This window comes from Anarhichas minor, unplaced genomic scaffold (genome assembly GCF_050575085.1).
Source record: "Anarhichas minor isolate MPS153535 unplaced genomic scaffold, ASM5057508v1 ptg000018l, whole genome shotgun sequence".
NCBI lineage: Eukaryota > Metazoa > Chordata > Actinopteri > Perciformes > Anarhichadidae > Anarhichas > Anarhichas minor.
This window is the reverse complement of record NW_027466464.1, coordinates 5,102,908-5,225,233: the sequence shown is the minus strand read 5'-3', so window position 1 is coordinate 5,225,233 and position 122,326 is coordinate 5,102,908. Positions and strand designations below refer to the sequence as shown.

Sequence of the window (122,326 nt, the reverse complement as noted above, 5' to 3'; positions counted from 1 at the left end):
TCGCTGCATGTGAAGATAAGTCACTTTGTCAAACGCCGCCAAAGAAAATTCCCATCAAGAATAACCCGAGTGCACAATGGCCACTTCCTGCTTCCACGCAGTGGATTGATTACTTGGTTATGTTGCCGGCTGCTCACAGAACAATACTTATGACATCTTTCTGTACGGGCTGTGTTTAAAACGGAGTGCTGAGGTGATTAGCAGTTGTGCTGCTGAATTAGTAATGTTAATGGGAGTAATGAGGCGTGAATGGAAACACAAGTTGAACCACCGCATGAGCAGAATATTTAAATTAGTTTGGGCTTTTTCACATCTGCAGATGCTTTTGTGTCTTTTTCTTTTAGTAGCTAAACTACCTTGAGGGCTGTTGTTTTTTTCTTTTGTTCTTGCAGGTAAAGAGTGTTTGTCAGTGAAACCTGCCATTCAGTGCCTCCAACAGAAACCCCCTCACGGGGGCTCTCAAGGTTCAAGCTTTGGACTTTGGCGCTCTCCCACAATGCAGCGCGGATGGCTCGTCCGTGGGTGGAAGCATAAATCCAAGTTCCTGATAATTAACCAGCACCCTCAGAGCAGACGCAGCGCTTTCACCGAGTATTACCTTTCTAATTTTAGCGTGGAAGACGATGGGGAAATTCAGCGGGCAGCGCGTCAGTGAAAACTCAACCATCTGGACATTCTCGCGCGCTGGTGGGAGGGTGATGATTTATTTTCGGCAACCTCTCGGGCTGAATAAGAGACGCCTACTGCTTGATAAATCCGCAGAGAGGGAAGAGATATGAGCGAGAGAGGCTTTCTCTTTTCTTTTTTTTGTGAGCAACAAATCCCAGAATTAAGACTGAAAAAGTCTGAAAAAAAACAACTGAAAAAGATGGGAACACGTGCAAGCGTCCCGGACACAAGACCATTATTACCATTATGATCGTTTCAGCAGCAAAATGAAAAAGTAAAACGGATGGTTAAGTTGCACTTTTAAAAGACGAATCATAGAGCGTCTTTTTGATGTCATCCCGAATGCAAAAAGGTGACGGGATCATTTCAATTTATTTAGTTGGGACAAGAATAAAAATGAGCTAATTTGTCAGAGAATTGCAGGTTGTGTACGGCAATAAATCCTTCTTCATGCATACATGTCTGTTTAACCGCCTCCTGTCCAGTAGATGGCAGTATTACCTTTGGCCTTGTACCACCAAATAAGGCAGAACAGCAGCAACACAAACATCCAGCATCGTTTTCTCTGCTTTTGGGAGGATTCTTATTTTTTTTTTGAGAGCAAACAAGACGCAGTGTTGAATAACCTTGGAAAAAAGTCCCAAAAACACAGGACGCCGCTTTTCATGCCACGAATCCAAGGTGCCTCTCAGCACACTGTGATCCTCAGTCACAATAATCGTGTGTGTGTGTGTGTGTGTGTGTGTGTGTGTGTGTGTGTGTGTGTGTGTGTGTGTGTGTGTGTGTGTGTGTGTGTGTGTGTGTGTGAGTGAGAGACTTGATCCACCTAATTAACAGTCAAATAACCGTCGGACGGGCGGATTGGCTCGGAGAGAGGGCAACAACCAGGAAATGGCACGCGGGCAATTTCGACTCAAAAAGCGTCCTTCAGCGGAGCAGCATACGGGTGCACTTGTGGCCATATGAGTCTTAATGCAAATGACGGCCAGGAAATTGTGCGGTAGAAGTGGCATGATTAGAAGCCATTGAAAGTCCATTGGCATTCCTGTCTGAGAGGTCCCTCTCGAAAAATCAAGAGCTGATGGAAACCCTGTAAGTACCTGAGATAGAGCCGGAGGGGGAAAGTGACTGGGCCTGAGCTGCCATTATGCCATGGTAACGCAATTATATCCAATGATTGGCAGCAGCATAAATTAGCCTCCGTCTTGGTGGTTTACTTTTTGTTTCAGACCAGTGCTAAGGTATCCCTGTTTCACATGGAGGGGAAAAAAAAGAGCTGTGAGCTCTCTTTAGCCAGCTGTTCTCTGTGAAAACAAGACATTATTTCACGGTTTCCCTCTAATTATTCCCTTTACTACCCCAGTTCATTTTCTCCGCCCCGATGCAAATGCGTCCTCTCGCGGCCCGAACACCAGAGATTCATGTTTGTGGTGGGAACCGCACGGCACCAGCTGTCCTTTAAAAAGAGACAGCTACCGAAAAAAAAACTGTTGATATGAAATGTCTTCCTCCCTACTCGTCCCCGATCATCAATAATTCACTGGCTTTGACATTTGAACTAATTATGGTGCACCAATGGCCTATTTGAGCAGGGTCCTGTCACATGAAAGCTTGCTCGGTCCTTCCTGTCAGCGGTGCAGGCGGCAGGAATGAAGCGACAGCTGAAGCCATTAAAATGAATGGAAAACCTCTAACAATCGTACACCTCCGACACACACACACACACCTCTGCCTCAAATACACTCGAAGACACAGACACACTTTAACATTGTCCTTTGCTGCCACACACACACACACAGATGTACCACGCTGACAAAAACACACAAATAAAAGGAAAAATAAACATGAATTGCTGCCTTACACACACACTCACGCAGACATGCATAAACATGATGCGCTACTGTAGCGCACGCACACAAACACACAACCGTGGTGACGTGCGCGCCACCTGTGTGGGTTGTTTGGCCTCCTCATCCAGACCTCTCTGGTTTTAATTAGCCTGCTGCTGAAGTGTTTTCCTTTTTATATCCTCTGAAGGGCGTTGATAAAGGCTACAGCCGAGATGGAGGCTCTCCGCTGGCTTGTTTCATTAGGGAGAGCATAATGACCCTGCAATCACAACACCAAGAAAATACCTGCCCTAATAATTATTTTCCTCCTAATGGTTCATTCTCTTGCTGTGGCGTCTGTCATCAGCGCCTCAACTGAAAGGATTTATAAGACTAATAATAATAAGAATCATCATTATCGTGTTGCAGTTGAGCTTTTAATTCTTTTTGTTTTGCCCAAGTGTATCGAAGCGATAAAGAATGCACATGGATGAAAACTAAAATGCAACATGACTGAGTTATGTAAATCGATTTGAGCCAGATGTCACAGTTTGACGCTTCGGAGGAGAAGAAAAAGGCGACTTGCTTTCTTACTGAGAGTTCGATGAGAAGATTGACGCCACTCTCGCGCATGTCCATTCAATACTAAATGAGCTTTGATGTTATTCAAAGTCTAGTTAGCACGAAGGTCAGAGCTTTCAGACTAAAAGGGATATTAAAACATGAGTAAACCTGTTCTGCAGAAGACAAACCATATTGTGTTCTTCCTCCATTTCCTTGACCTTCCTGACCTTAATTCCCCAAATGAATTGGCGAGTTAGCTTGCAGTGATTTTTTACGGAGGGACTGCCAGTTAAAACGACTTGCGACCATCGAGCCGCTGGGAGCGTCTAGGACGTCCTGTACTTTTAAACACGACAGAAGCAGCCATTGGGATCATCAGGTTTTCCGTGGGAGATACAGCGGGGTGTCATCGGCGTGGCGGGCGAAACAAAAACGTTATGGATTATGCGGCTGAGTGGGCGTGTGAGGAGGAGGACGAGTTGGTTATATAGAAAGCTCAATTGGAAAGGTAGGAGTCGAGGTTTTCCAAAGCTGGATTTGGGTCGACAGAGCATAGAAATCTCTTCTTTTTTGTCTCTTCTGCCATCGCAGCGGCGGGGTGAAGCAGCGGGGGTGCTGCCAAGGGTTTATTGATATCTTAAGGTGAAGCAGCACAGATGAAAATAGCGACTCTGGGTACAGTTTGGAGATATGATAATGGTATCTGGCTTCCATAACTACTGCAGTCTCATGTAATATATCACGCAATAATTGAATGCACTAAAAAAGTGCATCTTTTTTTGATCACTGCTGTGCCAGACAAAAAAAAGCAGTCACAAGAGTTTATATGTTTGTGTTGCTAATGCGATGTCAGGCACTGACATTGAGATAATGACGCCAAAAGATTGGTTTTTGCCGCCGGAACATCTGTAATCTTCTATCGACATGTCCTCAACAGCAGAGGTGCGTGTGTGTGTGTGCGAGGCAGCGATTCATGCCTTTGTGTGTTTGTGGGTGTAAAAGCTAATCCTCTGTGTGTATGAGAGAGAAATATCCCATAGACGCACCTGCTGCTGGCGAATTCCTCCAGCGTGTGTTCATGTCCTATTATCTTCGTTTTCCTTTGAATCAGCTTCTCATTAATTCGACAAAGAATCAATCACTCATTCCAGCACACGTTACCGTACATCTGACACTGTAAACGGCTTATGCAGTACACGCATATAAACCTGAGTATAAAGATGCCGTATTTTCTTTCATTCGTTTGCCTCATTTCTCTAAATATGTTTGTATTTACTGGTTGTATCATCTTCATTGCTCCACTATCTGCCTCTCTTTCTCCGTCGCTGAAGCGAGCAAAGTTCCCGAAAGACTTTATTCAAATTTCATCTGAACTTCTGAGCCGATCTATTAAGGAGCCACAACCACGGAGAGAAATGTGTGCTGCTGTTAACTGTCAATGGATACATGGCTCAAATGAACAAGACTAATTAAATAAGAAAATCTCTCTTTCACAAATAAAAACAATGTGTGGTACACGCTTTAATGTGTTTTCATATATTTGAGAAGACTAAAATAAAGAGTGTGTCGAACGAAGAAATTTGAAGATTCACGCTTCCTGTAACACCTGTGCATGAAAACTATGGTATGTTCAGGGTTAATTCAAGATTCTTTTCAACTTGGACCCTATTGTCACATGTTTTTGTGTCACAGGCTCAGATTGTTATTATATGGAAAGGACCCTACAGAGAAATTAAGAAAAGATTCTTTACCTTCTGTTTGATATTGTGTCATGTGACTTGTCACCAGGAGACAAGCGGTAGAAACGGGAGTGAGAGCTGGAGAGGCTATTGCTTGTGTTATCAGTTGCGTTGGAGCACCGAGATCCTAGCTTCGCGCTATCTTAAAAGATTTTCAATGTCACGGCTGCTTCCAGACACTGAACATCTTCTGATATCACGAACACACCTGATATGAATCTAGGACACCATGTGTTCAAAACTACCTCAAAAAAGAAGAAGAAAAGCTGAATTATATAAACACTGGCACGGTGATAACTCTCAGGATTAGCTCCGATGCCCCCGCCGTGTGTTCAAAACCGTCCAACTCTTCTTCTCCAGGTATATCTGAACACCTCGGCCCTTTCATCACGCCTGGCGAACCTGCCCGCAATCACATAATTAAATAAGATTCATATCATCACATGGAATAATTCTGTGTGGGCTGATGGTGAACGCCGCTAAAGCCAACCCCCCCCCCCCCCATTTTTTTCTTCTTCTTCTTTTGCACCAGCCCACTCGCACAGTAATTGAGAAACTGGCATGACTGAATATACAGAAAAAAAAAAAGAAAAAAGAGAAGTGGTGTGGGTGTGAAGATGTCCGCGGTTGAGTGGCCAAATGCAACCCACTCGAAGAGCCAATTGTCAAAAGTACTCATCGATAAATTCCAATGGACATTTGTGACACAGGTCTAATTAGATGTAGTTACATATATGATGAAAGATTGATGACAGATTCCATTCACTTGTATTTTTAGCACTTAGAAATCAGACTTATTTAAGGACGACTTAATATTTGCCACAGTATAGTCACAGCGATCACACCTAGTGCTCTTCAGTGTATTATAGGCTCTTTGCTAATGATGCTATACGAGGGAGGGGAGGCCTCACAATAAAGCCTCCAGTTTAAATGCCAGATAATTGCGTTTGCTGCTAAGAAAAGGTAACTTTCTAACTATAAAAGCACTCGAGAACGTGCGCCAACGCTGAACAACTCTCCCAACTTGCACCCGAAAGAAAAATCGCTCCGAACACTTCAGACTCAAGTTCAACTTGGCCTCTGCAAAACTTATCCCAAACTTTTGGTTCCAATTCTTTTTTTTTTTTTTTCTTTTGCTGGTTTTATAACAACGGCTACGCAATCATCTAGTCGCAGAAATCCCAGATCTGGATCACCACTAAAGGCGAATCAATTGTTGCCGAGTTCAAAGTCAATCTGGTCCACCAGTATCCACTGAAGGGACGTTCACACGGCTTCCAAACGTAACCTTTTTCAAGGTGGACATAAGAGCTAATTACGCCGCCGATACAAACTATAGAAGCGGTGAACCTGTAGCTCCTTTGTAGATGAATGAGTGAGGATTTGCGACATGTACAAGGGAGGTGAGCTGAAAGTGACGCTCACACACACACACACACACTTTAATGAGAAATGCGAAGAGGCTGAAAAGGAAAGTTATTTTTCAAGAGTTCGTCGTGCCAGGGATTCACTAGATGTTTGAGTAGGAACTAAAAACAGGCCGCTTTAGTAGATGTGATCCAAACATGTTTTTGCCAGCTGGAAACAAGGGACCACATGGAAAATGCAACGAGGAAGTTATTTCTGGAAGCCCGGTGTTCAGACATGCCGTCACATGATCTTATTGAATGTGCGGATGAATATGGAGTCGACCTGAGGGAAGCTAGTCGCCACTGCCATGAGGACATTTCAGGCAGATTCGTCCGTGGCCCCCGCACTGATGTGTGACAAGACATCCGCCACTGCTCGGTTGCTCACGCCGCCGTGTTCGAGGCATTATGGGATGCTGTACCGACGGCCCAGAGGGCTGATGGAAGACAGCCGCGATCGCCATCTTCTCATTAGACGCGGGGCTGTCTGTGCTCATTAGGCCGGCAGGCGGGCGGCGGCGCAGTGGGGATCTATTCTCCTGAGGTGACCAAAGGTGCTTACGCAGACCTTCCAAGCCTCAGTAATGATGCCCCGGACCTGTCACTCTTGTCACAAGACTGACATGACCTTTTTCTGGCTCAAAAAAAGAAGAAACAAAATCACAGGGATGAGGCAAGAGATGTCCTATTTTGCCCCTACGAATTTTTGAAAATCTGCCCAGATTTACATCAGCGCGCAAACTTTCTGAGCCCTTGGCTCCCTCTTCACAGAAAAGTCAACGGGCTACTTCCTGTGAATTTATCCGCGATTTGAACGATTCAAGGTTTCAATCTATGCACACAAAAAAAGCCCAGACTTTGCCATGGAGACCTATGAAACACAAGGCACGCTGAGCGGCTGAATGGATGTCTGGAAGAAATCTATAAGAGATGGCTGATCAATGGCCGCCAAATAAAACGGGAGATGAAAAGATGTCTTTTAAGGCTCATGAAAGGGGTGAGGTGGGGGGGGGGGGGGGGGGGTGGAGACTTGTTGGAGGGCATTGTGCTCAGCTTTCCATTTTTGACCTCAATCATCTGAACACGGCGCACATGAAAGGGGAAAAGCGGTAAGACCGTAGCCTACTGTGGCTTTCTTCCTCGAATGCAAAGTGCCACAAGGACTCTTCTGTGACTCTATGTGACTATGTTCAATGTGCATGTTTAGTTAATGCTGCAAACATCCTTGTCTCAGCTTCAAGTGCTTTTATGCATTTAAAGGGGGGGGGGGCGACGACTTCCGTGATACTTCACACGTCATTTTTTTTCTTGGTTTATATGCGTACGAATATGCTGACACAGCCTGCTGTGAGGAAGCGGGAATCTTAATTATAATAAAATATAGATGAGATGACATCAGCGCTAAATTGCATCAGGTGCAGACGCCGCGTAAAAAAACGATGCGGTCAGATCCGGTCCTCGGGCGGGGGGCCCTCCAACCGAAGCGCGCTTGTAATGGGCCACATGACGCGCCCAATTTAGCCCCCGCGCGAGCTCCGACATACGAATGAGCGCGGGGCGCGGCGGCGACGTGCATTAATCCCAGCCAGATTGGGGACTGCGTGAATTATGCTCAGAACCTTATCTGTTATTTCCCCTGGTCTCCTGCTGGGTGAATTGATTGCGTTCTTGGTCTTAATCCGCAGCATGCCATGCATGTTTGGGAGGCAACCGGGGGGGAGCCATCTTGGACAAATAGAATTTAGACTTGACAAAAGCCACCTCCAGCTGAGCAATGAGAAAGCATCCTCTCACGCCCCCCACGCTGAATGACATTAGGAAAATGGCCGGCCGCTGTTTACACGGAACTGCTGCATTGATTTTCTGCTAACCCCGCGTCAGCCGCAGTTTCTCCCAGAATATCATTTGCGTGCGTGACACTCATCAGGATGGATAGGCCCATTTTGGGAAACATCTCAACAGAGAGGGTTTTTTTTTTTTTTTTTTTTCATTTTAATGAGATTAATTAGATTGCTGATGAGTGATGGTCCTCCACCAATTACCTGAGCCATAATACTGTTTCACCCCCCCCCCCCACACCTGGGGCGCCGCGCCAGCCTTTTTCTCGCGAGCCGGTTTTTTTTTTTCTGCAGCAGGAAAATGATTGATCATCTCGTCGCCGTCCCGAGAGGTATGACATGACAATAAAGACAAAAAGCCTCTCGTCGGCTGTGGCTGTTTGAAGCCAACAACCGCTTCCTAAACGCCGACTCCGGAGTTCAATTAGGCGATACGGGTGCAGCCGTATAGAGTACAAGCTCTCGCCGCAGAGGTCCGACTGGAGGTTCGTTCCGTTCCTATAATGAGGTTCTGCAGTTCACATTCCACCAGAACGACTGAATATCAGAGGTTGCTTTGGCAAGACAGAGACCCTGCCGGTCCTGTTTTTCACTCCTGAAGGGGGAGCAGCGGGGTGCGAGACCTCCCCCGTGTCTATTTCCTTTCCCTTGCTGAAGGGCAGGGAGGGTCACACACACACACACACACACACACACACACACAGACACACACACACACACACGGATCACAGTGGAGGATATGGCAGCCAGGAATCAAACCACAGCAGGACTCGGCCACGGATTGGAGAGCCGGCGGCGGCACGCGGCGCGCTGTGCCGTCCTTTTTATTGGCCCTTCTCCATCACACCTGTCACATGAGATTGGGTTTGTGGAAGCGCTTCCTCCAGCTGAAAAAAGGCCAAAGTAGATTATGGGGGCAGGCGAGGCTGAAATGGAATAACCAATGGAATGGCGCCAGATCTAACGCCTTGCTGTCTGAATGCAAATCGTGATTGAATTATGAATGATTTGTACGGTTTGCTGTCGAGTTTGGAACGGCTTCTCAAACATTTCCGTGTCGCGGACCCCTAAAAGCACTTTGTAACCGCATCCCATGAGGGGGCAGCTTAATGAAAATGAAACCTACAATTACAATAATCATTATTACACATAATGTAATGTCTGTCATTAGAGAAAGTCCTATGGAACTGAGTTAGAGGGATATTAGTCTATTTCTCAATTTGCTGTAGACCTCCAGGAGCCCAGCACAGGGCCCCTGGAGGCCCTCTGACCCACATTGAGAAACGCTGTAGCGACCTCGATGTTAGCATTCATTGTTATCAGGGATGTATTCCTCTGAGAATGGCCCTTTCTTGTTTGTGTTAAGACAATCTGTACTTCCTGACTTCCCTAAGCTGTCTCGTAGATACATTTATTTTTAAAGGCTCAGCAATTTCCTCAAAACAGCTGGGAGCTGTAGTTTTTTAGCAAACGCTACTCAAACAGGAGGAAACTGTTTGTTTGTTGGGGCCTATTTAATCAGCGGATTCGTCAAACATTTGGTGCTCTCGTGGCTGTTCACAGCAGCAAGGCGGTGTATGTATAATTCTTCAGTTCCTATTTATCGTATTTATTCACAGAAATCCCTCTTTGCTCCTCCTGACTCACCCTGGGTGTTACATTAATGTGAATCAGGGTGATCGGCTATCGTAATTTGGAATCGTTTTTGACCGTTAGTAGCTAGCAGAGTGATGTCCTGGGTCAAAGGTTTGTGTTGAATCTCAGTTGTTTATGGTTTTAAAGAGAGTTTCATTTACGGTCTAATTTATTGATTCCTACAGCCAAAGGCTACTTTTCTGTAGCCTTGCTAGCTTGTCAAGGAGTTTAACAGAGAATAACCACAGAACACAACTGTCCTTAGAAAGTCTGCAAAACTCCCTACAGCAAAAGTAAAAACGCAGCAAAACTTGCTTCACACACACACACACACACAGTAAGTGGAATCAATATATTGTTGGTTTCGGTCTTTGGTTCCCTGCTGTGGTGTTTTTGCATTGAACTTTCTTTTTAATTCCATTTGCTTGGATTTTCTTCGAATGGGGGCATTTTTTCCTTTTTCTTTTCTTTGTCACTGTGATGTATATTTTTTTCTAACCATGTGTCATTACTTCCGCCAGATATTTGCCCAGCTAATTTGGGGCCACGTGACGCTCAAGAGCACGCCGCGTTGCTATGTAACCTGCTGAAACGATGCGGCCACCGACGCGACGACGTTGATTGCACTTGATGGGGGGAGGAAAAAAAAGTAAGTGAGTCGGGTTTCGCTCTGGTGCCGCCTTTAGAAGAAAGAAGGGGGGGGGGGGGGTAGTGGGGAGAGTAAACATGCAAACCTCGGCGGCCGCCCGTTTCAGTGTTTGAGTCTGTCTTTATTACTGTCATCACCTGCGGAGGTAATGTTTTTCCTCCGGGCTGATGGGTTGTCCAAACGCAAACAGCGCCGCTCTTTACCCAGCAGACCCTCTGGGAGGAACATGAGACGTCTTCATCTGGGCGCTGCCTCATTACGGCACACACACACACACACACACACACACACACACACACACACACACACACACACACACACACACACACACACACACACACACACACACACACACACACACACACACACACACACACACACACACACACACACACACACACACACACACACACACACACACACACACACTTTTGGGTGTAATAAAACAGCAGATCAGAGTCATTGGCTGCTGACAGGGACTGACACTGAGACCGGCTGTTGTTGGAAGGCTGCCTGGGAGATGTTCATTACTCACAAGGCTTGTCGGTTTGGACAGGAGAGGAACAACGGCCTTATTAAGTGGAGACCTGGAGCAGCCGTAGGGGAAATACACACACGCCCACGCGCGCACCCACGCGTGCTCCCAAAGTAAGTTTGAAGCCGAGCACTCCGATAGGCTGAGGGAAGTTGGGGGCTGCCAGGAAATCTTTATTTTCTTTTTTTTAAGAACTTTTACAACAAATACGCTGCGTACGCTCAGAGTTAGCTGGCTGACGGACGGACAAATCGTGACGTGACGACAATCCGCCAACCGCCCGAGAGGGGGGACGTCAAATTCCACCGCGGAGGAATGCGACGGCCTTGTTTTTACAGGAGCCTGCTGGTATTGATTGGAGTTTTCTGATGTCTGTCTGGCTCATTGTATAACTCTCACAAGAAGAGAATTCAATATTCCCGACATTGCTGAACCTGAAGCCCTGTTTCCATAGTAACTCTGCTCTCCGTCTCTCTAAACATAGCCCTCCTGACTGACTTTAGCTCTCCCCAGATCATCAAGCACGGCTGAAGAGGAGGAAGATGCGTGGACGTGGACGATGATGTTCTTGACTCGGGGCGATGAAACGATTTGCTTGCTCGTCAGAGCAGCCGACGACGTATTTGGTGTATTTACAGTCCGAGGAGGAGAGGAAGGAGACAACATGAGACAGCATGAGACAGGATGAGAACAGGCTTTTTATTTCACTGGGGTGCGTTCATCCATCTTCCAAAATAAAAAAGAGAGGAAGATTTACAAGGCGCTGCTTGTTGAGGTGGCGCAAATGAGGACACTTGCGCTTTTCTGCCGTAAAGTTTTAATCACAAAGCCCCCCCCACCCCTAGTTCATCTCTCACCTGCTACTTTTCCTCCCTAAGTTTGCAAAAAATCTTAAAATAGCAGCATCTCTCTCTAAACAACCTGCTCCATTTCCGCCTCGAGCACAAAAAAAAAAGGGGGCCGTCATAAATCAAAACTACCGCGCCCGTGACGGTTCGGGGACGAAAAGGGGAGCTGGCTGAATTAGCATTTCATGCAGTCGTCTCATGATTTTCTTTTGTTGTGTTAAAAAAACAAACATTTTTTGGGTAAATCTCCACAGGTGCGGCCGAGTCCAACGGGACGGCGCTGATCTCTTCGCAAATGGATGTAGAGGAAAAGTAGAGGAAGTAGGATGCGAAGGAAGTCCGGCCCTTTCTTTTATCCTAATCTGTCAGAGAGAGCGGCATTTCTGATACTTAAACGTGACCGAGGAATCATCTCCATCCACGCTGTCATAAAGCATGGCAATGTGATTTAGAGATATTATACAGTTACAACAATCCTTACTAAACCTCTCATTTCATTTCCTCACGAAGAACCTGCTGATATCTGACGCAACCTTGGAGGCTGCCACGCTCTTCTTCATCTGGCTGCGTTCCTTGGCTTGCCGAGCCGTCCTCTGTGGAGAGAGAGAGAGAACAGAACGGAACATGATGTAAGAAGAGAAAAAAGAAAAGTGAGATCGATACATCGAGCCTCTAGATTAAAGCGTCTCGAGTGGCGGCGTTAAATGGCGAGAGGATCCCCTTATCGGAACGAGCAGCTCCTCGCGTCGGTTCATACACGTCCCGACGTGTTCCAAACAGACACCCACTCTGACAAAAAAGATAAAAAATCTGGCGTGAAAGCAAAGCACATTTTAGGAGACAATGAAAAGCTCGGTTATACTTTTTTTTTTGTAAGAAGTCTCAGCGATTATGAAATATCGATGGCAGGAGCTCAAGAAGGGGAGATGATCCCGAAGGCAACAAACGCCATATATCAATATGTCACACCGGCACATCATGTGATGATATTACGGGCAATATATAGCTTCGTGAGGGACGGCGTGACGTTTGATCAATGTGCTTGACCATGTATCACATTACCGCCACCACGTATGATCCTCAACATGAGTGATGAGGCCGGGGATAAAGGAGAGGTCCATCCAGTGTGCGATCTTAAATGTTAGACAAATTGCTTTGGCCCCTTAAGCCCCTTTGGCTCTGAAAGTCAGTTGTTATGGGTGCAGGGATGCGGTGTGTGTGTGCACGTACAGCTTTGTGGCACACGGTGCAGAGCGTCTGCAGGTTGTCCAGAGAGCACTGTCCTCCTCCGCTGTAGACCGGCCGGATGTGGTCGACCTGCCAGAAGTCTCCTTCGACTGGAGCCCGGATCATCTCGTTCAGCTGTGGGAGCACACACAGAAAGAAACAGTGAGCGTCTCAGTGCGCCGGGCTCGATTTTTTTCCTCGCACCGCTCTAAATTACCAACAAAAACAAATATCAAGCTGTGATTGCGCCGCCCTCCCACACCATCCATCTACTCCGGAATTCTTTTTTTTTTTTTTTAAACCGATGTGATGTCTTTAGCGGAGCTCAAGTCTTTCTCCGAGTGCTAAAGTGACCTAAATTGTTATTTTTCCGCACGCGCATCCCACACCCGCACACACACACGGGCGCGCGGAGGCGTTCGTGCTAGACAAATCTCTGCACCGCAGGGGCACTTCTGCAATGCGCTTCGAATAAAAGAGGATAGAAACAAATACGTCTTGAGGAGCACACATGACAGGGAGGCACATAAGTGGTGGAAATCTACAACAGGAAATAATGAAAGGAAGGTTTAAAGGTTGAAAATGCCGAGGTTAACGTAAGCCTGTATGGTTTCAAGTGTGATTACAACAATAATTTGCTCCAAATCGGTGACGGTGAACTTTGACCCTCTATCATCCGTCACCTAGGATAACTCAGCGACGGCTATATAAACCAGCACAATGTTATCGGCCTACATAAAGGGCAGTCCATGCACATGTAAGTCTGCCTGATAAAGACACAGCAATGAGGTTAAATAAACCACAGGGTAATAACATGCTACGAATGTTTTAAGCTAGTGCTGGCTTTGTAATAACTGGTATTCAATAATACACGTAAATACCACAGCATCACTGTCCTGTGAAAACCAAGAAACCAGTGTCATTACCAATATCGGGGAAAGGTTAGCATGCTAACACGCTAAACTAAGATGATGAACACGGTTAGTATTACCTGCTAACGCATATTAGTAAAAGATGTTAGCAAAGATGTAGTGTATATTGTAGTATTTTCATATTTGACTGTACTTCTAATGAAGTTGTCCATTTAAAATACAACCTTACTTCACCTGACCCCCGAGGCAGCGTGCTTAGTGTTAATTACCACATGTTAGCATGCTAGGACGAACATGAGAAACGTCACCTGCTAAACATTAGCATACAAGCATTGTTATTTTGCTCATGTCAGCATGCTAACACGCCAAACCAATATGGTGTAAATGGTGAACGTAACAGTTGAACATCAGCACCTTGACGTTGTCCCGGTGAGCTTGTTAGCATGCTGACATTTGGATTTAGCTAATACAGCCAAACAGAGCTGCTAGCATGGCTGTAGACTGTTAGCATAACCTGTCATGAGGTCAGTTAAGGGAGCAACTATTGAGTATTTTTTTTTAAATCATCAATTAATCTCAAATTTTTGTTCGATTTTTATTAATTGATAAGTCATTTGGTCAGCATAATGTTTAAAATGCTAGGAAATTGTTATGATATGTGACTTCCCATTGTTATTACTGAGCAAAGTGTTTCAGCACAAATGTCGCGTTGACCTAAATAGATTACTGAGGACGTATGAAATCTAAATAAAGCTATATATTCCGATTCACTCATTAAATCTATACTAATCATACGCAGGCAGACGCAACAGCGTCTATCGTATAGCAGTGAAAACTCTGGGACCAAAAAAAAAGTTGTTTGCTTGTTTTTATTTTATTCTGAAAAGAAACAGACCAAAAGAGAAAAACGACAGAAAACGTATTTGAGAATAAAAGAAAGGAACACAGAGCGAGTGTGAGAGTAAGCAAGCGGAGAAGCAAAAGATGACTTTTTAGAATTAGAAAGAGAGAGAGAGAAGCCTGATGGGAAGAGTTCAGGGCGAAAAATCCATTTTCCTGCTTTGAGTGCTACTCTGCCGACATTAAGGCAGCGAGCTGGAATTGATCCCAACAGATTTGAAGAACAGGCCTGCTCACGGGGGCACAGTTCACGTCTCTTACACACACACACACACACACACGCGCACACACTCTCTCTTTCTCTCTCTCCCCAGTCAATTGGACCTGCTTTTGTGCCAAAACCATGCACCTTGCAACACCAGACCTCACTACTACACACTCACACACAACTAAATACTGCTGACAGGCACCTAAAGGCCTTACACACATGCATGGCAAAATTCTGACATACACATACTCGCACGCACACACCGAGACAGACCCCATGGTACACATAAAGACCCACACACACATGTACACACACACATACACACACCAGAACCCCCGGTATGAACCAAAGAATGAGCCGATAATCTGGAGGCTCCTCCACCGCTGCGCCGTCTTATCATGTGGCTGAGTTTGTTTCCTCTAAAGCTCGGCGCATCGATCGGCGCTCCTGCAGCTGCCGGCGGCACAGGGAAGGAGGGAGTGTGTGTGTGTGTGTGTGTGTGTGAGGAGACGAGGGGGGGGCTGGCTTTGCAGAATAACAGCCAACCAAATCAAACAGGCTTACTGGTCGAGGCCTGGTACTGGAAAAAATAAAAAATAAAAATCAATGGGCCCAGCAATCCATTTACTGGGAGCTGGCCCTTCGGAGGGAAGATCAACCTGTGTGTGTGTGTGTGTGTGTGTGTGTGTGTGTGTAGGTGGGTTGAAAGAAGAGTACAGGGCGCTCTTATTTTTGCACCTACACAAACACACAGACAAGAGATGGCTTATGTACGTTATGTAGCTCACATCAAGAGGATGTGTGCGTTTCTGATACTGAAGGTTGGTGTTTCCTCAGAACGCACAGCCAATGGACTCCATCTCTCCTCCATTAAAATATCTGTAAGACACAAAAAATAAAACATGTCCGACCTGTTTGAGTGACAGCTGCGCGAGCCAGGTGTTCTCCAGCATGTCCTTGCGCTGGGAGGGCGGGGCATCGTGGACCTTCAGGAACAGGTCGTGGGCGTGGAGGCCGCAGTGCTGACAAACGCCGCGCTCCGCCTCCAGCACCCGCGAGCGCATGTACGTCTGGCTGGAGCGCAGCTGGAACTCCTCCTGGCACCTGCAGGTGGGGGGGGGGGGGGGAACATGAATATATCCCCGACTGGAATCTTACCATTTTCTACCCTAAACAGTTGAGATTCTTTTTTTTTCAGACACCAGAAGAATGTCGTTATTGTGGTTTTTACTACTGTGGTTGGATTCAGCTGAGGGCCACGCATAACTGTGTGGAAGTTTGATCAAAGTCAGGTATAGAGGAGCGAAGGATCTGACCTGAATCCGGCTCTTGAAAACCACTCACGGAAATTGGATTTCTACCTTAAAGGGGCGGAGACTGAACAAGCAGAAATGTTTCCACTTTCCATTCAAAACATTGTTTATATTTATGTTAAAATGCAGTGGATTGATCTTCAGAAAAAGGATTGATTTCGAGCTTGTTTTGCACAAAAACTCTGAGTATAACTGAATTTTTAAGGGTGCCAGATGGCTTTGGCACATGACAATCGGTACTCGGGAAGTTTAACCAATTACAGACGCAAACTATTTGAAAGTTAATTCAATATGCATTTCTTTGACCGACATCTCACCAAAGACGACATGGAGTGTCCCCATTGCAGTAAGACCCGCCCCTCTGGTGCTCCAAAAGATTTACATGCATCTGCTGTTCCACACAGGTCTTGTATACAGCTTCTGAACTGTGTGCAGTTAGTGTCGCCATACCTGTGGCTGCAGAACCGAGTGTCCCAGGCCCCGCCGGTGGTGGAGCAGGCCTGCTGGCAGGACAGACACAGAGGGACACCCTCACTGTCCACTGCCTGCAGGAAGCCGGACTCTGACGGCGGCTGCTGCTGCTCCTCCTCCTCCTCCTCCGTCTTAGAGGACTCCCCGTCCCGGCTGCGGTCACACGGATAGAGAAAGAAATCTATCACATTAACTCGCTTTATGAAGACAAACTCGTAGAATCATTGATTATTATGCATCACGGTAGACACAGAGGACACTACTGCAAACATTTCCTGAAAATATAATAGATATAAAAAGATATGCATGTGCAACACAAATATTTAGACATAAAAGCCGGTTCTAATAAAATTGAAATATATAATAAAGCACACTTTAGCATTACATATGTTGTTATGCAATGCTTAGGTAACTAACACGACTGTAAATATGGTAAAATGTGAACGTAGCAGACTTAAGTGTGGGTAAACACCTCGATATTGACAAGAAATGACAAAATGCGGAACTACTTTCAATGTCAGCCTGCGAAATAAATGGATTCCTTCCATTTACGCCATTTGATGCGCGGCTGCAGCAGATTTTCAGCCCTTTGTGTCCAGGAAACTTCAAAAGGAAGCTACCTTGACCCGCGTGACAGCCATCAGTCTGTGAGCCGACAGCGTGTTCAATGTCAGCTCAGTGCTTTCAACACCAGCAACACAGCAAACGCAATTCAATATTTATATTCATCCAATTTTAAAAAAGCATATATATATATGCTTGCTTTGTGTGCTGCAGATGCAGAGTTGATGGACATATGGCTGCTGTGTGTGTGTGTGTGGAAAATGTCTACATACTGTGTGTGAATGCATCTGTAGAACATTTCAAGTGTGTGTATGTGTATGCAGTTTTGGCAGAGGACAGTGAGTTTGGGCATTTGGCCATGTTGTCCCAGCAGGGTGCTAGAGCCACGTTGGTGGTGACAGATGGACTAAATTCTCTTTCCCTGTGGTTCACAATTCAGACAGAGAGAGAGAGGGGAACAAAGAGACAGAGCACTACAGAGTGAGATTTAATCATTGAAATGGAGAAGAAAAAAAACTCTAAAAAAAGGAGCCTCTCTGCTTCAAAGTTGAGAAGATACCAAAAACTGGAAGTACCAAGAGACAAATACTGTGCCAGCAACATCTAGTGGATGAAAGAGAGACAGATATAGACTTTTTTTTTTTTTTTTTTACTGGTGTGCCCAAACAGAATGGTGAAAATATGGTACTTTAGAAAAAGAAAATGAAACCCAGAAATATTTTTTTGGGACTGTAAATGTTGAATGCATTAGCCAGAAAAAAACATATAACATAATAATGTAATTAAAACAAATTATTACGTGTGCTTCACATTTATCTTCAAAGTAATTTCAATGCATACGTGCACAAAGCAAGTGAGCATGTTGGCAGCTCAGCATCGCAGGGTGAGGTAACTCGTGCTTCAAACCCCGGAAAATCACGCAACATGCCTTCAGCAAACGGTGCACAGCCTGCCAGTGTTTACCAGCAAGCTGATCCCCGATGCTTCCTAACAAAGGAAACCAAGAGGCACGGGAGAGGAGCAACATCTGACGCTGCCGAGTGCTCGCTCACTGCTGAACGGGAGGAAGATTCTGTTTTATTTGGGATTGCGACCACACCAGATTTAATTTGAGACAATCTAGCGCATCTCCGTTTTAACATTGGTGATATTAAAGCGAAAACCTGCGATTTGTCCCACAATGGGTTGACGTGTTACTGTTGGCAAATAACACCTCGAAATAACCAATAAATGTGTGAAATGGCGGAAACTCACCCTGGACTGGAGACAAAAGTAAATTGTAGAAACAGATTAGCATAAAAGCTGATCTAAATATTAGCTTTAAACTTTATATTTTCAGAGGTACTACTTTCAGACGGCCCCCTTTAAGACACCTCATGGTCCATCACAGACATTTGAGTGGAACAGCAGCTGCTGCGTCCATATGAGGAACACCGTTTGCTGTAGGTTGTCATAGTGATATTCCATCCTGGGGCTGAGCAGGTTGCATCTCACACGGCAGATCGTATTAGGGTCTTTATTTACTGTACCAACACGCTCAGCAGGGCTTTGTGCCTCTCCCACAGATCTCCATGGAGACAGCTATGGGAAGGAAAATGAAAATAGACCGAAACCCCTAAAGGCGAAGCCGCGTGTTGGCACAAACCACCTTCATGTAGAGACCATGAAACCTCATCGTTAAAAACCACAAACAAGGCTGTACGTGATCCGTTAGTTCTAAATACTGTACAAAAATAACTGCAGTGTATAGCAGCTCCTGTGAAGCTTTGAGCCTAGAGGAGGAGGCTATTTAGGACTTTTCAAGATCCGAGCACGGCTCGACCTCTCCTTGCCGCGAACATCCGCCCACACAGCCACCCTTTCACCCACCTCTCCGAAGCGGGTGGCGTCAGCGGAGCGGCGGACCTCCTCTTTGTGAAGAAGTTTTCCTTGGTGACCAGGCGGACGCTGCCTCCCTCCTGCTGGGCCTTGCTCAGGGAGGCCTGGGCCACCTCGTCCTTGCTGAGGTACCTGTGAAAAATGGGATAAAACGGGGCCGTGAAGGATCGGAGGATTTGTGTAACCAAAGAGTTTGAAGAGAGCAGATTCGCATGTCGGTGCATGGGGGACGTAGAAGGAGATGGATTCACAAACTCTCTCTGGACAGCGTTAGTAGCAGCTAAAAAGGGAAATCTGATGCCAGATGCGCGTTTATATTTTCCAAAACTGTGCTTAAACGCAGAAACTCATACTTTCATTGCTTATTATTCAATTCTACATATTTGCTTGTATTCCGTTTGTCCTCCTCCCCGTGCTGAAGCACTTTTTGCTGCTGCAGCGATCTAATTTCCCCACAGGCATCATCAATCATCTAATCTAATCCATCCACCACGCCACTGGTTTTTATGGCCCTTGTAATACAGATGCTCTAGGTGTGCCGGTCGAGGATCCCATGAAACAGTGCACGTCAATCTGGACAGGATTAAAATGACCCTGGGGCGTTGACACGAAATGCAGGAGGAGAAAAAGAGTTAGGGGGGTGGGGGACTTGTTTGTTCTAGGTGGAAGAAAATTGCTGTGGTCTTGAGAGAAAAGTGACCAATCACCAAACGTCCCCAGGTAACATTAAGGCTTTCCACAGAAGGATGATACAACACTCTAATGGTCCCCTCGGAGCAATTATCCTCTCTCTGGCTGCCTCTACAGGCAGGTCAGAGATCAGGCTTAGCTACTACACACCTGCCCTGCAGTTGGTGGGGACTCGGGTGTTCTGCTCGAAGACACGTTGCCAGACTGGATGTTTGCCGACTCAAGTGGGCCGGCTGATATTTCTATTATTCTTTCGCATCAGTTTTGCGACGGTATTTCGTGACCGTGTGATGATTTTTTTGCGGCTTGTGTAACATTTTGTTCTGTACTTTTATTTTGAAGTTTCTCTGTTCGAGGTGTCTCGTTCTCATTGGATAACTGGCAAAGATTCAGCCTTCTTGTACGTAGAGTAGGTATAACCTTTTACCCCCATATGCATTGGTTATTAAACTAGATAGAAGACTCTTTTAGTAGCAATTTGAAATAAAGGGATTATGTCAATGACGCAAACAAAACGGCAGTTATAAAAGAAAAAAGCAAGGGGCGAGGTAAGAAAGGACGGATGGGGAGGCGGCCATTGCGCGGTGTGGCCGTTTCACGGTCAATCAACTCTGCTCACTAACTGTTATGTAGATCGATAATTAGAGTTGTGCTTTACAAACACTTGTTCTGACAGCTTTGCCAATTCTCAAACTGGGAACATGAACGGTTGCACTGCCACCCGTAAAATATAATCAATAATTGGGGCAACTCCCAGACCCATAAGACATGCAGAAAAATACATTCAACGCTATTTAACTGAGCAGTGAAGCACTGATAAAAGTTGCCTGTGGTTATATGTCGAATTAACCACATTTTTTCGTTCTTTAATAGAGCTGTATTTAACATTCAGAGCTTTAATATAGCAGCAAAAAAATGATTATATACTGTGTATATATATAAAGATATAGTGGAGTAATGTCTACCTAAATATGAATGGGTTATTTAATTGAATGCTTACGTGATGTGTTTTTATTCTGACCGCACCGTCTCCCTGATTACTAATGAAACACTAGCCTCCATGAAACCCAGCTATTTAAACAGGAAGGTGTTGCCACTGTTAAGCTAAGCTTTTAATATCTCCACTGGGCCCCACACTGACATTCCCATGCATTTCACTCCACCTCCATCTGGACAGAATACTGTCTCTGGGAGTCGGATGGAAAGTAGGTAGAAAAGAAATAAAGGAAGAGATGGATGACAGGAGGCAGAAAGTGGAGGAGGGAGACACATCAAAGAGGAGAAGTTTCTCTGGAAGCTGTGGGGAGATGATGAAGAAGGCGAGTCTCCATCAAACACACGAGCTCCCTCTGCTTCAAACGGTCCCGGCGCAGAGGCTGGATGAAACGAGACACCTCGCGCTAAACTGGAGTCCAACTACGCTCCTGGGAGAGAGCGTGGATGTGTGTTTGCATGTTGTTCATGCAGCTGGGTGCTTGGACAGAAGTTCTGTACACTAAGGTGACTGCTGCTCCTTCATTACGCACTTTATTTTCACCAATAGAAGTGCTGTGGAGCAATGTTTATACCCGTCAGGACAACTCCACGGTGCACCTTTAAAGGGCACCACATCATGCCCATTTTCAGTTTCATACTTGTATTTGGGGTTTCTACTAGAACATGTTTAGATGCTCTATAGCTCAAAAAACACAACGTTTTTCCCATACTGCCTGTCTGAACACACCTGTATTTACCGTATGTCTGAAACGGGACGTTTTTGTGCCTGTCTCTTTAAGCCCCCCCCTCCTGAAATGCCCAGTCTGCTCTGATTGGCTCGCGAGAAAAATATGACGCACTTTTGCAAATGTAGTTCTAAAGGCATAGGTGGAGATAGATAGGTGGGGGGGTGGTATATTCTAATGAGCCTGCATGTGACATAGGAAGGGGGATCAAACCTGATTGGCTAGTTTTCTGATCTAGGCGGCCCACAAAAAACTGACTGAGTCATCGTATTTCAGAGTTGGTACACTCCAGATACCCAAATGTGTGTGCACAAGCACTGAAAAAGTTACTTCTTCACAATGTGTCCCCTTTAAAAGGCACAGTTTGACATTTTGAGAAATGCACTCTCATTTTCTTGCCAGAGTCGGAGGAGAAGACTGATACCACTTCCCTGTCTGTTTGCTAATTTGTGCTTTTTACAAGGACCATTTCTCGACGCAGAGCAGAAACGTCCTTAAGTCTCCGCTTGTTGCCGGGTAACTGTTCGGCTGCCGGTGGTAGCTTCATATTTACTGTACGGACATGACAGTGGCGTCAATCTTCTGCTCTAGCTCCAAGCAAGAAAAGGAAATAAGTGTATTTCAAAAAAAAATAAAAAAGTCAAACTATGCCTTGAAGATAACTCGGCCGCGGTGGATGGTTCTCGTTTGACGCCCAGCTGCAGGAGCGCTGCTGCAGGCCGGTGGTGGCAGCCGGTTCGCCGACAGTGGAACCCGCAGACGGCAGCCCGGCTGCTCCCGGGCCCGGCCCCGTGGGTTCAGCGCCAGGGGCCAGGCCCTGCTCGGCTGTGCGAAAATCGAACTAACGAGCTCTGCCGAAGCCACTGTGATCGATGGCCGCCCCGCCTCCGACTGGCCTCAAGAGAGATGTGGCCGGTGCAGAAAATGACACGCACTGAAGTGGGCCACCTCAGAAGAATCACGAAGCTACACATAGTAAATATGCACAGGTTTATGAGAAAATAACCCTGCCTCTTCCCAGTTTCGGCTTGAGACTTCAAATACACCAATAGAGGCTGTGTTACAAACTGGAGGTGTGGAGTTTGAAAGATGTGGGTGTTTATCAGGCAGGGAGTGTCTAATGAAAGACGCAATAAAAGTTGCATAACGGCAAGGGTGTAATCGAGAGGTTTTTTTCTTCGCCGTGTGACTTATTCAAGTCTCAGTTTTTTTGGAAGTGCAGCGCTGAATCGCTGGAGTAAGCTGTTAATATAAGTTGCTATAGTGATGTCCAAAAAAGGGCTCTACATATTCTCAGCCAAATGTTCTGGTTCGTTATCCATTTTTCCATCTAGTCAGACGCCGTGCTGCAGTCTATGATTTCTAAATTAATGTTATTTCACGGATTTTAAGAAATGTAATTCTATCCACACATTACAACGTGGAGTTGAAATATCCAATGTTTTAGGATTTTTTTGCTTCTAGCAGTCTGGGCAAATAATATCGTCCAATGATGTTGTCTGTATGATTACCGTCGATGTCATCTTTCACCAATTACATTAAAATATTCCTCACCTGTACAACAGTCAACCTTCTATGTGTTCTTTTGCAACCAAATAGCTACCATTATGAAGATAATTAGTATGCAAATATGTGTGAAGGAAAATTCTTGTGCAGTCTTATTCTATTATAAAGACGAAGCAGTGGTCCGTTTTCTAGGCAATGTGTGCAGTAATCCAAGCAACGAAGCGCAGGATACAAACCCGATTAAAATCCCCTGAACTTCTCTGAAATCACCGCAAATCACCACGAGTGGCCTACGACGACAACATCCGCGGCGCTGGGGAGAAACCCGAGCAGAGTGCATCAAGTTTCGGGGGCCGCTGAAAGCCGAGCGGCGAACCGCCCCGCTGAGCCGAAGCCGGAGCTTGATTGGTTCTGATTAGCGAATAAATCAGACAGGTATCAAATCAAGTCGGGCCAATTGCCTCCTACTCACACCTTGATTAGGTTCATGCACCCAAACACGCCCCCCCCCCCTCCCCGGTTGAGAAACACTCTCTTGCGGACTCACACACACACACACACGAGAGTCTACCCTGTAATTGGCAAACTCTCCGTGCCTCGATCCACGCCAGCTGTAATTAGTGTGCCAGCAACAATGCATGTTTGTCAAAAAAAAAGAAGAAGAAAAACACACACACACACACACACTCACACACATGTACACATCCACAGAGCTCAATTCATCCTCCGCTGACACCCTTTGATACACCCCCCCCCCACACACACACACACACACACGCGCTATTGAGCCTTCCACGACGCCCGGGGCAGTTAGTATTTACAAATCTGCCGGTTCCTCTGTGAAATCTCACACGTTGCTTTTTCCGGTTTCTGACATTAACGTGGGGAGCTAATTCGTCCCGCTGTTTCCAGCATGTTCAAATTATCGCTGAGCTGGCACAACAGGGGCGCTAGGTCAAATTAGCTCTCGGAGGGGGGAGACGCGTTTGTCCCCTTGTTACGGCTGACAGATATAGTCACATGATGGGAAGATTTACTTACGTTTTTCAATCATTTTAGAAAAAAATAAATAAAGGGTCCTTAATCCGCTAGGGCTTTCACAATACCAGATTTTCATGAGACGATTATCGCGGTCAAAGGAATTCACGACAATGATATAATTGCGATGTTTATAGAACATTTGGAAAGAAAAAAATAATGCCATCAGTCAAATTCATCTCTAGTATTGTATGTTGTGCGTTTTGTCTCTTTTTTTTTTTGGAAAATGAACTACACACAAAACATGAGTAGTAGGCGGTGGAGAAAGAGACCATAACTGTGAATACATAGTATGATCATATGTGTATTATTAACATATCAGTATACCCTGTTTGCCTGCAGGGTTGCTAGTGTAGGTACTAAGCTAGTTAGCCGGATATGCTAACGATTGCAGCTCACGTTAGAGCAGAGAAACACAGTTTTGAGTTTTGGAAAAGTAAAAAAATGTAATTCACCACCGTCCAAACTCTTTAAATGTCGATTGTTGCTTTTACTGTGCACCTCTTCAACATCGTCGTGCTACGGTAACCATTTGCTGTTCTCGGGAGCTAAGTATTCGAAAGCCAAAGTAGCATGTTTTGTCTCTCAAGAGCACATTTGCCCCGCTAGAGTCTGACCTCTTGGTGCTGGAGTGAGGGCGCTGGGCGGCGGCCAGCTGCTGCAGGCCCAGAGTGGGGCTGTGGAAGAGGAGGCCGCCGCGTCGAAGCAGCTTCTGCTTCATGGCGGCCAGGCTGCTCCACTCCTGAACGAACCTCAGCACCTGAGGGGGGGAGAGAGGACGGGAAGGGGGGAAGACGAGACACCTCACTTCAAATTCTATTTCAAGCTAAAACCGGAAAAAATGAAAAAAATGAAAAACGCTGGAGCCTTTGTCTTTCAACACAAATTCATAGTTTGGATATTGGGGCAAAATATTTTTGTTGTTCTGCTTTTCAATTTTGGAAAATACACTTTCGAAACAAACAATCTAAACCTGCAGAGCAGAGACACTGACACACATGAGGAGACAGTTTTCCAGACAGCTGAATAAAAACCCATCAAAGCAAGAGAGAGAGCTGTATATGCTTTCAGCCAAGTCAAGGATTCAAAGAAAATCCACCGGCAAAATAACAAATAGCACACCAAGCACCAAGGCCTAATGGGCAATTTAGCTACGTATATTACGCCGGAGAGCTTTTTTTTTTTTCTCTCCCCGTGGATGATAGCTACTCTCACAAAAAAATGATTATTTGAGTAAAAACTATTCACAGCAAGGTTTGCTTTGTTGACGTTTTTGAAGTGGAATTGTGGGTATTTTGATCGAAATAATACCCATCAAAGGCAGCAGATTAAAATAAGGTAACTAGAGCTTGATATTCCGATGAAGGCACTTGGAAGTGAGCCGGGGGAAAGATCAGAGGTCAAAGTGCTGCAGTACGGTTGGACGTAACGAACCGACTGATCGAGGAAAACCCGGCTCCACAAAGACCGGGTTTGCCCGGTGCAGCTGAAGACTCCGGACAAGCTTCAGAAATATGGCAACAGCTCGGCGAGGTCATCAGAGGTCAGCAGAGAGTCGAGGCGCCGGATCAGATGTCAGAAGTCGTGACTGAGGAGGAGAGTGGGATGCTGTTTTCAGCTTCATGCTACTCCGATGGTCGGCCGGGGGTTAATAGGTGAGTATCAGACATCGTGTGGGCGGAAACTGGGAGGGCTTAGATTCATCACTGTGAGGCTGGATGAAGGCAATATTCTGTATAAGTCTTATTGCCAAATAAATAAATAAATCCCATGAAAATGAATGTATTCTATCACGTAATGTTTGTGTATCAAAGCCTGATATATCTCCTTCCTCTGTGCCATAGCGCTCCATTGGTTGTGTAAAAAACGATTACTGAGCCACGTTGTTTACCGGCCATCAAGTTCCTTCATAACCATGAACACACATGTAGTCAATCCCACACACACCATCCTGGAGCACTGAATGTGGATTAATCCGCCGCTAAAAATAGTGCCCAACAAATATGCTATTAACTCCTGTTTGAGTCACGTTTGATGTACAGTGCCCACCTGTTCTAATCTCATTATATATACATTATTCATTCCCTTAAAAAGATTATTCTGATATAATTTCAAATTTTTGTTTGCCTCTCTTTGCTTGTGCAGAGTGCAGGTGAGCTCTCTACCCACCGCCTCCCCTTCCCCGCATTAAGCTCGCCTGCCCGCTATTGATTTTGATGGACAATTGGAGTGTAAACAAGGGGCGTGAATGATGGGTCGGGGCGCGGATGCAACTCACGCCTGCGTTTTACAAAGCAACATAAACAAGGCGACAGGCCCGGGGTGTCTGTCGGCGGCTCCGGGTTACCGCCGCGGCAGATTGCAGGATTTAATATTGGCCGGGTGGCGCGCGGGGTCGTTTGAGGCGATGATCCGTCTCGTTTAACGACCGCCATAAAGCGGCACTTTCTCTCTCTCGCTGGCCCCCCCCCCCCCCCACACACACACACACACACACACCGCCCCCTCTCTTTTCTCCTTTCCTCCATCACCCCCCTCCCTCCCAACGCCTCCTCCCTCTCCCACTACAGGCCCTGCGGTGGTGGAAGTGGCCGTCCGCGCTACCACCAATCCGTCAGGCTCCCAACGCCGCGCTGCTGCTGCTCTTCCTCCTCCTCCTCATCATCATCATGGGTGTCATTAGTTTCACGTGGCTGTAACGCACACATCTGCTTAATAACCCCATGCAGCCGTGTGCCTCGTCTTCACTGGGTCAGTGGAATTGGCGAGCCCTGCAGACTGCGATATCAAACTAAATTATCTCCTCCAAAATGAAGGCAGCCTCTGGGCCTGCTCGCAAAAAAAAAAAAACCTCAACTACACTCTTGAGCATATGGAGAATTTTCTGTCATCTTGGAAATTATGTGAAGTCATATGCTTTGATATCTTTCTAATCAATCAAAAGAAAGAAATATTGGCACATTTTACAACCATGTTGAATACCCCCTCCGAGGCGTTTTCTGCAGTAATGACACATTAACTAGCTACATGTCCCTCGTGCAAACACTCCGCCCCCCCCCCCCCCCCTACATGCACGCCCACGCACTCCCATGAATATCAAAGCGCCTCATGTGCGCAGACCTGCGTTCGATTTTCCCGGCGCCGGCGGAAGGCCTCGGGCAGCTCGTCCCAGTTGGTTAGCTTGATGTCCAGGGGGACGAAGCTCAGGTTCAACGGAGTCCCATCCTAGCACATGAGGAGACAGAGAGGAAGAGGACAACCTTAAGCAAAAGGATTTGTTACCGCTGCTGCTAATACCACCATCACTCTTACTCTTGATACTACTGAGATATATATATATAAATATACACATTTTGTTTTTTTGTAAATACTATACATCTTTCCAATTATTCTCAGCATATCAATCGTGTTGATATAGTACATATTTATGTTTTATTTTATTTACATTATTGATTAAATGTTCTCTTCTCTTTCTCCGCAAACTGTAAATTCAACCGATAACAAAATTGCAATGACATATTTAAAATCGCATCAATAACACTATTAGCATGGCTGGATACCAGATTGGGTGAACTGGCCCTTTAATTGGAACTATTACAGTTTTCTTTGTAGGGATTTTATCATCTCTACAATCATTTAATTACTCAACAAAAGGAAGAAAAAGTGCTCATGTCTGCACACATAACTTTACCATATGAACAATATAAATGTATCATTTGTATTTGGGGTTTACATGAATTACACACTGGGACTATAAATGGCACTATGTAATGAAAGCAATTAATCTTAGTAGAGCCGAAATGCTGAGATTTTGATTTATTTGTCTTTTTTTTTAGCGTAAATGCCAAAAACATAGACAGGCTAAAATCACCTCTCAGGGCAGAGAGAGATCAACACACTTAGTGTTAACGGTACACAGTAGCACCACTCCACTACACACAGTCCCTTCATGGTTCTTTGGAGGTTCCCGACTCGCTGCTGAGTCACCTTCGTAACCAAAGCGAGTGCCGCTAAGTGAATGACGACGCAGTAACTGTTTCACTGGCAAGAATAAATGTCAGGGTAATAATGTGGTTATATAAGAGGGACGGATTGCCAACAAACCTCTCAGATGCTGTCAAATAAATGTCTTAGGTAGAAGAGAGAAGGCGGGTGTGTTTTCTGTTTTCTCATCAGCTGCAACAGGTGGATTTATTTTACTGCTAACATCACCTTCTCAGATAGCAGAAGTTAAGGCTTCTGTGAACTAGCAGGATAAAGTCAAATCCTACCGTGTCGACATAGACATTAGATCATACATACATACTGTCCTTTCATAGTATAAGTCAAGAATAGCATGATGGTTATTTGACTTCACTATTGTCCATTTTCATGTTTGAACTGTAATCATTTTTGGAAGTGTCTTAAACCTTGCATTCTCTCTACTGACCAGCAGGGGGCGACTCCTCCAGTTGCAAAAACAAGTCAGATTTTATAGAAGTCTATGAGAAAATGACTACTTCTCTCTTGATTTATTACCTCATTTATTACAAACATTGTAAACATGAGTTTATGGTCTCAATCTCTAGTTTCAAGTCTTCTTCAATACAGCATGATGTTCATTTAGTAAATTAGGGTCCATAAAGCGGAGTATGCTTTAGGGCGGGCTTACTGTGATTGACAGGTCGCTGATGCTACCAGAGCCGTAGACTCTACGTCGCTCGTCACTCCATCGTTTGTTTCTAGGCTGATTTTTTATACAGATTGTATACTTTTTACAGGACTGAATGACGTCACTCCTCCATATTCCAAATATGGTAAAAAAAACATGGCGAAATCGACGAACTTGAGGCTTCATAACGGCAGTCCACAAACCAATGGGTGACGTCACGATGACTACATCCACTTCTTATATAAAGTCTATGCCACCAACCTGTAATACTTATGACCTTCCCATCGGCCTCAGCAGTACTTGTGTTTAGTAGCAATTAGCAAATGTCAGCATGCTAACATTCAAAACTAAGATGGCGAACGAACGCAGTTAACGTTACACCTGCTAAACTTCAGTCAGCATGTTAGCATTTTGCATTGAGAGCATGTTAGCACACTGACGTTAGCATGTAGCTCAAAGCACCGCTGGGCTCAAGTACAGCCTCGCAAAGACACTAGCATGGCTTTTGACTCTCAGGGGCTAATTCACAAAAGGTTTGCTCGTTTTTTTTGCAGCAGCAGCTTAACCTGCACAAACAAGACAAAGTCTGAGAAGAGGCAGGATGCAATGACAGTTTAAACAAATAATTTCTTCCCTCTCACTCCACCAAAAAAGTACAAATTGCACGATTTTATGGCCGTGTTTGCACTTTAATATCATTAGCGCAAAATCTTTTGTAAATCGGACCTTGAGACGGGGCAGATAGCGATTGCAAATGACGCGCAATTCATGGCTCTACAGCGGCCGCAATCCATTCTTTGTACATATGAGAATGAAATGTGTGGAACAGGTTGCGGGTAATAACACACTGTCACTATTGAGAAATGGGAGCCTCGATTGTTATAAAGTCTTACACACAACTGAGAACAGTAAGAAAGAAAAAGTACAAAGAAAGTAGTCATTTTGAAAATAAACTAAACTAAATCATAGCACCAAAACTGTCACTCTATAATTAAGAGCCAAGGAACCAGGTTTATAGCGTTTAATTAGTTACATTGTGTTCGGCACCTCAACTTGTTTTACCTTCAGGTATTTTCAGCCGAGCAATCACATTCCTAATGACTAACTTGCAGAACTTATATACAATTACATCCAAGTTCTGTAATCTGGCCGCATACTCTTTGTTTCGGTTGCCATGGTATTTTTTGTGGTAACCAAGGAGCTTGTTAGTGATCTCACTTGTTTTTTATTCTAATATATGTACACTTTGAAGATAATGCTTCTCCTGTGACAGTATGCATGCATTAGTAACACAAAAATAATGAGGGTTTTGTGCAGAGTATAAAGAAAACGGCATATACCCACAAGAATACACCTTGCTGTGATTATGGGTAATCACACCGCCGCAGCTCGGAGGTATCTGCAAAATAAATAATAATAAAGAAAATGTTCCAGCTTATTACTGCTTCATTAGCACTAACTACTGTCAATTTGAAGGCCGAGAAGCCACTTACACTCGGTGTTAACTTCACTCGGGCGACAGCGACTGTGCCAAACATCAGGGACGTTTTTTACAAGAAAGAGGCCGAGCAGAGAATTTAGGTAAAAGCTGCAGTACGGATTCCGGCTAACCCAGAGCTACTTGAGCCATGGACACGGCGGACGGAGAGAGGACAGGCAGGAGAAAAGATTAAGTTTAAAGGTTAATACCTGCCGGCAGCTGACACAGGGATTTGAAAGATACAAATCAACATTAGGACGTTTTTTTTTTTTTTCTGTGCCGTACCCTCGGTGCACAGAGGCCCACGTGTTTATTTGGATTATGGCAAAATAAATATCATGGAGACTCAGGGGAGCGGGTTGTGCTGTTGCAGCATGAAGCAGGAATTAGAGCCTTTCTAGATGAGAGTGAAAAGAGGGGCACTATCCCCAATAATGTTCCACAACGATCAGTATTTAATATTTCATTGGGTTATAATGAATTAAACTCAGATTTCATCTCATGTTTGGGACAAATAGGACAGGATACGGAACTGGCACAAATAATAATTCTTTAAAAACAAAAACAAAAGGTTAATTACTTTTCATATTTCAGGCATACATGAATTTCATAAAACTTTTCATAATACAATGTATGTGTTACGTGTATATTGACAGGGTTACTTTAGCAGGAAACCAGATTAATTATTTTTTAGAAGTTAAGTAGCATTCAATGTCGCATTTTTTACTGCACAGCTCTCATTTAAAGACATCTGCAAGCTCAAGCTAGCTACATATATGGAATTCAAGCGATAAAAGGAAGCTGCTAGCATAAATAATGCTAACGAGGCTACATACAGTTAGCTCTTGCAGGTCGTGAGAAATTAACTGAGAGTTTGTCCCAGACCATCGCCAGGTGGCATGGCTTAGTAGCACAAAAGCCCCCTTCACATGAGTAATGTTAGCATTAAAAAAAAGGGAGTGACGTTAGCATGTAGGAATTTTCTGTTTGTTTGCATGTTAAGCGCATATAAACGCCCTTATTCTGTAAATTTGTAAGGATAGCGTGAACTTGCTGTGGTTTACCGTCGAAACAAACCCGACACTAGACACAAAAACTATCCACCAGCTTATTGAAATCCAGGGCTCAGACAAGACCGCTAGATGCTAATAGCAATGTGCACTCTGAGCTAACAGAAGTTCCCTTTTTGGGATATTATCCTATAACTTTTACTATAATTCTTGCAGTTTAACCCCTGATGTTTATCTCCAAATATTTGTTGTAGATGCTATCGTCTATAGATTTTTATGGATTTTCATGGTGTCATTTTTATTGAGTATTTCAGTGTCATGGCAACATATTGAGTACCCAAAAATATGGGGAGTCACGGGAAAGAATTTCAAAATAATAAGCACAACATAATGCATAATGAGGTCATGAACCCCACCCTTCAGCTATGCCTGGTGTTGACATGACACAAACCACCCAGTGACTCCTTGAGTAAAACAACAGTCTGATGTGCAGAAAATGGACATAAAACTCCTAATACTCTCAATATTTGTCATTCCAAACCCCCGGTGACAAATCATCCTCTGATTGTGCACTGAGCGGCCCCTTGTGAGACTTCTTTGCCTGGTCCAGGATTATCCCGATGTGACAGCTTTCCAGCCAGAATTCCTACAGTTTATCATTTAAACGACAGCGGGGGACATTTATCTCCGCGGCTTATCGTCTCAGCCACGCGTACGCGGCCACTTCTATTGCCGGTCTACTGCCGCCAGGGTAATATTCCATTGGTGATTCAGTTCAGCTCTCCGGTCCTCTCTATGTAAAACCCTCTTGTCTCTTATCCGCGTTAGCGGGGAAGGAATCTGATCCCTCATGAATGAAACAAAAGGGCGGTAAGTATCACAATCCGATCAATACAGTCTGTCGGCGAAGTGGCACTCAAGACGAGTGCTAAGAATGCACGGCAGCGTATTCAGAGTCAGAATGGGGCTAAACTATAGTTTGTCTTAGTCTAGAGTGCAGGAAGCACCACAAACGTCAACGAAAAAAGCCCCTGAAAGGACATTTTACATGATTATCTGAATGAAATACCAGGAGTCTTCACACAAAAGCTGAGAGGCCGCCTGCAGTTTGTTTAAAACATAACATGATTGTTTGCTGTAGGTACAAACTGTCTCCGCTTCCTTTTCTGGCTCAGTGCCGTCGTTGCTCTCTTGGTCAGCTCTTTCAAAATGGGCCGACCGATGGAGCTCGTTAGGGGTTTATCTACAAATTTATGAGCGGCGTGCGGTGCTCCGTCACTGCTGCCAGTGTTGCCGTTGCTCATTGCTTTTTGAACAGAGCAGCAAGATGTTCAATTGTTTTTTATGTTTTGAGCAATGTTTGCATCCATTTATTTTACACTGTTAGGTATGTCAAAAGCACAGAGAACATAATATTGAAGGGGCACTCTCGTGATTTAGTACTACAGTACACTTCCATAGAGTTGGGAGATGTGCAAAATACATTTTAAAAAATCGATGCCGCAGAGGCCAAGATATATATAAGACTTTTGGTCTCCAGCTTATGCAGCGCAGCCCGCATATTTTTTCTTTCGCGATAATGCACTATAATAAGTTACATTAATGTTATTTGCATTCATAATAGTGAAATCACCCGTTATAAATCAAAAGGAACACTTCCTTGTTGCTGGGAAACAAAAGGTGGACGGGTCAAGCTCAAAAACAACACTTTATCCTACATCTCCCATAATGCAACAAGACCCTCTCTAATTTGTAAACCCCCATGTCTGTCATCCCCACGTTGTAATGAAGGCTTTCTGTTTAAAAAAATGTCTTCAAGCCAATGCCAAGGTTACCCTGATGACATCACTATGACATCATCAGGGTTATTTTCTCAGACTTGACAAAAGCTCCTCCAGACTCTCCAAATGTATTATGGAGCTACTATCACAGGCTTGAGTACTACTTCCAGTTACAAGTAAACTGAACTCAATATGCAAAATTGGTGCACTGTGCCTTTAAATATATATAAATAAAAGAACATGAATGGATTGGGAGAGCTTCTCTTTCCCCTCCTGTGACTCCAACAGGCTCTTGTTCCTCTGGTAACAAGACAGGAGGCAGTCAGGGTTAATATCAAGCATCAAGGTTATATTCGGTAATTTCATGAACCTATAATGACACGACGGAGCATGCTTTTCAAGTCCATCAAATTGCCGCTTGTAACCGGACCAATTTGAGCTCTTTCAAATCACCATTACCTTCATTCTTAAACTCCGACCTTCTTAATGTTGCCAGCGACTATCTTCTCACATCTGTCCCGTTTGCTAATTGGCGACGCGTGATGGAACTGCACGTCCCCCGCTTTTTTATTCCAATCGCCGTATTGTTGTTTTGCAGCTCTATCTTGATAAAGAGATCTTGATCTCAGTGAGACTTCCCACTCCCCAAAAAATAAAAGAACTGCTGCTTTGTTCAGTGTTTAGTTGAATGTGACAGGAACAAGCTGGTGAGGAGCAAAACATCGAGTGGGTACATGCCCTTTAAGTTTTACTTATTCTTACTGCTTTGAGACCCGACATAAACACCATTGCATCAGAGGCTTCCGACTTTCATTTAAAAAGTAAAAAGAGAGTTAGTAGCTTCAAATAGCTGCACGAATAACAGTTTGAAATGGAATACCATGGGTCATGATTTCAGGCATTGTTTCATACTAAAAGAAAAGAGGAGCATCATTACGACATCCGGCTTTCTCTGAATGGGAGAACAAATTAAATGCAGCTGCTTTTGAATTCATCACTTAGTGCGAGCACGTCGTGTTCACCACCAACGGCGACTTGAGTTTGTAGACTGTGAGGACGGATTTGGTGAATGTGGTCACAGTTGACCTGAGAAAAAAATAAAGATCACGTAGAGTGGCTTTACAGATGGAATCCAATATATTTTTTGTTGTGTAAGTGTGCGAGGCTTTCAGTAACGCTCAGTTAACACTTTCTTTCCCCATTCGTTTCAGGCCTCGCGGCAATACAATGTGTGTAGATATTTGTTTTCTTCATGTGGTATTTTCTTTTCTTTGGCCCGGATTCAAATATTGCACACTAGTTGTTTTTTTACTCTGGTCTTCTCCTCAGGCAAGAATGTGGTTTACTTAAGGAAAAGTGAAGGATGTTGATACTGTACAATGAAAAACCTGTTGATGGGAGTTATTGAAGGTAAATTACTACATTGGCCTTCAAGTAACATAACAAACATGCAAGTTTTGTAACAGAAGTCACACGAGAGGGAGGAGCTAAGTACAACCAACAACTCTGACATTATTGTTAGGCAACCAAAATGTTACAATGAACTTTCATGAAGTGGAAACACACTGTGAAAGGGTTAAAGCCGTAAGACGGGCAACGCTTGGTAGCGACCAATCACGAGGTATCGACCAATCACTGTGTAGCCCCGCCCTAAAGCATCCCCTGCTTTATGGTCTGTTTGACTCTAAATGGACCATAATGTACTAAATGAACATCATGCTGTATTGAAGAAGACTTGAAACTAGAGATTGAGACCATAAACTCATGTTTACAATGTTTACTGAGGTAATAAATCAAGAGAGAAGTAGAGTCATTTTCTCATAGACTTCTATACAACCAGACATCCGAGTCTAACCGTTATCCAATATGCACAATCAAACGGGTAGATGCGGTACCTTGGAGTACAGATATATCCGGTCTGTGTACTGGCTGGCGCAGAACTGCAGGCCCGGGTAGGCGGGGCCGGCGCCGCTGGCGTCGTCATCATCAGCATCGGCGGACGGAGACGCCGCAGCTCTCCGTTCTGCGGGCAGAGAGGAAGGAAGGAGGCCGGCTAATATCTCACTGAGTATATATTATTGGCTTATTATTGGCTTTCACAGCTTTATTGGTACCTCTGTTTGCTCCTCTGGTGACGCAGCCGCATTAAACTCCGGCAGCTTTTCCACATTTATTACACGGAGCACAATATTGAGGAGATATGACATTTGTAGCACATCATTAAAATGTGTACTTAGCGCTCGATATTTAGCTTTATTGCTTTCAAACACTTGATTATAGAATCGGAAATGAAAACAGTTGAGTCATTATCTTTGACATTTACATATAAATAGGATTGGAAGTCGACTTTGCTTCTTACCATCAACGGTTGATATAACAACCAACCTACACGTGGAGGTCGAAACATTTCCCGTTTTATGTTTGAAAGCAGCAGATTGTTTCGAACGGCTGGAAGATGAATATAGAAAAATATAAAAATATAAGACTGATATCTTCAATTACGCTTCAATTACGCTTTTTTTTTTAAAGCTAGTGAGTTTCAATCATTTTGAATGTGCCTCATCGTCAACAGTGGACAGAAATGAGCATGGAGTAAAGACAGAAAATTGGACCTGATTGAAACACTCGCACCTGACGCTGGTTACTGGTCTTAGCGTCAGTTTCTGAATAACTATCAGGTGACAGAATGAGCCGTGCATTTGTGGAATCACGCTTCATTTGTGCTCTACAACACCTCCCTCTAGGTTGACGTTTGGTCCAACACACAGGCGCAGGGTTCAATTTTTAAGCAAATAAGGCTATTTTTCCCGGCGTGCTGAGCTGCGCCTTTAATGTTCTGTGAAAGCCTGCTTCTTTGACAGAAACACCCCAATTTACTCCTCACGTTTGTCTCTCAGGAATATGCCGAACAGCAAGGTGGGAACGCAGCGAGGGAGGGAGGAGAGACGGAGAGCGAGTGATAAAGTGACGGTCGCAGAGAGGGTCATTAATGTCGACCATGTAGCTCGCTCATCCTGCCAGCATCTAGCAAGAAAAGGTCAGCCGGTGGGAAATGAGAGCGCCGCTGCTCGACCACGCTTCATTTAGACAATGACCTATAACACTCTGATAATACTTGCCTTAAATCACTTCGCATGGCCAGTTGTCTGCCGGGCCCGCGAGACTGTCCGTTCGATGTGCTAATGGGGGGGGGGGGGGGGGGGGGGATACTGAAGCGGGCTGACGTCTGTGACACAAGACTTTTTCATTGAACAGGCGCCACCATGTACCTGGTGGTCATGGGACAGAATCGGCTTCGGGGATTTTTTTTCCTAATTACGAGTTCTGGGATCTGACGTGGACACACAATGTTCTGCCAAAGTTGGCTTATTTCAAACGACAGATCTTTTCTCTGTGCTTTTCTCACTGGTTTGCAGTGGGCGGGGTTTAGTAAGCCCTAAACAGACACGATTCACTCATTCTTTTAATATTTAATTTCGAAATCCCAACTTAATTATTCCGTTATCCTTCGAAAACAAGCTTTGTTATCGGTAAAAACTAGATCATTAATTCGTTTTCACAAGAAAACAAAAGGTTGTTTGATTTTTATTACTTAAAATGTTGGGGTCAAATCATCCAACGGTAACTTTATTCAAACGGCACAGATCGAGCCGATGGTGATGGACTTGGTTGAAATAGATGAAGGATACATGCGTGACTACGTTCTGTTTTCAAAATAAGGTGTTAACAAGGGTGTATGCAAAATACATAAATGGAAATAATATTAAACTTGAGCTGAAAATGTACAAAGAAACAATAATGTCCCTTTCGGGCTTCCATAGCATCAGGCCTTTAGTTTACAGTCTTACATTAGAGGCAGGCTTTTATTTCTGTTTTACCTGCTGTGTTGATATATTCAGCATCAACTATATTTCCACATCACAGCACTACTATCATCTAACACTCACCACTACTACTTTTATGATCAGTAATCTACCTTCATTGAAACTCAGTACTTCCTGCACAGATGGCTATTATTTGAGACGTCCGCTTTGAATTGAGAATTTACCGTAGTTACATTCCTGCCGCTGGTTTGCCTAAAATTTGCGTTGCAGTTTGATGCTAAAACTTTTTTTTTGTTTAAAAAGGTGATATCATCACGTTAACTCATTTCCTCTCCTTGACCTATCCTGAACAATGTCCATATTTTTCATTTTTATGTTTGCCGCCCTCATAGGTGCAATTTCCCTGGGTCTGGTACAAGCTGTTCTGATCTCATCCCGGATTCAGCTGGAATGGGCCACGCAAAAGCATTTTGCAGGACACTAGCGTTTTACAAAATCCCATCTATCTGTCCTTCTACATCTGTAATGAAACCTAGCAGCTCTGCAATGTGCACCCTATATTTGTTGTAAGCTGTTTTTTTCCCCCCCTTCCCTTGTTTGCAGTGGGGGGAACGCGCCAGCTGCATTAAGTGGGCCATTTAAACGATGGGGGCAATTCATCTTACAAAGCCGTCTTATTAGACTGTCACTTACACAGTATGAACAGTGCCTTCAAAACACCCCAAGGGATTTATTTTACTGCGAGAAAAAGAAAACAATGCCTAATTGGACTGAGTCATCTCATCTTCTGCAGGATCGGGGGGGGGGAAATAAAAAAAGATATGGGAAAAAAATAAAACATTTCCAACTGCACACTTCAAGTGTGAAGAGATTTGGTGCAGCTGATGCTGCTGCAACGTTTGAACTAACATAAAAGGAAAAAAAAACTTGTATCCATGTTGGAATGTTTGGGTCATGCAGATAGATGAAGAGACAGACAGTAAGGAGAGAGAGACGGAGAGGTAGAGGAGGAGTGATTGCCTGTCTGTGCTGTGAGGAAAGTAATCTCAGAGCAATCAAGAGGTGGGGGCGGCCGACAGCTCTGCGGTTTGCCTTCTAAAACCACGGGCAGGTAGAGGAAAATCATTAGGCGCCGCTTCTGACCCCATAGGTCACTTTTATTAGACAACCGCTGTGTTTTGCACTAAACCCACGCTGCCTGAGACACAGTGGCAAAGGTATGCAACGAACAAACTGACTAACCATCAACAGGATGGATGGATGGATGGGCAGAGACAGATATGCAGGCAGGCAGACAGATAGACAACAGACAGAAAGATAGACAGCTGCATAGACAGATAGATGGAATGGACAGAAAGTTAGACAGATATAGACCGATAAAAAGACGACAGATAGAAGATAGACAGATAGATTGATAGCTAGCCGTCTGTCTGGCTATCTGTCTATCTATACAGACAACATAAATTAGACAACAGATAGCTAGACAGATAAAGTTAGCTGTATAGACACAAAGATAGACACATAACTATTTATCTATTTAGCTAGTTAGCTATAGCTAGACAGATAGAAAAACAGACAACAAAACGATAGACATAGCTAAGGTAGCTACAAAAGACAGAAAAATAGACGACAGACAGCTAGCTAGTTAGCTAGCTAGTTATATACACAGAAAAAGATGAGAGCATGATAGATAGGTGGCTACATAGACCGGAAAAAACACAACAGCTAGCTAGCTAGCTAGAGAGTTAGCTAGCTAGTTACGTACTCAGAAAAATTGACGTCAGAATGATAGGCAGGCATCTAGCTAGCTCGCTATATAAACAGAACATGACAGGCAGACAGGCAGAGAGAGAGCGAGACAGATATTAGTTGTCTCCAGGGAAAATAACGTGTCTAAAGGGGAGGTGGGGGGCCAAGTTGGCATCCAGCAGTGTCTCTTTAGGGCTGCCATTTCTGATCGACAGTGAAGCTTTTATCTCTCCCCTAGAGTCGGTCTAAATAGAGGGTCTTAAAAAATATAAGAAAGCGTAGCCTTTCGCTCACATTTAGTATTTCTTTGCCTGTGAGTAGGGTGGGTGGGGGGCGGCACAGGTAGCCACGGAGATGGGAAATTAACCACTCGACGATCTCTGGCCACTAATAGATGTCAGGGTGTGTGTGTGTGAGGCTCTGAAAGGAAAGGAATCGGTCAAGTTGTTACACACAGATCTTAGGATGTTAAAGGCTAATAGGGGTTGATAGCTTGCCTGTTAAATGGCTTGTGCAATATTCCTTCCGATGTTAAGTATTCTACGAACAGGCTTTAAAAACAAAATAGCCCTGAACTACCATCAGCTCAGTTTCATCCTTCGGTAACTCTGACCCAATATGCCTGCACGATTTCAGAGGAAACACCCAGGTCACAGGCTTTTCTTAGACTCTGCTAGTCTGGCAATTTTTTTTTTCTTCATATTGCACACTGTGTAATTAGTTCTTTGTAATTAGCGCAATTTATTGCTTTGCGTATCCCTTTGAGACGCAACTACTTGAACACAAAGGTCTTAATTTGCAATATTACACACTATGTAATTGGGAATTTGTTTCTTCACATCCCTCGGAGACTTGCAGACATGTACACGTGTAACCAGCGTGGACGGGGAAAGCAGGTTGTGTTTCAAGGATAAGCTGGTGTCAGGGGGGGGGGGGACTTGTACCTTTTATGTAATTAGACCCCAGTCCACTTTATTAAAAAAAGAAACAGACAATCAGAAGCTCATCAGTTGCCCTACCGGACAGCGATTGAACCCGAAACCCTTGTGTGTATGTCAAGCTGCACTCCGGAGATAAGTGAAGTTTTACTCAATATCTCCTGTAGCTTCCTGAGTGCAGAAATAGGCAATAACCCCAACTAGATACTAATAATAGTAAGCATAATAATGGCCAGCCCCATATGGAATGAGATCTAGTACCTTATTGGTCTGAAGTGATGATATTAAACAGGATTACATGGGCAGGTGACAATGCGGCACTAGCCAATTTCCCTAGATATGAAAAGGAGAAAATTGCAGGTGGGATTACTCTGTGTGTGTGTGTGTGTGTGTGTGTGTGTGTGTGTGTGCGACGTGGTCGCCTCGCTCTCTCTGATTGTTTACCTTTGAGCTGCCGCTTGTCCTCCTCCTCTGCTTCTCCCAGTTTCTGTTTGCCTTCATCCTCCTCCTCTTTCTGTTTGTCTTGGCATGGTTTTGGACTCCGGCCTTTTCCCCGGCTGAGCTCCGGCTCGCTGTCGGAGCCGGAGAGGACTACGCCCGCCTGGCCCCGTTGGGTCGCGGGGGGTTGCTGGGGCCCGGGTGGCTCTGAGCCAGAACAAAGAGAGGGAGGGAGGGAGAGAGAGAGAGAGATGAAGACGACTTTATTGGCCGAGCCGCACAGAGTAATCAGACTTTGAGGAGTTTCATTCCCTGGCGAGACATCCATCATCTGAAGAGTGTGACAAAATGACTGCTGACATGAAAGTAAAACTCAATATGGCTCATTAGTGGTGTTATTAGCTATCATAAGTCCTTTACTGACGACGTTATAAGATGCGATCGTGAAAAAAAACAGATAGACGTAGGCAAGGGGTGTAGTGGAATGTCTAAACGCATACAACTGTGCATTGCTCAGCAGCACGTTGGCAGTGAAGCAGAGGGCTGCAGATGAAACACCTGCCACACACATACGCCCCCCCCCCCCTCCCCACCACTTTCCACCAGCTCTTCAGATCAGACAGTCAATGTAATTTGCCGTGAGAATAAATTACGTTTGTGTCACATTGTTTTGTTAATTGCCCGCCTGCATCATGTGCAATTAAACCTAAACAAAAATAATTGGCGATCGCTGCATCTGCGGTGGCGCTCCAGCTGGGCCGCGGTGAGTGGCGTTCAAACAGCTGATGGTGGCGGAGCGCCAATCGCAGCTCTGGCTATAAAAAAAAGAAATCAGCCCACGGCACCTTGCGGACCGGCTAGCGAGCTCGTTCTGCTGTCAGACCATTTCGGGTGATTTTCATTCACACCGATTGTTAGAATTCTGTGAAGGTCAGGCAGCAATCTAAGCCACAAAAATGTTAATGGATGCAAGGATTATGCCGTTGCCATTCATAGACTGCATATTATTTCAAATTTAAGCGGCGTTCTGAGGCACAAACTGAGGGTTCACCAGTACGAGTACTATTTTCAAGGTAAAGCTTACGGACAGATTGGCTGCTAAAGGCATGAAGACAATTATCTATAACCGAACGTAAATGTCACTTTCAGTCTGAACAGAACTTCTTACAGAGAACTGCCACGTTTTGTATTTTTCTCTCTCCCCCAACTTTCCTAGTTAAATATAAATCACATCCTCTTACAGTATTTGTTGAACTTGAGGTGTGAAATCTAACAAGACAGTAAGTTGTGAGACTCTGGGACGCAGAAGGCTAATTAGTGATCCTGCCTCTCCGTGGCTTGTTTCCTCAAAAGGCCAGCCTCTAGTATGCTCCCCACAAATGTCATCCGAGTCTCCAGGGTTCCTTGCCCCACCGCTGCGCCCCCCCCCCCCTCCCTTCGCTAACAAGCCGAGTGAGACCGCAGAGAGACGGCTCAATTTGTGTTAAGCTGTCCCCGCCGAGGAAGACGTTAACGGGGGAAATCCTACAGGGCCGTGCCGCGACTTTACCAGTCAGCCCCCTTGCCCCCCCCCCTCCAATCAGGGCCCCATTTATGTCTGTAGTGGCTTGATTAGGTTCCAGAATTGAGTCTCGATTCCCGGCGCACAAACATACTACGACACACGAACCCTACGTGTGGGCCGGTCGTGAGCTTATGAGGAAAGAAATCACACTTCTTTTATTGCAGCCTGCAGGGAGTGAAGCAGCTGCAGCCTGTGGCACAAAAGAAAAAAAAGAAGAGGACAAGAAGAGGAAAGTACTTTGTCCTCACATGAAACATTTGTTGTTAAATGCTAAAAATCAGCCAGAAAATAAAAATCTGGACGATGACAGAGTGCTAGCCGAGAGATAACCAAATTGCCCTCTTCCTGTATACTCTCTCACGGCAGGTGCCGCGAGACAAATTGCTGGTCTGCTGGTGAAAAAAAAAAAGAAGCTGAAGGATTTGAACCGCCGCCCACGCTCTCCTGCCCTGAAAAAAAGCTGCAAACACAGGGAGCTCAACACCGCTGATTCAACCTGAGAGCGCACGGTTGAGCTGGAGCTGTCTCGGCGTTTACTAAAATACACTTCGGGAGAGCCTTCTCAACGAAGCCCACCTGAGATGTCCGACCCCGTCACATAAAAGGAGCTTATAATGCGTGACAGTTTGATTAAAAAACGGTTCTTGATTACTCGGGGATGTGGCACAACAGTGATTCAATTTGTGTCCAATTAATGAAGGCTGTTGTAATTTGGTAAGTTCCCCTCCCTGCCACACAGGTAATAGAGTGCCAACACCTTCAGATGAAGAAGACTTTATAAAAGCAAACACAGCTTCCCACCAAAGATGTCTCCAAAATTAAAAATAATTTAGATTTCATAATTTAACCATCCGCTAAAACCCCTCCACGGAACAGCAATTGTTTGATCCTAGTTTAGCAACCGTGGGCACGGCGGGCCTGTTAAGGATTTCTCAACATGCCAAAGTGGTGTTCAAGCGGCTGAAGAAAGAGCTATACTCTATATATAAAAAGGGTTTATATATGCCCTTTTTTAGCTTTTCAAAAGGCAAAAACACAAGAGCAAAGGTATAAGGAATGATTAAACAGTGTGTTCACCTGCTCAAACGTAAGCTATGTTAGACATTAGCATGCCCGGCTAACTACATTAGCAACCTAGCAAGGCTAAGGCTAACTACATTAGAAAAATAACTGTTCAGGACTGAAACATGCACTGCATGGGGACCAAATTACTTCATCAAAGTTTACAACGTTAGCTTGCTTTTTTTGGTATAGGAGAGTTTGCACTAACTGCTACAGCTATTCCGGTCAAACCTCTAGCCAAAGATATCGTAGGGTTAGTCCCCAACCTCAGAGAAAGAACAAAACTTCAAAACTTTCCATCCTAAAAATCGCTCTCATTTCCTGCATCTCATTCTGGTACATTTCATTCTGGTACAAGCACCTCATGGTGCAACAGACTAATATCCCTCTGCATGCTGACTTATTCTTCCTCTACAGCTGCTGTTTTGTTGTGTTTTTGCCATGCTGCTCAAATCCACAGACAAGTGAAGGCCACTTCTTCTGTTCCTTTACTTTGAATGCGACACCAGTCCGTGCGGCTGTGATTCTCGGCAACGCGTCTTAATGCCGGTGACAGAACTTTCCTTCCTGTCGTTGTGAGAAATCGTCGCTCTTTAAGGGATAACATCTCTCATGTTGCGCCCCGGAGCTGATTAGTTTCTTACATTGCCACGCGCTGAGTACTGCGGTGCCAAGTTGAGAGATATCTCCATAAATACCGTTGTTACTTCTCGCCACACTCTTGTCATTTACAAATTTAGCAGGTTGTTAAATTCCCCGTCTCGCGAGCTGACACGGCCCCCGCTGCTGTGAATGCAGAGTGGCGCTTGTGACAAAGAAGAGAGCGTGATTGCTGAATAGTTATCGAGCATCTGCTGAGAATGAAATGGGGGGATGGGGGATGGGGGGGGGGGGGGGGGAGGTGAACTCTGTTAAAAAATGTGTGTGCGTGTGGGCGAGCGCGTGGGCGTTTTTGTTTTCTGGTGACGCTCAGAGGCCGAGGTGCTGCTTAGTTTGAACTGTTGAGTGCACCATCCTCACTTCCACTGGACTGAGCTGTAAACGAACCCTCAGCGGAGCCAATATTTACCCTACACTTACACTAAATATAGATCCTGGATTTGCATAATGACACTTGAGAGTCATTAAAGCGCACTGGTGAGAAATTGAACGTCATAACTGTGAACGCGTATGTACCGTGCATGTGTTTATGGCGAAAAATAATGGCCTTCATGGTGCGTCAATGCTTCCTTCCTCTTCTCCTTTAGCACAGGGTACACTGGTCCATCCTTTATGAAAGGAAAGGAGACGCCGCCTTCCCACAGTTCCTTGCGGCTGCAGCACTGCAGACCCGCGTAAAGTGGGCCGAGGTGATTTAGTCACGTATCTTTGCATTCCTTGAATCCATTTACAGTGCAATTGTTAATTACCTCAGCGGTTCCCTTTTAACTGTTAGGACTAGTTTAACCGTTATAAAAAGGAATAGTTCTGTTTCTTTTGCTGAGAGTTGGATGAGAAAATCGCCGCCGCTCTCCTGTCTGCATTGCCAGCAACGCTGATTAGCTTAGTTTAGCACACAGAGTGGAAACGGGGGGAAGCAGCTAGCACGACCTAAAACACTCCTTACAGCATTAGAATAAAAAAATGAATTAAGTCAGGTAGATAAAACTTGTGCAAACAAAATGCTTTAAGTTATGAGACGTGATGTATGGACAGTATGTAGTGTATTTATGAAGCCAACAAAGAGCGTCAAACAAAGCCCCTCATTTCCTCTCAGTATACACCGTCCCAGCCTGTCACGGCTGTTTTGTTGGATGAATCATCTTCGCCAACTGTTGGTGTTTTGATTTTTTTAATTTCGTTTTTTTCTTCCTCCACTTGATTTTCAGTGGGAGGCTGTGTCAGAATCCGATGAAGAGCAAAGATTGATCCGAGCGCTTAGAATTATGGGTTTTGGCTGACTTTAACTCGCAGGCGCTCCGCTATCAATTCCGCCGCTTGAATATCACCGCTGCTGAAACAGCATTGCATTTTAGGATTTTTTATTTTTTTTTCTCTGAGCCGATGTGATGCACCTCAGACATGCCAGGTCATAACGAACGAACCCCCCCCCCCCCACCCCCACCCCCACCCACTCTCCTTTGCAGGATACAATCATAGGCTGTCAGAGATATCAGCTACAGCTGGCTCAACTTTTCCCAACTTTGTGCGAGACGTTTGCAGCAATAGTAGGAGTCTGTTCTCTCTGCCTCTCCCTCAGCTTGACAGGTGAGAATTACACTGAGTCCTTGTCATTGCAGAGAGAGAGAGAGAGAGAGAGATATATATTTCAGACTCTGGCAAGCCTGCCTCCATCTTTCGCTATCGCGCGTCTCCATCTGGTGAAATCTGTAATGCTGTTCAAAAGTATTATGTCAACAGACTGGTGCGATTGATATTGACAGGGAGGGAAATAAAGAGATGACTGGATTTCAGCATCAGGTGCAGAGATGATGGAAATGTCGTTGTTGTTTTTTTCCCCCGTCCTTGATGGAATCGGGTTTGTTAATAATTGGGTGGTAATCCTACCTGAGCGGACGGCGGCGGAGGGAGAGTGCGGGAACTCGCACATCTCGCAGTACGGCAGCAGGCTGCTGTTGGAGTAGGTGCAGGCCCCGCAGCTCCACCTCTCAGCGGGAGGGCGGGGCTCCGACAGCTTCCCCGGGGCCATCCCCGCGGCCGCCGACATCCGTTTCCCACCGCGCCGGGCCGCGGGGCCCTGGCTGGGCCGCGGCGTCCGGAGCCTCTTCTGCTGCGGGGAGAAGTCCTGGTCGGATGAGAGCGAGGTCTGGGACCAGGACTCTTCTCCTTTGTCCTCTCTCTTTTCAGAGTTTGTCCCACTCTCTGAGGAGACGGAGGGAGAGGTTTCCTCATCTTCCCTTCTCTTCCTCTTCCTCTCCTTGCTGCTGCCCGGCGAGAAGAAGGAACGGATGTCGTGCTGCTTCTCTTTCTCAAACTGAGAGAAAGAAAAAGACAATGACATTTGTAACAAGGCATTTATTTCCCCTTCTGATAAAAATACAAAGCAACATTTCCTGATGCTAAGTCGCGTCTTTGGTTACTCAGGACATAATAATGAGAAACGCCTGATGATGAAATATGGATCACATGTTTTGCACAGCTGTTTCAATAGGCCAAATTCCCTCTGAAATCCACTGCACATTAGCGAGATCGTTTCTATGAGAGAAAGTGCAAAAACAAAAGCACAGATGGAGCATCTTCTGCCACACTGACAGTCCCTGAGACTCGTGACTGCTCCGACTGGCAGCGATAAACTTGTTGATCATGTTAAATATAATACGTGTTGATTGATGTGGTGATTGGACTTTTATTTTTTTCTAGAGAAAGTGTTTGAGGTAATGGGCTTGAATTCTCCCAAACCTCAGACATATTCATTATTGTTTAAATTTAGACGAGCTCTCATGTTCTTTCTTGATTACTGCACGCTACTCCATCTATTTAAAAAACAACCTTGAAGCGCTTGGACAGCGATTCCCAAACATGACGGCGATCACTCCGCTCCACACCGCGTCTTAAGTTTTCAAAACTGTAATATTTCGTAAGCGTGCGATTATTCACAATCTGTGAAGTGAAGGCATGGCTTGTTATGAGTGACAGTGTTCCTTTTCACCAAGGTCTTTCTCCTCAAACGGCAACTAAAATATTAAACTTTCTGCCTCCTCATAAGAAAGCTTCCACAGATATTGAACATACAGACTCAATAAAAGAAATAATACGGTATTCATCTGAAAATATGAATACCGAAAAAAAAAAAGCTGACTCACGTGAGTGAAGAACACGTCGTCTTTGGCATCTGCCGTGTTCCCCTCCACCGGCAGCACCATGTTGCTCGGCGTCCACGCGTCGGCGAAGTTGAGGAACTCCCACTTGTCCCGGTCGCCCTCGTCGGCCTTCAGGTACCCCTTCCTGCCGTTCAGGGTGCTGCCGGTCACCGTTTCCTGCGGGCGTGTGGGACGTTCAGTGCTCTTTCCTTCCATCTTTCTCTTTTTTAAAAGCATTTCCTTTCGCTAATCACGCGTTCTGTAACGCGCAGTATCATAAACACGAGGAACACTATAACTTTAGTAAAAGCGGTTTTAATAACTAATCCTGAAGACGTCATCTTTTCTCTCTTCAAAGCCACAAGACTCCTTTGACAATAACAGTAATTTAACGACGCAGAACACGGGAGTCGCTGGTCTGCTGCTGCGTCCATCGGTTAGCATGTTATTGTGTGACTTTGGTTAGTCCGGATTCACCAAAGTCACACAATAACACAAACATACTAACCGTTGGAGGCGGCGGTAGGTCAGCAGGTGAGGTTAAATTACAGGTTTTGTCAATGGAGTCTTGTGGCTTTGAAGAGCGCATAGATAATTGCTTCAGTTCCCCGCCGTACAGCCAAACATAAGTGTTCATTTCAATTGATTAATAGTAGTGCTGGGCAAGTTAACGTGTTAATTTCGCGTTAACGCAATCATTAATTAACGCCGACAATTATTTTATCGCGCGTTAACGCATGTTTTTTATTTATTATAATTTTTTTTTTTTTCTTTTTTAAATTGAAAGACAAGAGACAATACATAGACATAACAACAAGAGGTTGACAGTCTGACAAGAACAGTGGGATAAAAGCCAGCAAACATCCTATAGTCAGTTGTGTATGTATGTGTGTGTGTGTGTGTGTGTGTGAACGTGTGTGTGTATGTCCTTGAGCCTTTTGACATGGGAAAAAAATAAATAATAATTAAAAAACAACAACAAAAAACAGGTAAGTATTTTTAATTTATTATTATTGTAACAGACTGTCTCATGTTTATCGTTTTGTATTGGAGATGATATGTCCCTTCAGGGTTGCCATAGAGAAAAGGCGACTTCCGCTTCTGGTCGGGGGGGGGCAGAAATAAAGAGAGAAGCTGCACCAGCTGTTGCTCTCCCTGGAGACTAGTGGACATCGCCGCGGTAAAGTCAGCAGACACTCAGATCTCCGTGGTCAACTCAGCAGACACTTACATGTTAGTGCACCTATATGCTGAAATTCACGGTAAACGCATTTAAACGGCACAGACCGGGAGCGAGCGAAGGACTTTGAAAGTTAGCGGAAAGATTAACGTGAGACAACATCCGGTTTCTTCAGATGAACATCCGGTTTTCAGAATAAGATGCCAACAAAGTATGAATTATATTCACATTAAGTATAAAACATGCTACCTGCATCTCGTGAAGCAAATGCTATTGCCCTTTTGTTCATATAAAAGTGCGCAATACACTACTTTTGAATTCATTATTGAACTTTGCCATAACAATGCGATTAATCGAGATTAAATATTTTAATCGTTGCCCAGCACTAATTAATAGATATTTTTCAGTAATACACCAACTATGGATGGATATTACATACAAAGCCACTTCAAAAAAAATCTGCGCTAGCCCTTTAAATTGATAATTGAGTCGTTTTATGTTTAGTGAGACAATGCAGAGTTTCCAGCGATCTATCATTCACATCAAGGATTGCTTCATCGGTGGAATGTGTGGTGACGAAACTAAGGCTGAGCCCAAATCCCCCCCACGACGGCGCCCGCAGCACCTTCCTGTTGAGCATGGCCCACATGACGGTGTCGAAGGTGCCCTTGGCGATGAGGTAGTGCACGTTGACCGAGGCCGTCTGTCCGATGCGGTGGGCCCGATCCTCCGCCTGCTTGATGTGGCCGGGGTTCCAGTACAGCTCGGCGAACACCACGTGGCTCGCTGCGGTGAAGGTCAAACCCTGCAGAGGACGGACGGACGGACGGACAGACACACACACACACACACACACACACACACACGCTAATAAGAGCCCACTTAGAACAAAAATACCTCATTCACCTCAAATGGAGCACTCCAGCCCACATCCAATGAAATGTAATTTGGTGAAATCCTTTTTTCTTTTTAATAACTAGAATATTAGCAGCTAATTGCTGTATGAGAGCTTCGAGCACCTACTTCCTTTGATTGGAACGCATAACATTTGTGCACATATTCGCTCATCCAGAATAATTAATGTCAAGTTTATTATCGAGAGCGTAACACATTTTTGGCATTTATTTCTACTTGCACAAACCTCGATTAGGATTCCCTGCAACCGGGAGCAGTCATCATTATTGCTAACATGCACCTCGAAGCATATTTATTTTACCAAATGTAAAGCACTAGTTCATCCGAGTGCTCATAAGTGTTTCTGATGATCAAATTCAATCTTTTTAAGGACTATTCCAGAGTCATTTGTGAATACTTGAAAAGCAGATTCTTGGCAACTGAAATAAAAAGGAATAATGTTGAGTCATGAGTCGCGTGTGTGTGACTACCTGACCGGCTGCCTGGATGCTGAGGATGGCCACCCGCGTCTCCGGGTCACTCTGGAACTTGTGGACCAGCTGGATTCGCTCGGAGGACGGCACGCTGCCGTCGATGCGGATGTAACCGGCCTGCAGCGACACAACGTTTACTTCTTTGGAGGAAAACAACAACTCCCAAAGGGGTGATAGATGAGCAAAAACTAGACGGCGACAGCTGCCAGGTGCGCAGCTGATGGAACACGTGCTTTAAAGCAGCACTAATATATGTTTTCATTTGTGTTATGTCTCCTTTCAAAAGTTACATTGTCTCATTTTCAATTTGAACATAATTAAAACTTTTAAGGTCAGACTAACCAAGTCAAATATGGTATTCATCACCAGCCTAGTACAGGCGGCAACCTCCGGTTCTGATGGCTGACGCCAGTGCGGAAGTGTCTTAAAACTTGTATTCTCTCTCATGGCCACCAGGGGGCGACTCCTTTGGTTGTATAGAAGTCTATGAGAAAATTACTCTACTTCTCTCTTGATTTATTCCCTCAGTAAACATTGTAAATATGAGTTTATGGTCTTAATCTCTAGTTTCAAGTCTTCTTCAATACAGCATGATGTTCATTTAGTAAATTATGGTCCATTTAGAGTCAAACAGACCATAAAGCAGGGGATGCTTTTGGGCGGGGCTACCTTGTGATTGACAGGCTGCTAGAGCCGTATATGCCGTCTCTACGTCACTCCCCCGCATTCCAAGTTTGGTAACTTCTGTTCACCGGTTGCAAGAATTCAAGATGGCGACGGCCAAATCGCCAAACTCGAGGCTTCATAACGGCATTCCGCGAACCAACGGGTGACGTCACGACGACGACTTCCACTCCCACTGTACAGTCGATGGCCTAGAAGCGCCGAATGGCTGGAAGTGCACCGGCAAATCTGCAGATTACGAAAGCGCGGTTGTTTGCACATTTCTTTGAATTGACTAAAGGTTCACACGGTTTGTGAAGGGGCAGCATTTAACAAAGCCAGTGCAGATTTGTGCTGGAACATTTTTTTCATTAACCTGCATTCCATATTCTATATTGATGGTATTTCAATGAGGGATGTACGAGCCGGCGGAAAACGTGACCAGAGGAGCTGCAGGGAAAAAAACAAATTGCTGCTTTGAAAGAAAATGAGAGCGACGGTGATAACAGAACATTTTGTGAACATCTTTTTAGGCAGACAAAGAGAGAGCGTCCGTTGAACCTGAACTTGACGTTCGCTGAGCTCCTAATGCACTCTTTTGATTCGGCTCAGCGGCACTGTGCAATGCTACTGTGCCTGCATGAATATGAAGATGAGAGAGAACACAGAGGTCTCGTTTGAGTTTTCCTAGAAAAATAAAAGGTTGAAAATAAATGTGCTCGCGGAGAACTAAGCATCCCAGCAGGTTAGAACAACAAATAAATAACACTCTGAAATCAAACCTGCTGTTTCATCACACTGAAAACATTCCCAACTTCATTAAAAAAAAAAAAAAAAAACGCCGACCAGTTGGCGTTAAAGCATAACGTCACGCTCCTGAACGCAGCGCGCCGCCTGTCGTTTGCTTTTTTTAGCCCAGTCCCTGTTAATTGCCGAGTGCAAACGCGCCGGAGAGAGAGCGCCTCGCATATGGACGTGCGATGACACGTCGCACCGCTGCATTACAGTTCGACGACGCCTCTCCGACCCCCGTCACTGTCACACACACACACTTGTAATCTTTCACAGGTTGACTTGAGAAACGCGTCTTTAGAGATCAGTTGTGGAAGTTTACTTTCTGAGAGAGAAAAAATAAATAAATACTTTCTTTAAGAATGAGGAAAAATAATTAATCTTAGATGAAGATTGATTGACTGCTCAAGAGGTGCTTGATACTAAACGCATATTGTGTTTCAAAATAGAATTAATTATCTACATATTGCACCGGAATTGCACTACACACCTGAATTTAGCATATCAAGTGTTGGACGCAAACAACTCCTGACTGCCAACACCTGCTGCACATCCCTCGCTGACGCACAAGGCCGCCTTGTGAGCTTAGCACTCAGCGCTCCGTCTATGTTAATCAGAGATGCGGCGAGGATTTGACTTATAAACGCAGCGGGGCGACGGATGAAAGAATAGAACCTAAAGTATGGGGCCAATTACCTCTGGTTAGCCAGGGAGGAGGGCTGAAATATGAATACTGCACATTTAGTGATTACAGGTCTACCGGTAATGGGCAGTACAGGTTCCCTGCAGCTGGAAAAGAAACTGACGGAAATGAACATTTGTGCCAAGATGGAATAACTGTATAGGAACAGTGCTCCCTCTTGTTTCTAAGTGATTGATAGGGCAAGAATAACACAAATTACAGCTTTTTTTAAACCACTACTTTTTTTTATATAAGCTTTTTTTGTGTGTGTTTTCAGTGCACAGGTTTTTTTTTGTTTGACCACCGTACATGCAAAAGCCATCATCCAAAATGGCATGCGATTAGCCGATTCACTCCCAACACAAAGCACTTCACGGCAAACAAAGGGAAAGAATGCGGGTTTTAGAGATTTAGTCGGTAGTGGTGTGAGCAGCTAAGCGATGGCTTTTTGCTGATGTCATCCGTTCATTAGCCTCGGTCGGGAGTAGCACTGTCCATCGTACTGTGAACTGTCGTCTCATTGTGCAAGATCTGTTGTGCGTAGCGATGTTTGTCGAGTGGCGGTGGCCCAGAGGGCAGTCTAGTGCGTCTTTTAAAATGTTTCTATAAAAAATGTATTATCTTCTTTCATCAATGTGATACATTGGTTTTACTGTTTCATGTGTGTCTTGCTTTAGTTGGACCTCACCGACGGGCTTTCTGTTATATATCGCCACGCTTTTGCTTTGCTTCGTCCGTCAAAGCACTTTGTAAACTCTGTTTTTTAAAGGTGGTGTATAAATAAAGTTGTCATCATTATTATTATTATTAGTACTAAAAAATAATACGGTGGAATAAGGGCTAATTGTGTCTCAGGAAAATACAGCACAAACAACCCGAGAAATCAATGCACCACGCATATAAATACATCCATTAATAAATAAGTGTGTCCCTGTAATCAGCAGAGGGGACGAGACTCCTCACAAAGACGTGACAGCATCACCTATCCGGATCGGAGTCGTGCGGAAAATCAGTTTCGGGGTAACATGTCAAGTGTCATGTGTGTGTGTTTGTGTGTGTGTGTTGCTGCATGTAGTTGCTTTCGACCCGCTCCAGTTGCCTGCGGAGTGCCTGAGGTTACCTTGGCCTCGACGGCGGCCTCGGTGCAGGCCTGCAGCATGGTGAGGTGGTGGGCGAACACCAGGAACTTCAGCTGCTCCGCCTCCAGCATCATCTTAATGTAGTCCTTCACAGCTCCCGCCTGACCCCACGCACACACACACACACACACACACACACACACACACACACAGATACAGAAATAGACACAGATGAAAGAGAGCTGCTGAATCCATCACCACACTGGTCGACTGCACGGCACGGAGGAATCGGCCGGATCAGTGAAGAAGTCAATTAATCACCGCGGCATTCCTCTCCGCGTGATCGATTCTCTATTGAATGCCGGGGATCCGGACTTTAAAAGCAGCAAGCTGGTGGAGGTGACGGGGGGGGGGGGGGGGGGGGGGGGGGGGGGGGGGCACATTTGTCAGCTCAGAGAGTGAGAGCAAATCAATAACTCGCAACTTGGAGAGATATGATTTGTGAGTGCGCTTTTCTCCAGACACAAGAAGAAAACACCTTTTGTTCCACAGACAACAGGATGAATCTCAGAATTTACCAACAACTTAATAAAGACAGGTTTTTTTTTTTTTTCAAATGTCATGAAATTTGATTTATTGTCAGATATTCAGAACATTTTCAGATTTTTGCCTTGCAAACACCCTTGAAAGTATATTTTCATCTGGCTGTGTGTCAAAGTTCACCAACTTCACTCTGGAGTTGCTTGGTTCTATTTTTATGTGACCCCGTTTTTATTAACGCCTGGTATTTTTCTACCCGTTAGTCTTGATTTATTTATGAAGTCAAATGCTAACACTGCTTAAAAATCATCATAGTGCGAATTCAACAGGATCTTGCGGCCCTGATTGACAGCGTGAAGCTAACGATCTTGAAAAAGGAAGCAGCAGAAGTGCCAGAGAGTTAACTGTGCCCTGCAGGTATCCGTATCTATCATTTCACCGCTTGCCGCTGCCCGAGCGATCGCACCGTGACGGCTGTGTGGCCTGTCCTCGCTACTTCCTGCAAAGCTCGGAGTGGATGTGCTGAGCGAGCGTGTCATTGAGCGTCCGGGGCCTCGTCTCGGAGCCTCGGAGGGGCATAAAAAAGCAGCCAAGAATAGCACCGACTAGTGAGAAATACTGAGTTCTGATTCCAGTCAAACAAGAGGGCCCCGTCTCCGCGGTGTGAATCTCAACACCTCCTGCAACCTGACAACCTCTGCTGCCATCACACCTGCTCTGGTGGGAGAACCTCTGCTTCAGCCCTGCTGATAATTAGCCGACACGCCCGATAACGAATCTCATCGCCAGTCCTGCCGACCCAGTTGTTATCTGGGGGGTGGTGTGTGTGTGTGTGTGTGTGTGTGTGTGGGGGGGGGGGTCCTCATTACCGACGGCTCGGGCTTCGCCGGGCTTCCTTCCGCCGAGTTTAATTAGTGCACAAACTTCTCGGCTGTCTGAAGAGGCCCCGTTAGAGATCGCTTTAAAGTCCGGCATCAGAGCTGTCCTCTCTCTAGGTAATTGGGAGCAGATGCTTGGCGGGTTAAGCAATAAAAATACCCCAAAGGCGTTTGGCAGCTCCGTCGCCAGGCGGAATGGCAGGCAGGCGGGCCGGCAGGGGCCACGTTGCCCGTCAAAGTGACAGATATTTGTGAACATATCGCACCATTCCACCCCTCCTGATGATCAATAAAATAAAGAAAGGAAGAAAGAATGCGTTTTTTTGTTTGTTTTCTGAAGTAGAAAGTGTGTCTGGCTCTTAAAAAAACCAATAGGAGAGGAAATGAGACTGGGTCGGGTGTATCGGCTTTGAGGTGGGTGGTGGTGGTGGTGGAGGGGAGGGGGGGGGGCGCTTTGTAATGAAAGGAGGTCCAGTGTTAGGCTAAACTGAGCAGAAATCCAATCAGCAAACAACGCCGAGCACAGAAAAAGATCCGAGCTCGGAGGCAGGCCGAGTGAGCGGCGCGTCGATGATTGCGTTCGGAGGTTATCTCCGGTCTTCCTTGACCTCCGAGTGGGGGCGAGGGTGCGGGTGGGCTGCGACTCCTCGGGGCTCGTCGGGCTAATTGAGAGGAACGCCAGCTCTTGAACGCGTCACATGATTGGTGAGGGATGCCGTGTTTGGCGGGAATGTTTACTCAACCGCGTATGTGAGAGGACCGGTCTCAGTCTGGAGACTGAAACACTACGTAACTGTCTCACAGATGTTTCCACTGAGGAGCAGGAAATGTAAATGCTTGTTAAGATCATCGCCACCGGTTGCTCTGACCCCGACCTTCCTCATTCTGTGTGCATCCAGCCACCTTTCCCCCGCATCGCTTATTTCTCCCTCATTAAAAGAAAAAGAGAGCTGTCGCTTCAAACCGAGAAGGCCGGCCCGAGTTCCCATGGCAACAGCATCACAGAGGATGCTATTTTCAGTGCGGTGTGTAACTTTGAGATAAGGTGTAATCATGCCAGGCTGGACGCAACTAAATAATACCTCGGCTGTAACTCCCTACTTTGTCTAAGTGCTTTCACCGGCGACCATTAGGCTCCGTTACCATGGCGATGCCTTCCCATGAGATCTCGCCGAGCAGTCGGCCAAGCGCTCTGAACACGATGCCGCACCATCAGTTCAACACTTCCTGAAACATCAAACCGAACAAAAGAAAAAGGGGCATTCTTGCCAATTTTGAGGCTATTCAAACGGTTGCGGATGATGTGATGCATGTGGTGAGGAGTTCTAACTGTTGGGAGCCCTAGAGGTGCAACACCTTTGGGTGCTCGGCCACAGGACACTTCCATCCGTGAGGCAACGTGGCGCTAATGAAGTGTGGCGTCAGTTTTCTCACACCTTGTGTGCTCATGTAAAACTGGGGGTAGCTTTACTTAAAACACATGAACTGTTAAAGGAGGTTGTTCTGTTTGTGGCTCTATTTGTTTGTCGGGTGTCACATTTTCAAATAGGTTGCCTACCAGATGCGGCTCAAAAAGGAGATATTTTCAGGGAAGCTTTGTGTGAAAACATGCCCCACTTTGAATATATATATATATATATATATATATATATATATATATATATATATATATAATAATATTTCTATAATCATTATTATAATTACCATTGTTTAAGGTATTAATTTGTTTTATTTGTTTTATTAATAATTCAACTTATTGGGGAAATTAGTAACAAAATTAGCCAACATTTTACTGAAATAACATTAGTTAGAACATGACATGCATGTTGGCATTGACTTGCTGCTGTGCAAATAAAATAAAAAAGCACATTAAAAGGAATACTTAATAAATTGTTGGGCGATAATGGGACCAGAAGGATTGATACCGCCCTCGTTGCCTCAGAGGTGCCGGTAGGTGGATTTTGTTAGCCTCGGACGGAGCCAGGCTAGCTTAGCTTAGCGTAAACGCACTGAAAACACGGCTGCTGGCTGCAGCTTCGTATTCAGCATGCAGTTATGAGAGTGGCGTCGATCCTCTCATCTGACTCTCTGCAAGAAAGCAAATGAGCTATTTCTTCACTTAAATCACGTCTTTTTCACGACTGTTTTCAGGTTAAAATTGTTCCTTCTTGTTTGAAACAAGTCCTCCTTTCAACACTCCACTAAAACAAATGGGAACTGTAGTTTTTAGCAACAATACTCAAACAGAAGGAAATGTGCATTTGTTGGGGACTATTTTCAGCTGTGGAGCTCTGGAAGAGTCAGGATTTCCCCCCCCCCCCACCCCCCACCCACAGTACTTGATAGCAGGATTCAGAGAAATACTGTATAATGACAAAGGCCGGGGGTTCAAGCAAGAAATACTCAAGCACCACCTGGTCCCCCCCCCCCCCCCCCCCCATTACCTTGGCGATGGCTGTTTGCTTGTACATCTGTGTGACCAGGCCCATGACCTGAGTGAAGGGGTTGTCCGTGGCGCCGCCCCCCGACCCCAGCCCCTTCATCAGTCTCTCATACTCGGCAAAGCTGGCCGAGGCCTCCTGCGGGCAAAGAAGAGACACGGTGGACACGGTGAGGACGATGTCCTTCATTCTCTCTTGCTTGTTCTCCACTTTTTCTTTTTGTGATATAAAGGGCAAAACTATTAATGGTGCTGCTGGGTGTCCTACTTTCCCTGGAAGAGAAAGAAAGAAAGAGGGAGAGAAAATAGAGAGGGATGGAGAATTCCCAAGGATGCCCCCCCCCCTCCCTTCCTCCCTTCCTCCTCCTGACTGGGCTGCTGAGCTAGGTGGGTCATGAGCATCTCCCAATTATAGCCGCCGTGTGACAAGCCGGGGTCGAAGATGGAGAAGCAGCCGGGCCGGTACAATAAATCAAAAGACGCCTCACGCGATCTCTCTCTCTCTCTCTCTCTCTCTCTCTCGCTCGCTCGCTCTCAAGGTGATTGGCGAGAAGTATTTAAGGGCGGGAGTTGGGGAGCGCAGTGGGGGGGAGAGGCTGCCGGCGAAGAGCAGCATATGCTGCCTCCCCGTTCACAAGACGCGCAAAGAGGGTTAGCCCTGTTTATCATTAAAACACATGGAAACACTCGATACTTCACACTACAATGCAACATGATGTTGGAATGTGACAAGAAAAGCAGCACGCTGTGTTGAAAGATTGGGTTTGCTTAAATTTTCATGGAATGACTGCTGCGTGTCTATAATCTAAAGTGCTTCAGAAGAACCCCCTTGACTTTGTCATTACAGGTTATTTTGTGCCTTTTGTCCACAACTCATCTGCCTGAATTCAGGCACACATTTTCAGCAAACGGCGACGAACACTTCTTCGAAGCTCTGCATATCAAACGACGCGAAAACTGTGAAGCCATATGGCGGGCTGAGGGAAGAGGTGGTCCGCGCATGATTAAGCAACTACATACATACATAGAGGGGAGGGTGATGAGTGAGCGAGGTGGGAGGAGAAAAGAGTGAGAAGCCTTATTAATGTGCGCGTAATGGATGCTTTTTGTGAAGTTTCACAACAGAATTTTTTTTTCCATTTTGCGAGTGACCGGTGCAATGAGAGGCGTTTGGTGAAACGAAAGCTTTGCACCATTTAGTGAAATAATTAGCATTTCACCGGATTCCAAACCTCGTCAAAGTCAAGGACGGCCGGGGGAACGAACGGCATCGGATTTGCGGGAACGCAAAGCCGCGTTTCTTTCATGCCCCCCCCCCCCCCTCAGATGTTTCACTCGGCAGCACCTGCGTGAACGCGGCTTGGACTGTCTCTCAATGTTTATTTCTAATTAAAAAAAGGATTGCTTTGTAATCTGCTGGGGGGGGGGGGGGGGAGAAAAAACCTGAGTGGCTAAACAATCCACCCTTGATGATATTCACTAGACTAACACTGACAAAAGGCCAGGGCTGAAAACGTAAAGGGCAGGAGGGGCATAAAAAGTGTCTGCTGTGGAAGATAAAAGCCGTCATTAGGGAGTAAAATGAGACGGGGGGAACGAGGCTGTACTGGCGAGTGGTGCTGGTGTACATTAGATATCGTCGGCTGGCAAAACTGGGCTTCAAAATACCTTTTTATGCTTCATATTGTTCATATTTTTCCATTTCTCGTGGAGGAGGCACAATGGCCGTCGCTTTGGGGGGGACTGGCCACTTCACATCTCCCTTTCTCATCTCTTAAAAACCAGTCCATTTAGCTGGGAGGGTAAAATGGCCGTTATTCTTCTCAGTGGACAAATACCGGTTTTAAAAAACACTAACGAGCCAAACTAGGAGTACCGCCTTGCGGTGGTGGGCCTCCGCCAACTGTAAAACCACTTCATCGTTACATTTTTTTTTTAAATTTGTCATAATTAGCATTGAGTTATGGAAAGAATCGTATCAGTTCGTCCCTGAGTTTAAGAGGACATTTGTGCCAAATTTGAAGAGCTTCCCTCATTGCGTTCCTGGGACGGACGAGCAGACGAAGACAGCCGGTCGCTCCTTTTGTTTCCGCAAAGACGGATGATCTGCGAGCTCATTTATCCGCGGATGTTTCAGCGCCACAACTGCTGTTTCGGCCAACGAAAGGAGACGTAACGATAAGAGAGCAAAGCGAGGAACGACTGCGAGGCACGACGTGAACTTTTTCCAACCGTTCCGCGCGTACGTTCTCCGGCCTAATTGGCACCACTGTGTAGGAACACCGACCATATTTAGCCCGACAATTAAAGCGTCCCTTAACATTTGAAGAGAGAAAAAAGAAAATCCTGCTTCATCACTTTTCATGAGCAACTTCCTTATTGTCGTGTCATTCTTGGGACGTTAGCGTAATTAGAGCTAGAGCTTCCACTCCTACTGCTTCTAAATGTGTATTGTTCTTTGTGCTGGTTGTTTCCGTCAGGAAAGCGACCTCCTTTGTAGCGTCGACAGCGGTGACCCGGCGCAGAGAGTGGAGGCCGGGCGCACAGGCCGGGTCAAAGCCACATTAGCAACCACGTGTGCTAATGCATCCGGCGTGGCGTGGGAGGCGGAGACCGCAACCATAACTTTGGGGAGCCGGGAAAAATAAAAAAGAGATGCGAAACACCTACACACCAAACATGACATCCACTCTACAAATGCCCCGGTAGGGAACACACACACATGCACGTACAAACACTGTCTATCTGTACATAGGGTGAAGAGGAGTTATTCAACCTTAAAGCAGCAATAGGCAGAAAATATGTCAGAAAACAAATGTCAGAAAATAGTAAAAATAATTGCCGTAACTTCCCACAGCCTAAGACCACATCTTTGAATTGCTTGCGTTGTCCAACCAATAATCAAAAATCTAAATATATGGAGTTTATGATAATATAAAAGTGAGAAAAGCAGCACATGTAGAGTAGAAGCTGGAAAAAGAGACCGGGCCTCTTATTCTTATCATGAATCTCTCTCACTTTTTCGTTTGGAGTTTGTTCATTCGAGTGTTCCAAGTTCACCAAAATCTAAATCGACTTTGTCCCTTTTTCGGGGAGACTATTCATTTTGCTTCGCTCACTGCTCCATTTATAAACGTGTAGACAACTACGGTGGCCTTCAAGTAACGTGAAGAAAATGCAAAAAGTGTTTGGTTTGTCCGTTCTGGGCTACTGTAGAATGTGACGGCGCAACATGGTGCACTCTGTGAAGAGGACCATTAGAATATATATATATATATATATATATATATATATATATATATATATATATATATATATATTACATTTTTTTGTTAATGCTGAAAATACCCCCCCCAAAAATATGTAAACAATATTAATACAGCTGCCAGCAAGGTGTCATCAGAGCAGCCCCACACTGTAACAGAAATAAGGAGGGAATGCTCTGACATGAAGTCAGATGCTAAAAGATGTCTCTCGGGGCGGTTTGTGACTTGAGACTGGAGGCAGTCGAGGGGAGGCGAAAGGCCTGGAAATGGACGAGAGAATATTATACAGTATTTTACATCGTCAGCTTTTATAAGGGATCTGCTATGTGACAGATACAGGAGTGTTGGAGAGAATCTTCCCAGCAACAGAAGTGCAGAAGATGCCGTGCCGGAATATGCAGATAAAGTCAGAAAAGCGCGTAAATTGGCAACTCATGATGAAAGTGGTGCTGGTAGAATAGATGTCCGCACACTTAAATCTATGCAGAGAACACTTTATTTTTCGCTTTCGTTCTAAAAAGGACCTTCAGAGCATACCACGATGAAAGTGGTAAAAAAGCAACATTTACAAAATTCTAACAACAGTTAAAGCAGCACAATAATTAAATAAAAAGGTGATGAGCAGGAGAGTGTCGTCTGTATATATATCATCTTTAATCACTCCCCGTGTGCTGAGAAATACATAAACCCGGAGATAACAGAATTTAATTTTACCTAACAGCGTGAATCTGCCGCATCTATATTAATCGAGACGTGACACGCGACTGGATGTTTAGACGCGACGCTTTTGGAATTTGCGTCGGGCATGTGTGTAAACGTTGGAGCTTGAGCGATTAATCATTCGGTCCATCAACAGAAAAATTATTTGGGAGCTATCTTCATGGTTAATTAATGGTTTGAGCCGTTTCTCAAGCTGGACATTTGATAATGTCACCTTGGGCTCTGGGAAATTATGAGCGGCACCTAATTATTATCTGACATTCACACAAAACTATCGACTCGTGATTGGTCTGGAATGAAAACAATCGTTAGCTGCAGCCCTAGAAAATAACGACATCGGCAAAGTGATTGGATGTCCGACAAAAGGCCACATGTTGTCGTCTGACATGTACCTTTGCGGCCTCCTTAGGCAGGTCGAAGGGGATCCGCTGGCGGACTTTGGGGGGCAGCTGCTTGAGCACCTCGGCCTTGAGACGGCGGATCATGATCTCGCTCAGCCGCCGGTGCAGCTCCTCCAGGTTGGACGCCCCGCGACAGTCCCACAGCCTGCGAGACCCAAAGTACCTGTGAGAGAAAAAAAAAAAAAAAAAAGAGAGGCGAATCTGTGGCTGTAGATGCATTTTATATATTTCGAAAGCCAAGAGAAACGTCCTAAGAAAGCATAGTTATTTACAGCAATGCCCTGCAGGAGTAGTTAAACACATTTAAAACATTCCCACCTGGGAGCTGCCCGGCTCTGCAGCAGCCTTCCATCGTGTACCGCTGAGCAGCTCTGCTGGAGCAGTCGTTGGGGGGGGAAATCAGTTTTTTTTGCTTAAGGGCAACTTTGCAGAGCAGCAAACTATTTTGTCTAATGGCCAGCAGGTTTATCCCAAAACTCGCCTGGCAACTTTCTCGCAATCTATCTGCCAGGCGGATTTTTTTTAGAATAGAACTGGCCCTCCACACAAAGGCTGGTCATCTGCCATATTGGCTGCAAGTCTGGACAAACTTAACAAGCCACTGCCAAAATGCGCTGTTTCACACTTCGGTATCTAAACGTGTAGTTTCTGAGGGATGGGGAAGTGAAAGAATGTTTCTGCTTCTGGTTTGCTGAGAGGGGATTTGAACCAGCAACTCCACAGCTGTGCAGCTGCTTTTCTCCCTCCCACAATAACGTCACTATGATGAAGGGAATAGGAAGACTTTGCCTAATGTGACTCTGCTTTGCGCCCTTGTGTGTGTGCGCTCGATCTTTTGCGTGAATGTGTTGATGTGGCTCAGAGCAGCGTCCACCCCCCCCAGCCACACCGAGTGCTATTAGATACAAAGTGTTGTCACTAATGCCGGCGGGCCCATCCAAAGCAGAGCTGCCCGACTGTGATTGACATCCAAAACAATGCATTTGATGTGTGTGTTCACACGTGTAACTGATCGTCACAGGCAAGTGGCAGCCAGTTGGCATTTTAACGCTTGGCTTCGGTCGGGTCTGGCTCCGATAACAAAACCACCTCAACTCAATAGAATCGCCACTCCAGACTCAGGTACAGCCCACCTTATCCCAGCAGACACTTGAAAAGAGTGAGAATTTAATGGTAGATGGGATCTATTGGAAAGTCTGCTTATATCATTGAGCAAGGAATTAAAAGTGTGTAAATAAAAAATGGATTAAAATAAAGTTTGATTTGACGATTTAGGACATGTGCTTATTCACATTTTTTTGGCGAGAGTTAAATAAAATACCACTAAATATGAAGCTGGAGCTAGTTAAATTAGCCTAGCTTAGCTTAGCGTAAACACTTGAGGCAGCGAGCCTAGATTTGTCAAATTCAGAGTTACCTTCACAGCTGACTCTCGGCAAGAAGGTGAATCAGCGCGTTTACCAAAATGTCAAACAAGTAGCATGTGACATGTATAGTAGCATTAAGCTACACTACAAATATGTGGGACGATGTGTACGAGGTGCACGTTAGCTTGTGTGTGCGTTGAAGACCCACCTGTAATGGGCGTTGCAGTATTTCTTGGCATAGTCAGTCCAGGTTCCGAGCCTCTTGGGGTAGAGGGCATCAATCTGCATGAAAAGCTGTGAATCACAGAGACAGGAAAAGGGCCCTTAATAGGTGCTCTGTGATAAACCATTACAGGCTGTGTGTGTGTGTGTGTGTGTGTAAGTGTGTGTGCTGGGGAAGAGAGACAGAGACTTGGGACAAGCCGTGGAGAATGTGTGACAATATTGCTGCGTCCCATTTTTGAATTAACCTCCTTTTATCTGTAATATCTCAATCTCTAGTATATTTTCCTACCAATAACATTTACTTCCTTTTCTTTTTAAATGTATATAAATGTTGCTGTGTAACTGACATTATAAACTAACTTTATCACTCGTCTCTCCTTAAGCTAATGTTACATTATGTTTTAGCAATCACCATTAACCCTTAATTGTCACGTAGCTTGTTGTAGCTAATGTTTGCAAACTTTAGCTAAATGCTGCTAACTGACACGACTAACGCCGACTCATTTAGAGTCAGTAACTCAGCAAAGTCAGTTTGTGACTCTTCTCAATTTTCGCTACCGTTACTACGTTTCATGTCACAGACAAATAATTCAATGAGTTTATCAAAAAAACAGCTAAACTCAGCTAAGCTAAGCAGCTGCTGGCAGTAGCTTGGTATTTAGCGAGCAAGCGGTATCAATCCCATCTAGCTAACTCTCGGTAAGAAAGTGAATAAGTGTATGTCCCCAAATGCTAACAATGATAACTTTTACTTTGGAAAAAGGTATTTTCGTACAATATCTTGTATAAATTTCACCATTCTCATACCACAGCTGCTAAGTTTAGCAGCGTGACATGAAGATGGCACGCTATTTTAGTAGCCACAACTTCTCACCTTTTACTTTCTGAAAGTCGCACGCAATAACTCAAAGTACAGAGAGCTTTTTTGGGGGTGCTTTAATCACAGTCCTTACTTGCGCTCACGATTAGTCTACTGTCATGAAGTGCATCTTGTGTGCAATGTATTTAGGGTCATGTTGTCCTTCGCCTAGTTTACCAGCCATGCGTTGTGCGACGGTGTATTTGTGTCAGCAGCCAACTAACCAGGTCAAATCGCCAGCGCAGTCAGATAAGGCACAAAAAAAAAAAGAAGAAACTGATTTGAAAATTAAATATGGAGAAATAGAAAGTCATCAAAAAGATCTTTGCATCGTTAAAAAAAAAAAAAAAGAACGACAAGCTGTTCTGTCTCCAGCATTAACGTATGGCATATTTGCAGCAATTTCTGAAGCGATGACAGGCAATCATCGGTGAGGCGATCAGCCACACAGTGCGAGCGCTGTTCTAAATTCAGCGCTTGTTCAACAGGAACTTTGCATCTCCCCCCCCCTCTGCCCTCACACTGTTGATATAATAGGTGGGTGGAATGAGGGCACATCGTGAACGGTGCAGCATGCCCTGAGCTGTGTGCTAACTCGATGTCAGAGCCACCAGTGAGTAATGACGGCAGCGGGGAGACTGGCACAGAGGCAGGGACAGGGCTTATCAGGTTTATGCTGCGGATGATATAAAATGTTATATTCGGTTTTAGATTCTAGTGGCAGGTAGAGGGAAAGAGATGATATCTTAAAAAAAAAAAAAAAAAAAGAAACTAACCTCAACACTGCGGGGCAAGGCGATGGCAAAGACAGGATGGCATGTATCTCACACGCACACGCACACACCTTCTCCAGATTTCTTACAAGCACCAACATCGCTCCATTTCTGGAATTAATTAGCTGCCTGGGTCTCGGTTAATTATCGCGATCGAGTTGAGGCAATAATTAAGTTTTCCTCGCAGCGACGTGGCAGTTTGATGACAGAGGAGTCTGAGTCCCGTCTCACATAAGATACTTAAAAGTAGTCAACACAAAGCCTATGATGTCAGACTAGTAATGTAGTCGGTTATCAGCTCTATCACTGTTCGTTTTCTTTAACACAACAGGGACAAAACTAACAAATGTGACCAAATAGCACCAGATTTAGCTTTACATTTGCTCCCAGTCTGTTTTAGATTGTGTTATATTTTAAATTCATTTGTTGCAATCATTGCTTTTTATAATTAATTCAATGAAATATTCTTCATGGTCTCACATCAGACTACACCACTCAGATTCGGACTCCACACGTACCAGAGTGTGACTAAACAAATAACTTTAGAAAATTTAGAAATGTGTATTATTCCGCAGCTGAAAATAGTCCCTAATTTTCTCCCGTTTGAGTATAGAAAGGAAGTTTCCCTCTGAGCTGTTTGGTCGGTGTGATTCTCTCACTGTGCGAGTTGAGCGTGTCTCAGTTGGGGAAAAAAAGGTGATGTCACTTACTTCCGTGCGCCAATCAGGATTAAGCGAGACAGTCCTGATGAAGCAGATTAGTTTTTGACTGTTAAAAACTCTTAATAGATAAATAACCATGGATGTTTTTTCCCCAAAACTTTAACATGAATTATTGCTATTCGATATTATATATATTTTGTCATGAATATTTAATTGTACAGATAAATACCTGTATTTGTAGGGCCTCTAACTACTGTCGTCATCTTGCCTCTGCTGGGTTTCTGCTTTGTATTTTTCTTTCAATGATTTATCGTTTATAAATGTTAAACATTCTGCATACATAAAGTTGTAGTATTTTCAATGTACAACACAGATATTCAGATTATGCAGGTTATGAATAATCAATTATGTGGCAAAAATACGACTATTATTTTTCAAATCAACTGCATAATTTGTAAACACAGTAAATAAATTGACTACTTACACTACATTATTAACTACAGCCAACATATTAAGCTTACGAGCAACACCGTAAGAGCCCGAATGAATGCTGCTCCCGGGGCCGGAGAGGATGACTGGAGGGAAAGTAGAGACAGCGTAAAAAGCCTCAGCACAGGGCTGTATCAGTGCCCCGTCATTAGGGCACGGTGGACATACAGTACGTCTTATTGATGCTGTATTGTCTCTTCACGATGAGGCCGTGAAAAGATTTTCCATTCACTTCGTCCTGCAGTGATGGAATACGGCTGCAACCCACTGCTTCGATGTATCGTATATAAAAATGATATAATAAATCATTATGGAGATGGGGAATGGCTCCGGCGCTCTCCAAACACCGTTGTCCTGTGAACAGCCCTTCTTATTGTCTCTAAATTCAATAGCCCCCCCCCCCCCCTTACCCCCACCCCGTGCGCCTCTTTTTATTACTTGTCTCATTTATTAAAGCGCGGTGTCTTGTTCATATCGGCCTTTGCAAATGAAGTTTTTGCAACAAAAGGTTATTGAAATAAGACCACGGGATCCTCGAGGATAAGTGATGCCGGGGAGAGTTAATTGGCTTTTTTGAGTGTCGGAATCTGCTCCGGAGCAAGTTGCCATGGCGATCTACCTGCGCTGTATTGAGAAGCATCTTTGTGAGGAGCCAGAGATGAGCCCCGAGTTAGCTCTGTGGTCCTATAATGTCTCTTCATGAGTCTGGGTTAAGAATCAGCACTTTTGAAACTGGAAGGAGAAAAAAAAATACTAAAAGCTCACTCCACTTAAATTTGCATTCTTTCCCATTATACGGCATTTCTCCAACTCTAATCATTTGAGCAGATTTCATTACCTCTTCAGGCCGACCCAGGGCCGGGGTGCCGGTGAGAAGGATGGCCCGCTTGGCGGCCTGAATGAGGGGCGCCAGGATCTTGGTCCGCGCCGCGTTCCTGGATTTGAGGTAGTGCGACTCGTCCACCACGACCACGGCGAACCGCTGCCTGCTCAGAGCCTCCACCAGGGGGCGCGCGTCCGTGGTGAGCAGGCCGTAGCCCAGGACCGTCACCTTACTGCTGCTGATACCCCTGGAGGACACACACACACACTCAAAGACGTCAAATCGATTGTTTTGTCCGACCAACAGTCCAAAACCCAAACACTAACACAGAAAAGCAAAAAAACAGCAAATATTTACATTTGAGAAGCTGGAATCTTTTGTTGTATTTTGACTTTTAAAATACGTCAAGGGAATGCCAAATGTGTTATCTTTTATAGCAGGTTTCTTGAATGCACATACAAGGTACAAAATGTTTACAGCCCATTGGTTCCTGCTGATAAATGGGCTCAGTAATTTCCTAAAACAGCTGGGCACTGTAGTTGTTTCGCAAACGCTACTCAAACAAAGGGGAAACAGCGCATCGATTGGGGACTATTTTCAGCTGCGGATTAATAAACATTTGGTAAGGAGAGCATTGTTAAAGGCAGAACGGTGGATTCGAGACGGAGTCAAAATGAACTGCGGTGCCCACGGGCATTGTAGCGAAGAAACCTGTCACCCGGTGCAACAGTGTGGCTCACCGATGTGTTTTTAATAGTTTTAAAGAGACAACAAAGGGAGGTCTGTGGTGCAGAGGGAAGAAGATACATCGAGCTTTGACACGCACACAACGCATGTTATAGAACATCGGCCAGCCTCATCCTTTACACTGCCACTGTAGTCATCTTTAACATTGACAAATGTGTGTTAACACGCAGAGCTAAATACAAACTCAACATCTGCTCCAGTGCGTATTGACTGAGCCCTCAAGGTAAACCAGACTATTTAAAAAGGGTGTGTGTGTGTGGACTTGATAAATGTTACTGCATACGAGGAAGACACACACACACGGACACGGCCAGGAACAAACTGGCGGTAAAGAAATCCATTCCTGGGCTGTATTGGTATTTTCTATGCGCAGCCCCCTAACACAAACACGCAGTTACGCGGATAAACAAACAAACACAGCGGTGGCATTCGGCTGCAATGGAACTCAATGAGAATCTCAGAGAATTTCAAAAACCTTCCCAGCATCTGTCAGCTTCTAATTCTTTGTCTTCACCACACACACACACGCACGCACGCACGCACGCACGCACGCACGCACGCACGCACGCACGCACGCACGCACGCACGCACGCACGCACGCACGCACGCACGCACGCACGCACGCACGCACGCACGCACGCACACACACACACACACACACACACACACACACACACACACACACACACACACACACACACACACACACACACACACACACACACACACACACACACACACACACACACACACACACACACACACACACACACACACACACACACACACACACACACACACACACAGCTGAAATAAACCTGAGGTGCCATTCATGTTCTACAGAAGAACAAGTGAGTCAAAATACTGGGAGGAGGTGCTGCATAATTTTCCGTCTTGCCTCGCCGTACAGTCATTAACACATCCCGGTTCAAGGACACGTTTTTTCCCCCAGAAGGTTTTCACAACTTCTTTTTGCGCCTCGTCTGTGATGCGAGGTGGAGAGTTGTTTTTTTTCACAGATACAGAAAGTTTGTTTCATTCAAAATTTTTAGAAAAGAAAAAACACTCGGGGGAACTAGGGGAAAGTTGAGACGATAATAAAAGTACGAGTCCACGGCAAACCCGAATCAATACGAACAGCTGAGTGAAAATGAGACACATTCCTCCACCGCAGCATTTTTTCTCCCCCCCCCCCCCCCATTCAGCATTGGAGAAAAAAATGTCAGCTCTTGTTCAATATTGCAGACGCTGGCGTTGACATGATTTGTCTGTCAGCGCTGTCAAACGCCGGGCCCCCGCCAACTCCCGACACCGGGGGACACTTTGAGATTAAATTGTCAGCCGCGACTTCTCCGTCCATCACGCTGCGTGTGTGTGACCGAGTGTGTTCATATATATATATATTTTTGTCCCACTGCTTTGAGAGTATTACCATCGCTTGGCGTATGTGTCGGAACCGAAGGGACACCGCTGCAACTTCCACTTAAATTCAAATAGGGGCTGTGACCTCTCACTTACATAATCCTGCGTATGATGAACATAATCCACGGGATTATGTGCTCTGCTTAGAGATATTCTGGGCACAAGACTGTGGGGCATAAACGTGCAAAGTGGGTCCCTATCTGCTTGATATCATGAAGGGTTTTGACCAGAATTACTTCAAATGTATAGTTGATACATCGTTACTTTTTTAAGTAAATAAAATGCTAAATATTTACTAGTTTCAGCTTCTCAAATGTGAATATTCTCGAATATTGAAGAGCCGGATATTTCTCTCAGGAGATGATGGAGACCAAAAACAGAGCTAACACAAGAGAATGTTGGACTTGCACTCATCAGGTGGCCAGAAGCACGGGTCCAAATGAATGCATACGTCGCCTCATATCCGAATGTGTAACCAAACAAATGTTTGCTAACGAGTTTGTCACACGTGCCTTGGCAATAATATGTCAGTTTTGTGTTTACAGCTTGTTTCCGCTGCCCACAAGGGGCCAAAAAAATTCGTTAACGCAGCTGTAAGTACACGTTACTACATGCATGTAGTTGGTTGAAGGGATGAAGGTGGAGTGTTTGTGTGTGGGGGGGGGGGGGACCTACATTGTGTCGCTCTTGTTCTCCACCAGGTTGATGTCTCCAGGCTGCAGCTCGGGGATCCACCGCTCCAGCTCCTCTATCCAGGGATACTTCAGGGACGAGGGCACCACCACCAGGAGGGGCCACTCCTGGCGGAAGGCGTACGCCACGGCGATGGCCTGCACCGTCTTCCCAAGACCCATCTGGGCCGACCAAAACCGGGGAGAGAAAAACAAGTCAATTGCACGACGCCAACTCTGCGGCAAATTGAATACGACGGCCGAGCTGATGCGAGGCCCGAGAGTAATAAGGTCTCAGAATGATTCTGGTGTCAAAAGCGATTAGGCACGTGGGAGCGCTGCGCGGGGATGACAAATTAATTTGGAAAGCGTGCAGTGAAGTCCCGGCCTCATTTTTTTTTTTGTAGTTGTTGTTCCTGGGAAAATAGATTTCCTGAGCCAGCGTTGTGGTGTGCTTACCTCATCAGCGATCATACATCTGCAAGACAGAAGCAAAGAGAGAAAATCGGTCATCAGGTTGGTATAAAGAGACGTCTCTTGCTTACATGTAAAAAAACAACAGCATGAGGGCTTTGCTCAAAGGCACTACAGCATCATTCGTTGGGAGAGTGACCTCGTCCAGACATTACCTGACTTCCGTCTTCCATTAAAGAGTAAAAAAAGAAAAAGAAATCAAGGACCTATTTATGTAAATTTGAATGAAAGTTTACTTCAGCAATTCAACACTTCAGCAAAAATTCAGCCTACAACACGACTATTTTAGAATTGATCGACGTCCGACATCCTGTTCTTTTTTTTGTAAATCCGGTCTTGCTGTGTGAGCAGTTTCACGGTCCAACATCCCAAACGGCTAATGTCAAAATACCCGTTATAAAAATGCAGTGAGGGAGTGAGTGTTACTATCATAGGAGAAGCATTTCAGCACATGGTGTGGCTGCTGTAGCCTTGACAGCATCTTACATCAGTGAATGAACAATGACGACGTGTTTGAGGACTATTTGGCCTAAATCCATCTTCTATTTCACATGTTTAAGACTAACAGAACCTTAAACTTGGATAAAAGCGACAGCTCACCTGTGTCTGATATGGCTCTTTCTTGGCCAACCACACAATAGCCAGCTAGTCCCCCCCCCGCCCCCCACACACACACCTCCCCCTTCACATTTATGATAAAGGGAACAATGAAAGCGCGACACATTCCTTGGCTGAAGTTGTCCCCCTGCTGTGCAGGAAGTACAGATAGATCAACCTCTGGTTCTCTCTGCCCGGTGGATTCGTGGGGGCCTTTTGTCACAACCTTGCGTATTCATAAACGCTTCCAACACCATGTCGGGAGCAAACGGCGCGACGGCTCTGAATACCTCAGACACGCTCTCTCATTATTCTCCCCCCCCCCCATCTCCGCCCCATTTCTCTCTTTCAGCTGAGGAACATGATTAATGTGCACCTTGCCACTGGTGGTTTTTCTAATTGCCAGCACACTGGCCCAGTCAGCGCAATGCACACACACACACAGAAAACAGTATGTGTGTGAAAAATGCACACAAAAGACTTTTGAAAAAAAAAAAGAAAAATGAAAAGAAGCAAAAATACAAGATACACACACACACACACGTAAACGCACTCACACACACACACACACACAGACTGGAGGCAGTGCGGCTGGGGCAGGTGCTTGCCATTTCCCAACACATTAATCATCCTCCTTTAAATAACCTGAGTGTTGTCTTGACGGTTTGAGACCGTGAGGATGCTGCGGCGCCGTTGCCTGACGACGGCACGGCCCCGTCTTTCTAATGTTATCTCTGAAACCCACAAGCCCCAAAGTGTCAGGAAACGGAACCCCCCCCCCCCCCCGCCACGATGATTTGATGGGTTTGACCCTCCGCACGGTGATTGTGTTGCATGCCCCCCCCCGGCTGTCTAACCCCAATCTCCCGGCCCAGTACGTGCAGCGGTCAGTGTGGGACCGCAGCACAAAAGGCTGACTGGAAGTTGTTTTTTTACAGCGTGGCACGCTCGGTTCAAAGTGCACTTTGGAGGTATATTGTAAATGAACTTCAAACCGAAGCAGCCTTTTAGTGAGGGGAAAAGAAAAGTTTGGCCTTTTTAACTAGCAGTAGATGGAGGATGGTTCGATAGTGTGTGTGTGATAGTTGTATAGACCTCTTGTACTATAACGGAAACTCGGCTATTAAGCCGGGGTTGCTGATGGTGACAAAGATTACATTTTTCATTCTGTATAATAGAACGCATCACCTGCCGTCTTCACAATACCCCCCTTACATTAAAACCTATAGCAAACGTTGTGCTTAATGAGGAGGAAATGGAATTTATAGCAATTTAAATACAGTAACTGAGACACTTTTTTATTTTAAAGATGATACCGAGCCTTCTGTCTCTCACAAATTTATGGATGTGCTTAAAAAAAATGACCCCTTTAACAAGAAATTATTTCCACTTATTTGTTCAGGCAGACTGACTGATTCAACGACATGGAATAAACTGTTAAAAGGCCCTAAAAAAGCGACCAAATGTAGAACCGTTGGACCCTGGGAATAAGCCCAATTGTACTCCCCAGTGTTGTAACAGCATAGCACTGCGCTGCTGAATCGCCCAAATGATTTTCTGGTATAACTCTGTGTACAGTACTCTATATTATGACAAATACTCATGGGCGTGAGAACACGCAGAGAACAAATCTCTAGAAAAGGACTTCTCTCAGGTGTTTGGCCGTCGCAGGGAGAGAGGACACAGACTTCATATCGATCTCCTCTCACGTCAGCAGAGCGGGCCGTATTCAATAAAAGCACGGGCAGTCGCTTGCAATAACATTCCGGACAAATCAGAGCAGGGCGGACACCAGCTGCAGTCGACACCTTCATGGAAGTGACCAAAAGGCCTGAAATGGATGTACTTTTACTCCAAATTGATGTTTTCTTCGATTTTTTGCCGTACGGTGCTGCATTCCACAGATGCACCCTGGGTAAATGGATGTTTTCGGATAGCTGAATACATGCAGATGTCAGCGGTCTGACGGCACACTTCTGCCCAACTTTCCAAACAATACAATCAACCACATCTCAAGGGTTTTTATTGCCACTCTGTGCCACAACTCTCCCCGCATTATCCCTCATCTAACTCCATAAAGCTCACTCGTCCTCCTACACAGACCGGCGCGGCGCGCTCCATAAGTATTTGAATTGCGACGGCGTCTGATGTGATTTTTTGGGGTTCGGCGCTCTTGGTATGAAAAGACACAACGACTATGAGATTTTTTTTTTTGATAAGGGAAAAAAATCCTCCCACGGATCCTCCCACGCTGTTAGATATCCGACATCAATCTATGATGTTCGTTGCATTTCAGGAGTTATTCATTATAATGAAGCCGTTTATGTCATTTTTTTGTCTGTCAGCCTGCCTTCGACTAGTTCCTCCTCAGGTAGTGGTATCCTACATCTCTGCAGCCGCATTGCACTCTGGTCCATTCATGCTAATGCAGGTAGAGTTTCTGCCTCTTCTGCAATGAGTCTCTGTTTAGTATCGGTGAAAGTAAAAAAAGGCACTGCCGCTTTAATTTGAGGCTCTTTTCAAGGATATTGAGTGATCAAATAAAGAACAGCAGGGTGCCACAAATACATAGAAAGATCAAGATTACTGTCAATAAAATGAAAATTTTTAGCTTGTAATCTTCTTTACCGTCTGTGTGTTTGTTAGTGTCGTACTGCAGGCTTAAAACGCTGCACTCCAACTTCCTAGTCACTGTATCTTCTCACACTAAACTTAAAATGGAAGAAGTATCTGGCAGTATGTATATTTATATACATCTTATATATGTATGTATATATGCCCTTCGATCTTCTCGACAACTGTTCATCCAATTAACTCCATTAGTTGTGTGTTATGTATACACTGTGTAGTGTATTGGGGGGGAACCCCCATTAACTGTTACACCGTCGAAAGGCATGCTGGGTACCGCTCGCTTGGCGTCGCTCCCTACAATATTAACTGTTAAACAACCGAATGGCATGTTGGGTTCAGCTCGCTTTGCGCGGTACGCAACAATATTAACTGTTACAACGCTGAAAAGCATGCTGGGTACAGTTCGCTCTCCGTCGCGCGCTACCATATTAACGGTTACACCGCTGAACGGCATGCTGGGTACAGCTCACTTTGCCCTTATTGTAGAAAATGTGACATGGTCAGTGAGAGCAAAACAAAGTTCATGGTAAATACGGGCTCGGGCAACAAATCGACTGTTGGCTAAACCCCTCCCCTAAACAGCGATTGCCCAATTAGAGCTTAGTAACAGTAGCTACGGGTAGAATGTAAACAAACTAACTTGCATCGTGTGCTCATTCTGCCTCCAGGCTCCCTCTCTACCGAGAACGTTTGGTGCTAATGCCACTTCTGCTCCTCTCCAGGGAGAAGCGTTGCTGCTCCCTGTCACATACTGGTGCCAATTGACCGAGGTGGCTGTCCACACGGTGCGCCAAGAGCCAATTGACTTCTGACCCACCCGTGTAACAAAGCAGCGCCTCCCAGTGTTCTCCGGATCAATAACGAGCGCTCCGCATCGCTGCGGCGGCGCTCAGATTGGCTCCCCCTGTGCTGACCTTCACCGAGAGCCCGAGCATACATCGACTGGTCGTAGGCAGGGGGGGGGGGATGGGCAAGTCCTCTTCAGTTCCTGCAGCTAATGCTCAACAATTACGGACTTAAAGGCAACTTAAGACTCCTACATTCTTGACTATTTACTTGCATCGTGGGCCATCATACTGTTTTTGGAGCTGGGCTGGAAATGAGTTTCCTGATTGCACTAGAGGTTGGGGCTGGACTGCCTGTTTGGAAGCTCCATTAGGCAAATGATCCACCTAAACATGCCACCCTATTAGACTAAATCACACACTGGTGCAGCACAAGAGAGGAAAATGTCTGACAGATTATGTTGAAGTTTTGCTGTATTTTCCTCCTCAGGAAGTGAAACATCGAAACATATCAGCACCCGACATTTTCTCAACACCATGCCTCTTCCTTGTCATGTTATTACTGATTTGACAAGCTGACCTTTCATTTTAAAACTACCTTTAAAAAATGAGAACCTACGCTACTTGGCTTCCGAACAATGAGGCCTTGACGTGACCGAGTGCTCACCGTCCGTTCCTGGATAGAGCAAACTCCACTCCCTCCCTTTGGAAAGGCATCAGGCGCCGCAGGAGCTTGCGAGGAAGGCCCGACAGTTGCTGTGACCATCTTGTGTCACAGCAAGAGCTCTGTAGGTCGTTATCGTCCATCTCCATTCGCACGGTGTCATCCGTTTCCTGGACCCTGGTTTGAAGCAGGAGGGGAAAAAACATTGGTAAACTAAGTTGTACAAATGAATGTAGAGCATCTATTACACATTAAAGAACCCTTTTGTTTGCCGTATTTGTGGTTGATTTAAACATGTTTTACAAAAATGGTAATAAGCATTCCTCTGCTGCCAACCAGCACTGACAGGAATGCCATTTTTAGAAGCTGGGTGACGCAGTGCGGTGGACAAAGACGGTCCCAGATGGTAAAAGTCCCCCGTCTCAGCAGCCCCCGGTTACAACAACATCTTTTTAGTGTTTCCTCACTTTAGCTGGCGCTGGCTGTCCTGGTCTGTCCAGGCTGACGTTTCTGCTTTTGTTATTTAGTTACAGATATTGGTGAGCGTACACCGACAACCACACGAATCTTGTGTCTGAAATAGTAACAACTCCCCAGTAACAACAGCATTCGGATAGAAGTCAGAGAAACAAGCTGTGGCTACAGTAAATGAAAAAAGTTCTATGTTTAGTGTATTACACACTTAATATACCTCAAAATAATAAGAATACATTTATAATTCCATGTAATTGCAAAAACCACAAATTATATTTAATAGTTAATTTTCAACCAAAACCACCTTATACCTTTATATTTAAACTTAAATAAATCAGCGATGTATTAGAAGACCTGAAGAACAAGTTGCCAGTTTAGGGGAAAACAACTACTTAATACTCAATTAAGTATGCAAAAGAACAAATTCGGAGTTATAACCACCTAAAGAAGTCAGGTTGTAGCGCATGGCACTGGAGCTATCAACTCAAACCGGAAGTAAACAAACGTGCCTATAGAAATAAAAGCACCACTCGTACTTAAACCCACAGATTTATTATTTTATATACCGGATACGCATTCATGTTGTATTTGACTCTCGTAGCTAGCTACCATGTGAGATGAAAATACGTAGATGTTTAGAGAGGAGGAAACTAGCAAGCTAACATAAATGCTCTGATTTTACGTAATGTGTGCTATAGCTACATGTCACGTGCTGCTCTAAGCAGCACGTGACAGCCACATGCAGCATGCATCGTGAGTCAGGAGCAGTACTCGGTCACTTAACGTACACGTAAAAGTATTGTGCTAGTAAAGCTATATATCTTTTGTTGGTGTATGCGTGGTTTGCCTACCCGGTGAGACGGTGTAGAGAAGCTCAGCAATATAGTTAATGAAACAGCGGACTGAACTGAATCACTAAAAAAAGTTTCGCGCGAAATGTAAGGTTCACTCGGTTTAAATCACCGGGGCAGCACGCAGTCAGTCAACGCTGAGTAGTCAATGCAACTTCCTTGCACTTTACGAACTAATGTTATCACAAATCACATAAAACAGCAAAAGGCGTCAATGTTAAATGATATGTGCAAAAAATGACGACATTGTCAAACAAACCGCGAGCATGCGTGCTGCCACAACACCAGCAACGACAAGACGTGACATATTTCCAACACCCTACGTATCGGACGTGAGGATCTGACGCACTCTGCCAGCCTGCTCGACTCCTCCGTGTCTCCTTCACTCCGCCACAAACACTAGCTACTTCACCCTTGGTTGACGGCTGTGCACCGATTGTAAAGCAAAGCGGTAAGGCAACATTAGATATCTGCAGTATCTTGTCTTGTCTAACCGGGTTGTTGTAATCATGTAACACGAGCTCGTTAGCAGTAAACATCTCTCGTGCTACTGCGGGACAGCGCAGGTCGCCCCGGTGTTTGGCCGTTTTTAAGCGTAATGGTCGTTAGCTTAGCACAAGACACGACACAACGCCAAATGTGGCTCACAATGTTGCCTTTTGCTCTTCGGCTAAACGCACACACCTCGCAAGAAAACGCCGTCTCCAAATTGTAAGCGACCGTCGTTACATTCGGCGTTCGTCCGAAAAAAAAGCAAATGGCAGCAGTTGAATGATAAAGCGTAATTCAATAACTTTCAGGCCTGGTACGAGTGTTTCTCTGCTGCTAATATGCGGCAACGAGCAGTGTGCACTCACGGTTAGCCATTTCAATACATTGAGCTTTCATTGAGCTGTTACGCTGCTTGTGCAAATGTCTTATCGGCCGAATTTTAGTTACATGTATCAATTATCGGATTGAAACGTCAAATGTTGTCCGGGGTTTGTGGTTTCGACGATACCGAGGAAACAATAAAAATGGCCAAATTTGTAATGGAGTCTGGTGCCACGAGCTCGCAGTGTAATAGCGAGCGGACAAAATCGCTATAAACGATTAATCAAATGCATTTGCTTTCCATTGATTCTCCACACCATATTTCTGATATAAAGCCAACCATAATGGGGTCTTTATGGCAGATACGTGCTTGTCAATGATACATTTTAATGGTCGATGGAAGACTACATAGAGAAACAAGTCGCACGCTAATTAATCAAGCCCACGTATTAATAAATGGCATATGACGTTAAGTGCTAAGTAGTTTACCAAATAAGGACAAAAGGGGGTTAATGTTGTATTTCTGCAGTGACATCAAATGTATCTATCAGTAAAATAGGCTTGTCGCATGAAATTTAATTGTAAATATGAGTTTAAAAAAAATGAATGATGTAGTGCAGCTTTGCACATAATCAACCACAAACAGATTTGCTGGTTTTAATATTAATAAAATAAAAATAATGCCTTTTATATAGTAGCATCTTAACATTGACATATACAGTAGTTTAGCGCTTCTCCATTAGAGATTATAAAGGTGGACATTGAAACCTGATTTGAAGTAGATTTATGTTCGTGAAGGCACCATAAATCATACATCTAATAACTCATTTTTGATACACGTGTATACTAAGTGACCCACGCCGGCTGTGATTCCGATGCACAGACCCCGTCTATCATCTGTAGGCTTGATAAGAGACTGCACCGAGAGTTTACAGGTTGCCACCACTGATGGCATCGTTTTCATGAAGGTACCAGCGGAGCCTGGTGGGTGGAGAGTGGATGCTGGCTCAGTCCCTCCGGCTGCTGTTCTGCAGAGTGGAGATGATGTGTTAATCTTTGCCGGGGCTGGCGGACCGTCATTTCGTGTCTGCTAATGTGGAAGTTCCTCCGTGTTTGAGGGATGTGGTGATGCAGATAAATGTGCTTTTTTTTTGTCACAGAAAAAGTGCACTAAATCTTCGCTCTAATTCTCGTGTGATTGTCTGCCCTCGGTGTCGCACCCCTCCCGAGGCTCAAAATAAACGCTAATAATTGTTTGCCATAACCGTTTTCACCTCGCCGCCACTCTGTTGACCGTTCATTATGCAGGTTAGGGCGCATTTGGAGCTGATGACATTATCAGATATTGAAGGGGGGGTTGAGGATGCTGTGTAATAGCTTTCGCCCAAGATGTGGGCCCCAACGGCTAAATAATTCATCGCCTCCCAGGGAGGAGTGGGGGGGGATCTCTCCCGCTCCCATAATATTTGGTCCGGGCCATTAAATAATTCATCCGCCTATCCGTAAATTGTTTGTCCAATCGGTGACCTTTTTCACGAGATCAAGGGAGAAGCACAATAAATAAATTCATCAGAGGCCCCGGCGTAACGAACAGGACAATTATGAGGCAGGGAATCGGGAGTCGCGAAACGGTGCCGGTTGCTAAGTGACAGCGGGAACTTTTTTTTTTTACGCCCACCGTGTTCGCTGTTAACGTCTTGAGTGACTGAAAGGACAGAAAAAACGATCACGATATGGCGATCTAGACTTGGGGACACAGGACCTGCTTGCGAACCCCTGCGTCTTTGACAGCCTGTCAGTCACTTAGCGATGGAAGCGCGTCGATTATCCCCAGAGTGTGTCTTTGTTGCGTGTACAGACCGAATTCTTGGTCTTTAGTGACATAAACAAGCCAAGTGACTTCTGGTGGGGGCTTGATCCGATTCATCCCCCCCACCCCACCGTTAAATCGTCTAAAGGCAGATTTAGGTGAAATGGAGGTGGAGCGGTTTTGATCGTGCGCAAGCAGCTGCTCTCCTCCCTCACTGCAGTCAGCGCATTGTTCTCGAGCTGCTCCACGGAAAAAGCTTGTGTGAGATTTGCCGAAAGCCGAGTGTCTTTATTGCAGTGTTTTACTCGTCTTGTCTGGGTAATGAGTGGGTGTTTCAGGTGGTGTCTCTCTCTCTCTCTCTCTGAGTCTCTGGGATTAGCTGTAGCCTTGTGTGTGTGAGGAGCAGGGTGCCAGCTTTAATGGGAAGGTGGCCCAGTAAACAGCTCGGCCTCTCAGTGCCCAGCGCCTCCCCATCGACTCTCCACCTGGTCTTTGAGCACCTAGCTGGCTGCGGACCCCATCCTCCTCCCCCGTTTGTCTTTTTTCCTCCCTCTTACCGCTCTACCTCCCACCCTCCCCGTTTTTGCTCATCTTCCTCTCGTTCTCCTTCCATCCGTCCCATGTCCCTGGCTGCCCTTTCCTCCTCCTCCTCCCGCCCCCGCCTCCATCCTAAAGCAGAGTGGCTAATGAAGAGCCCCATTTAGCCGGTGACTTTGGTTCAGTCGGCACTGCGTAGCGCCGGCCGGCCTCGGGCCGCCGTGACTGGCTGTTGAGGCTCTGACATCACACGGGGGCCAGCTGTTGATTTGGCGCTGTCTCCAAGGCTGGCTGGCTTGATGGGTTGTGGCAGGTAGACTTGTGCTCGCGCAGCACTCTCCCTCCCTCCTTCCCCCTCTCTCTCTCTCTCTCTCGCTTTGTGACACCCACTCTCCCTCGCCCTCTCCCTTTTTACACTCCCCTCTCCCCGTGTTCCGCTCTCACTCAGTCGAGCGGGCGAACAGGAGGCAGCAGGCAGCTGCCGAGGAGCGAGCTGGGAGGCGACTCCAGCCTCCTCTCCAGCAAATAGTGCCTCCTGTACAATGGAAACTAAACGATTGAGTAGCAGAAGGGATGGAGGGCAGAGCTGCCGGGGCAGGTAGGTCCTGCAGCTTCCAACCTCACGTGCTTTTTATTTGTTTGTTCTGATTTCATCTTCATATTTCTTGTTTATTGTTTAGTTCTGCTTTTTCAACATTGTCTTTGTCGTATTGATTTTTCTGTCTGAGGTGAATCCATTAGAAAATCCTTTTCTGCTCCTTATGTACCATCGCATGGCAGCGAGTGTTCGGCCGTGAGATCCGGTGCGCCGTCGGTGGCCGTGCGTCGGCTTCGCCGAGCCAGAGCTCCCCAAATCCCCTCGCCCCGGCTTGCCAACGCTGCCTCTGCTTTTCATTAGGAGGATAATTAACCGAGATCAGCCAATAAGAGGCTTCGCTTCCGCATTGTTCTCCAGCCAAGCTCGTCCCCCCCCCCCCCCCCCCCCCCCCCCCCCTCTCTCTCGCTCTCTCTCTCTCTCTCTCTCTCTTGCTCCCCTGTTTGTTCTGCAGGTGTTGACTGCAAATGGACTTTTAATGAGTCTGGCAGACTTTTGCTTTTTGAGTTATTCTCCTCTCATAGGGCTCCATAGATTAAAACTGCTAGACTTGCATGTTAGTTTTTCGGTGTTTATTGTTCCACCCCTAATTGCCTCGATTGATATTCCCTGGAAGCTCTCCTGTGGGAAAGGTAATGGATTACCTTCGGCTCTGCTGTGGATCTAATTTATTAATGCCAGCTGACGGCGCCTCTTGCCTCCCCGCCGCCTCATGCGACCCGGAGGCAGAGCGAGAGGCGCAATTAGAGGCTCATTTGTGCCTGTTTATGTTTTTTTCGGCTAATTCAGTCTGAGCCATTAGAGGCAGTTCCTTAAAAACCGACGCTCGCCTCAGTTGCCCCGGAAATCAAGGCAAGCGGCGTGTGAAAGCGATATAATTTCATAAGCTTTTACACTAATCGTTTTTTCAGGTCCAATTACACAGCTCCCCTGTCAGCGCTCGCCTCGCTTCGCAATTAGCAGGAATGGCTCGAAAAAATGGGAGATTAGTCACTCAGTTTAGCAAAACGCCGAAATCAATTCCATCGCAGCGTCACGAGTGCAAACCGGCATCGGTGAGCTAATTAGCTGTTTATTTGATGTCTGATTTGTATCAGATTCCACTCCAAATCCGCCTCCTCGTCGTCGGTGTGTTTTTGGGAGTCGGCAATTAATTGCGTTGCCGTTAAAAAAAACAACAAAAAAAAACGCGTGGCAGCACTTGCTGTGTTAGCCTGTGTTTTGGAAATGTACGATTTCAGAACTCAGCCGAAGCGTGAGTGGTATTTTTTTCCTCCCGAATCTGGAGCAGGTGAGGTGACACCGAGCTGCAGACCCACCCCCCCCCCCTCCCTTCAGCCACGGCATCACCTTTTGTATTCGAGTCGCTGCTTTTGTTTCCCCCGATGCTCCGTTCAAGTATTCTACATCTCTGCAGACAATATCACAGCTGTTTGAGGCTCCGCTTTCCCTATTTTTTTTATGTGCTGCTCGCAGTAACAACAAAAAAAGCTCATCGACTGCAATAAAGCGTGATTCTTTTTTTTTTTTTTTTAAGGTGCGATCTGCAGCTGCACGCGCAGCGAGCCACTTCTCGCTTAGAAATCAACGGCGGATTTGCTTCCTGATCCTTTAGAGGCTTCCGAAAGGTGACTGCTCCCCCCCCTCCCTCGTGCTAGGGATGGAGTAGCACATAGATAGAGGGAGGGATTGAGGGTCCTCAACTTCAGTTGAGCCGCGTTTTTAGCTCCGGACAAGAGCGCCGATCCACGCAGGGCAGAACGGAGCGGAGGCGTCGGAGGGAAAGGTCAGCCCTTTTGCAGGAGAGAGAGAGAGAGAGGGAGAGAGTGAAGGGAGGGGGGGAGCAAAATAAGTGTGTTGGAGTGTGCTTGCCATCACCAGTGGGCTTCGCTGTGATTGAAAAATTTCTCATTAGCTCGCCATCGAGCGTTAAGAGCCCGGTGTATGATTAACTCGGCTCAGTTGTTGGCCACCCTCATGACCCCTTTGTGTGTTTTGTTTTTTGAGAATTGATTTCCATCAAGAATGTGCACGCAGCGGAGACTGTACGTCGTTTTTTTATTGTCTTCCTTTTGATTTGTGCAACATTTATTTCTATGTATCCTGCATTGCTCCCTGTGTAATTGAGCATCTCTGGGTTTTGACACATTCATGTGTTTGTGCTGGTATTGCGTGCAGGTGTGATGCATCAGTGTGTGTGTGTGCATGAGAGAGAGAGAGGTTGCACAGCGATAAAAGGTGGCGTTAAGGGGCGGTGAAACTCTGAAAGACACCCCAGGGAGCCTCTTTTAAGGTTGCTGCGCTCTGCGGCGACCGCAATACCAATGAACCACTCCCTGTTCAGCCACAGCACAGTGCTGGAAGACGCACCGGTTCACATGCTGAGCGTGTGTGTGAGACTGCGTGTGTGTGTGAGAGTGTGCGCGCGTCCTAAGGTGTGTTTTTAAGCTGCTGAGTACCAATCAAATGTAGACGCTTCCCTGCATCTGTCAAAACTTCTTCTTTTTTTTTTGCAGTGCATAGCCATTAGCATTTGCAAGACAAGTCTCCTGCACACACACACACACACACAGAGGCTCAGTGTGAAGTCCCGAAGCCCGCTCAGCAGCTCCAGTCATAAAACCTGGAGTGCCGACGGCCGGACTCACGCTGTCAGAACAACTTTTTCACTCTGCGTGCGTTTATAGCTGCAGGACCAGCACCGGATCACAGAGCTGCCGCCCCCCCTATTTTTTTCAGACATTTAGCCGGCGCTTTTATTCGCGGCGGCTTGAATTTGGCACCGCTTTCGCAAATCCAGAGCCACAGCAGCGAGACGACGGTCCCGCGTCACGCCAGAGGAGGGAAGCAGGAGGGTAACGATAAGAGGGGGAAAAGATGGAAGCTGTCTAGAGAGCGCCAACGCGCGGTGCTAAATTACCGCCCACAAACTGCGTGTCCTACATTGTGTACTCTCCAGATGTAAGTAATTATAGAAATGACATCAACATTGATGGATGAGTCCTGCCTCGGGCCTCGCACTCGTCCGTCTGCCAGCGCCAGGGAGAGACGCGACAGCCTGAAGAGGACGTTTTTCCCCCTCTCACAAAATTTGCTGAAATGCCAAACGGCAGTCGGAGAACTCAACATTAAGCGGTCCTGTTGAGGTCACTCGTGGTTGGTCAGGGCCGCTAAAAGCACCAAATGGCGCCACGTCGCTGCCAAGGCCCCCGGCTGCTGCTCCCAACACAGAGCCGGAGATTTTACGGGAGGAGGGAGAGTGTTCCAGTGTAAACTACGGATGCACCGATATTGATATCAGGCCGATACTGACTCGCACGGCTGGATCGCATATCGGTAAAATGGGGCCGATCTATGCGACTCCATTTTATGTTTATACGTTATATACTGTGATTTGAACTCCTGTTCATTTTGAAGTTGTTGGTTCGCGACTTTATTTGTATAAAGGATAAATAACAATTCAGTAAATTTGTATCGATGTTTCGTTACAATGTTTAAGTGGAGCCTTATCGGTGTCACTTCCACACAGTGGGGCCTACAGCTTGTTAATCAAACACCGTTATCGGGTCGGTACTCGGTATCGACCCGATACCCAAATATCGGCATCGGGACCTGAACAGTCAGATCGTTGCCTCGCTACACTAAAGCAGTTTGGGGTTTGGACTGCTGGTCAAACAAAACAACACATTTAGAGATGCCACCCAAAGATAGCGCTGCAGTTCAGCTGGAGGGGAATTTGCTGGAAAATAAGAGCTTGTTCGCCGGGCGATTTATGTGCCACCAAATGGCAGAGGATTTTTGAGCTGAGAAATGCCATCTTCCCCCCGCCGCTCCCTGAATTCCTAATGCTCAAGGTTTTTTGTTTTTTTTACGAGGCTGGCGGGGGGGTGCCTCCTCCCGTTGCCTCAGCCGCACTCCCATCTCTGCGCTCATCAATTATTCATGGCGCACAGTCCCAGAAATACACACTCCCAACTTTTTCTTTTTGCTCCGACGCACAGATATCTCAAAGAGTTGCTGACGTCCAGAGCCCCCGCTGTCAGTCCGCTCGACCCCGAGTGTCGGTGCGCCCCCCTGACCTCTCCGACCCGGCTAACCCCCCCCCGTGCCTCTCTCGCCCGCAGGTCAGCAGGGGTCATGAGGGCGTCGGAGGCCCCGGTTGCCGTTCAGAGCAGCTGAAGCAGACATGGGCAGAGAAGTCTCAAATGGCACCGGCAGGCTCAGCCTCATCGACCTCACCAGCAGCATCCTCCTTCGCCGCGACCACCACTGGCTACGCAACAAGTACGTCACCCTCTTTACTTCTGTTTGTCAAGAATAGGCGGTGAGACGCTCATTTCCTTTAAACCTACACCATTGATTATTCTCACCTGACCTTATTCCCCAAAAGCACATAGAGCCGTTTTCCCCACCAGTAGTACAATGTTATCAAAAAAATAGTTCGATCAAAAATAACCAATACCCAAACAAACATTTTCAGCCTTAAGACCAGCATAGTAACGCCGAGGACTCCGCTAGAAGCACAGTGATAAAGTGTTTCTCAAATAAATGTGCTGTAAATGGAGAAAACTTTGTCTAATGTTAATGGCAGCCAAGCGTTAAATTTCAAACTAGTTTACAGTTATGGTTTGTGTATCTTCAAACTAATGGTTTGTGTTGGTGCAGTTAACTTGGAGAGCAGAAATCCATTCAGATCGAGCAAACCGAGTTAGACGTTTCCCTCCTGCTACGTTATCGCATCATGAAAGCAAATAGCTATCATTACATAATATATTCCACGATATGACATTACAATATTAAGGGAGCTATATATATATATATATATATATATATATATATATATATATATATATATATATATATATATATATATATATATATATATATATATATATATATATATATATATATATATATATATAATCTAAGAAAAATGTGGTGATGTCCGTTTTCCGTCTCCCTCATAAGAGACCAATTTGCAGCTCCTTTTTTAAATTCCCAGCCGTTCCCTTAATGCAACGCTGAGGATCAAATGATGATCTAGATTACTCATGCAGCCAAAAACATCAGGGATTCTGAACAGGCACGCGGCGCAATTACCTCCGCCGCGAGGGACGAGACGGCGAAGTCGGAATGCATCAAAGTCTGGAGCCAAATTTAGTCCGACGCTCCGGTCCCGTGATGAAATAATGTCGGAAGAATGAATGATTCGGCGACGGAGAAAACGGCGATCCGTCACAAGGCCCGGCTCTTGGAAAGAAAAGAAATATAAATATATATCTGTATATCTGTCCCAAAATTGCAAATCTTCACTCGAGAGACTCCACTCATCAAAATGTCAGCCAGACACTAAATATTCAAAGGCAGCGCGCGGCACTCTGGAGTATTAAGCTGTTTTTCCTCTCCGAATGTAAAAATAATGTAAAGCAGCAGCAGCCGGCGTTGCTTTTTGTCAAACCCTCTGACAGGTCATTGAGATTCAACATCTGACTCTCCCGGTGCCCAGCTGCATTTCGGCTAACCTCTTAGCCTCTCGCGGCATTGGGTTAGCGGCGCATTCGCACGGCGGAAGAGCGGCGGAGAGCGGCCCACAAGTCAATTACTCCCATGTAGAGGGAAATCTGGAATGCTCGCCGTCTCAGCCCCTTTTGGGACGGAGGTAAACTATCGCGTCTCGGCCGGCCCCGATTTGCCGCTCGCCGATCACATGTGGGGGAAAATGGCCTCCGATCACTGCCGGGCAAAAGCGAGTCGAGGCCCCCGCTAAATTGGTGAGGGGTCGGAAATGCACCGGTTGAGCACAGAGCAGGTGCTGTCATGTGCGTTTCCAGGTTTGATGTGAATTCCGACGAGCCCGTTTCTAATTAACCTATTAATCATAGCTCTCATGTAGCAGATGTCAGCCCCTCCCTCCGCGTGTCTGCGCGTGTGTTTTCGCTACGTGGGGGCCCGACTGCATAATGAGGGCACATCAGCAGGATGTGCTCGCACCACGACTTCAACACACGGAGGTCACGGCATTGCACAATTGTTTCACGCAGCGGGCCATAGGTGCAAAGCCGCTAATGTTAATGAGTTATTTTCTTTTTTTAAATTTTCTTTTTTTTTCTTTTTAACTCGCCCCAGAATTAACTTCTCAATGTTTGAACCCGAGTCATTAAATCATCCGTAGTCTAGAGTGCAATGTGCATGCTTGAGCTGCTCTTCTTCTTCGGTAAAATCAGAAAGTGGACCCATTCACCTTCGGGTCCTCCCGCCTTTACATACTGTGTGCTGGTAATTCACGTTCTTTGGACTACTGCACCCAAAAATTCAATTGGAAACGTTGCCTTTGCGACTTCAAGCTAATGAAAACACACTTTTAAAATATACCTTTTGTATAGTTAAAAATTATTTAGGCTCTTCCACATTTTTGCTGTGAAAGCTTAATATTACGGAAAGGATTTTGTTACCAAATTTACTTTAATACTAAATCAAACCTTTTGATATGGTTTAGTAGGAGTGTTTCTGGCCTTGTTTCAGGCCTTTACACATCGGGGGCGTTTTTAAAAAAAAAAATGTATTCACACGTCAATATGTATTTTTGAACTGTTTTTGTCATGAATATTTTCTCACACAACGCCAAAACGCTACATGGTCGATATTTCTGAGCTTTCGCACTTCGAATGAACACATTTCAAACTTCATTTTCCAATTGTTGGTGCTCCAAAAAAAACACGCTTGAAGGCGGTTGGGTGCAGCTCTTGACCCTCCCCGCCTCCTTCCGATACTTCCAAACATCGATGTCAAAGGTTTATTTTGAATGGAGACCCGACGCTGCAACCCAAAGCTGTCTCACTGGACACTAACTGTGCCCCCCCCCCCCCCCCCCCCCGCTGTGTCTTGTCCAATCGCGTCCATTGTCTGAGGCTGAGCAGCTGCAGAGCTGTGAGACCGACAGAAAGGAGTGACTGATGATCACAGGCTGTGTGGATGACACAAACCGCCCCTCACCTCCTCCTCCCTAGCCTGCCGGGCGACTTCATAGACCTTCCTCTCGGCACACATCGAGTTTCCCCGTCAGTGAAGATCGTTAGTCGCACCTGTGTTTCCACCGCCACGACAACTCTCAATGGCCGCTATGAAATCATTAGTCGGGCGGCTCCGTGGGAAATTGCCGCCTGCACACGTGTGCTGCAAGTCATTCCCGCTATTACCACTGCAGTGTTGTGGCTCGCTCTTTCAAAATAAAACCCGTGAGAAAAATGATACGGAGCGCGCCGCGGATGAAGAGCAGGTGCTTTGCTGTGGGCCTGATTTAATGATGCAGCTTGAACAAGTAAGTTTGATTTATTACTTCATGGAAGAATAGCTTATTTCATGTCAAGTTTATCGTCTATTTTTACTTTTCTAGACCTTAATGTCATTGTAATACCTCATATATACACTATACCTTTAATGTAGGCCTGTGTTATTGTATGTAATGATTATGGTGTTGCTTCCTACTGTACAGTATCCACGGTTAGTTTGAAGTTGCTTACGAACTGTTTCTTTTACACCATGTAGAAAAGAAGGGTGAGGACAGTGACTGGAGGATTCCACAGCCGTTGGACACACCCAGGATTCTCAGTGTTATAGTGTTTATGTATATTTCTGAATGTACAAAGCAATTTAGTTATTTGTGTAAAAATAAAATACTACAACTAGTGAAAAGGTGTATTATTGTGTTGGTATATGCATTCAAGCCTCATCTTAGTCAAAGAAAAGTAACTATTTTTGTCTAGTTTTAGTCAATCACATGGAAAAAAAGGTCGTTGACGAACATGTTAATAGTTTTCATTAACGGAATAAACACTGACCCATATCAAATCTTTTATTATTATTATTACACGCACACTTAACTTATTTAAGATCTTTAAAATTATTTTTTTCAATGAATCATGACCGATGTATGTACAGTGTGGAATACTTCTAGAATGATAAACTTGACTTTGCTCTCTGGTGGGCAAGCCATGTTCATCTGTACCGACGTATTCATTGAAATATCTGCTACAAGCTAATCTCCAATTTAAAAACTACTTGACTGTCTCAAAATAATATTTGGTCTCTCCAATTGTCCATTTTGGAGAGCAGCTTCCCCTAACATGCAACCAATCTAAACGTTTTGTCATCTTCTTGTAATTCCTCAAAGAAAACGTCCCTCACGGACATTCCTCCCGTCTCTTTCAGGTTCTCCGCATTCGCCAGCATCTCCCAGTAAGACTTTGCAATGAGAATGTCTGACACAGCCGACACTGAAACAATGAAGGTTTCCGAAGCCGCCGACGCGCCCCCACCCCTGAAGGACAACGCCTCCAACTCTGAGGTCGCCGACCAGAGCCAGAGCGGCCGAGACGAACACGGCAGCAACAACAACAGGGACGCACAGGTAAAGAACTGAATGAGGTTGATGTCCACACCGACCGGTATAGACTCGATCGAAACTTGACTTCATATCGTTTTTTTAAGCGTTTTCCATAACCCGTCACATAGTCATTTACTCAGGGAGGTTAGAGGAGCAGGAGTGGTTTTCACTCTTTCCTCCACACTCGTCTCCATGAAAATTCAGCAACCGTCAACGTCAAGCACAAACTGCCCCGGGGATCTCCTGTCACCCGCGGCGTTCAAGACGGATTTTCTCGGCAGCTTCGGCTATTATAATAATATTATTATTCCCCGGAAAAGCAGAACTGCACGGACTGAAGATAATAATGCGGGGGCTTGACTCTGCCTCGCGAAGGTCGGCCACTACCGAAACCCGAATGTGGTAAAAGAGCATTAGGTCGTGGAAACTGGTGAATCTCATTTATCCTCCGCGGGAGACGGTAAAGCGGTGGATCTACCGGGGGGGATTCAGGGCACCTGAGATCACTTTCAAATAAACTGCTAATTAATTAGGTCTCTTTGTCATTGCAGTGAATGTGCTTTGGGACCGTGGGCAAATTTGCACTTTTTAATTTGCCCTTTTCAAGTGAAGAGGTTTGCGCTCACAGGTGGCGAAAACGACGCGCAATGCCTCCCGGGTGAGGAAATCCAGGAAAAGGGAGAAGGATTTTGTCTTTTGGTCACAGCCTAAAAATAGGATTCAGGCCAATCTGACCCTCGTGGTTGGAAGGGAGAAGTCAGAGCGAGGGAGACGGGCAGGCAGATAATCTGGAGCTCAAATCCTGGCTTATCTACCGACTTCCTGCGTCTACGTTACCCCCGGGCGAGGAACAGAATGACAGCAGCGTGGGGGGGAGGGAGGGGGAGAGATGGGACGAGGGATCAAGGAGAGGAGGAAGGTGAGAAAGCAGGAGGGACGCGGTATTGAGGAATGAAGGGGGAGGGAAGAATGAAGCATGAAGGTGGCAGTCATTTTAAAGGTGCATCCATCCAGAACAGCAGGAGCAGAAAGGGAGCTTACATTTACACTACGTTACGTTTGTTGGATGAAATAACACAATCCTCCTATTGGAAATATATAAAGTTGACTTCATAAGCAATAAAACGCACCATTGCTCAATTCAATACACTCAGGCGTTTTGCTGCTGCAGCCTTACTTGGTCTGGTATGACCAGTAGATTAAAGGGGCTAATGATAGCAGATATTGACGTTTAAATGACTACACCGAGCTGGCTTTACGGCACCCGCGCGGCTGTGACACTACGGTTTGGCCTATCCATGTCGTCTTTGAGAGGAACAGTTTGACAACGCACCGGGAGCTGCTCCGCGAAGCTACAGCCAGCTCCCGATTAGCTTATCATAAAGTCTGAGAGACATTAGATTGGTGTCGATCTTCTTATCAAGCAAATTGAGGCGATCTTCAGAAACGATTGGACCGTAATTTCCACTTGTGGCCGCTGTTTAGCAAAAACGGCATCTCCCCCATTTTAGAAAACAAATGAGATTTGAGTTTTTGGTCAAACTTTACACCAAGCAAGTCGCCCTTTTCCTCAATTCTCACCCCCTAAAGCTAAATCTCTGTCCCTCTCCTTTGCACATCTCACCTTAAATCGACTTTGCATGCACCCCTGTCTCCTCCTCCTCATGTTTTTCGTGACCTCTTCAAATGTAGACCTCTTCTTCTGCCCCTTTTCCCTCAAAACTCACCCTCCGCGGTCACACGGGGATATACGCCTCAGAGACACGCCGATGCTCCTGACCTTTTCCCACTCGTCATTTTTCACAGCGGCGGAGGAGCCGAAGTTAATTCCGTCGCGTCAGTGTAAGGGCACCGGTTAAATGCCTGAAATATTAAGAAATAGAGGAGGTAAGAAACGGGGGAGGGAGGGGGGAGCGGCGGTAGGTGTAACGTGGAAAAGCATTCCGACAGAGGAGAGAGAGAGAGAGACTGGGTGACTTTGCCACCATCTGTCTACAGCTCTCCAGCTCCTGTCCTCTGCGGCAGGACAGGTGGCTGGTGGCTGTCCTACTTCTGCTGACTTCAGCCCTTTCCCTTCCCCCCCCCCATTCCTTTATCTCCTGCCGGCATTGTTCGTTTCCCCACCGGCCCCACGCCGCTCAATTAGCCGGTGTAGCGGTGCGCTCACAGTCCCAGCCCTCTCCCCCCACCTCCCTCTCCTCCATACATATTACCTGCCATAGAAAAAAGGGGCGCGGCAGGTCGCTGGAGATTGGGGGGGGGGGGGGGGGTTTCTAGGTGTTATTTGGCCCTCGAGCTCAATGAGAGAGGGGAGGGGTTGTCCTTTCTGATTTCAGAGGACAGGTGGGAAGGACGTGTGTGTGTGTGTGTGTGTGTGTGTGTGTGTGTGTGTGTGTGTGTGTGTGTGTGTGTGTGTGTGTGTGTGTGTGTGCGCGCGCGCATGTTGGGATTAGGAAGCAGAGGACTGGGCTCTGTTACAATTTTGCCTGAGATGGCTCCTGCCAGGTCTCGCCCGCTCCGCCATGCGTGCCACTGAGAGACCTTCTGCTTTACACACACACACACACACACACACACACACAGAGCCAACGGTGCGTGAAGCGCAGAGGCACCGAGCTGTCTCACACGCTGCGGTGGCGGCCGGTCTCTCTTTCTCTCCGCTCTCTGCATCTCACCTCCAGCACCGGGGTCTGATTCACGTGACGGCTAAATGGAGCCGGGAGCAACGCGTAGAACTGACCCGAATCGCTCGCAGCCACATGTCTGGCTTTTGTTTTCTGCTGTGTGTGTGTGTGTGTGTGTGTGTGTGTGTGTGTGTGTGTGTGTGTGTGTGTGTGTGTGTGTGTGTGTGTGTGTGTGTGTGTGTGTGTGTGTGTGTGTGTGTGTGTGTGTGTGTGTGTGTGTGTGTGTGTGGGCGCCACAGTGCAGCCGCTTTGGTAGCATATGCTCTGCAAAATTAATTTGTGCTCCACAGGAAACGCCAAATGCTCAACTTGAGGATTTCATGCCGCGCTAGGGAATTTTTCGCAGATCAATGCGAACACAACAGGAACACACACACAAGTTATTTATTTTTTTGCTGCCTTGGTATGAATTTGTTTAGCTCTTTTTCTGTTTTAAGGAGCAAGTAGCGCACGCATGCACAAAATGTAGGCCGGTCATATTTAATTCAAACTTCTCCACTTTCTCGAAGTAATAATCCTGTTTGCCCGAACCGAGCTTCTGTGGTTTGTTTGATTTCTCCTCCTGTGCATCCCCCCCCCCCCACCCCCCATGGACAGCCCGTGAAGTACTCTAAGGTACGGTACGCTCCGACATGTGCATGCTGTGCAAGGATGCTCCAACCCGTGTAATGTGCACTTTGGATTGCGTTGTGTGCTGGAAGTTGTACCCGTGTTTCCTGTCGAGCACGCTGCTCGGGACGATTTTTAAAGACGAGCTGCAATGTGTTGAGATGCCATTACATGAGTGATAGTGGAGGCTGTGGTGTGAATCATGCCTGGGCAAAATATAAATGGACATGTCCCGTGTGCTTGCTTGCATCGCTTGTTGATGTTCCCACAGGGGGGGAAAAACCATGACAAGGCTTGGGTTTATGTGAAAGTGCGTACTCCATTTTTTTTATTCAGGGTAGTTGTGATCAAGTTATCTGCAGCCAGCTGGTCTACAATCTTTTCAGCCGTCAGTCACTCGGGGAAAGATTTTTATCAGCTGAACTGTGAAATGTTGAAGCTGTATGGTTTGCCTGCAAGAATCGATCGTGCTCGCCGGCTGTTATTTGTTTTTACTCTTGGCCTGTCACTGTGATGATATTGATTCAATTGTGTGTGGTGCGGGCGTGTGTGTGCATGGTTTTAACTGTGCCCACTTACCTGCACCCTCCCTTAGTCCAACCCCAGGCTAAAGCTCGTGCGGAGCCTGGCGGTGTGCGAAGAGTCCTTTCCTTGCCCTATCCCTGAGCCTTCAGCAGCACCTCAGGTAACCGTCTCCGAACGACCAGAAGTGTATTCTCATGAGGGATGTGCTGGTATGCAATTCACTATCCGGCATGTGAAATATTCTGATGGCGACGATACCCTTTATGACGATAGCTGCTAAACTAGAGGTGGAGCGATTTAGAGAGGTGATTTATTACCTCAGTAAACATTGTAAACATGAGTTTATGGTCTCAATCTCTAGTTTCAAGTCTTCTTCAATACAGCATGATGTTCATGTAGTAAATTATGGTCCATTTAGAGGCGGGCTTACTGTGATTGACAGGTTGCTGCCGCTACCAGAGCCAGAGTCATTCCTCCACATTCCAAATATGGTAACTTCTGTCCATTGGTTGCGGAGAAAACAACATGGCGACGGCCCTAATCCAAGATTGCGACGGCGAAATCGAACTTGATGCTTCAAAACGGCCGTCCACAAACCACACTGACTACCACCTCTTATATACAGTCTACTGTATGTCTTCTACTTGAACTTGGTTTAAAGACTCGCGCCGATCTGAAATGAAACCAAACTCCATGATAATATCATGAAATGTTTTGTGCACACTGATGGTAGAGTGAAAATTTGATACCGGCACATCCCTAACTCGCATGCAACCACATCCGGAGCAGAACTCATCCCAGTCATCTCATCCAAACCCCGGTGTGACAAAGGTGGTTCCGCCCACGTCCCCAAGCTACAAGCCCACACGCTGAAGTGCTGACCGGGGATCAGCCCTCGATTACAGCGGGTAGACCTCCAATGCTTGATTAGCAGCCTTCGTCTGACAGCTGTGATTAAATACCCGCCGCTCGATGAAAACATCACATCGGCGAAGTGCAGAGCGCCAACAGCGAGCCGGCCGCCAGTTTGCTAAATCAACTCTTTTATATATTTCTTTCCTCTCTGGAGGAACTTTCTCCATTACATGCCACTCTGCACAGCTCCTGGCATGCTTTCACACACACACACGCACAGGTGTGTTTGTTCCAGGCGTTTCAGCCAGTCAGCAGCGAGCGTCCCACAACCAGAGGGCGGGTTTTATTCCCACAGAGGTCCCGCATCGCCTGCGCTCACACGACGGCCCGTATTACCGCCATCAATCATGTCGGGGAAATTACAATTTCCGCACCTCAGCTGTGGAGCACTCTAATTGAATACTCCCGATATTTCATCCCCGACCCCACCCCCGCTACCCTTATTGGGCCCGGAGTCGAGACTCCTTCTGCAGTAGACTAACCTGGAGGGGTGAGGTAAAGCACTAAAGAGACGAAGAGGGAGAGCACCTTGAGCTGTAAGAACACCGATATTCATTCAGACCTTGATCCAATCTGAACATTTCCCCGTAGTTTGCATTATTGTCTCCGATGTCTAACTGTAAGCGTTAACAAAAGGCTGCACGGATCTAAAGACCGTCCGAGGCATCCCCCCCCCCCCCCCCGCTGTCAACTCCCAATCAACGGCTGACAGTCGAGTTTTTTTTTTTGTTTTGAGACTGACAGGGCGTTCATTACATATTCGTCTTCACGCTGCTTTTCCTTTATCTCGAGGTAAATGGGTGTCAGGGAACAAACGAGGCAGCTCGCAACAGCTGCACATCAACCGGGCGGCTTCCGTGTGATGCCGAGGGTGGCATTGAGTAGCAAAACATCACCGCTTCGTGCCAGGGGAGAAAAAGAAAGACGAAAAAAAAGAATCCTTTTGCTTTGACAAACACACGCACACACACGTATGAACTGGCTGTCACACAGTTTTTTCTCTCTCACAGTCTCGCTGAGGCAATTAGTCAGTCGCGTTCCTCATTAGCATATTACATTTTCACATATATCCAGGAACGCAGCATCTCATTATCTTGCTCCGCAGCTGTTACGTGGATCGAACTCGTGACCTTTTATTTTTTTTTACATCCCCTGGTCATGCGCTGCTCTCCCACCACCAGGTCACCCTCGTCTCTCCTTCATTCATTCGTTTCTCTCACACACACACACTCTGATGTCGGCCTCCCAAAGTGTGCGTTTAATCTACTTTGCGGCGCGCGCCTCTCTTCAGCTTTCCTTTCAGCCTTTTGTAGGATCGGCTGAAAAGCAAATCAGATTCTGCTCTCTCTGTGTGTGTGTGTGTGTGTGTGTGTGTGTGTGTGTGTGTGTGTGTGTGCGCGTGCGTGCGGCGAGGAAGACTGGGGTAAATCAAGGCCATTTTTAATAGATCTCACCAAAACATCTTCCATTCAGATTGCAGCACAGTCAATTTATTGTATTTTTTTACAGCGGAAAAGGGATTACAGCGAACTCTTTTTAAGGACTGAAATGTGCCGTGTTTTTTCAGGTGTCATAAAAACACACAAGCTAATCTGACACAATAATTGCCATATGTGATTTGGAATTTAAGGACTCAGGTTTGGATGAAAGCAGGGGAGTTTATTGCCGTGACCTCTTTCGCCCATGATATTCCTCTAATTAACCTAGAACCTCCAGGCAAGATCATGGAGAATAAAACGCCCTCATATTGAGTGCCTCGTTTGTAAAAGAAACGCCTCATGTCCATTCTTCGATCAGAGCACACTCGGGTCACATTTGGTATTTCAAGCTCTTGTAAAATGCTGCGTGTGTGTGTGTGTGTGTGTGTGTGTGTGTGTGTGTGTGTGTGTGTGTGTGTGTGTGTGTGTGTGTGTGTGTGTGTGTGTGTGTGTGTGTGTGTGTGTGTGTGTGTGTGTGTGTGTGTGTGTGTGTGTGTGTGTGTGTGTGTGTGTGTGTTAACTAACACAGCATTTAATAAACACCTCGGCAAGATCGGTTTCAGGCGTGAATCAGTCTGTTTTTTTTTGTTTTTCTTTCCTCAATCTGAGTTTCTTTTTGCCCGCCGAACAGGATGGATTGCCCCTCCAGCCCTTTGAAAAGGAAGAGCGAGCCGCGCAGAACCAAGCGGAGAAAGAGGACAGCTGCGACAAGGCGGACAAGCCCGAGAAAACGCCGAGAAAGATGCTGTCGAGAGGTGAGGAAATGTTGTCGAAACCGCAGCGCTCGCTTTCAGAAGGGTCCGCGTAGATTTTCGGTTGTGAGGAGACCGCTGTCGGGGCGTCACAGTCTCTGGAGCAGAAATCTTCCCATTAGAACCTCGGCTTTTCTTTACATCAGGAACACCTGGGGCCTCATTTATAAACATTGCGTACCCCGTGAAAGATGCATGTGATTTTTTTCCCATCCCAAAAAATGGAATTCATACATAGAGAACTTCTATTTTTAAATAGAATCACACTCTAGATCTTTTTATATATATATATATATATATATATATATATATATATATATATATATATATATATATATATATATATATATATATATATATATATATATATATATATTTTGGTCGCATGCGTCACTTAAAATGAAGCCAGATGCTTTAATGATAATCAATGTCACTTCTCATCCTTATAATTATATCTTATACCAAAAGTAAACTTTTTTTCTTTTCTTTTTTTCGTCAGTGCCCTCAGGTTTGTCCGAAAGCGCTCCTGCGTTCGAAATGATATCTCATTACGGGCCGATAATTGCCGTGATTCAGTTAATTGCGACGAGCTCAAGGTGTTAAGCAATTATACGGATTCCCACAGGCGGAGTAAAAGGTGTCTGCTTCGCCTCTGCGGAGCAACACCGCTGATGAGGCAGCCACCAATTATAGCCACCAGACACCCGCCCAGTCCCCCCCGACTCCCACCCATGGGTCCCATCCTTTTTGTCGCTCCTACATGGGCTTTTTTTTTTTTTGGTGTCAACTTCGTTACCCGACCACTTCCTCATTTCATAAATGGTTCAGCTGGCAGAGCTCACTGCTGCTGATACAAGCTGCCAGATTCATTTTTTTTCTTCCATATTGGTCACACCAATAACAACCACTAAATAGCAATGTCACCCTCAGACGTGTGGTCTGACTTTTCCTTTTTTTTCTTCACAAATAGTTGAATGACGGGCGTTTTATTGTTAATTTGTGGCGATAACGGGCCGGAACGTATTATTAATATTCGTATGAATGACATTATATTCAGAAAATTACGTTTGTAGCAGCTAACTTTTAGGGTGGAATCTCTGAACGTCATGTGTGTCTCTCTTGGTTAGATTCCAGTCAAGACTACACAGATTCAACTGGGATAGATCTCCACGAGTTCCTGGTCAACACGCTGAAGGGCAACCCCAGGTACGCTTCACACCCACACCTCAGAGACCCCCAGGAGGTCATCGTTTGAGCGTAAAGCCCCGGTCCCGCCTGGAGTACTGAATGCATAGTCTACCTTTACGGATATTGTACACTGTGATGTTTAGTTCTTTGTTCAGTGTTAAGTATTGGGTGTACTGGTGGAGATGCAAGCATAGGCTATTTATTTATTTTACACACATGATTTATTCATCATGGAGTTTATTTTTTCTAAATCCTTGGTTAATGATACTGTTTTGACAAAAAACAGTAAATTGATTATTTGACCTGGAAGACGTTGAGATCCCTGACTGAGCTTGAATTGCCTCGGTAGTAAAGGAAAGAAAAAGTCCCAAGGGTTTGGGACGTAGTGTTCAGGGTTTGGGATGTAGTGTTCAGGGTTTGGGATGTAGTGTTCAGGGTTTGGGATGTAGTGTTTGGGACGTAGGGTTCCGGGTTCAGGACATTGGGATCGGGCCTTAGAGTAGCTTGATCCCTGCTGGCTAGCATGCTAGCCGTTAGCTTTCTAGCCACAGTATTCACCAACTAGCCCTATGAAGACACAGAGATGGATTTTATTGTGCTACTTTCTGCTGTGACCGGGCCTTTAGGGAACTCACTACTACTATCTGATCATTGATTATGTTTCTTATGACCTAACAAGTAATAACATAAATGATTATGAGCCCAATTTTTGCGTTTCAGATGTCTCAAAAACAACCTCAATGTGTGTCATTTATCTATTTAGGGATCGAATCATGCTACTGAAGTTGGAACAGGACATCTTGGACTTCATCAGCAATAATGAGTAAGACACAATGATTTAGATATTATTTAGCAGCTGACCTTACTATTGCCTATGATCATGGAAGTCTCCTTTTAGTGTCTTTGGAAGTATGAAATATTGATCAACATTACTGAAGTAGTAGTGTTGGTGTAGAACAACAGACTTCTACTTATCCGTGAACCGCCTCGGTGTCTCCCTCCAGAAGCCATAAGAGAAAGTTCCCACCCATGACGTCCTACCACAGGATGCTGCTCCACCGAGTGGCCGCCTACTTCGGCATGGACCACAACGTGGACCCCAGTGGGAAGTCGGTGGTGATCAACAAAACCACCAACACTAGAATGTGAGCCCCTTGCACTACACTGTCCTGAATTTAAATGGTCGCAGCCCATCGATGGATCCGTAAAGTTTGCCTGTTGGTGAACATATGTTCGCTGTCAGCGTCTGCTTGAAATTAAGCCGCCGCTGAAAACTTGTTTATCTCCCCCTTTCCCCACTCACCGACAGACCCGATCAGAAATTCTCGGAGCACATCAAAGACGACAGGGCGGACGATTTTCAGAAACGCTACATTCTCAAACGAGACAACTCCAGCTTTGATCGCGAAGACAGCTCGGTAGGTGTTTTATTTTCGTGTGTGTGTGTGTGTAAGAATGTTTTTTTTTGTTTTTTTCTACCAAGCTGTCACTTTCATTTCTGACATGTTGGTAAGAGTGGGACAATCTGGCGTCCCTGACATTTGTGTGTGTGTGTGTGCGTGTGTGTGTGTGTCCTCGCCAGATTCGAATGCGTTTGAAAGCTGACAACAGGAGCAAATCGATGGAGGAGAGGGAGGAGGAGTACCAGCGAGCCAGAGAAAGGATATTCGCACATGATGTGAGAGCTGTTTGTGTAGGCGGGGGAGGGAGGAGGAGGGGGGGCATGTTGCACAAATCTTTGTGTCGTCTCTATTCATGTGCAAATTCAGTCGCATTTCTCGCTACCAATTACCGCCGCTGGATTTATGAATTTATTTTTTTCTCTCTGATGTGGAGCCAAATCTATCAAGTCCAAATTTTACAACCAGACTTAGTTGAGCAGGTGCGCCGAGGTCCACGTCAACGCAGCGTCACATATCTTTACATGCAGTAAATAAAACTGACTGACGCTGTAGCTCAAATGATCATAACGCAGCTTTCAGCGAATGCAAAGAAGAAGAAAAAGTATCTTGAAAATGCCAACAAGAACAAACTGAATTGTGATTTTCTTTTCCACCCACAGGGAGATCACTTCATACTAGATCGGAGGTAAGTAGTCCCATGATCACTTTGCTTCACCTCTCACTGACTCGTGATTTTGCTTCCAAAAAAGGCTCCATCTACTAAGGATGATATATTGTCAGTTAATTGGCCAATAAGAGAGCTGAAGCTCTTCAGATGGCTTTTCCTTTTTAAATGATGTTCCATCCTGTTCTTTTTTTAAAATGGTGGATATCTCATTCTCTCTCTCTCTCTCCTTCCCCTCAGCGCTCAGGATGAAGGCGCATGCATGAGCACCCAACAGAGGCGGCAAATGTTCAGGTAGGTCCGCCCCCCCACCACCACCACCCACCACCCTCCGTCACACATCACTCAGCTCCTTTTCAGATGGCTGCGACCGCAGGCGGAGAGAGCCCTTTGAATCGCCGTGCGCCTTAATCGGCTTGTTCAGGAAGCAGGAGTGCTGATCTAAGGATTTGGGGGGGGGGGGTATTTTCGCCGCTCGGGGAAAGAAGCTTCTGTTAAATGGGATTTTCTGCCCGTGTGGGACAGCCTATTGCAACCCCAGAGCTCGCCGATTACACCATGAGTTTATTTTTGAAACGGCATCGTTTCTTGATCACGCTTTGCAGAGTGCAGTCTCGAGTCATCTCAAGGCTTTAAAATACAAATACATCCGTTCTTTCTTGTTTTTAACAGTTTTACGCAGGTGTCTGCTTTAGGTTTTGTGTTTTCCATTTATAATATTGTGGCAAAAGATTGGTAAAATTTCAGAAAGCCCCAGTGAAACGGTAGTAACAACGGTTCAGTTACAAGAGGGATTTTAAATCAAATCCTTCACATTTCATTGGACCACGAAAAAGTGGGCGGACTTAGAATGTGGCGCAATACGGAGCAACATAAATATGTTAAATATACAAAGAATTGGATTTTTTTTAAAATATATTGTTAAAAAGGTGCACAATATAATCTAAAAGGGCTTTTTTCCATTTCATATCAGGTTACGGGCCGGCCGGTCGGGCGCCAGCCGCCAGAGTAGCTCCGAGACGGAGCCGCGGCACGGCGAGCCGCGGCCGTGGAGCAGCACCGACAGCTCGGACAGCTCCAACCGGCTCGCCCCGCGGCCCGCCATCACCAAGGCCAGCAGCTTCAGCGGCATCTCCCCCGCCCTCGTGCGGGGGGACAGCACGGCCAGCAGCAAGAGCACCGGGAGGCTCTCCAAGACAGGCAAGACTGAGGCCGATCATTTACCCGCAAGAGATGCTCCTCCTCCTCAATTCTGAGGAAACGCAGGACGCAGATGATAATCTCGTTGTTTTCCCTCCTCCCCTCAGGCTCGGAATCGTGCAGCAGCGTCGGCTCTTCGTCCAGCTCACTGTCCCGTCCCCAGCTGCCTCTCCCGGTCTCGGCCCCGTCCTGGTCCAGCATCCCCAGCGCCCCCTTGATCCACCCGGCCACCGACACCCGAGGCTCCGGGCGCCCCGAGGTGATCAAGAGCGTCCCGCCGCAGCCCCAGTCGGCCGCAGACGCCACCAGCTATTACGTGTTGCCGCTGGAGGCCTCGGGGATCCCGCCCGGCAGCGTGCTGGTCAACCCGCACACAGGTGGGTGATCGGGGAAGATTTCTATATCCAAAACTCCCTTCCACCAAATCACAAAGTCCCACGAAGGCACAGGAATTCTTTTCTTCTTATTTTTCTTCCTCCTGTCCTGTAATTTTCTGGTTTCACCGTGACTTATTCATGAGATGGTGACAGAATCACAGATTGGCATGGAGCTGCACTCAGTTTGTCTTTCAGTGTCCACACCAAAGCATGCTGATCAAAATGCACCCAACAGATGGGAGGAATCTGTCAATATTCATCACGGGGCCAGTTGTAGACTTTTGAGCCGCAATTTTCAAACGCCGCCAAGGTTGTCGGCTCCCGCTGCCTCTCCCTCTCTCATGGACCACGTCCGGGCGTGTCCACCGGCAGAATTCAAGTGTTTCCTTCCGTGTGATGATGAATAGTTTGTGTACACATTTTTTTTATTTTTTCTCTCTCTTCTGAATTGAATTGGACAGGCAAGCCTTTCATCCACCCCGACGGCAGCGCAGTAGTTTATAACCCGGCCTCCGTGGCCCTCGCCGCTAGCAGGAACCCACAGCAGGGCAAAACCCCGCAGCAGCCGGCCAATCACCTCCACTCCCAGGTCAGTGGGCGGGGCTACATTTCCTCAACCTCATTCTAATTAACTTCATGTTAAGTGTTTTTTCTAACTTCCACTAACCTCACTAACTAATAGTGTTGAATTGGGAGCTGATAGTAGGACGGTAGGAGCTTCACTAAGTTTGATAAACCCCTCCCACCAGAAGCTCTCCTCAGTCAGGCCTCATCCTAAAGGCCTTTTCCCTTTGCAAAAATAGAAGTGACGACATAAAAGGGGTTTAGCAAACGGTCAGTTGAGGCTCCCACCGATTTTTACCAGCGTCCTTCCTCCTGTCTCATCTCCGTCCCTCTGTCCTTCCTTCCTCAGCCGATCTGTCCTCCTCTCCAGCTGTCCTCTGAGCCTGTTAACAACCCAACGGTCTCGTATTCTCTTCCTCCTCTTCCTCCTCCTCAGTTCCTGCCCGTCTGTCCTAACCAACAGTACACTGTGGTACAGAACTCCTTTCTTCCATTTTATTATTCTCCCCCCTCCTCCCTCCTGTCAGACCTGGCTCTATACGTGTTTGTTATTTGCTTTACAAAGTTATCTTTTTCAGTTTTTAAGTTGTGAATTTGGCAAGCAGAGTTTGGTAGCCACATTCAGCGTAGCTCTCACTGCATATAACTGGAGGTTTGGCTCAACGCGAGTCTTATTAATGGTACCTAACATCAAGCATTACCTCGCCCTCTCAAACTTCAAAGCACACCTTTTTATTATGCCGCCGCTCAACTATTCAGTTGGTGTTTCTCATCGGAAAGGTGCATCTGAATCCAGCCGGAGCCGGCACCCATGTATATAGATCATGCATTCACTTGACCTCATTTCTGACCTGGTTTTAGTGAAAGACATGCCTCTGCGACTAATTACGCCCGTGGAAAGTTCCATTAATATTTAATTCATCACCAGATGTTGGCTCTGAATAATCCATGGCAAAAAAAAAAAAAACACCATTTTATTTTCCAACAACATGTCAGAAGTGACCCAGACTGGCGCACCGCGAGATAAATAGCTCGCTTTTGGACTCTTGGTCCCTGCAGACCCCAGGTCAGATTTAGACTCCCTGCGTTTGTTTAAACCTCCAAGTGAGAGTCAATTGAGCAAATGTCTTTGCACGTAGCCGACCGTATTGATCGGCGTTCTGAGCGTATTTAACGATTAAGACGTTTGTTAACGCGAAACTCTCTCTCTCTCTCCAGCCCGACGCGCTCAACGCCCAGTTCAGTCACATGACTCTGGCGCAGCAGCCGCCCAGCGACGGCGGGGCCTCGGCGGCGGACGCCCGCCACTATTCCGCCATGTACCACCACCACCACCACCACGCCTCCCCCATGGTGCTGCAGGGAGCACAGCAGCAACAGCAGCAGCACCAGCAGGTTGCTAGCTACATGGTGGCGGGGCCGTCGGGGGGACACCCGGGGTTGCTGCAGGGTCAGCCCGTCCCGCTCCCGACCCCGGGCCCCAACCACGTGTACCCCAGCTCCACGCCGGGCCCCGCCGCTTTCCCGGGGTCCGCGCTGAACCAGCAGCTGCTCCAGCAGCACGCCTACATCCAACAGCCTGTCCAGCAGGTAGGGGGACGTCTAATCCCGCAGCTTTAAGACCAATCCTCCACGTGGATTCGAACGGTGTCGCACAGCCCTTGAGTTTCCTTTTGTCGTGTCTTTCCAGATGTCGGCGTGCTACTGCTCGTCGGCCCACCACCCGCACTGCTCCGGCCAGCAGCAGCAGCACTACCGGCCCCCCGTCAACCCGCTGCCCTACAACTGCCCTCAGAGCCAAAGCCTGCCCCAGCAACAAGGTATGAACACGGCCGCTTTAAAGAAGACCCACGTTAAGAGTGTTTTCTTAAGAGATAATCTTAGTTATTTTCACACAATTTGGTTAAATTGGTTAAAAAAATGAATCTGTGAGAAATGAGATGGTGAGATCACACTCTAAGTTACGCTCAGCCGCCCAAAAAACACTTCAATCAACATTAAATCTTATTCAGAGTTGTGTTTTATGACAAAAATGAGCAGGTTACCCTTCATTTCTCGTGATAGACCAAAGCTCATTCAGCTTCTTCAAGCGTGGCTTTGAAATAGTTAACACAGAAGAATCAAAGGAGGTTTTAATGAACGGGATCTGCGGCCTCTGATGCCGAGCGACTGGTTCTCCCTTAGAATTCTTAGCCTCGCCGCCGCATCAAGAGTCGCACTAAATCAATAGGCTTTGACTTCTTTCTCTCTCAGCTCTTAGATTATTTGTTGTTCTCGTGTGTTTCTTCAAAAGGGAGTCCGACGGACAAATATTTCCCCTTTTCTTTCCTGTGTTTCTTGTTTTTTCACGAGCTCATACGTCTCCCGGGAATCATCCACTTGATTATTCTGTTTTTCTTTTTTTCGCCACAGGAGATGAGATTGTTAGCTCCTGCTCGGTCTTCCTCACACACGCACGCGCTCTCGCTTAACTGGATGTGATGTTGCCCACGATTGTGACTCTTGTTTGCACGCACACACACACACACACACACGCGTCTCTGTAAGTGGCTGCGGCACTATTCTGTCATCTGTTGGCAGCAAATGCGGCTTCCCTGCTGGGGACCCGGGGAATAAGACAGTGGACAAATGAAGCTGACCTACAAAGGCAAAGGACAGCAATTATTTCTCAGGGAAAAAATGACTTCAGTGCCTTGTTTTTCCATCCTTTTTTTGTGCATTAATAATAAAAAAAAAAGATATATAAGACGACTAAAGGTGAAGATATTGCAGCACGGGGTGCGCACAATAAATCAGTAATCAGCGGGGATTCTCTGCCGGCGCAGTCGGGGGTCCACAGAGACACCTGTGAATGTTTCCATCGCCTTGCATCAGACAGCCGCAGGGCTCCGGCTGCAGTCATGGTCATTCTGGGAAAAAATGGTATTCTATGCGGAGCGCTTGTCCTCCTTCCTCTTCATTGTTCGGTAATGATTGACTTCATTTGTCATTGCCAGGAGGACGATGCCACGGACCTTTTATTTTCTCTAAAGGAGCGATGAAAACATCATCAAAATTGAAAATGGTGCTTCTCTAATGTTGGGATTTGCTGCTTTTCCTTGTCATCTATGATAACAGAGTGAATAGTTTTGGGTTTAATCTTAGTAAAAACTAAATATCATTGCTAGAACGAATATATGGTAAAGTGTACTTTCAATCCTTTCAAGGATTGATGAGATGCATACTTTAAATGTTACTTGGAAACAGTTCAAATGCGGCAGGTAGACGGCTGTCTGTTCTCTGTTTGGGCCTTCCTCTTGAGTTCCTAACGGCCTCCGGGGCCTGAAGTCTGATTGGATACCAGAGTGGAAGCACGCCGAGCCCGAGAGGCGGGATGCGGGGCCGGGACGCTGTCTGAGAGACCTCTATGAATCTCACAGTGAACCGGTCTCTTTTTCAGCCCCTCACTCCCTCACCCTCGTGGGACACGCGGGCCCGTCTCAGTCGGCAACAAGGTAACGGAGGACCGAGCAGGAACGTCCTCGGTGTAGAAGTCCCAATCTGCCGGCCTGCTGGAATGGAATAAAACGGGGAGGGGGGGGGTTTGATATTACCATCATTTCATGCTCTGTTTGTGAGTGAAGGTGGGAGACGAGGGTGGATGAAAATAGTCCCACCCCCTCCTCGCCGAGCACTCTCATTGTCTAGTTTTAGTTTTTTCTCTCCCAGGGCGGCAGACTGTAAAGACACCTTCACAAAAGGACGTCCTCTCCTTTTTGTCCATTGGATTACTGTGTGTGTGTGTGTGTGTGTGTGTGTGTGTGTGTGTGTGTGTGTGTGTGTGTGTGTGTGTGTGTGTGTGTGTGTGTGTGTGTGTGTGTGTGTGTGTGTGTGTGTGTGTGTGTGTGTGTGTGTGTCACACACGAGGGATGCTATTTTTCAGATGTCTCTTTTTGTCACCTTGACATTTAAACGTTCGATCCCCCCCTCCTTCCCCCTCAGGACGGATCCGCGTGACTTTGTCTCCTCTGTGTGCATTCATTTTCCGTCTCTAAATGGGTTTTTAAGCAGTGCTATAGAAACGTGTCGCCACCTCTCTGTTTACCCCGCTGAACCTAATCGCCCGTTGGAGTGGAAGCGGCCGGACCCCTCGGGGGTTGCAGGTTCAGGCCGCCCGCAGGCAAAATCAAATATATCGACTTTCTCATTTATCCCCGAGTGCCTCAAACCTGCTCGACTTCCACCGTCTTTCAATCCTCCTCAAATGTCCCTTTTTGTGAATGTGAATATTAATGGAAATGTCTTTGTTGTCATCGTTCCCGTCAGTGGTCTCCTTTTCATTCGGTCACACAGCGTTGTGCCTTTTTCTCTCGCCTCAGTGCACCAAGCCATGATGCCCAACCCGGCGTCCAGCTACCAGGCCATAGTGGGCATGCAGCCGACGTCCAGCCTGGCTCTCACCGGCAACCAGCAAAGCAATATGGGCAACCAGATGCAAGGCATGATGGTCCAGTACAATCCAATGCAGTCCTATCAGGTACTTTTTGCAAGCTTTCACTTCTGACGACGTCTTCAGCTCGTTTTGTTCGAGCTTCAAAAGATAAAAGCGTGCGCTCGGTATTAATTGGAGAAAACCAGCGTTGGCTTTTGAGTTATTTGTCCTTAAGATTAGAAAGAATACAAAACGATGCCCAAGTGGCTTCAAATGTCCGATAATGAGGAATGCATAAGTGTGATAGAAGAAGCCTTCTCCGTGGTGCTTTTATTTTGGTATTCATAGCAAGGGAAAATCTCAAAAATACTTTTTTTTGACTTTATTGCTTTTATCCAGCAAAGAAAATGATTATTTGGCCTCTTCTTTTACGGTTATGTGCTGGAATTAGCCAATAAAGCCAGTTTTCTCTGGTTTTGCTGCTTTATTTGCTTGATTTCCATGATCACCTTTTTAATTTGTTTTCCTGCAGCAGGTTTCTGTGCCACAGCAGACGTACCAGCAGCCAGTGTTTGTGTCCTGTCAGCCGGGACAGGGGGCAGTGGCCATGGCCGGCATGCAGCCCTGCTACAGCCTGCTCCCCCCGAACCAGCACACCACCATGAGGTACGGCGTCCAATCAACAGCCGGCACTCTGCGCGCGTTACTAAGGCAACAGAAAAGACAAACGAGCTTCATGACTCGCTTGAGATCATTTTTATTGAAACAGGAAGTCTCATGGAGATCGGAACTCTCTTTTCAAGAGAAACCTGTGTACAATGGTTCCCCGTTAAATGAACAGTTCCTTCAAAATAAAAGCACGATTTTCATTTCAAAAGGTTTCATTCCACTCATAGGGAGCCCAGTATGAAGCAGTTTGAAGATCAAAGTTTTATTGCATTGATGCTTTAATATATGGGAGTGATTAGTTTACCATGACCCAGTTTACATTGATCCATTTAAAAATCATTCTGAAGGACTTTTAATGAGACCTGATAATAAACCCGCTCTTGATTTATGTCCCTCCTTTTATTAAAGACGGTCGCTAATAGCTGACGTTGCTTCAGTTGAAACTCGATCGGCTCGCCTGTAAATGTACTTTGTCCCAGAAACCGATTTGCAGGTACGTGATGCTGCAGGTGCCTCTTATTTATAGACCTGACGGTGAATCCCCAAAGCCTCGGAGTCAAGGTCATCTTTATTCACTGTGTGTGTGTGTGTGTGTGTGTGTGGGTGTGGGTGGGTGGGTGGGTGGGGGGTGCTTGTAGCTGACGAACGTCCTCTCAAAGAGCCTTCCCCCGTCTTCCTCCGGTACTCTGCCGCCCGCTCTCATTACGGGCTGATTGATAGAACTGGTTCACCGAAAAGCAAAAACATGTAATTAGCTCCTACCTCCGCGGACCCAATCAATCTGGATGCCGGTGTAGGGGAGCACCGCTGGGATGCGCTCGTACACATGACAAACGCCAGAGAAACAGCCATGTACGTTAGTCGTCACCTGCAGAAAGAACAATGTGTGCACACACACATGGGAGAGAGAGAGAGAGAGAGAGGTCACCCTCTCTCATTGTCACAGCTGTAAAACGAGGCTGCCTTAGTAGGGCAGTCGGCGTGGAAAAAACATGATTTATGCGGCAGCGAGTTTTCGAACAGCTCAGCGTTCTCCCCCGAGGCCCGGCTGTCCACCTGCAGCCCGCTTTCTCACCAGCTGGACACGAATCCCTGCAGGCGGGTTTGTTCACAGAGCCGAGCGCCTGCTTTTGCAGATGGAGTTGAAAGTTAAATTTCAAATGTAATACCCCAGCTGCAGGGAGACGTATACGTCTGTGCAGGTTTTTAGAAGTCCTCTTTTAATCACAGAGGCGTGAGCGTCGTGTCGGACTACTTCTTCTTCAGGTGCTGAGGCTCTGGAGTACATGATGCACTGCTGCTGCTGACAGATTTGCCAACATTTAAAGGGGACATATATTTACTTTTAGGTTTATATTTGGGGTTTATACTAGAATATGTCTACATGCTTTAATGTAAAAAAAAAAACTAAATATTTTTCTCATAATGTCTGTCTGAATAAACCTGTATTCACCCTCTTCCTGAAACGCTCTATTTTAGCGCCTGTCTCTTCAAGACCCCATCCCGTAATTAGCCCAGTCTGCTCTGATTGGCTCGCGAGAAATATACAGGTCACCATTCCGAAGGTAGTTACAGATGAGGGCGGGACATTCTAATGAGCCTACATGTGGCATAGGAAGGGGAGCCAAATCTGATTGGCTTGTTGAATCACATGTTTTCTGATCCAGGCCATTAATTGGTTAATCCACCCTTTCAATTCAGTCCTATTTACCTTGAACGCTGCAGAAAGCCCCGTTGTAAAACACTTCCTTTTGTGTATTCTCTCTCGCAGCTCCACGGTGAGTTTCCTGCCCGCCCAGATGATGGAGCAGCTCCAGTTTTCTCAGACCTCGTCCCCCTGCGTCTCCCAGCAGCACCCAGGCCAGCAGTATGCAGGTACGTCCCCCCACCCTGGAGCTGCGCTGGGATTAAACAGCCAGTAGGTCGACCGTTGCGTCGACAACAGCGGATAAATGGACCAAGGCGACATATTGGTAAAGTTCTAATAGATATATAGGTTAATCAGGGGCTAGAAATAAAACAAAAATATAATTAAAAGCGTAGTTTATAGGAATAGAAGTTGCCGTAATGAGCCGTGTTTTCATGTGCTGGCCTTTCCGAGGGCTCAGAGACTGGCTGTCCAGAGGCCCAGGTGGGGCAGTCTCCTTACTAATGACCTTTATTATTCAGGCCTGATTGTTATTGGGGGGGGTGGAGAGAGCCGTCATTTCCAGCCCCTGTCAGTAATGAGGTTGGATGAAGGTCTCGCGGGCCGCCTCACTCACGGCGTCACAGGCAAACACTTTTAATTGGCCGGGGCCAGAAGTAATCTGCCCGATTTGAAGTCCAACCAACTATTGTCCTTGCAACTGTTGTCGGGTGATGATTAATAAATCAACAGCGGCGTCGGCTGTGCAAATTTTACAACATGATTTTTTTGTAAACAGAAATGAATTCTTTTTTTTGAGTTCACGGAGCAGAAGGTTCTTTGATTGTTTTAGGTTTTTTTTAATTCACATTTATGCGTCAAAAACTAATAAGATAATCTGGATAAGGTGGATCTCCAGCATTATCGTAGAGGATTTTAGCAGCAAAAGGGGAATGGACTGTTATTGCTTCATGTGGCCTCGTAATCGAGGCTCTTAGAACTTAAATGCTCAGCAGCTGAACCAAAATGCTGAAAAAGAGCTTTTTGGGGCGGGAAAAAAACGCATTTAGTCTGTCAGCGTAATTATGATGAATAAATGATGAATTAAATTTAAAAAAGCAAGCAGTATGAAGTGTTTTACCGTGTCTGCCTGACCTCATTTGTCTCTTTTCAACACTATGTTTCAATTCCCCGCTTTTGTGTTTTTTTTTTTTTTTTTTTTTCCCATGTGCGTTTGTGCAGGGTTGTTACCCCCGGCCCCCGGCGGCGGCATGGTGATGCTGCAAATGACGGCGCCCTCCTGCCAGCAGCCCCGGGCCCCCTCCCCCTGCCAGCGGAAACAGCCCGGCCACAAACACCAGGGCACCGAGCACCAGCGCAGCCGCAGGCCCGCTGAGCTCCCCGCGCCTCCAGACAGCACCCAGGTACAAACGCAGCCCAAGTGCATCAGACAGCGTCCAAATGTTCAATAAAACAGCACTCATAAGATTGTATTTATAACCTTTTAATAACCTTTATGAGGGTTGTCTTGCTCAGTGGCCCAGAGGTTTTGACTTGACAACGACAATTTCCAAACAGTGTTAGATTAAATTATGAAATTGCTCAGGTAGTGTTCGCCACACAGGACAACACGGTATGTGTCGGGAAGTTGAGACGGTCACAAGGAAGCAATTTGAGAGGCAATTTATTTTGGTTGTCTGAGTCTGACAGTGACGCGGGAATTGCCAAATTCCTCCTGCGGGCAGGTTAAATGTCGCAGTAAACAGGCTCCGCAAATGAAGTCGCCGGCGCGGGCGTAGCTTGAAATTGAGGGGGAAATAGTCCCGAGCATTAGGGTTTAACGGTACATTAGGGGGGACTAATGTGGATAGAACGGCACATTAAAGCGACGACTTTGCAAAGGAGAGAAACAGCGATGTTTGCTTTTTTTATTTTTTTTGAATGAAAGTGTCTCTGTGTTCTTCTTCCCTCGTCCCCCCCGTCGCCTCACCGCCGGTGTGTTGCGTGTAGAGCAGCCTGCCCTTGTCCCCGGCACTCACTCCCTCGCCAGGCCAGCCACCCAGCTTCAAGGGCCTCCCGTCAGGCATCTCGTCCATCCCTGTCATGGCGCGCCACCCGCACCACCACCACCCGCCGCTCCCTACAGCCTTCTGCCACAGTGGACAAGGTCAGACACACAAGGGGCCGCCTCGCAGACCAATAACATCATCACGATAATCAAAACTTCTGGAGTTGTATTTCTGCCTCAATCCTCTTGTGTGCAAAAATAATTTTTGCAAGCATGTTAATTATATTTTAGAGAAACGTTTTCATGCAAAAATTATTTCATTTGAGCAAACAATTATTTTGTGCTTAGTAAATTATCTACGTGAGAACACATAATGACCTCCTCACTCACCATCCCTGCTCTGTACGCTCTGTTTAGCCAATCACATTATAGGAGGAGGTAGTTTCTGATTGGCTATTATCTGCTACTAGGGAGCTACGGAAGCACTGGTAGAGTGCTAAGCATATACAGTTTTGTGTTACATATTTAGTCATGAATCTTAATATAAGTCATATTTTTAAGTTAGTTTGTACTTTTATTAGCTTGCATCCGAGCCGTCTTAGTTGCTAGCAAGCTAGCCATGTAAGCAGTGGCTAACTAAGCTTAGCTAACGTAATGTTAGCTGACTTGCTAAATATTATTAACCACCTTATAGCGTGCTGTTAAACAGATTTTTGCTCACTCTGTCCAATGAATGTCATATCTTAGATTTGAATTGTTTAAATTTAGAGACACAGTTGTAGTTTATGTTTTTTAAAAGGAACTACATTAATGCCTTGGCTGTGTCGCTGGAATTATCCAATTAGCCAACTAGCTTAGTTAGCTAATGCTTGAGTGGCAGAAGTTAGCTAACGCTAGCTACCTAAAAAGAGGGCAAGGAGTCAAGCTCATGAACGACAGACTAACGTACAAATGATTTACCATGTAGCACAGAGTACATTTTTGTTCGCTCAAATTTTTTTATTTATTTAATTGCATTTCCTTTGTAAAATGTAATTGCCCAAATCTTACTCCGTATAAACTCACAGTAGACGTTCAGCTTCTTGTTTTGACTGAGCTGAAACTCCACAGCTTGTGATAACTTTTCTTTTTGTGACGTCTAGGTGAAGCACACTACTCTCTACTGGGCCAACCTCTGCAGTACAAACCCTCCATCAGACCTCCGCTGATCCACACCGCACACATAGTGGCCAAACACCAGGTCAGGCGCATAAAAAAATATAAAGTATAAAATGTTCTAATAGCCTTCGATCAGTCATACGAGTCATTCCCTCCACAGATAACCTCACTGGTTTCCTCTTGTCTCCTCAGGGTCCACTGGGGGTTTGGCGTAGCGGTCATGGGAGGAAGGCCAGCAGAAAACCTCTGTCTTCAGATCTCAGTGTAGGTGAAGCAGGTAATAGGAAGTCCAGAGGGAGGCTTGAGTTTAGTGAACCTCGAGCTAACGGCGGCCATTTTTCTATTTAATTAGAGGTCACAACCGAAATTTGACCTTCCCTGTACAGAAAGAAGCATGAAAGTGATTTCTATATTGCTAGAAAAATCCGGTTTCATTAAAAAAAAGTCCAGGAGTGAAGCATCAGGTTTTGGCTGTCAATCAGAAAACGTGATAAACTCAGCTGCTGTGTGGTCTGTTTAGCAGATTGAAATAACGTCAGTTTTTTTGTTGTGTGTCAAAATGTGCTTGCTGCGCTCCCCACAGCTGCGGAGGAAAGCGTCTTGTTTGTGAATGTAAGCAGAATAAATTCACAGACGGGGCAGAAATCACACCTGGCTGTGGAACCTGCAGCCCGGCGGTATTTGTGCCGAGAGTACAAATGTGCTGATTATTTCGAATATGGCGTGTATTTTTTATGTAAGTAAAAAAGTTCAACACTTACAGCGCTGCTGTAAAATGTCAACGCTGTCTGGGAGTAAGAAAAGCAGCGTTGCCTTTAAACTGACAATCGTGCATTTTTGAAAATGTAACCCATCAGGAAATTGGTAAAAGAAAAACACCAAATTTGCAGGGTATTTGTACCGATTTTCCACCTAAAGCTTTAAAGCTGGCAGCAGCAGTTTATTGAAGCCTCCCGATGGTGCAGGTCTGACTTCTCGCTTCACCCGTGACAGTTGTTTTATTTACTGGCTCTGCTGCTCACAGTGCCATCTGTGTGTGTGTGTGTGTGTGTGTGTGTCCGTGTGTCCGCAGTGAGCAGTCAGATCCTGGAAGTGACGGGTCCTCCGGAGGGGATCGGCTGCACAGACTCCCACCACCTCCTGGCAGAGCTCTGCAGAGGGGGCCAATTGATCCAGCGGCTGTCGGACCATCAGCCCCGGCTGCACGGCGTGGCGGCCAGAGACGCTCCCGGCAGACGCCTGGCCTCGTCATACTCCATCTTCGCCATGCTACCCCCCAGACACGCTGCCCCGAGCGCCGCGCTCCACCACGGCGGACCCCAGGCCCGCCTTCGAACTCCGAACTAGCGGCGGACACAACGGGGAGCCGTGTGGCCTCGGACAAGGTCTGGCTCATAGCTGCTAAAACATCTCGGGGCGTCTTAAAGGAGCGCCACGCAAACGCACATCCAACCACCTGCCTCTGCTGCCTCGGTCTGGACCGCCTCGGTTCAAGTCCCAGACTCTGTCCAAATACAAAAAAAAAAATCAAATGTTTGAAGAATGAACGTTCACTTTTATTTTATTTTATTTTAGTTAATTTTATCATTTTTCTGGCCAACGGGACCCCGAGTTTGGTTTTATTTGTGAAAAGCGTCCGCGGCCGCTGAGCTGGCCCCTTCTCTATCCTAAAAAAAAAAAAAAAATCTAGTGCTGTTTAGAAATGAAAGTGTTTGGAGAGCGAGATTCCACTGTGGCTCTTTCGATAGCAGGTCTGTGAGCATAACTGCACCATCTCGAGCTAAACATACACATAATCGACTAGTTTCTGGTTCGAGAATGTTTCTGTTCCCGCTTAAGACGACGTGAAATTGGGGCCTCCGTACCGTATCGAACTGAGCATTCGCATCAAAGTGTTTTATTTTTATTTAGCATTCATCAATAATTCCATCATCCGTGTCCAAACCCCCTGAGTTGTGACACTGAGCGGCATTTATCTCCCGACAATAACGCGCAGCGACACTTGTACAATGTTGAGCCCATACAATAATAAACACTGAATAATAGATGTACTACCTGAATTATTTAAAGTCACTTTTACACACAGTGAATGTTGGATTTGCACTGAAGTGATTGATGAACGGAGATTTGATCGGTATCAGACAGGGCCTGGATTTTCTTTTATTCACCCCCCCCCCCCCCCCCCCCCCCCCCTCTCGTACCCGTTTGTTGCACTCGGCCAGGCCACTTTCTTTTATATTTAATTAAAATGTTTATATGCACAACAAAAATGCAATCGACTTTGTCACTACTTGGCTTCTTTTTCTTTGGAGGGGGTTATTTGTGTGAATCATGAGAGGTGTTCCGTGTCTGGTGTGGCTTTTCTTTCTTTTTCTTTTCTTGTTTTTTTTTTTTTGGACTCTAATAAATGTTTGCACCACACGTGTTGAGAAAACTTTTTCCAATGTTGAAAGGTCGAGCAATGATGTGAAGCTGAGGGTGAATTGAAATGTTCCCTCAGTGTGTGTGTGTGTGTGTGTGGTGGGGGGGGCAACATTATGAGGCAACATCTTGGAAAATGTTGCTCTAGGTTTGTATCTCTGCCTTTAGGGCATTGCAGAGATATTTGCTCTGCTTAGCAGCCTAATTTCCGTCTGCACGAAATTAGACCTTTTGAATAAACCGTCTTCTCGGTGGGTGAAATGTGGAGAAACAGAGACCCCTAGTGGCCAAACGCTGTTACTACAGCAATACTGTTTAAGTAACTGTTTATAGCAACGGTGCGGAGTTTGCAGTTAGCTTGTGTTTGCTAGGCCTCATGGTCTGCGTCCTGTAATGGAGACCGACCGCCGGGAGGAAAGCTCCAGGATGGTGGTCGTGTCCGGGGTGCCCGACCCGTTACCCGTCAGCAGGATGGTCGACAAGCTAACTATTCACTTCCTAAGCCGCAGGAGGAGTCGAGGAGGAGACGTCGAGGTGGTCACGTACCCCACCAACATGGACGGAGTCGCTTTTGTCACTTTTGACAAAGCGGAAGGTAAATAAAACTGGTTGTAGCTAAACACAGGCTACAAGCTAATCACACTACAGCGCGTGTGTGTCTGTTATCTGTGTCCACTCTGAGGAGCATAAGTTAACAATAAACAGCTTAATATCGTTTATCGTTAACGCGCCAAACTCCATTTTAAAAAATGACACTTTTTAAGTTGACTTCCTTGTCCAGAAGGCCCAGTTTCTCAGGTTTATCATTACATTAACTCACTAAGCATAAACCAACACCCGGCCATCTTTAACACGTCTATTTATTTATTGACGCTTATTAGCTGCGACTGGAATGTGGCGGCAGGACGACAAGAGGCTCAGTGAATGGACGTTCAAATGCGTAAATGCCTTAAAGTCATTGTCAAATGTGTCTCCTTCTTTTACGCTCTAATTGGCTCCCATGGGACCTACGTACACAGCGTGCAGCGAGCTGAACCTAGATCAAACATGTGTTTACATGAAGTGCTGCCAGGATGGTATGAGTGGTTTAACTCGCCACATTGTAGTCTATACGACAACAGAGAGGCTTCATGAAGCGATCACTGTAATGTTGATGGAACAGTGCAGTACTCTTGGCAGATGCAGAGAGGGTGGTGCGGAAGAAGCGGCAGCTCATGAAGGACGACGAGTTTCCAGAGGACTACCTCCTCACTGTGTTCCCCTTCACTAGAGATGTGAGTGTCAGCGGAGTTTTGCTCATCTGTAGTTTATACGAGACTGACAATTACATGTTTCTCAGATGTACGATGTTTATTTGAACGTGCTCTTGTGCTGCAGATGTGTTTGTACGTCCACAGCGCTACGGTCGACCTCTCCGTGTTCGGCAGAGATCCGTCGACGCTGATCCAGAGTCTGTGCTCGGCTCACAGGTCGCTGCATTTCCGGCCTTCCCCGCAGCAGACGAAAGCCACCGTGGAGGGGCCCTTCTCCGCCGTCCAGGCCCTGAGGCAGGACCTCATCCTCAGGGCCGGCCAGCTTAAATCCGTCAAGGTCTCGGCCCGAGCTGCCGCCGTCAAACCGAGAGAATCCCCTCTTAATCCGAGGGTAATGGCTCACCGCGAGGTTGTCTGCTCCGTAAACTGCAGCGGTTCTGAAGCTAAACCGGGACTGGGGGGGAGCTCACACGGCTTATCGACGCAGGCCACAGGTGAGGCAGCCGAAGTCCAAAGCCCGCTCTTGAATGGGAAAACTCGAACCGCCTCCCCGAGGCGAAAAGTTTCTCATGAGAGTTTGGCCGCCGCCGGGAGCTTTTGCGACACACACGGCAACGGGGAAGAAGAGCCGAGGGATCGGTCCAGGAGGGAAATGCCCGCAGAATATAGGACAGAGCTGCTGAATGCAGGGCTTACATCTTCCTTATCAGGCCTGGACCTGCACAGAGCAGAGGAAATATCAGCAACACAGCCAGCAGTAGACGGCACTTCAGAAAAACGCACCGGACCAGACAGGATTTCAGCACCCGAGATCAGGGGAGAGAATCCGACGAGCTCCTTCTACAGCAGAAGCGACTATCTGAAGGATCCGGATCAGAGCAGCTCAGCCTTGACCGCTAAGATCCGAACCAAAGATGCCTCGACGTCCTCCAAGAGCCATGCGGAGGATGCGGAAGAGCCGTCTGCTGAGGGGGACGCGTGCGTCTGGGTCGACTCGTACATTTGCAGGTACATCGAAAAGTTTGACAAGCAGGAGTTCGACAGATGCTTGAGGGGCCTCGACGTGCGCGTCGTCCGCGAAAGCGCCGACCTCACGCGGATATCGTGGACTGAGACGGGCTCAAGGACCTGGCAGGCATCGGAGGACCTCAATCGTTTGGTGGAGTATTGGCTGCTGATGTTAAGAGTTTATCGGATCGACTTGGACGAGCAGCTCGAGAGACACAAACTCATTCAAATCTGCGATGATGTGAATGCGCTGTGCCATAACGTTCTTTACTTGCTGGAGGACTCTTGCGTCAAAGTCCTCGGCACCTCGGGGTCAGGTTCCCGGTTCTGCAGGTGGGTGGAGGATAGAGTCGCTCTACTCAAAGACCCTCTGAGGATGGAAAGAATGGGACATGAATAAATGTAGTATTATCAACGACCACAGGGTGGTGCAGTTGCGTTGCGTGTCACAAAAACCGGCTCCTGCAGTTTGTGTCTGAAATCTACATTCCTGTTAAACTCACGGTTATTTTTTAATTTTTGTAGTGATAATTACAAATGTAGAATATAATAACATTAATTACACGTGCGTTAATTACTCGGACAACTCAGTTCAGTTCTCTTATTAAATAAAATCCAATGCTTTTCCTTTTCCCTTTGTCTCTGTGGTGAAGCTTCCCTTCTGTTTGTTGCAGGTTTAATAATCAGGTCTTTAAACAACCGGTGTTAATCCACACGGTTTTAAGTCTTAATTAACCTCCTCACACCTTAATCACAAAAGATAATTAAAAGCAAAAGTTGACGGACGACAACCTGTCTCACATAATCACATCTTCCTACTTTCTTGTCTACAGGTTATTTAATCATTTATTGGCAATAAATCATTTTATTTGATGTGTTTTTAATCTGAAAAGGAAAATCCCCCTTTTGAGGCTTCATGGTTTAGTATGTTTTGAGTAATCCCACCGTAGTTCTGCTGTGATCAGTATCATGTACCAGCGTTGGACAGTAGGGGGCGGTGTGACACTTTCTCCCACATGCTGAACCGGTTAAAAATAGAGATGCTGTAGCTGCCACAGTCCTGCTCAGTGAAGCTATTATGGAGGCCGGGGTTTGGCAAGCAGGGCGCAGATTGGCAGGCGAATGATGTCAGCTGGACGTCCCATTATACACCCTATCCCCTCCCCCCCCACACACACACCTTCTCCAAGGGAAATACTGATCCGTACATGTGATGTGTGAAGATCCTCAGTGAAATCGTCTCTCTCTCTGAGATTATTCAAATGAGCTCGCTCCACAGCCTCGATAATTGATTCATTATGTAGAAATGAGCCACACAGCCGTAATGAACGCACACAAACAGACAATCACTCATCTCCCAGACACACACACACACTCTCTGGGTTGTTACCATAGGAACATAGTGGAAGAGGTTGCCGAGCTGCAGCGCTGGGCGTCGTTAGGGGGAGGCTCTCGAACACAATGGAAATATCCAGGAGGACGGAGGAATTACATTACAGCAGGAGAACCCTTCACAGGAGACGAGCGGAGGAGAGAGCGCTGCCTCTTAACACCCGGACCTCTCCGCGCCCCCTTTGATGGCACGTTTTCAACAATTACCCATCACTCGGGTGGGGGTCGTGGTTAAATGGAGAGGAGGGGTCAACAAGCAGAAAGCGTGAATTTGTTTTCCCCGGTCCTCCATTACATCCCTTTTCATCCTCTCTCCTCATTATGCATAACGTATAATTAGGTAATTGCATTTTTGAATAATAACGTGTATGACTTTCGTGATGGAGGTCAAACAGCAGCAGGCCAGAAAAGGAAGCCAAGCATGAGAGAGACCTTAAACAACCACAGAGAGACCTTAAACAACCACAGATAGACATAAAACAACCACAGAGAGACCTTAAACAACCACAAGAGACATAAAACAACCACAGAGAGACCTTAAACAACCACAGAGAGACCTTAAACAACTACAGAGAGACATAAAAAAAACACAAAAAGGCCTAAAACCACAAAGAGATGCACAAAACAATTTACAAAGCAATAACAAATCAAGGCATGATTACAAAAGGTGCTGGGGGACACACCATTCCGTCCGTGGTCCATGATTGGATGGTGCCTATCGCCACCAGACCACCTATTGTTCTATTTCTGAAGTGTGTATGCTCGTGTCGTCACGTTCAGGCACACACACCTTGGAGGTCAGAGGTCGTGCAGACAGGCAGCAAGCCTCCGCGTCACATTTTTTTACAGTGAGGAATGAGGGCCGCCGGCTGATGAATGATCTTCTCCAGGCGACGTGTGTGTGCACGTTGCAGCCACAAATTGCATCTTAATGATTCTCTTTACAGATCATCACCCTGCCCGGGAGGGGTAAGGTGGGTAGTGATGTGAGTTGTACCCCCCCACACACCCACACACCACACACAAATGTGGTATGGGTATTATATATATATATATATATATATATATATTGGGGCCCATTTGAGGCCGCGGATATCCATTGTTTCAGACAGTTCATAGATTGGTTCAATCAGAAAGAGTGTGATTTTGCTCTGTAGTTTTGCTTGCATTCAGTATATGATAACACAAGAGACAGCATTTCAGGGTCATAGTGAAATTTGACAACACAAATATGAACTTTTCTCAAATAAAGAGAGAGAAATAATTTTCCTACTTGTAAAGGAAAGACGGATAAACTAGCTTTCATATCCGCGTCACTCCCAAATCCTAATTCTTAAAGGGCCGCACACAATGGATGGAGAATGGACCTGACAGTGTCAACTTTATATCGTTAAGTATGATGATGGCTGTTGGATTGTAATTTGAAGGGGGAGAAAACATACAAACCAGAACGCACGCACATATGTAGCATGTTAGAGTTATAAATAACTTGTCCATGTGAGAAACAATAGTTTAGTTTAATGACGACCAAAACATTTTTTTTTTTAGGGGGGCTAAATATAAATATACAAGCCACAGCAAGAGGATGCCATTGTGGATCTGCTGTGAGGGGAAGAGGGATCATTTAAACAGGAAGGATCAGCAGTTGAGGACGAACAGACAATAAGGCGTTGCAATGAAGCGGCTCCACATCTGCTGGGCCTCACTTACGAGCCGATCCAGGATGTGTCGGTGCAATTATCAGTCTCTCCCCCCTGACCGGGTGTGTGAGGAGGAAACCCAATTGCCTGTTAAACCTTTCGACACCGCAGGCTGCAACACACGGATGACATATGTGCCCCCCCCCCCTGAATTTAGAACTATTATTTTGCACTTGGATATTTAAAGACGTGGGGGAGGGGCGGCTGAGGCTTAAGACGGCTGTACACAACCTAAAGCAGGTTAGGAAACAATGACTTCCTATGGATGCAAACAAGGGCCTTTTAGGGCGATCCAGACCTTCATGTGACGCCTTCTAGCGTCTCAACTATTTGTGGAGGAAAGTGGTAGATTTTGCCTCAGACGTGTGCTTAATGGCCGAACTGCTTCGCTGTCTGCAGCTGGTCCAAAATATCATTTGATCGGTTATGCCGCCCTGCGTGAGAGCTCCTCCATTTTGGCCCTCGTCTCTGAGCTCCATTAGCCCGAACAAAAGACACCAGAGGAGGCACATTTCTCAGGTGGCACCGCACGCCGTCAGAAGATTTGTGAGTCTCAGGGTGATTCCAGGCACTCTGTCTTATTTTAAGCCGCACGGTGGTGTCCCGGGAGGCGAAATAGGTCTAATAATTGAGATTTGTGTGAAAAGCACCTGTGCGATTTAACGGTCACGGACATTTTTGGAATTGAAGCCGCTGCAGAAACGGCACCGGTCGAACCATCTCGTAATCCATCCTCAAATTACGCACCATGATAGTACCCCGGGTTGATAATAAAAATCCGTGACACTGTGAAGGCTCAGGTGTAACCGCTGAGTTCAACACATAGAATTGGACCCCCCCCCCCCAAAAAAGTAAGAACTTTGCCGTTTTTAGATCTGCGACAGCCAAACGGAGAAATCCAAGAAACTCGGACGACAATAGAAAGATTTACATAATTGTAAAAAAGAATCCCTGTTCGCTCTGTCCGGTAAAAAGAGACGTGACAGATGGAGGAGAGAGAAGAGGTTTTCGCGAATACATCGGTGGCCCAGTGAGCCAACAGGATGTGCCAGCATGGGTGCGTTTGCACATGCAGGTGTGTGTGTGTGTGTGTGATGAGTGCATTTGTATGCTGTCGGCAGCTGAATTCAGTCGCGTGGGGAAGATGAATGGCGCTGGCTATAAGTGAAATGTTAATACTTGGACAAAGCACATAGATATATCCAAAGGAGGATGACATTTTACCAACATGCTGGTCGGTTGAGACGCTCCAAGGCGGCGGGGTTCACGGCTAAAGGTACTGGAACATACGAAAGCATTCTGATTCTAGAAATACGTACACGAAATTTTCAGCATACACATGTTGTTCAAAAAGCACTTAGACACAGTGTCTCCTCATCTCCGAGCCAATACAAAATAACACTGACCGCATACATGCTACCTGACCTCGAAAGAGAGCGAATACACGCTGATTTGATTAGCACGACTAGAGTCTTTAAAGGTCTCCTGGAAATGTCAGCAGAATTCATCAAAGCGTCCGTCTCCTTCATAAAGCGCTGATCAAAGGCATTCCCGACATACTGCGCCCTCTGTGTCGTTAGCTCACGGGTAAAAACGTCCGCATCTGCACAACATTATGGTTTTATGGGAGTTTTATAAGTGGAGACAGACCGAAATCGGGGAGAAGTGACATTCCCCCCCCCCCCTCTCTTAACTGCAGCCCCTCGGCCCACCAACTCTGCTGCATTTGCAAATGAGTAGGCTACAAGGAATTCCACTCTGTTTGGCTCCTAATATATTACATAATGCACTTTCTCTGTGCATTACCGCATTATTCTTTGACCTTTTGCATGATAAAAAGCTCTTCAAAACGTTGCTCCACAGCACTACTAGTGGTCAGAAACTCCACAGCGTGCCTTTAATTTGATGTTGAGTGGAATGTAATTGACTGTATACAGGCATAGCATTGTTTTAAGGCGTGTGATTGATAATAATTATATGTGCGGTTGATTATTATTGAATTACTTACTTATTACCTCTGCATTGAGACAACAATGCGGTACATTATCCGGCAAAAACATGCCTATCCTGCTATGATTCAAACAAAACATTTGTTTTCATTAAAGCTGTGAGCCAATCAGGAACTGCCTTCCTCTCCAATAAAAACACATATTGTCATACTGTCTCACAGATATGCAGACCATTATTCTATTTCATACACACTGCTATCCTCTCGTTGATATGTTTCTTATCCTCACCAAAACCATCATTCTTTCTCAAGAAACAATGTAATTCTGTACCATACACACCAATATTCTTTCCCACATATAATGGCGTGTGTGCAAGTATGATTTATGAACTAAACAGCCTCTCGTATTAATCTCAGCCGGACCCGTAATCTCATTAAAACAATTACCTTTCAATAGAAGGCTATGCACTCCAGTGTTTTCGTGTCTAACCTTGGTTTAATGTGTTGAATTACACACACACACCTCCACCCCACCTCACCCTACACACACACATACTCACAGCAGGCTGCTCAGACCTTAGGCCACTTCAGTGGATCAAAGACATGCTGGTATGAAAACCCCCACCCCCTTAAAACCTCTAAATCCCAGTACCACAGTGGCTCAAAGTAACCCCACAACACACCTCTTGCTTTAAGTACTCGTTCCCTTTCAGGAAGGCCTAACAGAAGCCCCGAAAAAGACCCAGCTGTGAGAGATTCAGATTCACTCCTTTTGATTTCCATCCCATTGTCTGGGACGTCCCAGCGGTTATGAAATATGCTCGCTTCATGTTTGTCGGCCGCTCTGCGTGCGTATGGACATTATGCTCTCATATCTGCATGAAGGATTCCCATATTCCAGCACACTCACAGATGCTGACACAATCACACCTTCTGCTTCTACACCCCCCTCTCCCAAGCTCCTGCCATCAGTTTGGGCAGCGTTAAGGTTTGGCTTTGCACACCGCATCCTCGCCTCCGCCTGCTGCTGATTACCAGGCCAAGGGTTTGCCATAGGTGGGGGGTTGCAGGCTGAGCTGCGGAGGAGCTCCAAAGATCGCTTGAATATCATCACAGTGCTGACAAAGAAAAGGGGACTCTGTGTGATGCTCTCATCTGACTGTGTGGCACACCACAGCGAGGAACCCCAAATGACAGCGACGCTCCCCTCTCTTGCTTTCTCACATTACTCACGCTAAACCATTTAATTTCGACACAGGCAAACATTTTGCCTTGTCATTATTAATTAACAATGACTCTGTTTTGTGTCCCAGTAAGCCATGATGATGCGACAGTGAGCCACCTATTTACACCTGTGTTTCTGCTACTGTGAAATGTCAAAATGTCTGCCAAACAAAATTTGAAGAGAACCAAAAATATAGACAAAGCAAACCCTTGTTAAAGTGTATAATTAAGCATTTACACTTTTAAAGTCTGTCTACAGAAGTGGCTTATCAGACAGTTAACAGTTAACGAAGCACGGTGTACTTTAGCACATCATTGCCCTGCAGAGGATCTCACATCTCCCAGCAGCCATGTCTGGCACTTTCATATAGGTCTGGTGGCGAGTTAACACATATATGGGCCAGAGAGATGGCCTGGTTCTTAGCTATATATATCCAGAACATGAAATATTTGGAAGAGTTGTTTTAGCGTGGATGTAGAGGTTTTATTTAGAGAGTTTTGATTTCTTGATGTCACATTCAAATGTGTCAAAAAAACAAGGTCATTCTGGTTTGCGAAGTAAAGCTCCCCGACCGAGAACTAGTCCAGCATTTTTACAACTCTTTTTTTGCACGGACTTAACAAGATCTCATGTTATGTTGATGTATTGTATGTTAGCTAAGGGGGACTGTCCATTGTCCCCACGGCCCTTTATTCCCCAAAGCCCGGTAGTCTGAAAAATCTCCCTTCGGACCGAAAGCCCATTTGTCCGACAGCTTGTTATCCCGGAAAGCAAAAGCCTGTTGCTCCGAAGGCCCATTGCTCGAAAAAATACAAACTCTGTTACTTTAGCGGTGCTTGTTTTAGGTGAGGTAACAAAGTATGCAAGTAGCCAGAGACACATGGTTTATGTCACATTTAACGTGACAAGTGTCTTTGAGTGCCTTTTAAAGCGCTATATAAAGAAAATGTATTATTCATATTATTTAACTCTGGTGTAAGCGTGGGGAGCCACAGACGTGAAACGTTAGAGGTTTTATCTCGTGCAATAAAGTAATTAACTCTTCGTGATGAGGTTCATATCAGGTTTTGAAACCTCAGAAAAATTAAGATGCATGATACTGGTCATGCATTCAGAAATACAATCAGCTGCTGTCCCTCATTCACAGCTGAGGACCTCCAATGAAGCAGCCAGGGGGCACATTATGTCACCTGGAAGCTATGAAAGAACACATCCAAACCCTACCATCATGTCAACATTCACATCAGTCAATGGCAATTCATATTTCAAAGCTTTTCATCAGAACGACATTGGCGACAGCAGTAGTGGCATTATCTGTCTTTTGCCTTTTGTGCATTTGGTATCAGACCCCACATTAAAACCAAGTCATGTGGAGCCTCTCATTTATCATTACTGTGATGACACCGGAGGCTGTCAACCTCATCTCCACCTCACACGTCACGCACACAAAACACACGCCGCCAGATCTGGTTCGCCCTGTGATGTGATTTGACTCATTGGCATGACTGTGGTGGGTCCGCCACGGTTGTTCAATAAAAAAAAACCACATCCTCGCACAGCAGCCGCACATTTCTGAGGATCATGATGGATTATACAGCAGTCGCTGGTTTGGATCACAGACTACATGACTGGAAGATACAGCCAGAACTGGGGTGAACCGGGCAGTGTTGATTGCGTTCACACAATGTTTTCCTTTTTTTTGCATGACCAAACACAAAAGATCAAAGTAAAGAACCACACTTATACGTTTCACGAAAGATTTTAACGAAATAATATCGTGAATAATGGACTAATGGACAAATAGTACATTAGCATGCATCCTGCAAAATCACACACATTGTAGTTCCTGATTGGTATCCTCCATTGCCCAAATCTATCTCTTCTTCAAAAGTTGATTTAGCTGCTTCTTAGCTCACATTTCAATCACGTCAGTAACTTTAGCTAACGCTACCACTTCCTGGAACTAATAAAGTAACAATTTACAAAGTAAACGCGTTAACAATTCCACTATAAAATAGTTAAGAGGCGGCACAAACCACTATAAAAAGTTAAGCTGACATTATATA

The 122,326-nt window shown here is 45.9% G+C and overlaps 3 protein-coding genes across 4 annotated transcripts; 2 read left to right on the top strand and 1 right to left on the bottom strand.

Moving 5' to 3' along the window:
- Positions 1–11,552: 11,552 nt before the first annotated feature.
- Positions 11,553–75,251, bottom strand: zranb3 (zinc finger, RAN-binding domain containing 3). Its single transcript, XM_076094293.1, has 22 exons — positions 74,944–75,251; positions 73,622–73,795; positions 68,927–68,945; positions 68,472–68,650; positions 65,643–65,874; positions 62,005–62,090; positions 60,421–60,592; positions 56,047–56,181; positions 52,226–52,345; positions 48,966–49,085; positions 48,206–48,385; positions 46,404–46,577; positions 45,148–45,574; positions 39,981–40,181; positions 34,921–35,048; positions 27,224–27,328; positions 24,721–24,863; positions 19,140–19,280; positions 16,686–16,859; positions 15,834–16,026; positions 12,946–13,077; positions 11,553–12,308 (listed from the first exon to the last, which is right to left on the bottom strand). The coding sequence occupies exons 2-22, from the start codon at positions 73,765–73,767 to the stop codon at positions 12,210–12,212; spliced, it is 3,306 nt and encodes a 1,101-aa protein (XP_075950408.1). The 5' UTR covers positions 73,768–73,795; positions 74,944–75,251; the 3' UTR covers positions 11,553–12,209.
- Positions 75,252–75,326: 75 nt separating this feature from the next.
- Positions 75,327–111,734, top strand: LOC142952529 (R3H domain-containing protein 1-like). Its single transcript, XM_076094292.1, is given in 28 exon segments — positions 75,327–75,394; positions 78,552–78,701; positions 82,823–82,982; positions 86,907–87,105; positions 90,970–91,059; positions 93,924–94,047; positions 95,172–95,250; positions 95,996–96,055; positions 96,237–96,377; positions 96,542–96,650; positions 96,815–96,910; positions 97,295–97,320; positions 97,540–97,593; positions 98,273–98,499; positions 98,607–98,876; positions 99,338–99,465; positions 99,790–99,912; positions 100,659–101,030; positions 101,131–101,260; positions 103,799–103,956; positions 104,384–104,517; positions 106,292–106,395; positions 107,390–107,571; positions 108,158–108,314; positions 109,298–109,395; positions 109,506–109,590; positions 110,386–110,639; positions 110,641–111,734. Coding segments are annotated over 25 exon segments (3,438 nt in total). The 5' UTR covers positions 75,327–75,394; positions 78,552–78,701; positions 82,823–82,982; positions 86,907–86,946; the 3' UTR covers positions 110,719–111,734.
- A 142-nt stretch (positions 111,735–111,876) lies between these two features.
- Positions 111,877–114,626, top strand: LOC142952531 (uncharacterized). 2 transcript variants are annotated; one of them, XM_076094295.1, is made up of 3 exons: positions 111,877–112,329; positions 112,914–113,008; positions 113,112–114,626. In XM_076094295.1, the coding sequence occupies exons 1-3, from the start codon at positions 112,128–112,130 to the stop codon at positions 114,393–114,395; spliced, it is 1,581 nt and encodes a 526-aa protein (XP_075950410.1). In that variant the 5' UTR covers positions 111,877–112,127; the 3' UTR covers positions 114,396–114,626. The 2 variants fall into 2 exon arrangements, with proteins under 2 accessions (XP_075950410.1, XP_075950409.1); XM_076094294.1 differs by having other exon boundaries at positions 112,902–113,008.
- Positions 114,627–122,326: the final 7,700 nt, after the last annotated feature.

Excerpts from the sequence above, each read along its gene's own strand:
- LOC142952531 (XM_076094294.1), top strand. The coding sequence starts at position 112,128 with ATGGAGACCGACCGCCGGGAGGAAAGCTCCAGGATGGTGGTCGTGTCC. Across the intron at positions 112,330-112,901 it reads CACTTTTGACAAAGCGGAAG|TACTCTTGGCAGATGCAGAG; the intron begins GTAAATAAAACT and ends GGAACAGTGCAG. Across the intron at positions 113,009-113,111 it reads TGTTCCCCTTCACTAGAGAT|ATGTGTTTGTACGTCCACAG; the intron begins GTGAGTGTCAGC and ends CTTGTGCTGCAG.
- zranb3 (XM_076094293.1), bottom strand. The coding sequence starts at position 73,767 with ATGGAGATGGACGATAACGACCTACAGAGCTCTTGCTGTGACACAAGA. Across the intron at positions 56,182-60,420 it reads TGCCTAAGGAGGCCGCAAAG|GAGGCCTCGGCCAGCTTTGC; the intron begins GTACATGTCAGA and ends CTTTGCCCGCAG. Across the intron at positions 16,027-16,685 it reads ACTCGGTTCTGCAGCCACAG|GTGCCAGGAGGAGTTCCAGC; the intron begins GTATGGCGACAC and ends CCCCACCTGCAG.